The sequence below is a fragment of the Pelophylax lessonae genome, assembly GCF_965119305.1.
Source record: "Pelophylax lessonae genome assembly, chromosome: 7".
Lineage (NCBI taxonomy): Eukaryota > Metazoa > Chordata > Amphibia > Anura > Ranidae > Pelophylax > Pelophylax lessonae.
The window spans coordinates 79,017,282-79,151,820 of record NC_138774.1 but is presented as its reverse complement, the minus strand read 5'-3'; the positions used below and the strand labels follow the sequence as shown (position 1 = coordinate 79,151,820).

The 134,539-nt window shown below is 44.5% G+C and overlaps 1 protein-coding gene across 1 annotated transcript; it reads left to right on the top strand.

The window, feature by feature from the left end:
• The first annotated feature begins 46,018 nt into the window (after positions 1–46,018).
• Positions 46,019–124,785, top strand: LOC309560164 (calpain-2 catalytic subunit-like). The gene is made up of 21 exons (XM_082263729.1): positions 46,019–46,113; positions 51,490–51,698; positions 51,772–51,841; positions 55,468–55,586; positions 57,796–57,953; positions 62,261–62,432; positions 64,416–64,487; positions 68,509–68,594; positions 68,678–68,749; positions 70,027–70,190; positions 73,691–73,830; positions 76,889–77,094; positions 77,704–77,740; positions 84,799–84,861; positions 86,032–86,092; positions 92,073–92,131; positions 96,058–96,126; positions 109,094–109,172; positions 112,416–112,532; positions 117,653–117,711; positions 124,415–124,785. Exons 2-21 carry the CDS (start codon positions 51,534–51,536, stop codon positions 124,439–124,441), a joined length of 1,995 nt encoding a protein of 664 aa, XP_082119855.1. The 5' UTR covers positions 46,019–46,113; positions 51,490–51,533; the 3' UTR covers positions 124,442–124,785.
• The last annotated feature ends 9,754 nt before the right edge of the window (positions 124,786–134,539 follow it).

Below are 134,539 nucleotides of genomic sequence, written 5' to 3'. Positions count from 1 at the left end.
CGGATTTGGATACAAAAAGATTTCCTAAGCTTTAAACATCCCAAGGAGCACTGTACAAGCGATAATATTGAAATGGAAGGAGTATCAGACCACTGCAAATCTACGAAGATCTGGCCGTCCCTCTAAACTTTCAGCTCATACAAGGAGAAGACTGATCAGAGATGCAGCCAAGAGGCCCATGATCACTCTGGATTAACTGCAGAGATCTACAGCTGAGGTGGGAGACTCTGTCCATAGGACAACAATCAGTCGTAAACTGCACAAATCTGGCCTTTATGGAAGAGTGGCAAGAAGAAAGCCATTTCTTAAAGATATCCATAAAAAGTGTTGTTTAAAGTTTGCCACAAGCCACCTGGGAGACACACCAAACATGTGGAAGAAGGTGCTCTGGTCAGATGAAACCAAAATCAAACTTTTTGGCAACAATGCAAAACTTTATGTTTGGCGTAAAAGCAACACAGCTCATCACCCTGAACACACCATCCCCACTGTCAAACATGGTGGAGGCAGCATCATGGTTTGGGCCTGCTTTTCTTCAGCAGGGACAGGGAAGATGGTTAAAATTGATGAGAAGATGGATGGAGCCAAATACAGGACCATTCTGGAAGAAAACCTGATGGAGTCTGCAAAAGACCTGAGACTGGGACGGAGATTTATCTTCCAAAAAGACAATGATCCAAAACATAAAGCTAAATCTACAATGGAATGGTTCACAAATAAACATATCCAGGTGTTAGAATGGCCAAGTCAAAGTCCAGACCTGAATCCAATCGAGAATCTGTGGAAAGAACTGAAAACTGCTGTTCACAAACACTCACCATTCAACCTCACTGAGCTCGAGCTGTTTTGCAAGGAGGAATGGGCAAAAATTTCAGTCTCTCGATGTGCAAAACTGATAGAGACATACCCCAAGCGACTTACGGCTGTAATCGCAGCAAAAGGTGGCGCTACAAAGTATTAACTTAAGGGGGCTGAATAATTTTGCACGCCCAATTTTTCAGTTTTTTATTTGTTAAAAAAGTTTGAAATATCCAATAAATTCCATTCCACTTGATTGTGTCCCACTTGTTATTGATTCTTCACAAAAAATTACAGTTTTATATCTTTATGTTTGAAGCCTGAAATGTGGCAAAAGGTCGCAAAGTTCAAGGGGGCCGAATACTTTCGCAAGGCACTGTATTCCGTGAGGTAGACTGTACTGCTGAACAACTTTGGGGCCCTTCCTGGCGCCCCCTTATTCCCTAATCTTCAGGGTTTAAGAACTTGGCACCCCCTTTACTGTAACACTCTTGATTAGCTGGCTCTGTGATCCCCTTGACCTCTCTGGAGTGGTTCCCTCTCTTAGGCAGACCCCTGGGCAGATCCTTGAGTACTCAGGACACTGTTTTGACTGAAGTCTTCTGCCCAGCAGCTCCACTGGTCAGCACACTGGATCCTCTGCAGTACAGCTCAACCCCGGGACCCTAGGCCCACTGCCCAGACCACCTTCCTTACTTTAGCAGGAGGAGAGACAGCTGTCCACCTGCTCCTGGGACTTTGCTCCTGCCAAAAGACACCCTGTCACATGCCCCCTCCGGATTTATTCCCAATCCCAGGATGCATTGCAGCAATGCCCACCCACCGGGACAGTAATAAACCCTGGTGTGCTATTGGCTAGGTTTCCTCCACTGTCCAACAAGGTCCCTCATTGGATACAGTGGGCAGACTCAACAGGTCACACCTGGAAGCATGTGACAGGCTAACAAATAGATCAGACCCTCCTGATAAGCAGACAGAGCCACTCTATGCTTTACTTAGCACCTACCTAGGAGGGTGCTACATTATATTAAAGATCATTTTTTTTCCTGGGTGGGTTCAAACTTAGGCATCCAGAGGGGAACAATAAAGCTGTGTGCTATGAACAGCGTGCAAAGTCTAGGTCTGAAAAAACTGCGCCAGGAGCTTAAAACTCGAGCCAACACAGTAAGGGCTCATTTATACCTGCTTTGGTCTCTAAAAAGCAATCCACAAATAGTACAGGAGTGGCTGACAGGCATTTAGGAGGCGATATTGGAGCCTCCTAATTGCCTTTTTTTGTTGTTTTTTTTTGCAATGGATTAGGGTTTTTAAATTGGAGTACTAAATAGGTCAGGGGCAGCAGGGTATAAATAACTTGTCATAGATAAGTGCTAGATAAAAGTAAAGAAGCTGTCACGGGAAAGTGTAGAGCAGTGGGTACTGCCATTACCTTTACAGCAGAAGATCACTGCCATAGCAGAGCATGCGAATGTCATGTAATTACAGTAAAATAGGCACCAAAGCCCCCTTCTAGAGATTGATAGGATGGATACAGCAACAAAGCTCTTTCTGCGAATACTCTTTTTTTGTGTACGTAAGCTGATTGCAAGAAGGTGGATATATACTCTGTTCAGATACCTTCCATGCCTTATGCTTCATGCCCACAGGTGCGATCATTACTTCCCTCATTCAACCCTGCCACTATAGATGAGGTTGCTAAACTACTTGCTAATGTCCACTTAACCACCTGCACTTTGGATCCTGTTCCCTCGCAAATGCTACGTTCACCCTCGGCCCTATTCTACGCTCTCTAACCCACATCTTCAATCTCTCCCTCTCTTCTGGCATCTTCCCCAACTCTCTAAAACATGCACTAGTCAGCCCCATACTTAAAAAGCCCTCACTGGACCCAACCGATCTGAACAACCTACGCCCTATTTCCTTGCTCCCCTTTTCATCCAAACTCCTCGAACGTCTAGTCTACAACCGACTGTGCGACCACCTTGCTGAGAATAGCCTCCTTGATCCCCTTCAGTCTGGATTTCGGCCTCAACACAAACTGACAAACCATCCACTAACGGCCAAAACCAATGGACACTATTCTATACTCCTACTTCTGGACCTTTCTGCTGCCTTTGATACGGTTGACCATCCACTTCTCCTCAAAAAACTCCATGTCTTTGGTCTCCGTGACTGTACTCTTCACTTGTTATCTTCCTACTTATCCAACCGCACCTTTAGCGTTATTTACAATTCTACTTCCTGCTCTCCACTTCCCTTCTCTGTTGGGGTCCCCCAAGGCTCTGTTCTTGGACCCCTCCTATTTTCATCAATCCACACCTCCTCTCTGGGTCAGTTGATAGCCTTCCACGGCTTCCAATACCATCTCTACGCTGACGATACCCAAATCTATTTATCCACCCCTCAGCTCTCTCCCTCAGTCTCCTCACGTATCACTAATTTACTATCAGATATATCGGTCTGGATGTCTCACCACTTCCTCAAACTCAATCCATCCAAAACCGAGCTTATAATTTTTCCTCCACCACTTGCCCCTTCCCCTGATTTCTCTGTCAATATCGATGGCATTACTATCAGCCCATCCCCGCATACCAAGGTCTTAGGTGTTGTCCTGGACTCTGGACTCTGAACTCTCCTTCAAACCCCACATCCAATCGCTGTCCAAATCTTGCCGCCTTAGCCTCCGCAACATCTCCAAAATATGCCCCTTTCTAATCAAAGACACAACAAAGCTCTTAGTTCACTCACTGTTCATTTTGTGCCTCGACTACTGCAATTCCCTTCTCATTGGCATACCTCTACACAGGCTATCCCCCCTTCAATCCATCATGAATGCTGCTGCCAGACTCATCCACCTGACCAATCGCTCAGTATCCGCTGCTCCTCTCTGTCAAGCCCTCCACTGGCTTCCGCTCACCCAACGAATTAAATTCAAAATACTTACAACATCTTACAAAGCAATCCACAGCTTAGCCCCTAGCTACATCACTAGCCTAGTCTCAAAATACCAACCTAATCTCTCTCTTCGTTCCTCTCAAAACCTCCTGCTCTCTAGCTCCCTCGTCACCTCCTCCCATGCTCGCCTCCAGGACTTTTCCAGAGCCTCTCCAATCCTGTGGAACTCCTTACCCTTATCTGTCTGATTATCTCCTACTCTATTAGCTTTTAGGCGATCTCTGAAAACCCTCCTTATCAGAGAAGCCTATCCTACCCACCAGGGCCAGACTGGCCTTCCGGGATACCTGGAAATTTCCCGGTAGGCTGCCGGCCCTGGGGCCGCTTTGAGATGTTGCTGCAATAAGCACACAAGACAGGAAAATATTTTTTTACTCTGCCTACTTTCGCGGCCCGCTGGGTCAGAAGAGTCGAGCGGAATGATTCTTCTTACGCTAGCCGCCGGATGTGAGCGGCATATGACGACATGACGTCATATCCGACCGGTGGCTGCACGTCGGGGGATCTACTGACTGGCTGCACAGCATGGCTGCAGCATCCCTTCCCTCCCACACAGACACCGGCATCGATGAGCTGCCCGTTTACAGGTAAGAGTAAAAGGGCTTGGGGGGATCTTGTGTATTGCATTTGGGGGGGAAGGGTCAGCATTGTATTAGGGGGAGGAGGCCAGGGGGGATCAGCAGTGTATTAGGGGGAGGGATCAGCATTGTATTGGGGGATCAGTATTGTATTAGGGCCCCTAATACAATGCTGATCCCCTCCTAATACCATGCTGATCCCCCTCCCCCCAATACAATGCTGATACCCCCCAATATAATGCTGCCCCCCGGCCCCCTCCCCCTAATACAATGCTGACCCCCCCCCCAATATTAGGAGGAGGGGGCCAGGGGGGGGGGGACAGCATTGTATTAGGGGGAGGGGGCCAAGGGGACAGCACTGTATTAGGGGGAGGGGGCCAGGGGGATCAGCATGGTATTAGGGGGAGGGGCTGGGGGGAACAGCATTGTATTACAGGGAGGGGGATCAGCATTGTATTAGCGGGAGGGGGCCACGGGGGGAGCTTTGTATTAAGGGGAAGGGGGCAATCAGCATTGTATTAGGGGGAGGGGGATCAGCATTGTATTAGGGGGAGGGGGATCAGCATTGTATTAGGGGGAGGGGGCAGGGGGCGGCAGCAGTGTATTAGGGGAAGGGGTGGTCAGCAGTGTATTAGGGGAAGGGGAGGTCAGCAGGGTATTAGGGGAAGGGGGGTAAGCAGTGTATTAGGGGGAGGGGGGGTCAGCAGAGTATTAGGAGAAGGGGGGTCAGTAGTGTATTAGATAGAGGGAGGGGGGTTAGCGGTGTATTAGATAGCAGGGAGGGGGGTCAGCAGTAGAGGAGGAACAAAGAAAAAGGGAGAGAAAGAATAAGAGAAAAAACAAGAAAGAAATTAGGATAGAGAGAGATAAAAGGGAAAGAAAGGAGAACAAAGAGAAGGAGTGGTAAATCCTAAAATGTACCATAAGGGGTTTTAATTCTGTATGAGTGGAAGGGACCCAGAGAGCGCCAAATGTCCGCTGGTTAGGGGTGCAAATTAATTGTCTTGCTTTGGGGGCTGACAATCCACGCTACGCCACTGGGTCTGGTATGAAATTATATCCAGGGCTGGTCTTTATTCCCAGTCCGGCCCTGCTACCCATACTTAACAAATATACCTCCATTTTCTCCATCAGCCCATCCCCCACGGTTATTGCCTTTTGTTTCACTTGACCCTCCCTTCTAGATTGTAAGCTCTAACGAGCAGGGCCCTTTAGTTCCTCCTGTTTTGAATTGTATTGTAACTGTATTGTCTTCCCTCACATTGTAAAGCGCTGCGCAAACTGTTGGCGCTATATAAATCCTGTATAATAATAATAATACTGAAAATTTGACGCTGACAATGTGGATGAGGGTGGTTAATGCCGACACGACATATCCATGTATCGTATGACATATGAAGCTAGGGGATCTCCCAAAAAGATTAAGAAGATATGGTATAGATGGGTTGACTCAGCAGATACATTAGTGGGTGAGATTGACGACTAGACTGGTGACCATTTAGCTAGAAGAGGAGGGGGAGAGGACTTCAGGGTTTCTAATGACTACAGAACACGCACCAAATGGAGTACAGGGGGTGGGGTGTTTTTTTTTTTCATGTTCCTCACCCTTCTTCTTATTCTTAGGCCCCTTTCACACTGTCCGTCGGACGGACTTCGTTTATCTTAGCGGGGGATCGATCCGCCGATCCCCCGCTTAACAGGAGGATGACAGCTGTGTCTCTGCGCTGTGTGCGGAGACACAGCTGTCAGTTCCCCATGCATCTCTATGGGGGAATCGGATGGGAACGGACCGTCAATCCCATCCGATCCGATCCGCTGGATGGATGGAAAATGGGGGGACCGTTCAGATCCGCCAAAAAAACTGACAGGCGGATCTAAACCGTCCGCCTGTGTGAAAGAGCCCTTATTCTTTTTTTCCTTATTGTTGAAGGGGGAAGTTGTTATACCTTTGTCATGGCAGGGGGATTTAGGGCTAAGTTTAGCCTGGGTTGCTTCTTCTTCCTTTTTATGGGAAAGAGAGGGGGTAAAAAATCCCTTATCCGACTGAGCTTTAAAACTACTGCAGATACTACAGACTTTTCCGAATATTTCATTTTCCATGTTTCTGAATGTATTGGATGTATCAATGTAGCCTATATTATGGAATGAGATGAACGTCATGTGCTTTGACATAACTTGTAAGCTTATGTTGGATAACAATAAAAATGTTTTAAAAAATAAATAAATAAATAAATAGGCACCAAAGAAGAGTGCATCTGTTCCCTGTAAATCTGAGCCCCACCTGCTAGTGGCTCATCATCTGTGTTTTTCCCCATGATGATTATTGTGCTGTAAAGTAATATTTGCTGTCACTCCCAGGTCTTCAGGAGGTTCCTGGGCAAAGAGGGAACCGACTGTTACAGGAGTATAGGCTGGAGCAAAGTGCAGCCTGACTGCCTGAGTCACCTGGTCATAATGTCGCTCTTTAAAGTTATACTAAAGGCAAAATAAAAAATGACATATGATACAGTCTGTGAAAAACTAATTTAAACCCGCGCTTATGGATTAAAATAAAAACCACCGAATAAAATTATATATCTCCAAGTGAGCAAAGGTGTATAAAATTCTGTGCAAAACAAGGTGTGTAGATATAAAAGAGCAGCTGCTGCGACACTAAGAAAATCTTAGGGATAATAGACAACACAAATTTAAGCACAAATTTAAGCAGCGCTAAGGGCTAAGGGCCAGCGCTGCTTAAATTTGTGTTGTCTATATGATACAGTCTGTCACTAGCATTATCAAAGCAGTCTTTATTTTTCTGAATCCCCCTTGCAGCTTAGTTTTTTTTACCTGATCCTAAACTTCCTGTGACAGACTAGAAAAAGCAGCAGTTAGAAAGTTGAAAGAAACCATTGAGCCCTGACAGGGATTCTATCAATGATGTATAAATTATGTAAAACATTTAACCCATTAAGAAAAAGCTTTTGCTATAACTGCCTAAAAAGTGTTAGCTGCAGTAAGTAAGGCTTTCATTTTTAGTCACTTGGGTTAAGTACATTCAAATCTATTACTGCTTCCTTAACCGGCCATAGATGGTTTGAATCTTGGCTGGTTGAGCAGGGACCGGCCGAGATTCGAACCATCTATGGGCAGGCTGAATGTATCCAAGTCAGCCCATTGATCAGCTTGGGTACAACCAACAGGTCAGACGTTTGGCATGCGATTAATGCTTGTGGCTAATGGCTATAGCGACTCTCTGTACATATACATCCCCCCGAGATGAGGGGATAGAGCATTTTTATTACCTAAGAGAATCACACCATCTGTGGCCTACCTAAAACTACTTTCTCCAGACAATACAGCTGTCCAAGGATGACTCTATTGCTCCTTCAGTTGGAAAACTGACACTTCCAGGAGGGTCAATTTCTGTGGTCCCCTACAGCTCTCACTGATTCCTCCTGCTGACCCACATGCCTTGGCAAAACAGAATTGTGGTGTAAAGGTAACAGGGAGGAACCAGTGGGAGCTGTTTCATGAAATACATATAAAGTAGCTGTTTTACCTGCCATGGATTTGTATTTTTGTCCATCCCTTCTTAGGATTTATACAGCTCTGGAACACAGTACTGCCAGGTGTATTACTTCACTTATTGTACATTTATGGAAAGGTGTGGTGTGTTCTCTCCTCGCTTTCTAACTGAACAGCAAAGGAGCAGCAGTAAACTGACGAGGTCATCCCTCTACTCACTCTGCTGTCTTGCAAAAAAATGTATCCTGGGTAAGCACAGAAAAAAAGAAGGCTATTATGTTGGCAAAAAAGTGGCGGATGGGTATTATTTATAAAAATATATGCCCCTTTCACACTTATGCGACGAAATTTTACAGCGATTTTGACGCAATTTTGCAACGCGATTTTGATGCGACTTTCCCGCGATTGTGACGCAATTTTGAAAGCTATGGATATATACCTCAAAGCGCATTAAAATCATGCCAAAGTAGTGCAGGAACTACTTTGAAGTCGGCGCGACTTCAAAACGCACTGCTATGAATGGGGCTCATTGAAAATAATGGAAAACAACTTGTCATGCAATTTTGCGGTCCAAAATCGCGGGACAAGTCGCACTAGTGTGAAAGGGGCCTAATAATGTTGCTTTTTTTCACAATGGAAACATTTTGGAGGAGATTATATAAACAACAAAGAATACCCGGACAAGGTAAACCAAATCCACATGAATGTGATTATGAACTTGCAGTAGACAGACAATGAAAAGCCACAAACATAGACACACATAAAAAACAGGAACAAAAAGATATAATCGTCCGGACGCCAGAGTGATACCACACAGAAGAACTCCAACCGGCAATCGCCGTATGTATATCCCAACAATAAAGGAGGTAAATGTGGAGTTTCCCTGTGTGGATCCCTAGGGGCTCGAGCTAGTGAGGCTGGGAACAGGTAGGAAAGAAAGGTGAGTGGAACCATGGGGAAGTACTTCCTGCTATGCACTTGGACAGTGATAGCGAACCTATGGCATGCGTGCCACAGCCGGCACGCAGAGCCCTTCCTGTGGATATGTGAGAGCCGCCACCACTGCTAGCACTGTGGCAAGGGGAGAAGCGAGCGTGGGCTGTCCGACGGCCCCTGTGTATTTCCCCCGCTCGCCCCCATTCTTCTGTCAAGCACCGTGGGACAGGGACAGAGCTGTGCTTGCTAAGATCGCTGTCCACTCTGATTCCTCCTGCCTCCCCACTGGCCGAAGCCGGGGACCAGTGAGGAGCCAGGACAAGTACACCATGGAACATGTAGTCCCGGAAGACTATGGCTCCTTTTTAATCAATTAAAGAAAAACTACAGCATGCCCCGAGGAAAAAAGGGGGGGGGGACACCCTGGAGCCCAGGGGGAAAAAAAGGGCTGAGAGAGAATGGAGAGCAAGTGTGAGAGGAGTGTGGAGATAAGAGTGAGAGGAGGCTGAGGTGGTTCAGGAGGGAGAGAGAGCCCAAGCCACAACAACCCCTGGAATTAATCCAGCCAGAGAGGAGCAAGAAGACGGTGCTGAGAGGACACTATCAAGAGTGAGAAGGGTGATCAAAGGCACCAACTAAAGGAGAAGCTGCTTCCAGGTACATTGACACTGGACGCCGGTGCCGGGTAAGTGCTGAATTGACTACAATCCCTCTTGGAGTGTACGTTCATCACCTGGGTGGCTGGGCGTCTGCAGTTTAATTGTTTAACAGTGTTGGCACTTTAAAAAAGATAAGTTGGTTTTGCGATAAAGTTTGGGCATTCAGGCTCAAAAAGGTTCGCCATCACTGCACTAGGACATAGCCAGAGGAAAAAATTGTCTACAACTCAATGATAATTACGGTGATGAAACATAGACAAATATGTATACAGCGCTATATAAAATCAAATAAAGTGACAATGTGCATCATATAAATCAATAAACTCGCTTACAGTGCAATATATATTCCTCTTAGGAGCAATATATAATGTCCATAAAGTGCATTCAAAGTAAAGTGCATAAGAGTCCACTAAAATATAAATATAACCGTGGTTTAAAATTCAATAAAGCGCTTGATAGATGTTTCCATATAAAAGTGCAAGTGACACCCCCACCGTTTAGCCACCAGATGGCCTCTCACCTCACTGAAGCATTAAACCAGCATTGAATCCTCAATAAAAAATGCCACTTCCTGGATCGATCTCTCACCATCCCATGGACATGATATGTGAATAAAGATAATGAGGCATCTAAGTGTACACTGCTACTATCCTTTAATTGATTCACATTCAAAGTAGAATTGCACTCACATGAATCAGCACAATGGGCTTGTGCGGACCGTACACGCCAAAAACAGTAGCTGTCGGGAGCCGTGCTGGTGGGTCGCCGCTCGTCCGTCCAGGTCTCCGTCCCCTATACGCGTGGCGTATTATGCTTTCGCATCATGACTTCCTCAGTAGGGGGTCTTTATGTGTCCCAAATTATTGGGTCTTAACACTATACCACTTTATATTTAATTGCGCTGATTTACCTTTTTGCACAAACGGTGATGAAACAGTCTGCAAAAATTCATCCTATTGTGAAGTGGTGATGTACAAAGATCTATATTCATATTGGATATGAAATATTAGTATATACCAGTTTATAACAACAGTAGTGGAAAAATTCACCGGTATGAGAGGAGACATGAAAAGACGGTGAAAGCCTTTTATGAAGTCAGCCTCCACAGAAATAGCATAGTGCAAGTTGCAATTTAGCAGTAACATAGCACTGCTACCTTTAGCTAGTGCTGGACATGCATTCGGGGTCTATAGGTACTTTACCCTCCCTGGAATGATCAGTCTTTAATGAGGACTGCTACAATTCCAGGCCGGTATACTTCAGGAAATGCAGATTGTTCTTGGCATATGCTGGTGCATTAATAGGAAAGTCTGTTCAGGTTGCCATCAGTTTATCTCAGCTGATCAAACACAGCCTTCCATTGCAAAGCTCCCCTCCCATCTGGGAATATGAGAAGTGGCGTCTCGGTAGGTGATGACGTCAACGCGTTTCACGAAACCAATGTGCAGCTTCGTCTCGTCCAGACGAAGCTATGCATTGGTTTTATGACCAGAGAATCACTCCACATTTCCTGAAGTATACCGGCCCGGAATTGTAGGGTGAATAGGATGAATTTTTCATGAGACATATTTGCAGACTGTTTCATCACCGGGAACATCATTGAGTTATAGACAATTTTTCCATCTGGCTATGTCCTAGTGCACAGCAGGAAGTTCTTCCACGTGGTTCCACTCACCTTTCTATCCTACGTGTTCCCAGCCTCACTAGCTCGAGCCCCCAGGGATCCACACAGGGAAACTCCACATTTACTTCCTTTATTGTTAGGATATACATACGGCGATTGCCGGTTGGAGTTCTTCTGTGTGGTATCACTCTGGCGTCCGGACGATAATATCTTTTAGTTCCTGTTTTTTATGTGTGTCTATGTTTGTGGCTTTTTATTGTCTACTGCGAGTTCATACTCACATTCATGTGGATTTGGTTTACCTTGTCCGGGTATTCTTTGTTGTTTATACAGTATATTCTACTTTGAAATGTTTCCATTGTGGAAAAAATGCAACATTAAAACAATATTTTTATAAATAATACCCTTCCGCCACTTTTTTGCCAACATAATAGCCTTCTTTTTTTCTGTGCTTATACAGGATACATTTTTTGCTATATGGTTTTCAGACTGGTGACAAACACTATATAAGTGTAGGCAGTAGGGATCGACTGATTATATATATATATATATATATATATCGAGGGCCGATATGCACTTTCCCGATATATCGGAATCGGACACCAAGGTGGCCGATATTGCTGATATTTTGGAAAGTGCTTGTCCTGGAGTGATGCCTGCAGCTAGAGGCATCACCCAGGTACCGGCGTCCACCGACGGTCGGCTGTCTTGTAATGACAACCGATGCGGCTGAGAAGCCGCTCGGCTGTCTGCCTGTCCGCTTCTTGACAACCAGTACACTTTCCCCAAATACCGCATGCCTGGATCACTGCTTATTTACTGCATGCATTTAAATATTTATTTCCTTCTGTGAACTGCGTTTAACACCTGTTCATGCGGTATTTACTGAGCGTTTTCAGCGTTTTGAAGTAATTACTGCAGAACGGCATGGTAGCACCAGGCTGTGAGAACAGGTGAAGACTAGAGATGTCCCGAACTATTCGCCGGTGAACAGTTCCCGGCGAACATCGCTTGTTCGCGTCCGCCGATGCGGGCGAACATATGCGATGTTCGGTCCGCCCCTATAATTCATCATTGAGGCAAACTTTGACCCTGTACCTCACAGTCAGCAGACACATTCCAGCCAATCAGCATACCCTCCCTCCCACACCCTCCCACCTCCTATAAAAAAGCAAGGGCAGCATCCATCTTAGATCATTCTGAAGCAGTGTGTTAGTGAGAGCAGGGAGAGTGCTGCTGCTGCTTCTGTTAATAGGGACAGTTGTTAGATAGTGTTCTCGGTCCACTCCTGTTGTAAGAACAGCATCCTGACAGCACCCCCAAAAAGCCCTTTTTAGGGCTGGTATTTCAGTTAAATTTTTTTTTGATATATATATATATATATATATATATATATATATTTATATATATATATATAGTGCAGTTGCCTGCCCGCCGTGTGTGAGAGGCCACAGACCCACCACAGACTGTAATGTGTGAACACCAAACTCATATCGGGTGGCACAGTACCTTGCAGTTTAAAAAATATTTTTTTTTTTTCCTCTGCAGTTGCATGCCAGCTGCCAGTGAGTGTCAGGTCCACAGAGTGTACTGTGCCTACTGCAGTGCCCACCACTCATATATACGGTGGCACAGCACCTTGCAAATTAAAAAATATATATTTTTTATAATTGCAGTTGCTTGGCCTGCCGCTGAGTCTCAGGTCCACAGAGTGTACTTTGCCCACTGCAGTGCCCACCACTCATATATATACAGTGGCACAGCACCTTGCAAATTAAAAAAATATATATTTTTTATAATTGCAGTTGCCTGGCCTGCCAGTGAGTGTAAGGTCCACAGAGTGTACTGTGCCCACTGCAGTGCCCACCACTCATATATACGGTGGCACAGCACCTTGCAAATTGAAAAAAATAATATTTTTTATAGTTGCCTGCCAGTGAGTGTCAGGTCCACAGGCTGTACTGTACCCACTGCAAATGGACTGTTTGCGGTTGTTTGCGGTGCGTTAAATGGGGAGTTTGGTCTGTCAGAGTTTGGTCTGTCACTGTGAAGTTGGCATAACCCTTACACTACCTGATTGATACAACATCATACCTGAACGTATACACACACTGGATGTTTTAAAGCACGTTATTCCAAACAATTTAGGAATGTTAGGTGATTTATGCCCTTTATGGATTAAAACCCGACTCTGTGTCAACTACGTCATTTTCCATGGGAGTTTTGCCATGGATCCCCCTCCGGCATGCCACAGTCCAGGTGTTAGTCCCCTTGAAACCACTTTTCCATCCCTATTGTGGCCAGAATGAGTCCCTGTGGGTTTTAAAATTCGCCTGCCTATTGAAGTCTATGGCGGTTCGCCCATTCGCGAACATTTGCGGAGGTTCGCATTCGCCGTTCGCGAGCGGCAAATTTTAGGTTTGTGACATCTCTAGTGAAGACCCGCTGCGGGAACCACCTGCACAGATGTGAACCTAGTCTAATCCAAAGCAATTGTGCACCCTTTAAGGTCTAATTCCAGGGCTGAACAGGCAGAGTACTCATCCTGCACTCACCTGCAGACTCTGACACATGGTGCTGGGCTCCCTGCAGTGAAGGGGAGGCAGAGAGGGGACTCCCTACTTGTGAAAGTGCAAGGAGCAAAAAGAAAAACTATCCCGAGCCCTATTTTTTCAGTGATGGGGGAGCTAGGGGAAGAAAGGGGACTAATAAATAGTTTTGGGGGTAAGGATTGGATTAATCTGCAGTGCTGCGTTTCCCAACAATTAAAGTCCCAGCATGCCTCGGCTGATTGATATAGAAGAGGCGGGGACTTTAATTTAATTATTGGGAGGAGATTACTTTGCGTGCTCCCAAAAGGCATTAAGAGGTCGCCTTTCTGCTTCCAGTCCCTCTGCTGAACAAATGGGAACAGCGAAAGTTTTTTTTTTAAAGCTGCTGCAGGGCTCTGCTGTATGTCTAAATCTCAGGACTGGATGGATAGAAATACAAATGCTTTGGAAGTGAAAAACAGCTCCTATATATGTATTTTATCTGTGTATTAAGCCATTTGCCTGGAGTTCTGCCTTAAAGGAGAAGTTTGGGGTTTAAGAAAAAACAAACATCCATACTTACCTCCATGCTGCAATTGTAGTAGCGCTAATTCCTCAAAAATATAATAGTGCTCTCATGCAATTTGATTCTCCCTAAATATATAAATACACTTTTTAAAATAATGTGATGGAGTCACTCCAACATAAATAAGCCTAAAATCATGGGTACAAAATTAATTAAATATGTGATTCAATGAACCAATAGCTCAATCCATTAAAAACAGTGGCAAGTGCTTGCAACACAAAGCGCAAGAAATTGTAAAATATATAAATAATATGGAGTCCTGTAAAAACATTCAAAAACAGTCCAGAAAAAATCCCATGTGCAAGGTGAATGCCAATATGGATTTCAGCGGTGTGATGTAACATCTTAATCATGCAAATAGTGATGGAGGCACCCTTCAAACACCACCAAAAATAGGAGAAATGCAAACTCACCGGAAGTAGTTGATCTCTGTTGGCATATGTCAACAAAAGATCACAAAGCACTTATTGGATTTCCGTGGTCTGGATCCATGGACCAATACTTCAGGAAGTATTCTCGAAATGTGTCAAGCTGACATGCACGTTGCCTCGCTTTGGACTTGCCTTGGAACGCACACTGGTCGGAACACTTCCTCAAGCGGCGCGGCTCCCTGCATGTAGTGCGGGTGACCGTAAGAGAGCCCTATGTTCCACGGGGATAAACAGGTCTGTTCGCTTAATATTTTCTGCAGTTTTCGCCATGTTTGGCTATAATTTTTGGTGACTTTTAATAAACTTGGATTATCCTGATTACTACACTATGAGGAGTTTGGTTTGTGTCCCCTGAGACTGATCATAGGAATTTCCTCTACAAGGGTGCATGGTCCATGGATCCAGACTTTGGCGATCCAATAAGCGCTTTGTGATCTTTTGTTGATATATACCAACAACCAGATCAACTACTTACGGGGAGTTTGCATTTCTCCTATTTTTGGCGGTGTTTGGAGGGTGCCACCATCGCAATTTGCACGACTAAGAAGTTACATCACACGGTTGAAATCCATATTGGCATTCACCTTGCACATGGGATTTTTTTCTGGACTGTTTTTGAATGTTTTTCCAGGACTCCAGGGGTCAGGACAATAAGAGGTTGTTTATGTTTGCTGTTTGGGGCCAATTAAAACCCCAAAGTTCATTATGGCCTGCAACCGGTTACCAAACCACTTATGGTGGTTCTAAAGCAGTAAGGTTTTTCACCTTAACGTATAAGCATGCAGTTGCAGGGTGCTCTCAGAGGGGCCCATTTACTTGAATGGGTCACGATTGGCAGGCAGTAGCACCCACCAAAAGCAGCAGGAGGTTTAATTCCTGCTGGTATGTGTGTGTGTGTACATCAGCACAGTAAAACTGTGAATAAACCGCAGGGTTACATCCCCCCCCCCCCAACTTTAGGTGTGAATGAGCCCAAGGGGCTCATTCACAAGTGCACCACGCACTACTGCTCCTCTAATTAGCGACCTAAATGTGTTTGACAGGTGGTGGGGAGGCGATATGTTGACTCCTCACCACCTGTTTTTAACCCACAATGTCCGTGTAATGCATGCAATTGCGACGCAGTAGTACAGCAATTAGAGCTTTAAATCAGGTGTGGCGAGGCGACACTGTGACCGGTGATCTTTGGCTTCTCCCATGTTGTTCAGGTAGATCTCCACCTCTTGTCTATCCCTGGTCTACTGTGTTTCCAGCTAAGCATGATAGCATAATAGCCAGATACCTAGCAATGTTATATGTGACAGAGATAATTCTGCTGACAACCAGTCTAAGTTTGATAGCATGTAAATGATTTAGTTAGGGCTGGTTTATTAGTTATATATAATATAAGATAACTCCACCATATAAAGGAAGCAATGAGTAAACACGTTTTATCACTAGGGAGTATATGCATACAATGCTAATGTAGTAGAATAGTCTACAGACTTGAAAAACTTGCAAAAACAATCTGGTCTTAGAGCACCTCCTGTAGGCAGTTGCATTAAGGTACTTTGCTAAAAGCTGCGGTATCATCTAGGAAATACAAGTTGCCTTGCTGCCATGCTGATCCTCTGGCTTTAAAATTTTTGAAGTCACTGAGCCTATAAGTATATGTTGGCATTTTTCCACCTAAAGAGGAAGTAAACTTCCTTTACTGACTTTTACTTATAGGTAAGCCTATAATAAGGCTTATCTATAGGTACTGTAAATATCTCCAAAATGTGCACCGTTTAGGAGATATTTACATTACATGAAGCCAGTGACATCACTGGCGCATACGCTCTGAATGAACAGGCCACCCGTGCCGTTCCTTCAGAGTCCTGTGCTGTAAACAGCGGCTTCAGTGCGAGAGTGACATCATTGCGGCTTTGGCCAGTCACAGAGCAGGAGCCCGTGAATCCAGAAGCAAAACAGGTGAAGATGGAAGCTCCTGAAGAGCTGACATCGCGGCGCTGGAACAGCTTCATTTTAAGGTAAGTTTCACATTATGTGCTAGTATGCAATTTATACTAGCACATTATGACTTTATATTAAAGGGGAAAAAAAATAAAAAATGTTCAGCAGTATACAACAGCTTTATCCCGCTACATACTTTTCCCAGGTCATGGCCTTAGAAAGTATTAAAATCATAGGATATACATGTAGCCGGGTCGCATGGCTGGCATTGTTTAAACTGTTATCTGTTATTAAAGTTTTGCAAAGACAGTGACTCTGGAATTATGGGAGATGTAGTCCAGGAGGAGCCAGGATCATAGACTGCTGTGAGAGAGACTCTTCTCCCAGGGAGCAATGGGATACGCGGAGCTTGCTGGGAGTGTCTATATAAAGGGAGATGGATTCTCGCTCTCGTGCCTCGAGGACAGCACACTGGAAGGAAGGGGAAAAGCTGCTGCGGATCGCAGGAGGATAGGCAGAGGCCTAGTGGTGGACACCGGAGCTGAAGTGAGCGGTGTAAGTGTGTGGCAAAGTCTCGGTAGCGGGACCGAGTGGAAGGTTGCTAACAGGCAGAAGGAGACGCTGAGCAGAGCGGGGCCTGGCCGCAGAGCAGAGTTCCCGGTTCAGGTGAGAGACATCCAGTATCTACATCTGCATTAACCTTCTTAGCGGTATTCCCGAGCGTGGCTCGGGGTTAAATTTCAGAGCCAAAAGCGGTAGCCCCCGAGCCACACTCGGGGTACCGCCAGAAGCATCACTGGATCCTGTAAGCAGGGTTACTTACCTTGTCACCGGGATCCAGCGATGTGCCCAGCAGGGTCTAGTGGCGGTTCTTCCTCCCGATCGTCTCCGTGCCCCGGCTTCCGTCTCCTGCGACGTGACGTTCGCAGGGGGGTGGAACCGGCGGCAATTTCAAATGTACCTTTATTGGATTACAATTACTTTCCTTGGATTGTTGGGATTTCCTTGCCAGTGAAGACTAGTGAGGCCTCACTTTACAGGAGACGTTTGCAATTCAGTATAAAGAGGCCCCCCGTTAGTACACAGAGTGCACTCTGATAGTAATCTAGCAATGTTATATTGTTTATTCTACATTAAGGCCTCGTTTCCACTGAGCGGATCGGTTCGGTTCGGGTCGGTTCGATACGGTACGCTAATTTGAGTGTTTCCATTATGAAAGTGGCCCATACAACCGAACCAAACCGCACCATTCCTGGTCCTGCTTCAGATGTAGGGCCATAGGAAATGGTTAGGGCGGAGCTACTGGCGTCACACGCAGGGCCGGACTGTCTACCGGGATACCGGGAAATTTCCCGGTAGGCCGCCGGCCCTGGGGCCGCTTTGAGATGTGGCCGGTCCACTGCACTCGATTCTATGGTATGCGGCCAGCCGCTGTGAGCGGCATCACGTCATATCCGGCCGGCGGGCGGGCGGCGGCGTTGTTCCAACAGATACAGAACAGCGGATCTCCTGACTTCACCCTGCCCGCTTTGAGATGCGGCCGGTCCGCTGGCTGCTGCACTCGATTCTATGGTATGCGGCCAGCCGCTGTGAGCGGCATGAGGTCATATCCGGCCAGCGGGCGGGCGGACATCTGCGCGGCGGTGTTCCTACAGATACAGAACAGCGGATCTCCTGACTTCACCCTGACAGCGGCATCTGATCCCTCCCTTCCTATTCCCTCCGACACAGACACCAACCAGCATCGATGCAGGTATCACTGGACACTGACTGAGTGAGCTGCCCTGTTGTAGACAGCCAGGTAAGAGGGGGGAGGGGGACCTCGTGTATTGCATTTAGGGGGGGAATCAGCATTGCATTAGGGCCCCTTAGATACAATGCTGATCTGCCCCCTCCCCCTAATTCAATGCTGATCCCCCCCAAATTTAGGGGGAGGGGGGAAACAACATTGTATTAGGGGGATAGGGGCGATCAGCATTCTATTAGGGGGAGAGGGGCGATCAGCATTGTGTTAGGGGGAGAGGGGGGATCAGCATTGTGTTAGGGGGAGGGGGCTGGGGGGTCAGCATTTTATTAGGGGGAGGGGGTCAGCATTGTTTTAGGGGGAGGGGGCTGGTGGAACAGCATTATATTAGGGGGAGGGGGCCAGAGGGGGGATCAGCATTGTATTAGGGGGAGGTGGGGATCAGCATTGTATTAGGGGGAGGGGGCCGGGGGGGGAATAGCGTTGTATTAGGGGGGGTTGTGGCAGCATTGTATTAGGGGGAGGGGGGATCAGAATTATATAAGGGGGAGGGGGCCAGGGGGGAGGAACAGATTTGTATTAGGGGAGGGGGGATCAGCATTGTATTAGGGGGAGGGGGTCGGGGGGGGGTCAGCATTTTATCAGGGGGAGGGGGGTCAGCATTGTGTTAGGGGGAGATCAGCATTGTATTAGGGGGAGGGGGCCGGGGGGTCAGCATTTTATTAGGGGAAGGGGGGTCAGCATTGTATTAGGGGGAGGGGGGAACAGCATTGTATTAGGGGGAGGGGGCCATATGGTGGGGATCAGCATTTTATTAGGGGGAGGGGGCCGGGGGGGCAGCATTTTATTATCAGGAGGGGGGGTCAGCACTGTATTAGGGGAGGGGGCTGGGGGAACAGCATTGTATTAGGGGAGGATGCCAGAGGGGGGGGTCAGCATTGTATTAGCAGGATGGGGCAGGGGGGTTGTGGTCATCATTTTATTGGGGGGAGGGGGCCGGGGGGGAAAGCATTGTATTAGGGGGAGGGGGATCAGCATTATATAAGGGGGAGGGGGCCGGGGGGAACAGCATGGTATTAGGGAGTGGGGGGATCAGCATTGTTTAAGGGGGAGGGGGGACAGCATTGGATTAGGGGGAGGGGGTGGTCACTAGTGTATTAGTTTAAGGGGGGGTCAGCAGTGTACTAGGGGAAGGGGGGTTACTAGTGTATTAGTTTAAGGGGGGTCAGCAGTGTATTAGGGGAAGGGGGGGTTACTAGTGTATTAGTTTAAGGGGGGGTCAGCAGTGTATTAGTTTAAGGGGGGGTCAATAGTGTATTAGGGGGAGGGAGGTCAGCATTGTTAATACTAGGGATCGACCAATTATCGGTGATATGCACTTTCCCCGATATATTGGAATCGGCCCCGGAGGTGACCGATATTGCCGATATTTAGGGAAAGTGCTATACCGGAGTGATGCCTGCAGCTAGATGCATCACCCCGGTACCGGCGTCCATAGCCGACGGTCGGCTGTCTTTTAATGACAACCGATGCGGCTGAGAAGCCGCTCGGCTGTCATTACAAGGAGCAGGAGGGGACATCCCCCCGCCACTTTTTGCGGCTCGTCGGGGCAACCAGCCTGCATGGCCGTCGAAGACCGAATCAAAGCCGCATTTGGCTCTGATTGGGTCTCCATGCAAAAAAACGAAAGTGATGTCATGAGTGACATCACTCCCGAGTACTGTCTGGCGCCAGATAAAAAAAAATGACAGCATTCAAAACAGCCAAATTTGTCGTTTTGAATGCTTTTAAATGCAGAAGAGGGGTTTGGGGTCTTTTAGACCCCCAGATCCCTCCAAAAAAGTACCTGTCAAAAAAAAAAAAAAAAAATGTTTTAAATGTACAAAAATATCGACCGATACCAATACACATTGGCCAAAATATCGGTACCGTTATGGGCAACGAAAAACCGATATCGGTCAATCACTAGTTAATACTGCTATTTTGTAGTGTATTGGGGGGGGAGGGGTCAGCAGTGTATTAGGGGAAAGGGGGGGTCAGCAGTGTATTAGGGGAGGGGGGTCAGCAGTGTATTAGGGGAGGGAAGGGGGGTCAGCAGTGTATTAGGGGAAAGGGGGGGGGGGTCAGCAGTGTATTAGGGGAAAGGGGGGGGGGTCAGCAGTGTATTAGGGGAGGGGGGTCAGCAGTTTATTAGATAGCAGGAAGGGGGGGTCAGCAGTATATTAGATAGTGGGGAGGGGGCTTCAGCAGTGTATTATATAGCAGGAAGGGGGGTCAGCAGTGTATTAGATAGCTGGGGGGGGGGGGGGGGGTCAGCAGTGTATTATATATCAGGAAGGGGGGGTCAGCAGTGTATTAGATAGCGGGGAGCAGGCGTCAGCAGTATATTAGATAGCGGGGAGGGGGCGTCAGCAGTATATTAGATAGCGGGGAGGGGGCGTCATCAGTATATTAGATAGCGGGGAGGGGGCGCCAGCAGTGTATTAGGTAGTGGGGAGGGGGGCCAGCTGGGCTGTTCCTAGAGCCTGTGGCCTCCCAGCTGGGCTGTCCTTGGAGCCTGTGCCGCTCTCCCAGCCTCCCCCGCCACCCCCCCCCCCCCCCCCTCAACAAGGAGTAAGAGAAGGAATAAAAAGAGAGAAATACATGGAAGAGAGAGGAAAAGTGGGGGAGGAACAAAGAAAAAGGGAGAGAAAGAATATGAGAACAAGAAAGCCAGATAGAGAGAGATGGAAAAAAAACAAGAAGTTAGGATAGAGAGAGATAAAAGGGAAAGAAAGGAGAACAAAGAAAAGGAGTGGTAAATCCTAAAATGTACCATAAGGGGTTTTAATTCTGTATGAGTGGTAGGGACCCAGAGAGCGCTAAATGTCCGCTGGTTAGAGGCGCAAATTACTTGCCTTTCCTTGGGTGCTGACAACCCACGCTACGCCACTGGGGCTGGTATGAAATTATTTCCAGGGCTGTTTTTTATTCCCAGTCCGGTCCTGGTCACACGATAGATTCCACTGATTGGCGGACAGGAAAACTTCAATGCTCACGTCAAATGAAAGAGCAAAGCAAACACATCATTTGGTGTAAACGCTGCATGGCCCCTGGTGGCTCGACTTGCAGTGGAAACGCTCACCTGAATAGACCGGACCATTCTAACCCTTCCAAACTGTACCGATCCGAACCGTTCCGCTCAGTGGAAACGAGGCATTAGTGTAGTTATTCTAATCTGTTGTCACTCTTTAAGTACACCAATACAATTCTATGTGTCTTTATTGTTGCTGAACGCAGTCCTCTACAGTGTTGGTCATGTAACTTAAAAAAAGGAATTAGTTATAGTTACTAGTTACTTCTCCCAAAAAGTAACTGAGTTAGTGACTCAATTACCAGGGAAAGTAACTATCGCGTTACTTTATAAAAATAATCAAATATGTCAAATAACTTGTATGCCCCTTGTATGTGTGGTATTTGCTTAGTGGTACCTGCATGGTATTTGCTGAGTGGTACCTGCGTGGTATTTTCTTAGTGGTAACTGCGTGGTACACTGGTACGGTACCTGAGTGGTACTGGCTGGCTGCGTAGTACACTGGTACCTGAGTGGTATTTGATGAGTGGTACCTGTGTCCATTGCCTGGAGTGTATGGCTGCTGGTAGTGGCTGTGGTGGTGTGGCACACTGGTGGTGGGGGTCTGAGTCCCGAGTCCTCCTGTCCTGACTGTGACTGAGTCTGTGAGTAACCATATTTTTTTTGTACCTGTGCTGCTGCTGCAGTGCTGCCTGGCTGGCTGCTGGTGGCTGCTGCTGGAGGTGGCGGTGGCTGGCTGCTGCTGGTGATGGTGGCTGGCTGCTGCTAGCTGGCTGCCTGCTACTGGAGGTGGTGGTGGCTGGCTGCTGCTGCTGGTGATGGTGGCTGGCTGCTGGTGGTGGTGACTGGCTGCTGCTGCTGGTGGTGGTGGCTGGCTGCTGCTGCTGGTGGTGGTGGCTGGCTGCTGCTGGTGATGGTGGTGGCTGGCTGCTGCTGCTGGTGGTGGTGGCTGGCTGCTGCTGCTGGTGGTGGTGGCTGGCTGCTGCTGGTGGTGGTGGTGGTGGCTGGCTGCTGCTGGTGGTGGTGGTGGCTGGGTGCTGCCGCTGCTGGTGGTGGTGGCTGGCTGGGGATGGTGGTGGCTGGCTGCTGCTGGTGGTTGGCTGGGGATGATGGTGGTGGCTGGCTGGGGATGATGGTAGTGGCTGGCTGGGGATGATGGTGGTGGCTGGCTGGGGATGGTGGTGGTGGTGGCTGGGGATGGTAGTGGGGGTGGCTGGGGATGATGGTGGTGGCTGGCTGGGGATGGTGGTGGCTGGGGATGATGGTGGTGGCTGGCTGGGGATGATGGTGGTGGCTGGCTGGGGATGATGGTGGTGGCTGGCTGGGGATGGTGGTGGTGGCTGGCTGGGGATGGTGGTGGCTGGGGATGATGGTGGTGGCTGGCTGGGGATGGTGGTGGCTGGGGATCATGATGGTGGTTGCTGGCTGCTGCTGGGCTTGGCGCGCTGTACTCACTCAGTCCGGAGTCCGCACTCGTCCTCTCTGCTCACTCACAGACTCCTCCTCCTCCTCTCTCGTCCTCGGTCATAGAGGAGAGGGGGAATTACGATTACATCTACTGCCATCTAGTGGCGGTAGATGTAATTGCGGTAACGCAGCCGAAAGTAGCGGCAACTGCGTTACAGGGAGGGAACGAGTAATCAGATAGATTACTCGTTAGTTACCCTCAAAAGTAACTGCGTTAAGTAACGCCGTTTACTTAAACGCAGTTACTACCATCACTGGTCCTCTAGCATACTTACGCATTTATTTGCGTATGCATGTGCGGCCTGTGTCCCAGATCCTGGGTGCTGAACTAAACCTAACTCTTTGGTTGGGAATTTAGGATCTACTTCCGTGGCAACATTTGCATTACCTTTGATTCTGTTTGTATACTCTTGTTTATTTCAAAAGTCAAAAGCAGTAAACTGATTCTTCACTGCAATCCTTGTGGTCTCAATCATTCAGAATGACAGAACAAATAGTGTCAGTTGGGTTGGAGCAGGCTCAGGGTCGAAGAAGTGAAGAGGATACCCACGCTATAAGCCACCCCCTAGGGGGCAGGACTATACACATAACAGCTAGGCACCCATCATTTTCAGGAGGTGGCTTCTTCCTGGATTGTTAGTCACCTTTATTTATGGGCACCCATATATTTGTTTTTTTTTGCAGGTGTATAGAGGTATTTGTGTTTTGCTTCTGATATGCAGTATGTATATGAAACATTATAGAAGGATCTACAGGGCCGGCCTTTGGGGTGTGCGAGCTGTGCGGCCGCACAGGGCGCCATGGGCAACAGGGGCGCCGTGCGGCCATCACAGCTCGCAGTCGCAGAAGATCAGGCTGCGCAGCGGGAGGTAAGCGGCGACCGTGGCCTGGACAGGGTCAACACAGGCAACGGCCGCCGCTTACCTCCCGCTGTGCGGCGGTGCCTCCGTCTCCTACTGCTGCAGTCTGAGCTATGTATCTCACACAGCTCAGTCTCCGATCCATGCTGACAGATCCCTCCTCCCTGCAGGGACGCCAGAGAAGAGATCGTCAGCTGCTCCCGCCCCTTATCCTCCTCCTCCCGCCCCGCGGAAAAAAAAAAGCTGCAGACAGCGTGAGGTAAGTGAGGTCTCTCTCCTTCAAAAAATTTAAGGGGGGTCTCTGATGTGGGGGGCTCTGTGTGGGGGGCTCTGATGTAAGGGGGCTTTGTGTGGGGGGTCTGTGATGTAAGGGGGGCTCTCTGATGTAAGGGGGGGTCTCTGTGTGTGGAGGGGGTCTCTGATGTAAGGGGGACTTTGTGATGGGGGCTCTCTGATGTAAGGGGGGCTTTGTGTGGGGGGCTCTCTGATGTAAGGGGGGCTCTGTGTTGTGGGGGCTCTGATGTAAGGGGGCTTTGTGTGGGGGGTCTGTGATGTAAGGGGGGCTCTCTGATGTAAGGGGGCTCTGTGTGGAGGGGGTCTCTGATGTGGGGGGGTTCTCTGATGTAAGGGGGGCTTTGTGTGTGGAGGGGGTCTCTGATGTAAGGGGGGCTTTGTGATGGGGGCTCTCTGATGTAAGGGGGGCTTTGTGTGGGGGGCTCTCTGATGTAAGGGGGGCTCTGTGTGGCGGGGGCTCTGATGTAAGGGGGCTTTGTGTGGGGGGTCTGTGATGTAAGGGGGCTCTCTGATGTAAGGGGGGGCTCTGTGTGGAGGGGGTCTCTGATGTGGGGGGGTTCTCTGATGTAAGGGGGGCTTTGTGTGGGGGGTCTCTGAATGTAAGGGGGGGCTTTGTGTGGGGGGCTCTCTGATGTAAGGGAGGCTCTGATGTAAGGGGGCTTTGTGTGGGGGGTCTGTGATGTAAGGGGGGCTCTCTGATGTAAGGGGGTCTCTGATGTGGGGGTCTCTGGTGTAAGGGGGGCTTTGTGTGGGGGGTCTTTGATGTAAGGGGGGCTTTGTGTGGGGGATCTCTGATGTAAGGGGGGCTTTATGTGTGTGTAGGGGGTCTCTGATTTTAGGGGGGCTTTGTGAGGGGGGTCCCTGATGTGAGGGGGGCTCTGTGTGGGGGGGTCTCTGATGTAAGGGGGACTTTGTGTGGGGGGTCTCTGATGTAAGGGGGCTTTGTGTGGGGGGTCTATTATGTGAGGGGGGGCTTTGTGTAGGGGGCCTCTGATGTAAGGGGGGCTTTGTGTGTGTGTAGGGGGTCTCTGCTGTTAGGGAGGCTTTGTGTGGGGGGGTCTCTGATGTGAGGGGTGCTCTGTGTGGGGGGGGGTCTCTGATGTAAGGTGGGCTTTGTGTGGGGGGTCTCTGATGTAAGGGGGCTCTGTGTGGGGGGTCTCTGATGTGAGGGGGCTCTGTGTGGGGGTCTCTGATGTGAGGAGGGCTTTGTGTGGGGGGTCTCTGATGTGAGGGGGGCTCTGTGTGGGGGTCTCTGATGTAAGGGGGGCTTTGTATGGGGGGTCTCTGATGTAAGGGGGGCTTTGTGTGGGGGCGTCTCTGATGTGAGGGGGGCTCTGTGTGGAGGGGGTCTCTGATGTGAGGGGGGCTTTCTATGGGGGTCTCTGATGTGAGGGGGATCTCTGATGTGAGGGGGGCTCTGTGTTGGGGGGTCTCTGATGTGGGGGGGTCTCTGATGTGAGGGGGCTTTGTGTGGGGGGTATCTCATGTGAGGGGGGCTCTGTGTGGGGGGGTCTCTGATGTGAGGGGGGCTCTGTGTGAGGGGGGCTCTGTGTGGGGGGTCACTGATGTAAGGGGGGCTGTGTGGGGGGGCTCTCTGATGTAGGGGGGCTCTAGATTAAGGGGGACATTGTGTGGGGGGTCTCTGATGTAAGGGGGGCTCTGTGTGGGGGGTCTCTGATGTAAGTTATTAGTGATCATAAAAAAGAAAAGTCAAATAAAGTGCAAAAAAGGTGCAAGGAAATGCGCGCACGGGGGGCGCCACAGGATTAGCTCGCACAGGGCGCCTGAACACCTAAGGCCGGCCCTGAGGATCTATAATGTAATGCTTGAAAATTGAACTGCATCTTTAAAGGATTTTACTCATTTATGTTCTGCTGCTTTCACTGTGCCTAGCATTGCAGTGCTTTATTTCTTCTACAAAGTTCAATGTGAATACAGTAAAACCTCGTATTGCAAGCATAAATCGTTCCGGAAACATGCTTGTAATCCAAAGCACTGTTATATCAAAGCGAATTTCCCCATAAGAAATAATGGAAACTCAGATGATTCGTTCCACAACCATTTATTCATAAGTCCCTCAGTTTATAGTCCATATAAAAAGATTATAGCAATGTAATTGTGTATCTATATAATGTCCATCCACAAATGGCGCCTCCACAAGGGGATTAGAGGCAAAATCCAGTACTAAAACCTTGAATTGAGAGTAAAGGTCCTTTCACACGGGCGGTCCATATTTTTGTTACGCTCAGTGACTTTTTTTTTTTTTTTAAACAGACATGGATGCACTTTTGGAGGGTCTGTTCCGTATGTCCGTTTTTCATCCATCCGTCTGAAGATGAAAAACGGACATAATGTATATCTACGGGATTGCGGATGTCAGCGGATGACACTGCTGACATCCGTTTTTGCGTCCGTTCCGTTTTTTTTTTTAATAATAGGGTTCTCTTCCGTCTCAAAAAAACCAACTGAATGGAATGGACGCAAAACGGATGTCAGCGGATGGTCATCCGCTGACATCCGCAATCCTATAGACATACATTATGCCCATTTTTCATCCGCAAACGGATGGGATGAAAAACGGACATACGGACCGCCCGTGTGAAAGGACCCAAAGGGTCCTTTCACACGAGCGATCCGATCAGATCCGCCTGTCAGTTTTTTAGGTGGATCTGATCGGATCCCCCATTCATCCCTATGGGGCAGCGGATGTCAGCCGAGACATGTCTGCTGACACCCGCTGCCATCCTGTCCGTGAAATTCAAACGGATGGAAACCCTGTTTTCCATCCGTCCAGGGGATCGGATGGGATTGGATGAGAGCGGACAGGCGGTTCGCTCTCATTCCGATTCCCTCATAGAGATGCATGGGGCTCTGACACCTCCCTCTCCACACACAGAGCGGAGATGGAGCTGTCACCTGCCTGCTCAGCGGGGATCCGTGTATTGATCCCCCTCTGAGCAGCAAGGATCCGCCTACGGAGTAGGACCCTGTGAAAGAAGCCTAACTTGGTCTGAGAGCAATTTGCAAGACAAGTAACATTTTTTATAAACTTTGACTTGATAAACAAGCAATGTCTTGATATACAAGTAGCGTCAGGTCACAACTGAGTATAAAAGAGAACAGAGGTGCCTCTAAGTGAAGCAGTATGATTACATTTAATGAAGGTACAATATTTAGCAACTCACATGGTTGATGTTTAAAACAGGCACATCTAAGTATGCAGGTATCCGGGGTAGAGCTGTCCAGTGGCGTACCTAGAGCATTTGGCACCCGGGGCGGATCCTATATCTGGCACCCCCCCCAACTTTAAAATGTAAAAACACCCACAAAAAATTGTAATGTGTTCAAGAATATTTTTTGCACAAGTTTCACAGCCCCCCATCACAGTGCCCCTTGCAGTCTGCCCTCCGTCTCTCTAATCACAGTTCCCCCTTTTGCACTCTCTGCCTCCCCTGCACAGTCCTACCTTCAGCATAAATAGATAGCTAATATTATTAGCAATGTGTTTAAGTTTGAGTAAGAGATTGGAGAATTGCTAAAGGAGATATTCAGAGACTACAGACATGATACAGGAGATGGTCAGAGACTGCAGACATGATACAGGAGATGGTCAGAGACTGAAGACCTGATACAGGAGATGGTCAGAGCCTGAAGACATGATACAGGAGATGGTCAGAGACTACAGACATGATACAGGAGATGGTCAGAGACTACAGACATGATACAAGAGATGGTCAGAGACTACAGACATGATACAAGAGATGGTCAGAGACTAAGGACATGATACAGGAGATGGTCAGAGACTGAGGACATGATACAGGAGATGGTCAGAGACTGAAGACATGATACAAGAGATGGTCAGAGACTGAGGATATGATACAGGAGATGGTCAGAGACTGAGGACATGATACAGTAGATGGTCAGAGACTGAGGACATGATACAGTAGATGGTCAGAGACTGCAGACGTGATACAAGAGATGGTCAGAGACTGAAGACATGATACAGTAGATGGTCAGAGACTGAGGACATGATACAGTAGATGGTCAGAGACTGCAGACGTGATACAGGAGATGGTCAGAGACTGCAGACATGATACAGTAGATGGTCAGAGACTGAGGACATGATACAGTAGATGGTCAGAGACAGCAGACATGATACAGTAGATGGTCAGAGACTGCGGACATGATACAAGAGATGGTCAGAGACTGCAGACATGATACATTAGATGGTCAGAGACTGCAGACATGATACAGGAGATGCTCAGAAACTGCAGACATGATACAGGAGATGGTCAGAGACTGCAGACATGATACAGGAGATGGTCAGAGACTGCAGACATGATAAAGGAGATGGTCAGAGACTGCAGACATGATACAGGAGATGGTCAGAGACTGAGGACATGATACAGGAGATGGTCAGAGACTGAGGACATGATACAGTAGATGGTCAGAGACTGAGGACATGATACAGGAGATGGTCAGAGACTGCAGACATGATACAGGAGATGGTCAGAGACTGCAGACATGATACAGGAGATGGTCAGAGACTGCAGACATGATACAGGAGATGGTCAGAGACTGAGGACATGATACAGTAGATGGTCAGAGACTGCAGTCATGATACAGAAGATGGCCAGAGACTGGAGACATGATACAAGAGATGGTCAGAGACTGCAGACATGATACAAGAGAAGGTCAGAGACTGAGGACATGATAGAAGATAGAAGAGCACTAGGGGGGCCGGAGAGCACAGACGAAGCAGAGAGCACTGGAGGAGCCGAAGGGCACGGTGGGGGGGGGACTGGAGAGAATTAAGAGGGGGTTTGGAAAGCATTGTAGGGCGGTTGGAAGGTGCAGGGGGTGAAGAGCACTGGGGGGACAGGGAGCACTTGGGGGGCGAGCAGGGAAAACCAGGGGGGTGGAGAGCACTGGGGGGGGGACAGGGAGTACTTGGGGGGCAAGCTGGGAAAATCAGGAGGGTGGAGAGCACTGGGGGGACAGGGAGAAATTGGGGGGGTGGGCAGGGAAAATCAGGGGGGTGGAGAGCACTGGGGGGGGGGGGACAGGGAGCACTTGGGGGGCAGGCAGGGAAAACCAGGGGGGTGGAGAGCACTGGGGGGGGCAGGGAGCACTTGGGGGGCAGGCAGGGAAAACCAGGGGGTGGAGAGCACGGGGGGGCAGGGAGCACTTGGGGGGCAGGCAGGGAAAACCAGGGGGTGGAGAGCACGGGGGGGCAGGGAGCACTTGGGGGGTGGGCAGGGAAAACCAGGGGGTGGGGAGCACAGGGGGAGACAGGGAGCACTTGGGGGGTGGGCAGGGAAAACCAGGGGGTGGAGAGCACTGGGGGGGACAGGGAGCACTTGGGGGGTGGGCAGGGAAAACCAGGGGGGTGGGGAGCACAGGGGGAGACAGGGAGCACTTGGGGGGCGGCAAGGAAAACCAGGGGGGTGGAGAGCACTGGGGGGGACAGGTAGCACTTGGGGGGCGGGAGAAAGCACTGTGGGGAGCTGAAGAGCATCGGGGGGGCTAAAGAACAGGGGGGTCTAGTGCACTGGGAGGGGCTAAGAGCACTGAGGGGGGGAGTTAAGGAACACTGGGGGGCCAGCAAAAGACGTTGTATAGGAGGGGGATGGGGCAGCTGCATATAGATGAATTGATCTTTCCCTATTCTTCCTGCAGGAGGGAGAGGAGGACAATCAGTTATTCAGCAGGCAGCTGCAGGAAGAATAGAGAAAGATAAATTCCTCTATATGCAGCAGCCCCATCCCCCTCCTAGCCAGCACACACACTTGGGCAATGGGCACTCACCTTCTTCCCGCCGAGTCTCCATCCCCTTCTTCCCGCCGAGGCCCGCCCCCTTATTCCCGCCGCGGCTCCGCCCCTTATTCCCACCGCGGCTCCGCCCCCCGCTAGCAGCACGGACTGAAGGAGCTGCCACTGCAGCTGCCTTCACACTGCGGGATCTGTCTGACTCTGAACACACACCGGGCAGGACACCGGCTGACACCCCCCAGAGCGTGGCACCCGGGGCGGGCCGCCCCCCCGCCCCCCCCATTGGTACGCCACTGGAGCTGTCCACATAGTCATAGACTGTCCTCTGCACCACCAGCTGTCAGTCTGCAATAATGACCGGGAAGACTACCCTGCAGTAGAGCGATCTGAAAGCGAGGCTTGAAGCGCTCGTGGGGCGTAGCGTGAAAGGGATGACATCGATGGCGGCACAGAAGATGGTCTATGTGGACAGCTTTACCCCAGATACCTGCATTCTTAGGTGTGCCTCTTTTAATCATCAACCATGTGAGTTGCTAAATGTTGCACCTTCATTACATGTAACTACATTTCTACACTTAGAGGCGCCTCTCTTCTCTTTTATACTCAGTTATGGCAGGACGCTATTTGTATATCAAGACATTGCTTGTTTATCAAGTCAAAATTTATTTAAAAAAATGTCTTGCAAAACGCACTTAAACCAAGTTACATTCAATCCAGGGTTTTACTATACATTGAAAATGCAACATTAATTAAAAGAATCCTGGAACATTTCAGATGTGAGCATTTTATCCTGAAAGCATGAAACTATGCTGTGTTTGACATCATTATGGATCTTCGTTTTGTATATACTAACCATTTTGGGGTTTGTTGCTGAGCCATTTGCCAAGCATACAGCAAAAAAAAAAAACATCTGAATATTAGCAAATAAAATCTACAAAACTGTAACCTTGACTTGGTTTTTCCAATGACATCTGACATATCATTAAGGGTCCATGTACACGGGACGCTGGAAATGGCCGTTTAGGAGCAGTTGGGCGTTTTTTTCAGAAGCCCCTGAACCCATCTACATTTTATCTTATCTGTCCATGTACACCAGGTCGTTTACAGTCATTTGCAGGCAGTTGTGTTCAGGGACTTTTTTTAGAACGCAATTATTTGCGTTCGAACGTGTGTTTCCCGGCGTTTCAAACGCACAAACGCGTCCGAACGCGTCCGAACGCATCTGAACGCGATGACCCGCGTTTAGCGTTCGCGTTTTTCCATTTTAAAGGGGAATACTTTTTTTGACCTCTAGGAATGGTTCTAAACGTAAACACCACTAAACGCCCGCTAAACGCGGGTACAAACGCGACCGAACGGACGTTTCAAACGTCCTAAAAATTCCAGCATTCAAAGGGACTTTTAACAACGTCCCGTGTACATGGAGCCTAACAATGAACTATCCCATTTGTATTTGAGCTAAAAACTATCCCAGGTGTAAATACAAAAGCTGGTAATATTGTTTTGTGTAATTCCTGCAAAAAAATGATGTGCTGAAAGTGTTATTGCTGTGTTTATTATGGCTAAGTAATTCTCAATATTATCCATCAGTTCATTTTACTGTAGGGTCTTGTGTTTTAGAGCTCAGAAAAAAAAATTGTACTTAAAATGATCACCTAGCTCAAAGGGCAAAAGCCAGATATAGGTAGTTGTTAGAGTTTGCATCTAAATGTTTGCAATGTTATAAGAGTACAGGGATAACTGTTAGTCCTGTTATTTAGTTGTATTCTCTCCCTGTCAATTGGGATTGATTTACTAAAGGCAAATAGGATGTTCACTTTACAAAGGAATTTTATTTTACTATAGTGAATGAGGTGAATTTCTGCTGACTTCTATTGTCTATTCATGTGCAGGCAAAAATACTTTTTTTTCAACTTTTCCTTGTTTGTGTTAGGGTATGCTTTGCAATGTGAATTTTCACCACATTCACTAAGCTAAGAGAAAATTCCCTTACACAATGAAAATTCCTTGCACTTCTGCTCCCATGCTGCTCCTGACTAATAAGAGATAAATACCCCATTTATCTCTTATGAGAATCCTCCACTGAGCTACCTGTGACACCCTTTCACCATGACAGACAGTGCTTCTGACACAATACATAATTCCCTATAAAAGCCATTTTGTAACTTAAAGGGGAGCTCCACCCAAAAGGGGAAGCTCCACTTCTTTGCTCCCCCCCCCCCCTCCGCTGCCACATTTGGCACCTTTCGGGGTGGAGGGGGGAGTGGATACCTGTCAAAACCAGGTAACCGCTCCCACTTGTTGCGTTCCGCGTTTACATTGTCCGGCCGGTTCTCTGCATCTCTTTATGTAAGTCAATCTTATTTAACCACTTGCCAACCGCCGCAAATACATATACTGCGGCGGTCAGCCCCTCACAGGCAGAGGGACGTATGGGTACGTCACTAGCCTGTGAGGCTCTGGGGAGCGAGCACGCGCCGCCGCCGCCGCGCTCCCGCTCCCACGTGGTCCACTCAGCGATCATCGGGGGGAGAGGGAGAAAGGCAGGCGGCTAGTGTAAACAAGCCGCCTGTCATTCTCCCCTGTGTAGAAACAATGATCATACGGTTCTACTATGTAGGACCATTGATCATTGTTCCTACAGCTCAAGCCACAGCCAATCACAGTTAGAATCACGCCCCTAGGGACACACAGCCCCTCCCTCTCAAATAAAGTTAACCCCTTCACTGCCAGTGTAATTTTACAGTAACAGTGCATATGTATAGCACTGATTACTGTAGAAATGTCACTGGTAACCCCAAAAGTGTCAAAAATATCAGTCAAGGGTCCAATCTGTCCGCCGCAATGTCGCAGTACCGCAAAAAAAATCGCAGATCGCCGCCATTACACGTTAAAAAAAAAAAAACAACAAAAATCTTTCCTTTTGTTAGTAAACGCGATAACTTTTGCGCAAACCAATCAAAATACGCTTTTTGCGATTTTTTTTACCAAACATATGTAGCATAAAACAAATTGGCTGAAAATGTTAAAAAATTTAGATTTTTACATTTTTTTGGGGAAATTTTTATATAAAAAAATGTGAAAAATATTGTTATTTTTGCAAAATTGACGCTCTTTTTTTGTTTATAGCGCATGATCAAAAAATCGCACAGGTGATCAAATACCACCAAAAGAAAGCTCTGTTTGTGGGAAAAAAAGGACGTCAAATTCGTTTAGGTACAGCATCGCACGACCGCGCAATTGTTCGTTAAAGTCACGCAGTGCCGAATTGCAAAATACCCCCTGGTCTTTCAGCAGCCAAATCCTCCGGGGCTTAAGTGGTTAATAAAATTATACATATAATTACTACACTATGAGCCTCCCTACCTCTTTATAACCCATATGCTGAGACCCCACACCACCAACGATTGAACGAGTGGACCCCAAAGGAATTTGCAAACAGCTTCCACACCGCACTCTCTACCGAGGGACTTCAGTGGGTCCCCCTACAGGAAATCCCTTTACTGATCCCAGGAGTGATCCCCATATACACCGTGCTCTCTACAGAGGGAAACTTTGCGGCTACCACATTGGGACCCCAACGCCCGACCCCAAGGGGTCATCTGGTAAGTGGGCTGTGATTGCGGTGGAGGCAACATAGATGCACTAATCCCACTGGAACTTATAACAAGTGTTGTTTATGGTCACTTTATTAAGCACAAAGCGCATTTTTTTGGATTATCCCACAGAAGTTTACACCAAGTATTGTCTATTGTCACCTATCAAGCACGAGAACAGTTTTTAAGTCATTTGAACATTATTGACTCACTTGTGATTATTCACAATATATGCATGAAGGACTGATTCAGGGGCGATTTGACAGACATCTGTGCATGTTCCTGCGCAGATGTCTATTGAAATTGCCCCTCGAAGTCGCCAAAAGTAGTGCAGAAACTACTTTTGGGAATTGGTGCGGCACCCCAAAGTCGCCATTGCACCGATGCGGACGGTGCCATTGCTGGCAATAGGCTCTGATTTGGCATGCAATTTGACATGTCAAATCGGCTCAATGTGAGCATGGGCTAGGGGTCTATTTGGAGAAAGTTCAGTAGACGAATGTCTCAAACTTTCGGCCAGCTGTGATGAATAATCACTTATCAAGAAATTTGCCTAATACATTTATTTCCTATGAGTGTCGGCTCCATCTACTTTCCCATAATGTTGTATTTTCCTGACAAACCTCAATCAGAAAAATTTTATATAAATAGTCCCTTTAGTGTTCCTTAAAAGTAACTTTTTCATTAGTAATCTAATATTTTCTAAAACAGAACGGCGTACCAAGGATGGATATTGCATGTAATACAACCAATCAGAAATGACTTTACTGAGCTGATTGACCGATAAGAGGTCAAATCTGATTGGTTGCTAGGGGTTACATATGCTCAGTAGTGTAACACAACTATCAATAGAGATATAAAATACTGCACAGCACTGTGTTGCATTTGATATACATATGTATTTATAGATATTTATTCTCATGGATAATGCATGCTTACAAATTCCTTCTGTTTAAACCCCTATTCCTCCCAGCAACACCCTGTTGTAGATTCTTCTATAATGTTTCACACTCAAGTAGATTCTTCTATAATGTTTCACACTCAAGTAGATTCTTCTATAATGTTTCACAATCATTGTAGATTCTTCTATAATGTTTCACACTCATTGTAGATTCTTTTATAAAGTTTCACATACATTGTGCAAACTGCAAACCTGTAAATTGGAAGGCATGCTCACAGATCCATTCCCTTTGAAAGCCCATTTACTACTGTAACTTTTGTCAGTTAGTTTTTGGAACTTGACAGTAGAGGGCGTTTGCATATTATTTATTCTAGTTTGCAAAGTGGAAATAATAATTTGCAATCGAAAGGATCAAGATTGTTGCTAGCAAGATTAATAGGTCCCACTTAGGTCTAATTTATTTGGCTGGCTCATTTGCGCTTCTACAAAAACCTCCAGGGTGTTTAGAGAGTTGCTCCATCCTGTAACCAGTTTTGTGCATGTGTAGATTGGGGAGCTTGATACCTGAATGTGCGGTGAGACATAGCCTGTGTGGAAATCCTCTTAGAGTGTAATGCCCCATACACACGTGCAGATTATCTGCAGACTTTTGTCTGCAGACTTACCAAAACCATATAATATGAGGTCAAACCTAAACACTTTCAATTTGTATGCAATCCGGCAGGCCCTTGCACTACATAGAAAAGGTAAGTCTGCAGACAAAAGTCTGCAGATAATCTGCACGTGTGTATGGGGCATAAGTTGCCAAGTTGGCCAGGGTTTATTTACACTATATACAAGGTAAAAGTGGGAACAAAAACAAAAAGAAACATAAAAATAAACCCTGGCCAACCTGGCAACTTACTACACACACAGGTTCCCTGGCTATCAACTAGGTGCAGCCCTGCGCTGCCCCCAGCACCTATCTCCTGTCTAAGAGGATTGCCACACAGGCTATGTCTCACCGCACAGGCAGGTATTAAGCTCCCCCCAGTCTACACAAGCACAAAGCTGGTTCCAGGATGGAGCAACTCTCTAAGCAGGCTGGAAGTTTTTGTAGAGGCCCTAAAGAGCCAACTTACTTCAGCTGGGCTCATTACCTTAACCGCTCTACCACTGAACGAGTCTCAGCACTTCCCCCTAGTGGAACAAACCTGTATAGAGCTTAAACCTAGGATAAACATACCTGCCATCCTGGATGAAACCAGTCAATTTTACCTGCCTGCTGTCACAAAATCACTGAAGTCAGACAGAGTATGCAGTTTAAAAAGATGAGTTTTGAGACGTGATTTGAAGATGGATAGAAAATCAATGTTGCAAATGACAGGTGGCAGGGTGTTCCAAAGTCGGGGGCAGAGCAGCTAAAGGATCTCAACAAGGATAGCCTACCTGGTATTTGATCCCCTCTGCGCTTTTCATTTTTTGCGATATTAATAAAAAAAAGAGCGAAAATTTTGCAAAAAATTTACATTTTCTACTTTGACAGTTAAAAAATATCCAATATATTCAATTTTTGTCATATATATATATATATAGGCCAAAATGTATTTAGCTACATGTCTTTGGCAAAAAAATTCTCAATGAGCTTATTTTTAACCACTTAAAGACCAGAATATTTTACCCCATTCCTGACCAGGCCATATTTTGCGATTCAGCACTGCATTACTTTAACAGACAATTGCGCGGTCGTGCGACGCTGTACCCAAATTAAATTTAAGTCCTTTTTTTCCCCACAAATAGAGCTTTCTTTTGGTGGTATTTGATCACCTGTGCGATTTTTAATTTTTGAAAAAAAGAGCGACAATTTTGAAAAAAAAAAACAATATTTTTCACATTCTGATATATAACATTCCTCCAAAAAAATTTACAAATCAAAATTTTTTAACATTTTAGGCCAATTTGTTTTCTGCTACATATTTTTGGTAAACAAAAAATCACAATAGGCGTATTTTGATTTGTTTGCGCAAAAGTTATCGTGTTTACTAAATACGGGAAAGATTTGTCATTTTTATTGTTTATTTATTTTTTTTACTAATAATGCGATTTTTTGTGGACCCCGAACTGACATTTTTGATACTTTTGGGGGGACCAGTGACATTACTACAGTAATCAGTGCTAAAAATATGCACTGTTAATAAAAATTTTTTGGAAAAAAAAAAAATATGCACTGTTACTGTAATAATGACACTGGCAGGGAAGGGGTTAACACTGTTGGTGATCAAGGAGTTAAATGTGTGCCTCATGCTTACTGAGGTGTGTGGGTGGGGGGGTTGTGTGACACAGACACAGATCGCAGGTTCAGCTATGCTGAATCCTGTGATCTGTCCCTGCCTGTCACAGAGGAGATCCGCCCGCATTGTTTACAGAAGCGGGCAGATTTCCTCAGTCTTTCCCCGACGATCGGGGAAGAGCGGCGGTGATCACCGCATCTCCTCCCCTGGCCCGACTCCTGCTGTATCTAAACACAGCGGTAGCGAGCTGTCGGCACCGCGCGCGCGCCACCGAGAGAGGGAGTAATCAGGTGACGTAGGTCTACGTCGCCAGACCCAGGGCTGCCACCTTGCTGCAGTAGCAGCAACATGAACATTACGGAAGTGGTTAATAAACTCTGTTCTCTTGGCCTCCAAGATTCTGCTCTATCTTGGTTCTCCTCTAACCTTTCACAGCGCTCCTTCAATGTTACCTACAACTCTATCTCCTCCTCTCTAATACCCTTTCTGTGGGGGTTCCCCAAGGCTCTGTTCTTGGACCCCTTATTTTCTCTATCTACACCGCCTCCCTTTGTCACTTTATAACTGCCCACGGCATCCAGACTTGTATAAAGTACTCGAAATTTCTACTTGAGTAAAAGTACAAGTGCTCGATCAAAAAGTGACTTGAGTAGAAGTGGAAGTGCTCGCAGAAAAAGTTACTTAAGTAGAAGTACTAAAGTATTCAACATTTTTTTTACTTAAGTATTGCAAGTAGTTTTTTTCAAAAAATTTGCTACTTAAGTACTAAAAGTAAAAAGTACCAGTAGTTTTGAAAAAAAAATTCTACTCAAGTACTGAAAGTAGAAGTACAAGTACTGTGTTATGTAGTTATTAAAGAAAGAAGTCAAAAGTTTGAACATCATATTGTTTTTTATTATTTCAAATGATTTATTCAAATGATTAACCTGTGTTTGTCAGTAGTTTCTTGATGCACTTTAAGCGCTGTAGCACCATTTATTTGTTTGTTTCATATTTTCTTTTTATTGGAAAGATTTGGTATAGCAGCTTTTATTATACACAGCCTTTATTTTCGTATGCGCTGATTTACAAATGACATTATACACATTTTTTTGAACTTCATGAAACCTGCCATCTACTGTTCTGGCAGTGGTAATTTTTTTTAAAGTAACGAGTAACTAAGCAGCACAAAAAAAAAAATACTTGAGTAGAAGTATCGAAATCATCGAAAAAATGTAGTGAAGTAAAAGTAGAAGTAGGAGAAAAAAATTCTACTCTAGGAAAGTACAGATACCGCATTTCGGTACTTAAGTACAGTACTTAAGTAGTTCTACTTCGTTACTATACATCTCTGACGGCATCCAATACCATCTATACACCGATGACACTCAAATCTATTAGTCTACTCCTCACCTCACTTCTTCAGTCTCCCCTCGCATTACTAACTGTCAAAGTCTTACCTTGCCCTGCAGTGGGCAGCCATCTTCGACATGTGAAGACTACTGCCTCTTATAGACTCTGATTGTATCATCACTTGCCTGCTGCCTGGGCGTCGCACAGTGAACATGCTGCACACCTGACTATATCACCTGATGGGTTGCGGTCCTTGCCTTTGTGTTTGTGCTCCAAGGTGCATCTTTGCTAGCAGTCTTCTTCTGTTCTCCATGTTCCTCCATGTATGACCTGGCTTGGCTGACGACTCTCCTGGCTCTCGACCCTGCATCGGCAGATGACCCGGCATTGGGAGATGACCGCCATCAGCAGACTAACCGCTTCTGGATTCGACCCTGGCTTGGTTGACTATCTGCTTCTGGACTTGACCCTGGCTTGTTTCTGCTCCCACTTCCTCACTCTTGCTGTGCATTTTACATAGTTACATAGTTACATAGTAGGTGAGGTTGAATAAAAACAATAGTCCATCCAGTTCAACCTGTGTAGGTGTGTGTGGCTGTAATCATCTCACATAGCCCTTAATGTCCTGATTCTTGAGATGTAAGTCTAAGAGTCTTTTGAAAGCCACCATACTACCCGCAGAAACCACCTCTTGTGGTAGACAATTCCACAATCTTGTAGCCCTAACAGTAAAGAAGCCTCCTCATTGCCTGAGGTTAAAACGCTTCTCCTCTAATCGCATTGTATGTCCTCATGCAATCCCTTCGAATGAACAGCTTTTTTTCTAAGCTGAGTTCCCCATTAAGATATTTATAAATTGCTATCATGTCCCCCCTCAGACGTCTCTTCTCCAGGGAGAATAAATCGAGCGATTGAATAGTTAAGGTCCTCCAACCCCCTAATCAGTTTAGTTGCCCTTCTCTGGACTCTCTCCAGCTCCAACACATCCCTCCTGAGGACTGGCGACCAGAACTGGACAGAACACTCCAGATGCGGTCGGACCAGAGTTTTATAAAGTGGAAGGATTATAGTCTTATCTCTGGAATACATCCCTTTCTTTATGCATGCTAATAATCTGCTGGCTTTGGCAGCTGCCGCTTGACATTGCATGCTGTTGCCTAATCTATCATCAACCAAGACTCCCAGATCCTTCTCCATTTTAGATTCCCCCAAGGGTTCCCCTCCTAACGTGTATTGTGCTTTTAGGTTTTTAGTCCCCAAGTGCAAAACCTTACACTTCTCCACGTTAAACCTCATTTGCAATTTCATTTATTGTTGTTTGCTCCAATAAACTGCTTTATTTTACCTGCATCCCCATGTGGTCTGGTTTCCTGGCACCCTGACACTAACTTACTTACTGACATATCACAAAAAAGCCAAGGAATTTCCAGTCACAACTTACCAACCAGCCTGCTGGCAGTATGCGTTAAAAACAGGGGTTTAGTTGCACACATTTCAAATACATGCGTAAGCTGCAGACCCTAACTCTACCTTTAAAGAGTCTCCACAGTTTGAGCACATGTGTTCTGATGGATAGATGGAGGACAGGTGACTGGAGGGAGCGCATCCCTCCTTAAAGGCGCAGGAACACATTGAACATCCAGCACATTGCACAATGGCAGCAAATGTGTCAGTGCGTTGCCTGACCAATATAACAATACAAAAAGTGGTCACTTCCCCCACCTATAATTGGTCCAAACAGCAAGGAGCACTGGAAGGGCAAACGCATGTCAAAAAAGCCAAGGAATTTCCAGTCACAACTTACCAACCAGCCTGCGACCAACCGAATTAACTTGTCTAACAGTATGTGTTAAAAACAGGGGTTTAGTTGCACACATTTGCAAATACATGCGTAAGCTGCAGGCTTTGCAAATGGTATTTGTGAGGTATTTGCAAATGTGTGCAACTAAACCCCTGTTTTTAACGCATACTGTTAGACAGCCTAATTTGGTGGGTTGCAAGCTGGTTGGTAAGTTGTGACTGGAAATTCCATGGCTTTTTTGACATGCATTTGCCCTTCCAGTGCTCCTTGCTGTTTAGACCAGTTATAGGTGGGGTAAGTAAGCACTTTTTGTATTACTGACATATCAGCATGGATGTCGCACCACTTCCTCAAACTAAATCTCTCTTAAACTGAGCTGGTATTATTCCCCAATCTTGTTTCCAAATATCACCCAAACCCTCCTCTCTGCTCCTCTCAAGGCCTCCTACAATTAAGCTCCCTTGTCTCCTCCTTCCATGCTTGTCTCCAGGATTTCTCCAGAGCCTCTCCCATCTTCTGGAACGCTCTACCTCAACCTGTCCGGCTATCTCCTCCTCTATGCTGCCTTAAGGCGATCCCTAAAAACTCATCCATTCAGGGAAGCCTATCTCTCCTCTAACTAATCTTTTACCTCTTCCATCAGCTCATTGCCCACAGTTACAACCTCTTGTAACACCTGCCCCACCCTATTAAATTGTAAGCTCTTCTGAGCAGGGCCCTCGTAATCCTCTTGTATTTTACTGTATTGTAACTGTATTGTCTCCCTTTTATATTGTAAAGCACTGCGTAAACTGTTGACGCTATATAAATCCTGTATTATAATAATAATCATAATAATAAAAATAATAATAAATTCAAGTTCTGGATAGTAGCTCAGGCGCCTGGCCCAGAAGAGTTTACTCTAGTGGGACTAGTAGCTGTGGGTATAAATACAAAACTTCCAGTAGTAAGCATGGAGATGCCTAAGAATCGTCAGTTAAACCAGTATATATTTCTTCAGGTTTGGGGCCTGTGCTAAAATCCAGTGATCCCAATCTCTATGGAATTGGCTTAGCCTTCCAAATTGGAGAGGTAAGCATTGCTCATAGGTGACTGTAAGGTTCATCTGAGACTTAACATCTCAAATATTGGGAACCAAGGAGCTGCTCCACTTTCTGAGTATTAGCAATCTAGCAGTGAAAAGAATGTGGGCGACCACAGACCTGTACTCTGTTGGAAAGCCATCTACTCCTATCTGAGTAATGCTAGTGCAGCATTGGGTTTAGTCAAGTACTCTGTGACCTCAGAAATGAGAATGAATGTCTTGTTTCAGAAGCTTTTCAGGTGTGGACAATCCCACAAGGTATGTATCAGGGAACCCACTCTTTGACAACCTCTCCAGCATAGGTCGTCGTCTATGTTTGTAAATTTCGCTAAGCATACTAGGAAAAAATACCACCCATGGATTCTTTTTTGGGAGATTTCCCAGAAGGTTATACATTTAGTATAGAGCGAATTGTAGTTTATGGCCTTTAACCACTCTATTTCCGAAAATACCAACCCCATCTCTTGTTCCCATTTCAGTAGGGAGAAGGATTTCACAAACTTTGCTTTAGATAGGAGGAGATTGTATGGAATAGTGATGCCCTTTGCCTTGGGGGAGTTTGAGGACCAGTAAGACCAAGCTTCACTGGATAACATGAGAAAAAGGTTTGGGTTTCGTCGTAGGTAGGATGAGAAGTGTAAATTGGTTCAGAGGTGATATGTTTGGAGACATTCTGAAAGAATTGAGGGGGGGCATTTCCCCTTAGAGTAGTATGTCTTAAGGGAGAATCAAATTCATGGGAGCTCTTTGATTGAGAGGTAAGTTAGGAATTCGGAATTTAAATATCTCCAGGGGAATGGGGGTAATAGAGTTAGGTAAAGACTCAGGGGATGATTTAATAAAGCAGTGCCAGACTTCTATTGCCACATATATATAGTGTGGTGGTTGCACAAGGGGGGAAGAATATATATTTTTTAAACCAATGTGTATGGGTTGTATTTTCTTTGTTACATGTTGAGCTTGGTCCAACAGGGTATGCTGGAGAGATATGATTCTGTGTTATGGACATGTGATAACTAGGCCAATCAGTGGGCATGGGGAACCAACTGAGGCATGCTGGGAGAACTATAAAATATCCAAATCACTTCCTGTCTTGTCTTTTCCTTTAATGGGATTTTTCCTAGTAAGGATGTCAGTAGGGATCACTTTCCCCATGGACTTGGGCACATGGAAAGGTTCAGGGATCTCCCCTCCTAGGAGAAACCCCTGAAAGTGTTGGTTGCTGTAAGAAGAGAACATATTCTTCAATCAATTGACATGAACTATTTTTAATCCTTATTCTGCTAGCATTAGTAAATTCATAGGAAGGTATATTATACTTACTTACACTTTTTTTTTTGCTTTCTGATTTCTAGCCTAGGCCAAAATGGCATCAGACATCCCAGGGGTCTTCATTGATATTTTTTTTCTTTCATCTGCAGGAGGAGAAGAGGGGCTTTCTCAGCTAAATGCACCCTCCTGCCTGCATGCCTGAGCTAATGACAGAAGGATTCCAGTAATTAAATGTTTCCAGGAAGTAATCATCTGCCTTTACTCAAGATGACCAGGGCTAGAAATGCTCCAGGGGGGTTTCAAGTGATTTCCCAACAAAATAAAGCATGGAGACACGGATGGATGGATGGGTGAGTTTGTTTGGAATATTAAACATGATTTAAACAGCAGTTTCAGTTGGTGGAGCTCAGATACAGTTTAGTTCTGCTTTAATCACCAGGAAGCCTGAACTGTGCAGGGATTTCAGACAAAAAAAAAAAAAAATACAAAAAGGAATGTAGTAAAAATACTACACCCCTACACATGGAAACGAAAAACACTGTATGTAAGTATTTTGCCTGCAATTTTTTTAATTTGGTGACAGGATCTCTTTAAATAGTTAATTTTTTATAGATGTCGATACATCAGACCAAAAAGAGGGAAAGAGATATGTTGTGCTACCCCCTTAGGGTCACCCTTTACATGCACAGCCAGACAACAGGCATTTTCAGCACGCACTCTGTAGATAGAAACCAGTCCACTCCAACGTTTGGTTTTTAGTTTATTGGGGAAATCAACTCAGATGGGGAAAGGGTGGTATGGGATTCCCAGAACTGTATTATAACAAAACTTGAGGACATGCAACAATCGTCTCTGACTTGCAGAAAATGACACAATGCTACATTCCAGTAGAGTAGAACAAACTGAATAGCTCACCTGGCAAAGATCAATTCCGAACGTCTGACTGCAGGTACTTTCCCTCCTCAGAGTAATGCTCCTTGCTATAACCCCCAAGCAGAGGTGCAGGATAGCTGTGATGGCTTGCACGACTCTAAGCTGTCTCTTGTAGATAGCTAACTGGCTATTGCACCTGGCTGCTTCTCCTCTATATGCTCTGGGGTGTAGAATAGAAGCTACTCACTTGGACCCCTATGAAGATCCTGTAACTGCTGAACAGGCCTTCTGCCGGATAGGTCCCAACGACTCCCAGGGTGACACAGCTAAGCCTAGATGAGGCTGAAAGGGTGTGAGGCTTCTTCTGCTGCGCTCTCTCTTTCTTCCTCTCTAGCTTCTTCTGCCTGGAGGCAGAGACCCTATCACAGGGTCCGTCCCCTCCCAGACCACTGGACCCTGCGCTCTTCTGCCACATGGCCAGGCTCCAGAATGCTTAAAGTGGAGCTCCACCCAAAAGAGGAAGCTCCGCTTGTCTGCCTCTTCCCCCCCTCCGCTGTCACATTTGGCACCTTTCGGGGGGAGCGGGTACCTAGTTTTGACAAGTACCCACTCCCACTTCTGGCTCAGTTCGCCTCAGCCAATTTTCGCCCCCTCCTTCCCCCCGTAGGCGGTCTATTCAGAGCCCAGCGCAATTCGTGCATGCGCATTAGGAAATCCGCTGTGAAGCTTTACTGCTGGTTTCCCTTAGCCAAGATGGCAACAGCACCAGAGATCCTATTCAAGAATAGGCTTGGGTGAAAACACCGCTGGATGCCTGGACAGGTAAGTGTCCTAACAGTAAAAGTCAGCAGCTACAGTATTTGTAGCTGCTAACATTTAACCTTTTTAGGGGGGGAGGGCGGAACTCCTCTTTAAGGGCTATCTCTCCAACCTCTGGGGTTAGAAGAGACTCCATAAATATTCAGGCCTCATCTCTGCCCCTCTGGCCGCTAAGTTTTAGAACACTCCAGGAGCTTCAAGAAGCGAGGGGAAGGCAACAGAGACTCTGCCCTTGGATCTCTGCCAAACTAACTCTAAACAAATTAACCCTGGTTCCTCTGGCTACAGCAAAAGCCCAACTAAATGTACTTACTGTACACGGGGGGTGCTACAGGTGCAAAAGGATTTGATTCCAAATGTGGGATAATTAGGAGATATATTACTAGTGGGGATGAGCCCGGGCTTGACCCTAACTTAGGCCCCTGCCAAGTCAGTGCCCAATCAGCTATGGCCAGGACATTCTCTGCCCCACAGCCACATGTGATATAGGGGTAGAGATGCTTCTGATAATATTGACCTATTATGGCCACATGATTATATTTGTCAGAACCTAAGTGTGGACCAAAGCCATTGTCATCCCTAGCTACCAGTCCCAGCTACCAGCTGTCAGTCACAGTGTCATATGATGGCGGTTTCACTCAAGATGTAGTGCTTTCCCAGGGAGTTCACACCAGCCAGGAACTAGTTTTCAGAGCTTGCTGACCAACTTTTATTTAAAACGAAAGTAAAAGTTCAAGAAAAAAAATGGTTGCCTCCGCTGAGAATTCCACCATCACAGTGTGATATGATGGGGGTTTCACTCCAGATGTAGTGCATTCCCAGTGAGTTCACACCAGCCAAGAACGTCTTTTCAAAGTTTGCTGCCCCACCTTTATCTAAAACAAAAGTAAAAGTTCAGAAACAAACGGTTGTCCACACAGAGGTTTCCACCATTTTTTAGAAAGAAAAAAAAAATAAATCAAATAAAATGTCTCTCTCTCTTGCAGTGTCACTGCTCAGGCTTCAAGCCTAGGCTTTTGGTCTGGTCCCTCAAACCAGCTCACACATCACCGCTCTCAGCTCTCTGGCCCCCAGACTTTGGGCCTCTGTCTGTTCCCCCACGGACTTCACCCTCACTGTGTGCAGACATACATACCTCTGAGTGCTCTCTGGCAGCCTCACAGGTTCCTGGGGAGGGTGAAGCTCCGACCTGCTGTCAGACCTAAGATTATAAGGATTGTGCACACCTGTGCATACACCCTCTTCTTCCCTACCAAAGCTCTTTAAAACTTCTAAACTTCAGACCCAGATCTGGCAGTAACAGAACCCAGGGAAAACCAGTTTTCTCCACTGTAAACTGATGTTCTAGGGTCCCTCACTCTGAATTCCTGAGAACCTTGTGTGCTCTTTGCCTCTATTTACATTGCGGTAGGGCCTAGCACTGTCAAGACAGGCAGCACCAAGAATAGCATTGCATGGGCTTGTAGTTGTTCCAAGGATATGTGGAGAGGACCAGTACTTATTGGAGACTTGCACTGTAGCCTAAAGCCCCGTACACACGCACCGATTGTTGGCCGTAAATTTTCGGCCAACGTCCGATCGGCCGATTGTCGGCTTGTTAGTATGATGCTTCCGATAACCAACTGCGACTTTTCGGCCGAACAAAATCTGGTGTGCATGCTATAAAACTTTTGTTGGCCGTCACCAGAACGGCCGATTGTTAGTCAGTCAGTACAGATTTCGGCTGACAAAAGTCAGATGAGCAAGACTGGGCATGCTCAGAGAAGAAAAAACACACGAAAAGTAGACCAGAACATGACATCACTTCTGCAGTTGGTTGTTGTTGGCCGACAAAATTCGTGTGCAGTCTAGAGCACATTTCAACCAACACAACAACACTGACAAAAGACGGCTGATCGGTCGGCCAACAATCGGTGCGTGTGTACGGGGCTTAACAGGCTAGGATACCCAACTGTGCACTTCACTAATGCCCCATACACACGTGCAGATTATCTGAAGACTTTTGTCTGCAGACTTACCAAAACCATATAATATGAGGTCAAACCTAAACACTTTCAATTTGTATGCAATCCGGCAGGCCCTTGCACTACATAGAAAAGGTAAATCTGAAGACAAAAGTCTTCAGATAATCTGCACGTGTGTACGGGGCATAAGACACCAGAAAAATCAAAGTGGGAAGCGCTGGGTGAGACCATGCTGGCCAAACACGCTGGGGCTTGCAGAGTAACCACAACTGCAATAAAGTTTGCATAAGAAGCCTCTCCCTGGAGAACAAAGGTTCCCAGAAGTCTTTGCAGGTTTCTGGTTGAGCCAGTTCTGTATTGCTTCCCTGAGCAGCACAGCATGTCTGAATGTGTCTCTTGAAGACTGAGCTTTCCCAGAGGTGTCTTGGCTCCAGCCCTGTGACCTCCTCAGGTAAAGGGGTGTAATGGGGGAGTGTCTGCCATAGCAGAGAATACAATGTCAGCCCTGTCTGTATGGATGGCTTCCTGTACGCATATTGCACACACTGCCATACGCTGCACTGCTAATATACTTTTTGGTTTCACTTCATTCTGAAAGCAAGAGTCATGTACACTACTGAGTACATGAATGTGGTCTGACTGCACTAACGAGAGACAATGGGCTGATTTGTAATGCCTGGGAGGAAGAAAGGCGTGTGATCTTGCTAACAAGTCATTGCCATGTTCCAGCCTGCAATAAAAAATAACATTACTGACTGCTATGAGCAATGATGACATTTCACAAAGTGCAAAATAGGTGACAATTTCTATAGATTACGTGAGCTCGGTCCCACACAGAGAATTTGAAGTGTATGTATATACAGAGCGTTGCGATATAGTGGGGAAGGGCTAAAACTCTTTTTATCTTTTTACTGTCTGTGTACTGTTGAGGATATTTCTGTTTACTTCCTGTCACAAGAATGCAACAGGAAGTGAAAAGAAATCTCTCAAAGTGAGGGAAATTCCCCTCTAGGGGAACATGCAGTACCCTGCGAAAAATAATCCACTTTTCAGGGCATTTGACAGGTGGGCAGAAGGTGTTATTTCACTTTCTCACTGCTTGATTTAACCCCATAAATGCCGCACTACTGTGCTGCAAACACGTGCATTGCATTCGGTTGTGGGGGAGTTGCGGCTCTCCCCCTTAGACTTGCATTGGTCACATTTAGTGATGGTAACGCCCATCTAATGTGACATGCTATTTTATTTTTGCCATGGCATGGGTACAGTTCTGAGCAAGCAGATGGTCAGGCTCATGCATCTGGCTTTACCATCCCCTAGCTGCGCATGTTACTGAAGCCTTAGGCAGCAGGCCCCTTTGACTAGAGATGAATTCCGTTCAGAGAAGAGCATGCAGATGACACAATTGTGACTGCTCAGTATCTGCAGAACAGACACGGACAGAGGCTGCTTTGCTCTATGGGTGGCTGGGAGTAAAGGGACACCGCTGTCTGCTTACACCTGGCTAAATCTGATCTTCTCTGCTTAAATAGAAGAGGACGGAGTCCTCTCCCATTTTTTTAACGGACCTGGAGGTAGGCGGGTGTAAGCGGACACAAGTCTGTTAAACCCGCCTGTCTGTAGGGATTAATGGGCCTTCCGATCAGGTCAGCCTGAAAAACTGACAGGTAGACCTGATCGGAACACCCATCTGAAAGGGGCCTTAGACAGATGTTCCCAAAAGGGGTGTCCCCATTGACGATTTCCCCTTGCCTCTTGTTCTGGGGACAACTATAACATTTTTGATTTCCCCCTAACTTTTCTTGGTTACAATGGTCACCAGTATAAATAAAAGGGGTGAATCTCCCCAAGGGAGATACAGACAGCAATAAAAATATATATATATTTTTAAATTTTTGCCTAGAAATACACTTTAAAACAGGAGTAAACTATCCCCATCCGATGCTGCTTTTTAATTAGGCCATCATAATAAGTCATTCTAAAAAATTATGCATTATAATGCAGTCCCAGACGCATGTTACTTATTTTGTTTTAGACATTTAAAAATTTGTGCCTCCCAGGATAAGCCAGCGCCATCTTAACTTTTCTTTTCCGACTTCATTGTACAATATACTTCTGCCCTTTCATTTTCTATAGCTATAATCTCGCGCATGCGCAATGGTTTTATAGCCAAGCCTCGTTCTAGCTCTGAGTAATAAACTCCACTGTATGCTGTAGCTAATCGCCTCTACAATATGCCGTCCTATGACCAGGTTTACACCCCTTGACATCACAAAGGGTGTAGCAGGAAGTGTGAACGAAAATATAATCACGTGGTGTTAAAGCTAAATGCTGCAGGGAGTTTATGTGATGGACACAGCATAGATATCAATAGACTAACAACACAAAGAACGTGCTGTGAATCAGTAGAGATATGCGCATGCGCCGGTGATGTAAAAAAAAAAAATGGGACAAATTACAAACCAACAGAGCAAGTAAGAAGACATCTAAATACATTGATTAGTAGTGTTTTACTGTGGATTAATATATGCAAAGGTTATGGGGGAGAGTTTACTTCCACTTTAAAGTGATTGTAAAGTCTAACATTTTTTTTTAAATAACAAACAGGTCTATACTTGCCTGCACTGTACAATGAAATTGCACAGAGTGGCCCAAGCCTCCTTTTCTCAGGTCCTCGCCACCTGTTCTGGCTCTTCCTTTCCTGCATGCTAGATTCTGAGCTACGCTGCTTGTGTCCATTGATACAGACAGTGAGGCTCTGCCTCTCCCTTGCGCCCTCGTCACAGGATTTAACTGACAGCAGTAAGAACCAATGGCTAAGCCTGGGAGAGCGGCAAGAAAAGGAGAGCGCTGCTGCAGACAGGCACAGCGCTGGATTGAGTGAGGGCTCAGATAAAGATAAGTGGGTGAGAGGGTGGTACTTTAACCTGAACATGTTTTTACTTTAATGCAAGCTAACCTATCATACGTTTTTGGTAGTTGCCTGTCTGTTTCTGAAGTAAGTATTTTTGTGATACATAGACAAAATGAATGCTGTAAATAAATATATGAAAAGTGTCAGAATACCTTATCCCTATACTTGTTCTGGGTCAGCATGTCAGAAGGCATTAAAGCCAAATTTTCAGCATGACATATATCATTGGCCAAGATATATCCCTGGAAATTACAGACTAGTCAGCCTAACATCAATTGTTTGTAAACTATTGGAGGGGATGGATGATAAGGGACCATATTCAAGAAACTGCTGAATCAGCATGGATTCATGAAGGATCGTTCTTGCCAGACCAATCTGTTAACATTCTATGAGGAAGTGAGCTGCCATCTAGATAAAGGTAGGCCCATGGAAGTGGTATACCTGGATTGTGCAAAGACATTTGATACAGTCCCCCATAAACTTTTACTTTACAAACTGAGGTCTGTAGGCATGGACCATAGGGTGAGTACCTGAATATAAAACTGGTTACCGTGTTGTGCCGAAAGGGTGGTGATCAAGGCTTTTTGTTCTTAAAGAATACGTAAAGATACTCCACCTTTCCAAGCCACTTCTTGTCTCCACCCCTATTCGACCTCCAAGCACCTTCCCTTGATCCCACCCTTACCCACCTCCCAGTACCGCTCCTTGCCATTGCATACATTCAGTGCTGGAACTGAGTTTCCCCACGTTCCCGCTGAAAAAAATCCCTGGTGGTGATAGTGAGCACTCAAAATGGTCCCACGTGGTAGGTGGGGTCCCACAGGGATCTGTCCCGGGACCAATTCTGTTTAATTTATTCATAAATGATATAGAGGTTGGTATAAATAGCTCAATCTCTGGGTTTGCTGATGATACAAAGCTAAGCAGGGTGATAACTTCACAACAAGATGTGGAAAGGGTTTAATGTTAAAAATGCAAAAAATGCATTTGGGTGCTAAAAACGAACACCATGGGATGAACCGCTGGGGGAGTCCAGGATGGAGAAGGATCTGGGGGTCCTAGTAGACAATGGGCTCAGCAACGACAGGCAATGCCAAGCTGCAGAAAGCAAAGTTAGCAGAATATTTCAATGTACCAAAAAGGGAATTTACTCCAGAGATAAAACAACAATTTTCCCACTCTACAAGACTTTAGTCTGGCCGCATCTTGATTATACCATCCAGTTTTGGGTACCAGTCCTCAAGAAGAATGTGCTGGAACTGGAGAAAGTCCAGAGAAGGGCAACAAAGCTAATAAAGGGACTAGAGGACCTCAGCTATAAGGAAAGGATACAAGTATTAAACTTATTCTCTCTGAAGAAATTATGCTTTAGAGGAGCTATGATAGCAATGAACAAATACCTTACTGGTAACCCTAGCATAGGGAAAAACATTTCAGTGGGAGGGAGTTCTTAAAAGACATGTGGCCAGTCATGGAATTCGGAAGATAAGCGGTTAAACCTTGAACTGCGTAGAGGATTATTTACTGTCAGAGCAGTAAGGATGTGGAATTCGCTTCCACCAGCAGTGGTATCAGCAGGGAGCATCGATAGTTTAAAAAACTATTAGATGGGCACCTTAACGATCCCAACATACAGGGATTTACAATTTACTATTGACATAAACACACACACCACAGGTTGAACTGGATGGATTGGTGTCTTTATTTAACATTACCATCTATGTAACTATGTAACAACTAGGTAAGAAACATTCTCAAAAGGAGAGCTCAGCAATGACATCCTTTATGAGCCTCACATTACAGTGTCTCTTTAAAGCAGGGTGTCCACCCTTTTGACATCCTGGGTCACATTGGAAGAACAGGAATTATATTGAGCCATGCATAAAAGGAGAGCGACATAAAACGAGTGCGATATTTGACACTGTTTTTGATGAACGAATGCATCAATATTTGGTTTGATGGATGTAGTGGTAATTCTCAATGAATTCTCAAGGTTCTTATCAGATATTTGGGTTCTAATTTCGCCCTTCATGTGCTTCATCCTTGAAACTAGTTGCTCAAGAATATCGGTGCTGCCGAAAGCTGATGACATGAATAAGACGTGATTGTGAGTAGTGGGATATTTATTTATTTTTTTTGAAGATAGAACTTCTGAAAGTCCAGTAAAGAGACACTGTCAAATTTATCTTTGTCTGTATACTGGTATGTTTGATAAGTGTAAACGCATTTTTACAAAAAATTCAAAATTTTTCAGTAAGTTTACAATTTTGTTCTGGGCCGCATTCATAGCCATTTTTGGCCGCATGCGCCTCTTGGGCAGCGGGGTAGATACGCCTGCTTTAAAGTGTAAACCCAGTCACTTAAAACTCATTTAAGCCATTTCTATATTTTTAAACCTGCAGCTTTCAATAAAATGACACCTAGTAATCCTGCACAGGAGATCAGCAGCAGTAAGATGCACGAGTAAGCCTCCGTTCACGTTGAGTGTGGCTTTTAAATTGTGCGATTTCACCTGAAACTGCATGATTTCAAAGCTTCATCTCAGTGGGACTTTGAGTGCAACTTTGAAGACACCTGTGTGGCTTCATGCACAGATGTCTATTAAAGTCGCACCAAAAATTTGCCAAAAGTAATGCATGTACTACTTTTTCAAATTGAAAAGTTGGAGTCGCATCAATTTGAACACTGCCATTGCTGGCAATAGGATGCGACTTGTCATGCGATTTGACTTGTCAAAATCAAAGGTCAAATGTGATCTGTCAAAATTGACATGACACATCACTCCAATGTAAACGGGGGATAAAGGGGAAAACAGGATTTTACCATACACAGAGCTTTAGCAAACTAACATAAGTTTAGGATTTACATCTACTTTAAAGAGCAAGCATGATTCTTCTGGCTTTCTTACTCCAGGACGTCTGGATACAGCAACCCCTTATGTTTGATGATGGTGGATAATGGAACCTCCTCCCTCTAAGAGAATCAAGTCTACTCATCCTGATAACGATGCCACAATATCGGAAGCCTCTCCGCTTGTATCCCAACAATCTCTTTTTGTGGACACCACTTTCCCTGAGGATGATGATCTGCATGTGGAGAAAATAAAGTGGAAAAGACCAAGGGTATGTTTATGGAAATCTGTTCTTCATGAATAGCCATCAGCTAGAGGAGGTCTTCATTGTCTGTTTCCTCTAGGAAATCTGTGAATGTCCACGCTTTATTGTGGATGGAGCCACCAGAATGGATGTTTGCCAAGGGAACCTGAGTAAGTCTGTCCCATTTTTTTGACTACCTAGAATAATAGATGTTGAGGCACCTTTAAAGTTGAGGTTTAAAGGTGCCACAAATGTATGTAGTGTTCTTTGCACCTTCATATTTTTTATCAGCCTCTAATCCCCAGTACAGTAAAACTAGGATTGAGAGATGGTGTGGCAGTAATTGGAGCCTACCAGGCTTTGATACATGCAGATGTGCTGACAGATGGAAAGATCAGACAGATGTCCTTATCAGTGTGCTTCTGCTCCTTCAGGCTTGGCTCAACCTGCTGTGTGGAGCGGCTCACAGCAGGGGTCTGGTGCGTCCTTCTTCTCCGTTTTAGGGATGACTCAGGCCCGAATTTTTGGATGTATTCAGACCTGAAACAAAGCAGAAGACGCACAGGACTCTTGCGCAAACCGCCCGCAGCCATCCCGGAGCTGTGTGAACCGGCTCCATTGAGAGCCAGTCACAGTCTCCTGACATGTGAATTGTATGCACGGGGAAACCTGCATCCAATTCGCTCTAGTGTGAACCCAGCCTTAATATGCAAGCACAGGCTGGAAGCAAGAAGGCGGCCATGCTTTATTGCTTAACTGCAGTGGAGAAAGAAAGGGTGTCAAACCTAGTTGTGCTGTCTGGCAGGGCTGTGTAAACCACCCATGCAGTTTCTTCAGAGCCCTGTGCTGTAAACGGCCGCTTCTGTGTGCATGCACGGGTGTGGCGTCATCAAGGCTCCAGCCGATCACAGAGTCGGAGTCCACAAACCTAGAAGCAAGATGGGTGAAGATGAGAGTGCCTGCAGCGCTGACATCTGTGTGCTGGAACAGCTTCGTTTTAATGTAAGTTTAACATAATGTGCTAGTATGCGATGCATATTAGCACATTATGACATTACCATGCAGGTACAAAAAAAAAATGTCCAGCGGTTTAAAAGCGCTTTAGGCTCCATGTACACGGGACGTTGTTAAAAATTCCTTGAATGCTGGAATTTTTTATTTTTTTTTTAGGACGTTTAAAACGTCTGTTGTGTCTCGTTTGCACCCGCGTTTAGCGGGCGTTTGCGGGCGTTTGCGTTTAAACCGTTCCTAGAGGTAAAAAAATCATTCCCCTTTAAAATGGAAAATCGCAAGCGCCAAACTCGGGTCATCGCATTCGGTCGCATTCGGCCACGTTTTTGCATTTGAAACGCCAGGAAACCAGACGTTCGAAAGCCAATAATTGCATTCCAAAAAACGTCCCTGAACTCAACTGCCTGCAAATGACTGTAAACGACCCTGTGTACATGGACAGATAAGATAACATGTAGGTGGGTTCAGGGGCTTCTGAAAAAAACGCCCAACTGCTCCTAAAAGGCCATTTACAAAGTCCCGTGTACATGGAGCCTTAAACTTTCATACGCATTCATAGCTCCCAACTACCCCTGATTTAGAGGGACTGTCCCTGATTTGGGACAAAGTCCCTCTTTCCCTCTCTCCTCTTTCCTCCTCATTTGTCCTTCATTTTGGTCTGATCTTTATAGTTTTCTATAAAATGCACTTTTTTTCCAAGAGCTAAACCTTTCATCCAATTTCTAAATGGCTGCATTTGTAAATTAAAAAAGCCAGTGTGTAGGGGAAACCACAAAACCTTTGGGTTCCAGTAACATTTTGACTGTTGAAGCCAGATTGAAAAATAGATGTACGGTATTTATTTTTACAAGCATGTAGGTAGAAAGACATGTTTGGCGAGCAATACATTAACATTGTGTTGGTTTCAAAACAATTGCTCTAAATGGCTAAGGACTTGTAATACAATGTATATGTTTTACAAAGGGTGGGACCTATCTATCTAAAGTTTCTTTGAAGTCAAATCTTGATTGAGATGCAGAATAGTTATTCACATAGGCTTGCTACTTTCAGTAGTTGTTTAGCTGAACAGGTCTTCAAAGGCAGAGATAGCCATCTTGCAAATGAAGAGGTGGGAAACTGATGTTCTAATTTTGATCCTCTGCTTCATTACCAATATATTTTTATATTAAGAATACAGAATCTCACAAAAAGTGAGTACACCCCTCACATTTTGTGTATATATATTATTATATCTTTTCATGTGACAACACTGAAGAAATGACACTTTGCTACAATGTAAAGTAGTGAGTGTACAGCTTGTATAACAGTTTAAATTTGCTGTCTCCTCAAAATAACTCAACACACAGCCATTAATGTCTAAACCGCTGGCAACAAAAGTGAGTACACCTCTAATGTCCAAATTGGGCCCAAAGTGTCAATATTTGGTGTGGCTACCATTATTTTCCAGCACTGCCTTAACCCAGTAAATGAACCTGCGGTGGTCCTTAGGTGGTTAAGGAGGCATGGCAGGGGGTGTGTCTTATGCCTACAAACTTTTCCTAATAGGTGTCCCTCGTTCTCATCTCATAACATTAGGAGGTATGTGCATTTAGATCCACATTCTGCACCATGTTCTATCACCTGGCTCTCAGGTATCACTATCTTGTGAGAGCCAAATTGTAAGTCTGATTTTGACCAATGACTTTTAAACTGAGGTCATTGTAGTGAATTTTGATGTGGAATTTTTATTATTTATCTGCACATTTTTCAAGATGTGTTTAGGTAAATTGCCATTAGGTCTCCCAGTGTCGGTTTACCGGTATTTGCTATGCACATCAAATATGGCTTTAACTGGCCTGATCATCCCTACCAACGGGCGCTCTGCGCGGCTATCGCGAATGAGTGAGCACCAGTCCGGGTCTATGGCAGTGCGATGTGAATTCCACCGTGCAAATGTATATCAGCCAGCCGGGGCCCTGGTATTCACTGGCAAAGATATGTTTCTTATGTGGAATTATTATCATTATTATCTGCCCTTTTGCTGGAATGATGGCTGGTAGTTTTCTATTTTGCTTGATCTCCGTGATTGAAATACCGCTGCTATTTTCTTATGCAGATATAGTCTCATTTACTGGAACAGTAGCATAATCACTATCAAATATGGTTTTTATGAACTATATTATATAGGATTCACTCTAACAGGTTATGACGGGAGTGCATGCCTATGTACTAGCATGGCCGTGTTCATGAGAATCCATGCTAGTTCCATTGTATAGTGTTTGGCAATAGTGCATGGTTCCTTTTTGCACAGGAAACCTGGAGACTCCTTCACACGGCTCAGTGGGTTCCTTTACACTCCCATTTCTATTGTACTTTTGAAAATATACATGTCTGTGATTGGTCATGTTGAGGCCACCTCCCCCATGTAAACACCTCTTAGCCTGAGCATAAATAAACAAGCGTCCTGTGTTGGAGAGGACTGCTTCTATGGATATCGACCGTGACACAGCTTTTTGCCTGTTTTCTCTCTTTGTTGCTGAGCATGCTAGGATTTCTTTATTCAAAAGAGCTATAAATTATACTTTTCAGCACAAGGAACTAATGGCGCGTATTAATATCCGCAAGTGTGCTTTTCAACGCAGCGAAGTTCTCCGTGCAACGGGCAAATTTCTATGCGCCAGACCCGATTAATTTCCACCGCAATTATATATGCCTTATACTATCTTATTTGCATGTCAATGTTGTGATACAATTATGTGTAATTATTAAATTTCAGTTGAATATCTTTTTATGTACCTTCTTGTAGGTAACTGCTGGTTCCTCTCAGCCGTGGCCTGTCTGTCACTGTACCCTCATCTCCTGGAACATGTCATGCCCATGGAACAAGACTTTGGAGATGGGTATAATGGCAAGTTTAGATTCCAGGTGAAGAAGCAATCTTTATATTAGTTTACACCAGTAAAACATTCTTGATTTTCCATATTGTTTTTTTCTAGTCCTGTATACATGGAAAATGTCCAGTATGTGGTAGAGCCTTCTAGCCATGGCTAGCAACTTTCTGAATAGGCAGCGACTGCTCCACCAGAAGGTCCTCAACAGGTCTTTATCTTTCTGGCACATTCCCTATATCTGGTCTCCCACAGTACACAGAACATGGAAATGCAATTATTTTAGTAAATATAAACTGCTTAATACCTTTTCTCATCAGCAGTATATAGCAGTCTTGTGACTTCTATCACAGGCCGAGCACTTGTTAAAGCTTGTGGGAGGAGTTTTATTCTGACTGTGCTATGAGGCTGCATAACCCCTTGACCCTCTGTCTGAACAGTGATGATCAGCCCTGTGCTGATGACATGCACCCTAAAAAAAGAAAAACTCTCTCGCAATACACACCAAACTGAGCATATGCAGAGTGTCCCCAAGGCTCTGTACTATCAGGAGATGGATTGGGGACAGTAAAAGAAGGGGAGAATCAGAGAAGGCAGGACCAAGCAGCCTTTTTACAAAATGCGCATGATTAATCCCTTAGGTTCCTCAGTGAGTATAACTATCATGCTATAATGCATATACAGACTGATTTTACTATTGTGGGTTTAATAACACTTAAAAAATGTAAAAAATATCTAAAACATTTGAAAAATATCTAGGAAAGCAAATTAGTAATAATAATTAGTAATATTAATAATACTAAAATAAAAATATTACATACTTTTATTGTCCCAGCCAAAAGTATCAGGGCATTCTGCTCTGAAATGGTACCAAAACCACCTAGTTACCCAAACCAAAATCGAGCAAAAAGTCAACTGATTCACCAAAAAAAGATAAATAAAATTGTATTTTTCAACAAAACAAATGAAAAAAAAAGTAATCTCCTAGATTGTAAGCTCTAACGAGCAGGGCCCACTGATTCCTCCTTTGTTAAATTGTATTGTAACTGTACTTTCTGTCCTCATGTTGTAAAGCGCTGTGCAAACTTTTGGCGCTACATAAATCCTGTATAATAATATTATACATTCTATTACCCAGTACATGCAATTTTCCCTATGTATTATAAATGCTGCAAGTCCACAAAAATTCTTGCTTCTTTTGCCAAAAATCCAGAGTGCTAGTAGGCTTCCATTTAATAAGACACTGCAACTACTACACTGAAATCCCAAGCAGTTTTTTTTTCAGGTCTGTCTATGTTCTCCCCTGCTGGACTACCTCTTCTCATCTCCATGACTCAAGGGAGTTGGGGGTTCTGTAGTTCAAGAGCTTGAAGAACTTGATTTTTATGAAACCGAATAAGAGTATATCCCTTGAACTTTCACACTAGGGATTGACCGATATTGTTTTTTCAGGGCCTAAAACCGATTTTCCGGCCACCCTTCTGGCCGATAGCTGATATTAGGTGCCGATAGTCTGTACGTATGTTAAAGTTTTTATTTTTACACTGTCCTTTTACATTTTTTTTTTTTTTTTAGCAAATTTTTCGCCGTTCCAAGGAATATAAACATCCCTTGTGACAGTAATAGGCAGTGACAGGTACTCTTTATGGAGGAATCTGGGGTCTGTAAGACCCCAAACCCCTCCTCTGCATTTAAAAGCATTCAAAATGCCAAATTTGGCTGTTTTGAATACTGTCATTTTTTTTTTTAAACCTGGCACCTTTAAGGCTCCAGTACCCGGAAGTGATGTCATGACATCTCTTCCAGGTTACTACTTTACAAACCCGATCAGAGATGATTCTGGCTTTTTTCGGGTGTTCAGCCAGCTGGCGGACATGCTGGCTGGTCGATCGGGCAGGACGGCGGAAGGCGGCGGGACGGGGGGAAGGACGTCTACTCCCGTTGCTTGTAATAACAACCGAGCGGCTGATTAGCCGCATCGGTTGTTGATACAAGACAGTCGGCTCTGAAAAACAGTACCGGAGTGATGCCTGTAGCTGCACTTGAAGCAATATCGACAAGTTTGTGATGATACCGATACTTCAAAAAAAGACAATATCACCCCCCCCCCCCCCCCCGATATTTGACCCCACCGATAATCGGTCGATCTCTAATTCACACACACTTGTCATATTACACTGTCAGAATATATAACATACAGAAAAGGAACAGTAATTAACAAATCTCTCTTGATATGTCTCTTTTAGTTCTGGCAGTATGGGCGTTGGGTGGAGGTAGTGGTAGATGATTTGTTGCCCACGGCGCAGACCCTGCAGAATGGAAAGACTCATTACAATTTACTTTTTGTGCATTCTAAGGACAAGGATGAATTCTGGAGTTCACTGCTTGAGAAAGCCTATGCCAAGTAAGTATTACTTAAAGTATACACTCCAGCTGCTGAGACTTGTACCCCTTCAATGACACTGAAGGCCTCTTGATCCAGTTAGGGAAAGAGAGCCTTGACTTACGGGGGCATGGCTAGGAGGTGGGATTTATGTTGGGATAGTGGCAAAAGTAATTGGATGAAGTCATGGGGTGAAGGATTGGCCTGAGCTTTTTAAGTATGCCCCCAGGGAACTCTGGGCCTTTTTGGAAGAACGCATGGTAAAGAGCTATTTCAGGTGATTTTGAAATATTTTTGCATACGTAAATGTGTGTTTTACGAGCTTTGCGCAATTCTTTTTTTTTTTTTATGTGTGTAGTGCCATCTCCAATGGAGCCGCTTGAGTATGTTTGGTTCTATACTCTGCCTAAAAAAAAAACAGGAGCTCAGTTTAAATCTGTTCTATACTCTGCCTCTTGACCCCAAAAACCGTCTCGGCCCCTCTGGCACACCTAGCAAATACCATTATTATGAACACAGCAAGGAAATGGACACAAATTGTAGTAAATCAGAAAGTATGTTTAGACTTTTTATCTCCAAGCAAGCAGTAAGGCTCCATTCACACTAGAGCGACTTGTCAGGCGACTTGTCATCCTGACAAGTCGCAGTCCCTCGCGGTCCATTGACCGCTACAGGACCCGTTCTAATAGGAGCGGCACAAGTCGCTCCGACTTAGAAAAAGGGTCCTGGACTACTTCGGGGACAACCTTGGGACGACTTGCATAAACATTCATTATATGAAGTCCGTGCAAGTCGGGCCGAAGTCGCGGTGTAAGGGACTTCACAAGTCGCCCCCGAAGTAGTACAGAGTCGTGCCGCTGCAGTGTGAATGGGCTCTAATAGTGTAACTGAATAATTAAAAAAATGAAAGACTCTGATAGTATAGCACAAAGTCCCATGCAAATGATAAAAAAACACAATTTAACCAACTTAAATGGTTAACTGTGACCTATGTGTTTTAGGCATAAGGCCTGGTTTATACCTATGCATTTTTTAGTGCATTTTCAGTTTTTGCAGAAACACACTACAGTCCATTTAACATAGATTCCTATGGGTCACGTTCACATCTGTGCATTTTATGGAAAGGGCCAGGGACTTTTTTCAGATTTTTGGTTCCATAGACTTCAATGGATCAAAAACGTGTATTGAAAAACGCAAAATGCACCTGGAATATGCAAACCTGCAACCTGCATAGGTGTGAACCAAGCCTTAGGGGGAACAGAGATGACTTGTGGCAGGTCAGTCTGTCTCCCTAAAGTCCTGAAATCACAGGCCCGGACTGTACAAGTGTGGTACAATATGCAAAACAGTATCAACTTTAGGGTAAAAGTTAGAGTTCCTCCTTAATGAGCATAAGTGCTGGTCATTGGGTTTTTGGCTAAAGGAAGAAAACACGTGGAAGTCCTCACTGTGGAGATGTCCGGTATCTTCAGCTAGCTTAAGACCCCAAGGAATCTCTATGCAAAGTAGCTCAAGAATGAAGGGTAACAGGTGAAAAATGTCTCCTGGGGCAAGTTTTGACAAGGAGATAGGGTAAAGGTGTCTGCATGCAGTGTCTCTCAAAAATGGTTTATGCAAGATGGGCCACTGCCTGCTCACCAATCCAGCGACACCAGGAACCAAGGGAATAGACACACACGGGACAGGCTCTTTAGGAATGCCTGATTGGCAACCCAACAGCAGGAGGGCACAGCGATGTCTGTCCAAACTGCCCACAAGACCGATAGAGCGCCTGAGGTGATGGGCCTGCCCCTGAAGAGACTGGAGCTGTTGGCTAGGAAACAAGCACACTGATGGTGCAACAGCAGCATCCTCTCCTTGATTCTGGTCTCTCCCTTGCCTCTTGGATCTCTTTCCTTCCCAGGTAACTTTGTGGTGTCCCAGTCCTCCTCTTGAGAGTCAGCCTGCTGGGGTGGGTAGCTTTTGCCCCAGGAGTTATTATGGAGTTGCCTGGGCTGGGGACCACATGTCCCAGAGTTCCTTGCTGCTCCTCTCCTCCTGTCCTGTAGTTCTCTCTCCTCATTGGTTCCCCTCCCCCGCCAATGAGGAAGCAGGGGAGGGAGCAGAGTGAGCGCCCGCTCACAGCACAGTGAGAGGAAGAGAAGGAGAGGGGGAATTCCCTCGCAGCTGCTGACAGGCTCTTTCTCTCCCTTAAGAGCCTGTCAGTGTGTAAATCCCGGTGGCAGCCTGAGGGAGATGCGGGGCCCGCAGGCGGCTGAGCAGCACCTGCTACATGTTCATCAAGCTTTAGGTTTTTCGGGGCTGGGCAAGGGAAGGAGAGTAGTTCCAAAGGAGGAGAAAAGTTCTTCAAGTGCAAGTGGTATATACAGTTGCTCCCTTTGAAGCCTAAGGAGCCAAAAATGCCTGATTACGCAAAAAAAAAAATTGTTCATGTTCTTGGCATTGAGCTACAAGTGACTGAGCATCAAAATGTGAACAGGCACAATTGCAAACAATGAGATTCTGCATGTTGAGCGTAGTCAAGCATAGGGAAACACATTACAAAACACTCTTGTGAATGGGGGGCCTACAGTAAAAAACTAATAGGCTTTACAAAACTTTTTTTTTTTTTAATTAATTTTCAAATTCAGCATCTTCTCCAAAAAAAAATCTGTTTTAGTTTGCGACCAGGGTTAGATTTTTTTGCATAGCAATCATAGGCTTAGGCTCTATTCACACCCTTCTATGCCGCGATTTTACAGCGAGTTGCTGGGTTTTTTTTGTGGAAAATTTGTTGTTGGACAAATTTAAAAACGCAAATCGTGGCAAAATCATGGTAGAAATGCAATACTTGCGTTTTGGATGCAGGTCCATTGAAGTCTATTAAATGGAAGACACTGCATTTTGCAGGAAAAAAGTCCCGACCCTTTACAAAAACGCAGAAGCACAAAAATGCAATGATGGGAACGTGTTCCATAGGAACCCATGTTAAAAAAAATTAAATGCATTTCTGCAAAAAGCATGAAAAAAGGCATTCGTGTGAATCGAGCCTTAGAGAGGAAGAGCTGCCAGGGAAAACACACAAATGTTTCTGCTGTAATTAATCTACCAAGTACTTAGTCTGCACAACTAGAACCAAAATGCTAGCATAGCATGAGTGATTGTTCACACACAGTGGGCAAACTTACTTCTTCAGTCTCTTTTCCCTAGTCTTGGCAAAGATTATAGTCATGCGCAGGGAGTGTGTCGGGTGTGCCTGGGCACACTCTAATCACTACGTGCGGTGCATATTCCCCCTAGTGCCCGGACTTCCCCCCATTTTGGCTTCCCCCCGTGTTGGCTTTTCCCCCACGGTGCTGTGTTTCAATTTGGAGAGCGGGGAAAGGGGCCAGTAAATATGTAATTTACTGGCCCCTTCCTTTTCTAAATGAACACGGTGAACACATTCACTGATGGTGTTCATTCATAACTGAAACATAGTAAAAAAAATTTTTTTGCTGGCTAGGAAGGAAGTCAGGTCGGGGGAATGGCCGCAGCAGCTGCCAATTAACGGTAGGCAGAGGCTGCCCCAGAGGGGAGGCGAGCATGTGCAGTGTTTCTGACACCTACCACCATGACCACTTCAAATCACTGAAGTTTGCCATGGTGGTTAGAGTGTTCCTTTATTATCTCTCTGAAGAAGTAAACCTCTGTATACTGATTCTATTTCATTTGATCATCCTCTAGTTGTGTTAAATTAGTGCGGGGGCGCGGCGGCATTTTATTATTTATATACCTTAACTATAGTATGTATTTTCTATGTAGCCCGAGAAAATTTCTCTACACTCAATGTGGCCCAGAGAAGCCAAAAGGTTGGACACCCATGGCTTAAAGTGTTACCAAACCCAGGAGCCTGCATTCACTATATCTGGTGTCCCTCAGTATACAGAACATGGAAATGCAATTGTTTTAGTAAATATAAACTGCTAAATACCTTTTCTCATCAGAGTTTTCATTCTACTCTGACTGTCCTATGAGGCTGTAGGACCCCTTACCCTCTGTCTGGATTGTAGAAGATAGGATCAGCCTTTTTACATAATGCACAGGATTAACCCCTTAGGTTCCAGAGTGAGTATAAGAAGCATGCTTTACTGCATATGCAGACTGATTTTACTATTGTGGGTTTAGTAACGCTTTAATTAGGTATTATCAACAAAAACTGTCAAAAAAAGCACAAAAAGTTAAAGTGTACTTTATACTTTTAAGACATTTAGGAAAAAAATTGATATTGCATTTTTATAAATGGCTTCTATAATGTATTCTTTCCCCACCTTGATATCATTGAATATTAATGCAGTGATTGATTGCAGGCTTAAAGGTGGGTACTCTGCCTTACAAATGGGCTTTGCTGGAGAAGCTCTGGAAGATATGACTGGTGGTGTGGTACAGAGCAGTGATACCAACTGCCCAGCCTCAGAATTATGGAGGCACCTGGACAATATGCTTCAGAGAGGCGCTCTCATCTGCTGTGGAAACACTCAGGTACGATGTTTTTTTAAATGAACACACGGAACACAACCTCAAGAACTCCTTGTACCTAGTTCTTTAACCTCTTCTGGACTGCCCGCTGCAGATATACTGCGTCAGGCAGCCTCTCCTGCGTGAACTGACGTAGCTGTACGTCGGTCACGCGCCTGCAGCTAGGGGGCAAGCGCGCGCTCCCGCCCCCACTCGGTAGCGAGGACTCTGATGCATGGGGCCGGCAGCTCCGATTGCCGCCGGGCACCCGCGATCGTTCCCCGCTAAGAGAGGACGGTCAGCTATTGTAAACACAGCTGACCGTTCTTCTCTCTGGAATGATCACAGAGCGCCTATGATCCTTCTATGTAGGATCACAAGTCTCTGTGATCATTTCACAAGCCCAACCCCCAGAATATTAGAAACACTTCCCTAGGCTTACAGTTAACCCCTTGATCACCCACTGTGTTAACCCTTTCCCTGACAGTGTCATTATTACAGTAACAGTGCATATTTTTAGCACTGATTACTGTAGTTATGTCACTGGTCCCCCCAAAACTGTCAAAATGTCAGTTAGGGGTCCGATCTGTCCACCGCAATGTCGCAGTCCTGCTAAAAATCGCAGATCGCTGCCATTATTGGTTAAAAAAACAATAAAAATGACATAAATCTTTCCCGTAGTTAGTAGACGCAATAACTTTTGCGCAAATCAAAATATGCTTATTGCGATTTTTTTTTTTTACCAAAAATATGTAGCAGAAAACAAATTGGCCTAAAATGTTAAAAAAAAATTGATTATTACATTTTTTATGGGGGGGAATGTTATATAGCAGAATGTGAAAAATATTGTTTTTTTTTTTTTTTTTTTTTTTCAGAATCGTCACTATTTTTTTGTTTATAGCCCAAAAAATAAAAATTGCAGAGGAGATCAAATACCACCAAAAGAAAGCTCTATTTGTGGGGAAAAAAGGACATCAATTTTATTTAGGTATAGGGTTGCACGACCGCGCAATTGTCCATTAAAATAATGCAGTGCCGAATTGCAAAAAATGGCTTGGTCATTAAGGGGGCAAATCCTTCTGGTCCAGAGCTGGTTAAAAAATAGTTTTCCCTGATGACTCCATGTCAGCATGGCTGGGTTTAGCCCCCGCCCCCCAGCTGTGCTGACATGGAGCTGGTCAGGAAGGAAAATTACGGTAAGTATCTGTTACTACATTTTCCATTAGTTTGACCCGATCAAAATGTAGGATGCTGTCATGCAGTTATGTATGCATAGAATGCTGGGCTTTCTGATAAGAAAGCCAAGCACTATTTCTGACTTGTTAAATGCTCCTGCTGACCAAAGAGGTTAAGGGATCCTCCTCAAAGTCATTCAGCTGCTACTTAAGCCCCGTACACACGTACCGATCGTCGGCGAACGATCGGCCGTCTTTTGTCCCCGGGCTGTCGGTGTCTGTTGAAAAGTGCAAAGACAGCACATGAATTTTGTCCGCCGACTACAGCCGACTGCAGAAGTGATGTCATGTAATGGTTAACTTTCCGTGTGCTTTTTCTTTTCTGAGCATGCCCAGTCTTGCAAATCTGCGGTCTGTCGGCCGAATTCTGTACTGACTGGCGAACAATCGGCCGTTCTGGTGTCGGCATACAAAAATTTTAATGCTTGCATGACAGATTCTTGTCGGCTGTCGGAGGCATCATACTAACAAGCCTACAATCGGCAGATCGGTCGTCGGCCGACGCTTTTTGGCCGACGATCGGTACGTGTGTACGGGCCTTTAATTTGGGTCTGTTTTCATAGTATAATGGAAAATTAGCTATATAACCCTGGAGTACAAGACTCGAGCTTACCTCCTGTGCCTTACATCTGTTAAACATAAAAATGTTTACCACTTGGGATACAGCATAAACCTTGGTTACATAGTATATCGATGAGGTAAAGAGGCATTTGTCTTCAAAATTGGGACAATTGGAAACTATTTCATCATCCCAAACCTTTTGGTTTTGCAGGGAGAAGTTGAAACATCGAATTTGATGGGCATTCTCAGCCATCACATGTACTCAGTGACCGGAACCAAAATAGTAAGTATGGAATAATTAAAGCTATTATAGATTTAGGATGACAGGTTGGGCAACAATCTCAGATGACGTGTAGAATCCCCAAACCCTCAGGCCAGCTCCAGTCTATGGGGAGCAATTGATTAAGTGGATTAATAAACCTTCCAATTCCATAAACTTTGAAGCCCCCGCCTGTGTTTTTTACATGAACAGGGCTTTTGGGACAGCTTTATGTTCTTTTAATTTACTGCCTGGGTTTCAAAAGTGCTGGATGGCATTAATTGGCCAGGGCTACGTGTGTGAATTTAATATTTTCCTAATGAGAATTGTTAATAATTGTCGGCACTCGCTTTGTTCGCTACACATTAAAACCAATTGGCTGTTAATTAGATTATTGTCACTGTGTTTTTTCTTATATCAGTTGCAAAAGTGTAAATGCATTTTTTTATTGAGGGAATTTTTTTTTTTTTTTTATCCTAGCCAGTTAATACACTGCAAGGGATTGAAGAAAATAAAACTATTGGAAATGTTCCACCTGCTGGTGTTTATGTGTAGACAAGCAGATTCAATCCACTAATTTCCTACTTCCTGTGGTCATTTACTACTTCTTCTTAAATGTTATTTTCCCAGTATTAACCTCGCTGTTGTAAATCTTTGCCTTACTGGGTAAGTTTTACTGGAAAACGCTCTCCTAAGGCCCCTTCCACACCTGTCCGCTCCGTCGGCGGACTCTGTTCTGCTCAGCGGGGGATCGATCCGCCGATCCCCGCTGAGCAGGCTGATGACAGCTCCATCTCCCTCTGTGTCCGGAGACAGAGATGTCAGATCCCCGCTTTCCCCTATCGGTAAATCGGATGAGAACAGACCGCCTGTCCATTCTCTTCCGATCCCATCCGATCCGATCCACTGGACGGATGGAAAATAGGGTTTCCATCCGTCCGGATTTGACGGACCGGATCGGATGGCAGCGGGTGTCAGCGGACATGTCTCCGCTGCCCCAGAGATGCATGAGGCATCCATTTAGATCCGCCTAAAAAACTAACAGGTGAATCTGAACGGTCTGCATGTGTGAAAGGGGCCTAACAGTTTTTTTGCCTCCACACTGCTCCAACAGTCCTACCTGGCATCAAGAACAGGCACTCCCTGCCCCTGATTGCAGTCTACAGTCACTAGCAGTGTTTCATAGTGTTCAATTCCTCCTTCCCATGCCCATCCTGACCCACATGCAATCCAGTAGTAATTCTTACTTATGGGCCATACACACTATAAGATTTTCTGAAGACTTTTTCCTTTAGACTTACCAAAACCATATAATATGAGGTCAAACCTAAACACTTTCAATTTGTATGCAATCTGGCAGGCCCTTGCACTACATAGAAAAGGTAAATCTGAAGGAAATCTAACCACAAAAGTTGGATAGTGTGTATCCAGCTTTGGAGAGGACTGCAGCTGTAATGGAACAGCTGAGCTGGCCAAGTTCAGGCTGCTTCAGGACACAGTTCTAATGCCGGGTCACACTTGTGCGATGCGGGAAGGCTGCAAATTCGCAGCCTGTTCCCGCATCGCAAACGCACATCTGGCAGTTCACACTGCCATATGCGATACGCAGGGGGTGTCAATGAAATGTTAACGACACCCCCAGTTTGATCGCATATCGCACATCAGTTCGCACAGGATCGGATCGCACAAGTGTGAACCACTGTGCGATCCGATCCTGATGCGGCTGAAAAAAAAATGTATGGCTGAATTCGCACTGCACATCCGATCGCATGTAATGAAGGAGCAGTGCGCTCCAATATTACATGCAATCGCCGCACACGCTATAGTGTGAACCGGCACTTAGGCTCTGTCTCTACTAGTGAAAGTGTTGCTTGGCTGTAGAAGGGTAGAAATTATATGGATAGAGGAAAGTGGTAATAATTGGGCTGTAAAGGAGGTTCGGCAGAAATGGTTGCAAGGTGTAATGGATAGTTGAAGTTGCTGCTATTGCAACATTTTGCCACAACATCATAAGTGCACCATTATTAATACCTACCCTGGTTACCCCTCCATATCACACATACACTGTGACTGCAATCTCAGGCTCAAAACTTTTAAAAGTTCTCAGGTACGATTATACAGGAACACAAAGGAGATGTATTGACTGTGCATTACTTCTCCTCTTTCTTAGGCTGGGTTTACACATATGCAAATTGAAAAGAGTTTTTAAGAACATCAAATTCACATAACGTGTGAATGTGCCCAGCTTTTAATGAAGCTAGTTCACACATGTGCGGGGCAGTTGTGGTGCGGTTTTGAAAAGGGTCCTATGCATTTTTGGGTCTGGTTCAAGTGCAAATTTGGGTAAAAATTTGCACCTAAATTGAACCTGAACCAGTGAACATAAAAGTCCTAGACTGCAAACCGCAGCCACATATGTATGAACCCAGCCTTAGAGGAGACCTGTCTCTAAGAACTATAGAAAGTTTCTCTTTGCTTCTGCAAATACACTTTAAGTAAAATCATGAAAATATGATAATAAAGTAAGCAAATAAATGCAAACTTCATTAAACGATAAGTTAACTTTTTTTAAAAATATACTAAATGCACATCTTTTTTGCAGGTTAAAAAATGTGCATTTATAATTTTTTTTTACTTGGAGCCTGTAAAGCATTGCACCCGCGATCAGCAGATCATGGGTGCCATGAGACTTGTGAGTGTATCTGTTGGCTCGTACCTCGTATGGACAGGCAGTTATTCACTGACTGGAAAAGAGAATGATCTACCAGAGCGCTCAACAGCGCCATGGTAGTTCATTGAGAACTACAAGCCGACAGCCACAGAACTCTGTGTATGAATGACGCGGCCGGGCAGGGGGAGAAGATCCCCTGCTTATTGTCACTGTTACATGTTCCCAAAGGTGAACTTATCCTTTTGAAATTACATTCAGGTAAACTTTACAGTAACAACTAAAATGTGTGCTTAAAGTGATTGTAAAGTCTTGTTTTTTTTCTATTTAATTAACAAACATGTAATACCTCCTCTATGCAGTTGGTTTTGCACAGGGCAGCCCTGATCCTCCTCTTTTCAGGTCCCTCGTTGCTGCTCCTGGGTTTCTCCAGAGGTTGCTAGGGGTTCCTACGCAATAAGCAACTCCTGCCTCTTAGATGAGTAACCACTGATAACAATATTATTTTTAGTTATCTGTCGGGGGGGGGGGGAGTGTTCTACCAGTGACCACAAAGGAAAAGCCAGCCATAGATGGAATGAAATTTCGGTCCATCTATGGGCAAGCTGGCTTTATAGAAATTGATCTCTCGATTGACTTCTCTACAAGCAGCCTGTTGGAAACATTTTTCTCAGCTATAACCAGAGGTGCTACAGAGTGTAAATGGATGACAGGGACAGAGAGACAGTCACTGTCTCTCTCTCCTCATTGGACAGATTGATGGCAGCGGGAGCCGTTGGCTCCCGTTGCTGTTAATCAAATCATGTGACAGGGGAGGTGGGGCCAAGTCCCACTGTCTGTGTTGATGGACGCAGCAGCAGGACTTGGGAGTGAGCCCGTACGGGCGCCCCAATGGAAAGCGGCTTTCCGTGGGGGCACCTGATGAAGAGGAGGAGCGTGGAGCAACGGCAGAAAAAGAGGATTGGGGTTGCAAAACCATCGCACAGAGCAGGCATGTTTGTTATTTTAATACAAAAAATGCAATTGTACATATAGCAATTGTTAGCAGGGGTTCTCTGAGCCCTGAAAGTTATTTTTAAGATTAGTCCATGTTGTTGATGTTGAGTGAGGCTGTCCACTAAATCCTTTTAATCAACTGAGCTTGTTAAAAATATGTGCATACAATATTTAAACATGAATAAAAACACTTTGAGACAGGGCATGAGTGTTCACAACTGGTAGTAGTGAACAACAAATGTAATAATGAGAAAAAGCCCTAAATTGGCTTTCCAGACCCTGCTAATAATTTCCTCCATTAGAAGCAAAGCAGAGAACTCTTTTCAAGTTGTGTCTTGGTAGCAACTTTAGTTCCATCCAATACCTGATCCTTTCTTGCAGGTTCAGACCCTAAATGGGCCAGTATCTCTGCTCCGGGTCAGGAACCCTTGGGGACACACTGAGTGGACTGGATCCTGGAGAGATGGGTAGGATGTTTATGTTTTTGTCATTTGAAGGTGGAGCTGTCAGAACTTTTGAAAAGACAATTCTGTGGTTTTTATTTTCTCAGGGGACCAGAATGGCATACTGTGATTGACCCCGAGCTGCCAGAGAATGTAGTTCTAGAGGATGGAGAATTCTGGTACAAATGTCAATTTAAATATCATCTCACAAGTCCAAGATAAACGTTTAACTTTTAATTAAAAATTTGTTTCCAATATTGAGCCAAATTTTCAAAAGGAAATATACTATATGGCCAAAACTTTGTGATCACGTGACCTTCACACTCATATCCCCCTTTGTTGGACATCCATGGGCCTTCCCATTCCTCCATTTGTGGCTTGAACACCCTTTACTATTCTGGGAGACTTTCCACAATATTTTGGTGTGTGTCGGTTGAAATATATGCCCTATCAGCCAAAAAAGCATTGAGCAGTCAGGTACTGATGATGTTGGACCTGGCTCACACTCCACATTTCAGTTCATCCCATAGGTCCTTAATAGGAGTGAGGTCATATCAGACCAGTGGAGATACTCCATAGAAAACTCATTAGACTGTGTCTGTATGGTTCTGGCTCTGTGCACAAACTGTTGCCACAAGGTTGGAATCACACAGCTGTCTAAAAGGTATTTGTATGTTGTACCCTAGTACACACTATCAGCGGGTTGAACGAAAAAAATCCTGACCGCTCAGGTCGGAGCCGCTGTACTAACGATCTGACATTAGTACAGCGATTCCCCCTGCTGAGCTGTTGTGTTCTGAGAGGGGGACCAGAACACTCTGGTTAGCGCTCTCAGACATTGGCTGAGAGCGCTGATCGGAAGCCGGTCAGCTGCTGGCTTTTTCAGACCAGACAGGCCCGGCTACCCCACACACGGGCCGAATGTCAGCTGTTTTTTTTTAACCAGCAGGTGTTGCCTGACATTCGGCCCGTGTTTACTAGGCTTAAAAGTACCCTACACTGGAAACATCTGAAATCAGTCATTTGCAGGGGTGTCCACAGTTAGCCATTGGATATGATGGTCAGATGTCGTCAAATAGCGCAAATGAAACTTCACACCAGTTTTTAAGTAACAATGAAAATGATCTTATTATTGTTAATTGGCTCCGTAAACTATAATCTTAAATACAACATAGCTTTACTTGAAACAAAATTTCAATTTTCCTCTCCTTGACAAAGAAATAAATCTGTTCAAAGCTACTTTCCAACCAGGAATTGGGTTAGCCTACAAAAAATAATTGCATGACTATAGGAAAAATATCTAAAATAATTGATCTACTTTAGGCTCTATTCTGTAACTTATTGTTAATCATAAACTCGCATCATATAATGTGTCAAAGGAGAAATGATATCATTTAAAGGTGACTAGATTACTATACTGCTATGCCTAGTGCTAATATTGTGTCTCTAAATGCAGGATTGCAGTTGAGGATTTCAAAGAGAATTTCCAGTTTCTGGAGATCTGTCACTTGGGACCCCAGAGCCTTTTGGAAACTGGCAGTGCTACTAAACCCTGGGAGTATGTAATGTATGAAGGGCGCTGGGTGAAAGGACTTTCAGCTGGGGGCAGCCCTACTTCTGGTAATTGATGGATACTTTCTTCCATGTCTCACAGGTTTCTTGTGTCTTTGTCTTCTTGAAGTGGACCTGTGATTTGCCTTTACTGGGACAGGTTCTCTTTACTGTGTGGGGCATAAGGTACATGTACTTAATTTGCCCTATTTTGCTCTTAGCCAATGTGAGAAATGCCCGGTACTTCCAAGTATGGAGGAATATGTGAGACTCACCCGGCCTCACCACAATGCAGTGCTTTGTTCCTGAATGGCCAATCACAGGCCCAAATGTTGCCATGTAAACAACTTTATATAACTTTACAAAAATACACAGGAACCTATGGTGGTTTTTAGCAGGAGTGGCTGCCTGCTGCAGTATAACTATATATTTTACTGTTGTGAATGGCAATGAAGAGAAAAACTCACTGCTTGATGTGGGTTACTGTACTTTATAAATCCTCATTGCTCTTTGTGCTGTCTTAATAAATAGACCTGATAGCTTTGTAAACAATCACCTTGTAAAACAACCCATTCAGTTTGAAATTGAAATGAAAAGCAAACATTTGTGTATAGATAAAAAATAAAAACAATATAAATACCTTTTTTTCCCTTTTTTATAAGTGATCACATTCCCTCTGTTCTCAGCTGGATAAGAGTTGGGGGAGGAGAAGCAACAGCACACTGATCTTCCCAGTAAATGGCTGTGCAGGGTGGGTGTGTCAGGACAAGTCTGATCATTGGAGGAGAGCAGGCAGGGCCGGCCTTAGGTGTTCAGGCGCCCTGTGCGAGCTAATCCTGTGGCACCCCCCCCCCCCCACACACATTTTCCCCGGGGAGTGTGGGGGCGGGGCAGACCCAGGAGGAGGAGGAGAAGGGGCGGGTGGAGGAGGAGCTGACGATCTCTCTTCTCTGGCGTCCCTGCAGAGAGGAGGAGGGATCAGTCAATAGCGGCGTCTCTGTGGCTAAGCTGTGAGATACACAGCTCAGCGCTGCAGCAGTAGAAGACCGAGGCACAGCAGGAGGTAAGTGGCGGCCGCTGCCTGTGTTAACCCTGTCCAGACCGCAGTCGCCGCTTACCTCCCGCACAGCTCGCACACCCCAAAGGCCAGCCCAGAGAGTAGGCTACGTTCCCAGCACAGCTAGAGAACTGACCATGGTGTGCTCTCCTGCCTAATGTGGTCAGTTTTTAACAGGAAAGCAGAGGGACTGGCAGGAACGTCGCCAGGGATTTCACATAAGGGAAGCGATACAAAGAGAACAGGATACTTTCTCATACAAGTACATGGTACAGCGGGCACATACCAGGAATTTGAAATGCTGGGGTAACAAACACTTTAAAGCTTGCTTGTGTAACCCTGGCATGCAGGTGAGTCATTTCTGGGAAGTTGATAAAAAAAATCTGCACATTTGTGTTGAAAAAAAGGGTTTTCCATAGGAAATTATATTTTTAATACCAACATCAGAAAGGAAAGGAAATAATAACTCGGTTATCTGCACCTTTAAATCCTTCCTGTCATTATTCAGTATATGGTGAACAGTTAGACTGGTTTTAAGTCATTTTTTGAGCATTATAGAGCAGTAGGCTAAGTATAATCTGGGAACTGTACAGGGATTCAAAACTGTATATGCACCAGATCCATAACAATTAGATTGGGCACATTGTGTAAGCAATATGGCGACTTCAAGCAACGTTCCAAGGGTTTGTGGAGCAGTGCTGACTGAGCTACACCCTGGGGGAGTAGATAAAGCAAGCATTATATGTATAGTAGTTGTTATACAAAATTGCAGGTTGTAGGGTAATGTGAAAGTGTGATATTAAAAAATGTTTGTACAGTTGGATAGAATATGAAAGGGTAAAATCCCTCTCTGTATATTTTTTGCTGTCTCTTTGGGGTGTTTTCTTTCATTTCCTGTGAGGTGAGGGGGATTTCCCTCTTTGACAGTTGTTACTAGAATAGATGGCCCCATGGGGAGATTTACCCTCATCTCTCGCCCTGGTCAAAACTGTTACATTTTAGATCCCCCGTCATTTACTGTCTCAGTGACAATGGTCAGTAGGATGGTCCTGTCCCAGATAGCGAGGATAACTTGCCACAAATTTGTGGCAGTGTTGAATTGTAAGTCTGTTAACTTGCTGCACATTTTCACCGGCAAGTTGTACACTTGCAGAGCACTTGAAGCACAATTTCTAGTCGAAATGTTTCCAATTTGTAGCAAATTTGCTTGGTAAATCTCTAGCAAGAGCAAAGTTGCAGTGGTAAGTCTACAGCAAGAGCTTTGCAAGTCTAAAGCATTAAAGTTCAGCCACAGTGACCCCTGTGGTGGGATGACTATTGCACAATATAACTGAACCAGAACTTGCAGCACACTTGCAGAATGTTTGCAAAAAAAGTTGATCTGGAGTCATGCAATGTGGACTTGCTCCAATAGTGCAACAAACTTGTGAAGCCTGGCAAGTCAAGTAGCTTAGCAAATCATTTTCAAACTTGCAGCACAATTACTTGCTGTCTGGGGCAGGGCCGTCTTTAATATTGATTGGACCCTTGGCAAACATTTTTTTGGGCCCTCCGAAATCCTCTTCTCAACTATTTTTGGCCAGTGTGGGCTCAAGGGGGAGCTGCTTTGGGCCCCAAAACAATGACTGGGCCCAGGGCAGCTGTCTCTTTTGCCCTGTGTTAAAGACAGCCCTGATCTGGGGTAGATGCCCCCTACAGGAGTAATGTTTTTTATGCCCTCATGGCTGGAAGCAGCTATTAGATATTAAAGGAAAACTACTGTTTAATGGTTTTGGTTTCATTTTATGCCTTTTATTTTTCATTTAGGTTCATGCATGTTTAAAATGATCTGCTAACACTGTGCTATTTATAAAAAATTTTATTTTATTTTGAAGTCCATCTTTCTGACCATGTTTCAGGTTATATACATATAGGATGCAACAAAAAACATGGTCATAGTCTACAATGTACAATATTCCATGCTTTATTAAATATTTTTTACAGTCCTGACCGTAATAAAGAACAAAAATTTATACAAAGTTATTATACATCCCCTTTAAGGGCCCCATGTTGCCATCAAGTCATTGTGGACTTCTGGTGACCAATTGGATAGTTTTTTTCCAGATTGATCTGTCTTCTCTTTGGGTCTCCAGGGATCACAATGGTATGTTTCTACTTTCTGTAACTGCATTCAGCTATTTCATTGCTGGTTACTTCTTCTTTTTTTATGTCAGCTTTTTGGAGAGTTATTGTCTTTTTCCAGTGAGTTGGACCTTCTCATAATATGTCCAAAATAGGACACTATCAGTCCAGTCATCTGGACTTCTACTGGAAGGTTGGGCTTGATTTATTAAGGGACCCATTGTTTGTTTTTCTTACTGTTCATTATATTCTTAGACTTCTTCACCAACACCAAAGTTCAAAGGCAATAATAGTTTTCCTCCCTAGTTTCTTCATTGTCTACGTCCATAGAGAGTGATATTAAATACCATAGCCTGGACAATTCTGATTTTTGTCTTTTATATCTTTACAGATTGTTATTGGATGAACCCACAATTTTCACTGTTACTCTCAGGGAATGAAAACACACCATGCAGCTTTATTGTATCCGTCATGCAGAAACACCAGAGGTTAAGAAAAACCACACAACGTGTAGCTTGTCATATATTTAAGGTAACCTAGAGGTTATCACTGGCAGCACTGGGGTCTCATGTTCAATGTCCAGACATTATCTGCATAGAGCTTGCATATTCTCCCTATGCACACACTCCAAAAACCTTCTGGTGGGTGTATTGGCTCCTGTCAAAATTGGCCCTAGTATGTACTGTATGTGCATGTATATATGCATATGAGATAGAGACCTTAGAATATAAGGTCCCTGAGGGCAGGAACTGATGTTAATGTACCATAAATAAAGTGCTGCATAAATTGTTGTTGCTATATAAATATGTGTAATAAATGCATTTATACTGTATAATACATAGTACAAACCTATTTAGAAAACTTTCTGTGACAATAAGCATAAAAATATAACTTGCATTTGCCTTTGTATGCAAAATGTAATATTCTTTAAAAGTTATAAGAACCAGATCTGGCTAGGGGTGTTGTTTTGGAAGCCTAAAAGAGATGTAAAGCCAAGCTCTTTCCAGCTCATGAAAATCACAGGAGTGCACTTCCTTCAGCACTCCTTTGACCCATATTCAGCCGGCAGCGGGCTAAAGCTCGCTATCAGCTGATGTCACCCAGCTGGTCCAGACTCTGGATAGACCCAGACTTTAATGATGGGATCCACCCAAGTGCTTGACCAGCAGCTGGCTCAGTGTGCCGTTGATAGCCTAAGCCAGCTGCTCCCTGCTCCCTCCACAGCCTAGCACAGTAACCGGCTCTCTGCTCACTGAAGTCTGAGAACTGAGTGATCAGCGGTCTTTGATCACTCAGTTCTTGGTCTTAGAGGCGGAGGGGACAGATGTAGCATCTGACTCAGGTCTGCTGATAAGGCAGTATAGCCAGCCCTCCCATACTGGGCCCAAGCCCCATCAGTTCATAAGGGGGGCCCAGGAACCTGTTGAGCAGGAGGGCCAGCTGTACTGTCTTATTGCAGATTTCAATCCCCTTCTGTCTCCCACTGCAGTGCTGCCAGCTTCTCCTCCTCTCCTTCTCCTCCTCTCCCTCACTCACTCTCGGCAGCACTGCAAGGGGATTGGTTCTAACACATGAGCCCCTTCCATCTGCTGTCTGGGCCCCCATGTGTGTCCCTTTCCCCCGCACTGCTGGTGGCTTCCCACTTCTCCCACCGGCAGCTGCTGCGGGCACACAGGGGGATGTAAGTTACTGGCCCTTTCCTTTCCTGAATGAACACAGTGAGCGATGGATACCAATCAATCCTGTGTCCATTCATCACTGAAACATAGTTAACTGTGTTCACTATGCTTCAGTTTGTTAACAAGCCATAGGAGGTACCAATGGTATTTAAATAGACTTCAAATAAATGTTTGTGTTTCATAGATTGAGGAACAGCTGGAAAGTTTTATTTTGCTTTTGCTATCTTTGTTTCAATGAGAAAGTTTCTCCTCACTCTTACTGCCCTGGGTGGCAGGTCTCTTATGGGACAGGAAGTAAGAAAAAATCTTCTGAAAGGGGACACAGACAACAATTAAAATCTTGACAGTGTCCAGTCCAGTGTAAGTGGAGTTACACTTTAAGGAGCACATGAATGGAGTAGCAGGCAGAGCGGTGGGGTATGAAGTACAAGCAAAATGGGAGATTATTCCTAGGAAGAACTGTCAGACTGCTGAACTAATATATAAAAATAGGGGGGGGGGGGGGTTTAAGGTGGACTGCATCTGCTCACTGAAACCAATCAGAGACTTTTTTTTCCCAATAACGGAAGAATATAACATCATTGCCAACTGTTTATTGCTTCTATCTTTCTTTGCTCTAAGTCGTGTAAACAACCTCTGAGTGAGGGTCCTGGAGTGATGGTCAGCAGTGCAAGATGTGGATTGTTGCTCTGCACCATGAACCTCTACAGGTTGTATCCACCACTGGCTTTTATGTGTTTGATCCCTTAAAAAAATGTATCAAAGTCTACCTCTACACAAAATCCATATGTCAGATAGATGGCAGTCAGCCATTTGGCTTGTATCTCCTGGGGCTTATCATAGTGAGATTGCCCTTTTTGGAGCACCTAGTTCTGTCCTCCCCCACCTATCGTTATGCTGCAAAGTACTTTAGGGCTTGTGAACACAGGTATAAAAAGTTCAAAACTGCTTGATTCTCTCCATGAAAGTCAGCAGGAATAAAAAAACAGTTTAATACAGACCAGAAGTACCTCTGAAGGACCTTGTCTTCTACACAAGCCCTTACAAAGCCGAACATTGTCTTCTGCGTCATTCTTTGAAATGTAATTTATAAATGTTAAAGCTAATGGTGAGATTAAAATACCTTGTAATCGATGAAACACAAAGGGCAAACTAAGGACATGCTTGCAGGTATTTTATTGTTGTACTCAGGTGGTAGCAGTGTTAATTTTGGCAGCAAATTTCAATTTAGTTTTAGTCTTAGTCTTAGGACTAAAATGGCATTTTAGTTTTAGTCCCATTTTAGTCTTCTGCAAGTGTTTTAGTCTTAGTCGTATTTAGTCGACTAAAACTCCAGTACATTTTAGTCGACTAAAACGTCCTACATTTTAGTCGACTAAAACTCATTTTAGTTATCTATAATCGAATGGGTGTAGTTCAATTGTAATTTGTAATGCATTATTTAAGCATTTCTCTACAATTTCCAAACTCATTATATACTACTGCTGGTCCTGGAGTGAAAAATCTAATATGTTATTATTGTATTAAGCTTTGAGCACGCACCAGTGTTAATTTTGGCAGCAAATTTCGATTTAGTTTTAGTTATAGTCTTTTGACTAAAATACCATTTTAGTTTTATTCGTATTTTAGTCATCTGAATTGTTTTAGTTTTAGTCGTATTTTAGTCGACTAAAATTGTGTTAATTTAGTCGACGAAAACGTTTTAGTCGACGAAATTAACACTGGGTGGTAGGAAATTCAAATTTACTTAAAATAATAAATATTTTTGGATCAGCTATGCCTATATAATATAAAAAAAATATTGGAGTAGATCATAAATAGAGGTAAACAGGGGTACCATTTGCTATAATTTATAGACACTGTGCGAGCCATCATTTGACTTTAGAGCCATTCTTTATTGTGTATTACAGGGAGGTGACACACATGCATATCTGTTTCAAGACAAGCTGTGCTCCTTGCAGCCAATTCTCAGTGCTGGACCCTGTGCTAATCACAGAGAAGTGGTAATCTGCTCCAGCCTTCCTCCAGGAAACTATATCATCATCCCGTCTCTGGAGGAGTGCAATGAGGGAGAGTTTTTGGTCAGAATCTTGACTGAAAAGGGAAATTCTTCTAGGTAACTATGACATTGATTGAAATTTGTTTCAGCCCTCATTCACATCGGTGTGATTTCTCATGCGATTTCAGAGTTCAAAACCACATGACAAGTCCCAACCCATTGCCGGTAACAGAACTGTTAAAATTGCCTCAACTCATGTCACAGCCATTATGAATAAGGTTCCTGCCCCACTTTTTTTCCAATTTCATTGCCACTTGCAAAGACTTCTGTTAAATGAAGTTGCAAGCTACAATGAAATCGGTGGTGCAAATCGCACTGATCTGCGTCTTTAAAATTGCCATGAAGTAGTGCAATTTTAAAGTTGCACCAGTGTGAACCAGGGCTAAAGGTGCTTCACTTTTAGCGCTATACATGCTCCACTTCAACATCTTGTAAAAAAACAGCAAAATATGTTTTAATTGACTGCAGAGGAATTAGAACATATATCAGTTTTTCAAATTGCTGAAAAGACTATAAAAACTATTCTATGGAAACTTCACTGAAAAGGCTATGCAATCTCCTTTACAGTATTTCAAGTCAAAGTTTTAATGATCAAAATTCATGACCCAAAATGAATTATACAGATGTACCTAATTCTGTAAAACAGCCTTTTTAAATCTGTTTCAGGGCACTGGAGAACAACATGGAGTGCAAAGAAGTTCTGGTAAGTGCAAATGCATGTACAGACTTGTATTGTGCTAGCCATTAATTTATGTGGAAAGTTTGGAGTTTAAGTGATACTCTTTGTTGGTTACCATAAGTTTTTAAAGATGCATTCTTTCGTAGCATAGTAGGTTCCTTCCTCCAACATTATGCAATTGTATAATGCTGGAGGAAAGAACCTAACATGTTCCAAATGCTGTTCTTTAGATCCTCACCTCGGGGACCTCACCTCACCCTGGCCTACTGTACGGGGGGAGATCTATATGGGGGACCTCACCTCACCCTGGTCTACTGTAAGGGGGGATCTATATGGGGGACCTCACCCTGGCCTGCTGTAAGGGGGAGATCTATATGGGGGACAGAACCTCACCTCACCCTAGCCTGCTGTAAGGGGGATCTTAATGGGGGACCTCACCTCACCCTGGCCTGCTGTAAGGGGGAACTATATGGGGGACCTGCTTCCCCATATAGATCCCCCTTACAGCAGGCCAGGGTGAGGTTAGGACCCCCATATAGATCCCCCCTTACAGCAGGCCAGGGTAAGGTGAGGTCCCCCATATAGATCCTCCCCTTACAGTCAGCAGGCCAGGCATTGGGAAAGGGCAAGTTCTCCATAAGATAGATGCCCTTTCCTTTACAGACTTCTCACTACTAAGTCAGTCACTAGTACAGTCAGACAATACTACAGTAGTAGTCTCTTACCTACCTTTTTTTCACCTGTCCCTACTCTCCAAGCTAGGTTTTTCCTGCAGCACCACAGACAGACACCAGCTCTGTGGCCTCTTCCCCGCCTCCTTCTTTGTTGAGCCTGAATAATTGATGGCGATTGGCGATGCTGCTGATGTTGAGTCCTGACTGGACTCCTGTCATCCGACTCCTCTTCCGCTCCTCACTGCACCGGCTTCTTCGATTGCTCACTGCCTGGTTCTCTCCTGCGCTGCACTGGGCGGCCGCTGCACAGGCTAGTCCCTCCCCCAGATAGTCCCTCTCAGTCTCCACACTGCACGCCTCCCCCACCAGTCTATAGTGGGCGGCGCCAACAGGATTGGGTTCGGCAGCTGAGCGGCCAGGGGCAGAAAGCAGCAGACACAGCGGTGGCGGCCATGGCAGACGCACTGCACGAGGGTGATTAGGGTGTAATGTTTTCAGCGGCGTGGCAACAGGGGTGGCAAGGATTTCGTCTGGGGTGGCAATTGCCACCCCAGCTAGCCTTCTGGCTCCTCTACTGTGTCTCAACAAGTGACTGGGTGGGCTAAGGAATCTTGGATTGTGCTGGTATCAGGCAAGGGAAGCTTAAACGGGAGACATACTCTTCTTGAGTAGGGGGTCTGTTACATTGGTGGCAAGCTGTGGGATGCTTCCTGCAGTCTGGGGCATCCAAACCTCCACTGGGATCCAAGGTCTGGATAGCAGTAGAGGAGAGGAAAAGTGGGGAATGGCTCAGCTATACAAAAGGCTTAAGCGAACAATGCTGAAAGATCTGCTGGAAGCTCGTGGTTGGTCAGCAAGTAACAAAATAAAAGCGAAAATCATAGCTGAACTGATGCAAGGTGACCAAGCCAGCGATGCAGTGGTATTAAGCAGGGAAGAAGCAGCGTTCCAGAGAAACGTGAGATGACGGCTCAGTATGCTGGGACCAAACCCCTCACAGGAGCTGATTGTCCAGATCATGGAACAAGTCACAGCAACACAGACAGCACAGCAGTGCAGAATGGACATGGATCCAGGAGATACAGCATCACTACAGGGATCCAGTAATGGAGGGTAGCGAAAGAAGGTAAACTATGCTGCATTTAAAAACGTTGTAGATGGGGAGATGGATATATATGCCTACCTACAGGACTTTAAAAGCCAATGTGCTCTGGAAAAACTGGACAGAGACAAGTAGGCAGCCATCCTGAGCAGCAAATTGTCTGGCAGAGCAGTTGAGGCTTACCGAGCAGTACCAGACTCAGATATACAACATCACTATGAGCAGGTAAAGGATATTTTATTGGCAAGGTATGCTGTGACACCAGAGGCCTAGTGGAGGAAGTTTTCAGGGGCTCAGGAAGAACCATAAAGACTCTTTTGCTGAGTGGGTTTTCCGAATGCACCGGGCAGCCAAGAATGGATGCAGGGCTGCCAGGCAACCTCTCTGGATGATTCTCTGCAACTGCTACTGCTAGAGCAGTTCTTTGATCATACACCAACAGAGATAAGGGACTGGGGGAGAGACTGTAAGCCTTGAACCGTGGAGGAAGCAGCCAGATTGGCTTGGCTGATGAGTACCAGGATGGCAGGAGGATGGGGCCCACCCCCTTCAGGCCATCCTATCTGGTGCAAGGTGCACTACCCCCTCCAGTACCAGTGGCACCAACCCGAAGCCCAGGTACCTGCAATTCCCCACCACCTCGCTTCCAACAGCAAAACCAGGTACAGTGCCATTGGTGCAAACATTTCTGACACTACCAGAGAAACTGTGACCAGAGAAGGAACCATGCTTCACAGATTCGAACAGGACCACCTTCCCCAGTGCGGGCAGCAGTCCACTACTACCACACCCACAGGCAGCAACGACCTAGCCTCAGACCAATGCTCAAGCCCTTGATTACCAACATTGGACTACCACTACTACAGAGGGAGGGAAACTCCTCCAACTGGCAGGCACCCAGATACTCATCCCACAGTGGGGTACAGTGCCACAGGTGCAATCAGTTTGGGCACTATCAACAAGACTGTACCCAGTGTAGGAACCAAGCTGCATGGATCAGACCAGAGTCACCCCCTCCAGAATGGACAACAGTCCCCTAGTATCATGCAGAGGTTCCCTAGTCATACCCAATTTCGAACCCCCCCCGAGGAGCATTTGGGTACCCTTCACAAAGCTGACCCAGTGCAAGCCGCTACAGAGAACCGACAGCACCATTGCCAATCTGTCTAGTTAAACTGAAAGCCTGCGCAAGGTCTCTAAGACACGGGAGTCACTCTCACCGTGGTCAAGCAACACCTGGTCCCAGATGCTGCCTGAACCAGAGGTTCAGTATGGATAGCAGGGGGAGCAGTACATTGGCTACCCACTTCGAGGGTCCATTTGAATGGGGGTGACGGGTCTGGTCTGATTGATGTGGGGTTGATAGCGAACTCCCCACCGATGTCTTACTGGGGAACGACCTAGACAAATTGACCTCAGCGTTCCTGCCGGTCCAGATCCCAGGCCCACACCCCGGAGACTTACTTGCATTCTGAGGTCCAGACGCTTGAATGTTTGGATGGAGTGCAGTCATATGGGGATACGTTTGAGGTTAGGAGGGGAGCCATGGCAGATTTACTGGGAACTACCTTTCTCCACTTCCAAGTCCCTTCTTATGTCTAAGTTACCCTGTGTTTATTAGGGGCACAGGGTGACCGAGAAGTCCAGTCTGGCCCCCCGAACCAGACTTTCACAGACTGATCAGCTTTGAGAGCTCCATGCGCCCTGCTGGGTACAAACTTACAAACTATGTGGAACTTTGTCGAGGAGGCTTCCAGGATGGATTGACTCTTTGGGACTTATTACCCGACTAACTCAGGCACAGACTGATTGGAGGTCTGATACCTGGTTAGTCTACCTTTGGGGGGGAAGATATGTGACTGTAGTCACCATCACTGGCAATGAAAGACAGACACTATATGTGGAGTTTGTTATTGTTAAAGAGGTTGTAAACCTGAAAAAAAAAATTCTCTTCTTTTTGCAACCTGTAAGAGAAACACATAATAAGCTAGTATGCACCGCATACTAGCTCATTATGAAATACTTACCTTAGAACGAGCCCCCGCCGTGCCATCCGCTTACCTGTATGACGGGCGACATGTCCAGTCGCCCGTCTTCCGGGATCGCGGCATCCGGCCATCTGATTGGCCGGAGCCGTGGTGACGTCACTCCCGCGCACTCGCGCGGGAGCCGACGGTCACGGCACGGGTCTCTGAAGGAACGGCACGACCGGCCGTTCCTTCAGAGCGCATGCGCCAGTGACGTCACTGGCTGCATGTAAGGTAAATATCTCCTAAACGGTACATGTTTAGGAGATATTTACAGTACCTATAGGTAAGCCTTATCATAGGCTTACCTATAGGTAAAAGTGTCAGAGGAGGGTTTACTTCCTCTTTAAGTGTCTGTATCCCATTGTTATATTGTTTCTGTCTGCCTTGGGATCAACCCATTATGGGATGTATATGTGTATGTGGATCAGCTGCGGATTGGGGATTTCTCCAGCAGCCCTTCCTAAAGACTGTCTACTGTTAGAAAGTTGAATATAACTCTGTGTGTCATGTTACGGAATGTAGTTTACCCTGCCCTGTGTCATTATGCATAGGGGGGGGGGGTTGTCCCCTGAGTGTATATCTCTTTGTGCCTGTGTTATAAAAAAAACAGTCTTATGCTTCTTACCACCCTACACTGATGTCTTGACAAGTGACTGGGTGGGCTAAGGGTTCTTGGATCGTGCTGGTACTAGGCAAGGGAAGCTTATACGGCGGACATACCCTTCTTGAGTTCGGGGTCCGTTACATACAGCAAATATTGAAAGTTTTTTATGATGTGGGTTTAGTGACACTTTACCCCAGGCAAATATAAAGAGACCAATACTAATGCACCGCCGTACTCATTAATACACTATTAAAAGTATTTTCAAAATGCAATCAGTGTATGTACTTGGATTTGACTTGGTATCAGTCTCTTAAAGTCCTTGCTGGACTTTATGATTCCGGAACAGGTAGAGAAGAGATCTTAGAAACTATTTTACAATAAATACACCCCCACACATGCCCTAAGGACATCTCCTTAGAAAACCTTCTAACATCACTAAAATCAACTGCCGTCTCCTACGTTGATTAAAATTTTTTTGTAATATTTGCTTAAATACATCTGTCCACAGACAGGACAACCGCCACAACAATTCTGCCATGGACTCTGGCTGAAACAGCGGTAGGAAACATAAACATGCATGATACATGTATTAACCCCATAATTTTTCAAAAAGCTTTGATGTACTTTTTTTTAGACCTTCAACATAAAGAATCCTTTAACACGGGTGATCTGATCCGATCCGCTTGTCAGTTTTTCAGGCGGACCTGATCGGATGCTCCATGCATCCCTATGGGGCAGCGAATGTCAGCGGTGACATGTCCGCTTACACCCGCTGCTCTCCTATCCTGTCCGTGAAATCCGGACGGATAGAAACCCTATTCGTCAGATCGGATGGGATCGGATGAGAACGGACAGGCGGTACGTTCCATAGAGGACAGCAGGGATCTGACAGCCCTGTCTGCGCACACAGAGCGGAGACGGGGCTGTCATCTGCCTGCTCAGCGGGGATCGGCGGTTCGATCCCCTGCTGAGCAGAACGGACCTCGTCGGATGGTGCGCCGTGTGAAAGCACCCTAACAAAAAAGAAAATGACCTCATATATTGAGCAAATTATTCTCTTTAAAATAAAATTATTGTTGTAATATAAGATTATACTATACAATAATCCCCCGCACTTAAATGGATATAGAATATACGTATAAAATGCTGCTACTTAGAAAAAGCATATATATGACAAAAGAAATCCAACCTAAAATAATACACAATGTGTCAGAAATGAGTAGCACAGTCCAAAATACAGAATAGTAAATGTAAATTAGTAATGAGATAGTCCATCTGTATACTTCACAAACAATCTGAGTAGCTTGAATTAGAGGAGACAATAGTATCCCGGTGTATAATAGAAGGAGAAACACCTCACACTCCACCACCGATATGTGTCCCCAATCCCGTTGAAATGGCCATTTACCAAAAAAATTTGCCTTCCACTCTCATGGAAAAGGCAAAATTGTGTTAAACAATTGGTCCTGATCCCCTAGATCCTTGGTGAACATTCCTTCTTAATCCTGTCCTGGATTCTCAACTGCAACCCGTCTCTGCTCACTTTTCAGCAAATCCCTGTAACTAAACTCTGAACATCTCTCGTCGGTCAGGTCTGACAGGGGTAGCTCCAGCCTAACCGTCTCTTCCGCACTCAACTTTTCCTCCTCTGTTTTGCTCATGAAGCCAGCCTCCCCAACCATGGAGGAAGAAGCAGCTGCTTCACGTTGCGGCCATTGAGAATGAGTCTGTTGCAGAGGCCTTGTCTGCTGCTGTGCACCCTCACCTATGAAGCCGCGTGAGGGTGCAGGAATTCTGATAGTGGAACAGCAGGGGAATCTGCTGCTCTCCTCTACAACTCAGCTCTCACAACCAGCTAGGCCTCAATTGACAGGCACACAGCAGCAGATGAGGCCTCTGCAACAGACTCCTCAACGGCCGCAACAAGAAGAAGCAGTGGTCGGGGAGCTTCATGAGCAAAACAGAGGAAGAAAAGAGCGGAAGAGAGGGTTAGGCTGGAGTTACCCCTCTTAGACCCGACCGACGACAGATGTTTAGAGTTCAGTTACAAGGTTTTGCTGCAAAGTGAGCAGAGTCGGGTTGCAGTTGAGAATCCAGGACAGGTTTAAGAAGGAATGTACACCGAGGTTTTAGGGGATCAGGACCAATTGAATAACGTGATTTTGCCTTTTCCATGAGAGTGGAAGGCAAATTCTTTTGGTGAGTGGCCATTTTAATGGGATTGGGGACACATATCGGTGGTGGAGTGTGAGGTGTTTCTCCTATTATACACTGTGATACAATTGTCTCCTCTAATTCAAGCTACTCAGATTCTTTGTTAAGTATACAGATGGACTAATTCATTACCAATTTACATTTACATTTACTATTCTGTATTTTGGACTGCGCTACTGATTTCTGACACATTAATTGTGTATTCGTTTTATGTTGGATTTCTTTTGTCAGATTATTATCTTTGTGGAACCCCAACACAGATCCACCTAAAAAAAATCTCCAATATGCCTTATAAATAAAGCCTACCATAAAAGTACTAGGTAAGGATCCCATGAAGAGAGACTGACAAAGCCACAGAAGTATAAACAAGATGGCTACATTAAGGGGAATTAAGGGCAGTTGCACATTTCTGTGTATAGTTGATTATCGTTAAGGCTAACTCAACTTTTCTGTTACAGACACTGTCAATGTGCCCAACTGAAGCTGAGATTCTAAGCAGGTTCCTTATGTTTGCAAACCAGGTAAGTTGTTATATAAGATCATCTAAACCAAGTATTTTATGTTAAGCCCATGTGTGAGATTAATATTATTATTATACAGGATTTATATAGCATCGACAGTTTGTGCAGCGCTTTATATTATGAAGAAAGACAGTGCAGTCACAATATAATTCAATACAGGAGGGGTTAGGAGGGCCATGCTTCTGAGAGCTTACAATCTTATAGATGTTCTTTTTGCCTCCTCCATTGTGCAACATGTTGGATAAACATATTGGTATATGAAATACCCCTCTGATAAAACATAAAAAGCCCCTTTGCTCAAAGCTCTGTACCCTGTTGTGATATATATGGCTGTGCATATTTACTGCACCAGAATAAGGCTAAAGTCACTCATAGTTTGCCATAAACAAACCTTCCTGTTCTGTAGTGCATGCTCAAAAAGCGAAAAGAAAAGTGTTCGGGTGAACCAAGGATAAAGAGCACACAGAGGTCCTTAAGAACAAATGGAAGGGTTTCTTTCCTCTTTTCCTAGAAGCCCTAGACCAGTAATTGTGAACTTTGGAACCCCAGATGTTTTGGAACTACATTTCCCATGATGTTCATGCACTCTGCAGTGTAGTTGAGCATCATAGGAAATGTAGTTCCAAAACATCTGGGGTGCCAAGGTTCGCCATCACTGCCCTAGACCCACCTGGCTTTAGCAGGGTGGTTCCCTCCTCTGGGGTCAGCCAAAGCATGCCTTGATGGTTACTAAGTAAGGATCTCAGGAAGGGAGACCCACAAGGCTGGGGAACAATGAACCAGACAACCATGTATCTTCCTCTTAGACTCAAGAGTAGGCCTCCAGAACCTACATCCCACCACCCATAGCAAAAGCAAATATTATAAAACATCTTATAGGATTAGGCCATTTAGAGCCACTCAAGGGGGCTCAAAGAGATTCCTAAGTTGTAGGAAATTCTCTATATGACCTACATCATCTTTTTTCTGACTGGGAAGAGGCAAGGAAGAGGTTAACTGTAGTCCACTAAACATTTGAAGGTGAAACAGTGATGGGTCCTGGTGACAAAGCTGGCTTAGTTTTTGGTGGATTAACCTTTGGAAACCTTGTGAAGTGGTGGAAATATTAGATCAAGGAAAAAAGAAAAAAGAAAAAACTTTCAATCATTCTTTTGTCTTGCTCAACAACAGGATTGCAGAATCAACTCTGAACAGCTTCATAGTCTCTTGGCATCCTTACTGAGTGAGTTTAGTAAGTACCTTGGAGCACCAAAACACCAACACAGTCATAACAACAGTCAAAACAACACCCATCATTGTGGAATTCCAAACGTGCTACTACAACACTAAATGATGAGTTACAGGATTTGCACAAAAGCAGATTGTTTTTGTAAAGATTAAATGCCAAAAACCAAAGGTGGATCATCACACCAAACCACAAGGTACTATGTACTGAGGTCATTAATTAGCCTAATTAGAAAACCGCTTTCTGACCTACCTTTATGCAATTTAGCCCTGACTGTGCATTGTTTAATTACGTTGGCATCTGGATTTTAATAAATATCTTGAGTACACGTATTTATTAAAGACTTATTCCACCCAAACATAAGAGTTTGGTTTTAAATGAGATCCTAGATGAGATCATAACTTCTTGTAAGTCCTGGATATCTCAACGGTAAAATCTATGTACCATGGTCTACCTGGCATTTTAGCTGTTCTGCTCAACTGGAAAACCCTCATAAAAAGATCATGAGAACCAAATCACAGAGATACTTGAGATAAAGCTACATTTGGGACTTAGTGGTGCAAGACCTTCTGAGGAGTAAAGAAGGTGTGTGTGTGTGGAAACCAACCGGCCCTTAGTTTGCAAACTAAGGGCCGGTTGGTTTCCACACACACACACCTTCTTTAATCCCCTTTTTCTCTTCAGTTTTGTTATATACAGGGATGGAGACGCTTAGCAGTGCTCGCCGGTGTCTCATCTAAAGTCCCAAACTGCCCAAATTTTCTTTTTCATCTGAGGAGTAAACAGACCAAAGTTGTGAGTAAAAAAGCCTACATTTTATTAAATCCACAACATTCAAACCATTCTTCAGAAAAAGTATACATAAAAAGGGGGGAGGGTGGTATAATCATTTGCATACTCCTATAAAAGATGACACATATAAAGAATGTTAACACCAAATATAGTAGATTTCAACAGCTGTAAAATCTGAACGCATTTCGCAGTTTCTGCTTCTTCAGGAACTTATATACTGGTAATAACAAGATTACATATGATTTTCCAAAACAGAAAAAAAAGACAAACAAAAATGTGAATGGATAAAATAAAATATTAATAATTACTCACAGCTGGTATCAAAAGCCCAAACTCTGTTAGCGGCAAAACCGAGGAGGAGTCAAGAGGGAAACTAGAGAAAGATACACCACCCACCAATAAATATGGGCAGCCCCCAGGAGGCAGGACACAAAACCCAGAGGGGAGCTCCAAAGCCAGGACCAGGGTGTAAAAATAATTATATAGCAAGGCTAATAAACCTCAAAACTGACAAAGAGGTAATATATTTGCTTTCAAAAACAAATCAAGGGATAAGAGATAAAATCTCACTAATATAGTTCCTAAAAGATCTAAGAAACTGTTTTTCAGCATCTACAAACTACTAAAATATCAGCCCTTTAAGTATCAATTTTACACCCTTGTTATTGGTCAGAATTTAATTTATTTATTCATAACAAGAAGCTTACTTCAATGTAGCAAACACATAGCAAATATAAAGAAGCATCCTTTAATATATAAATATAATGGGCAAAGTGACAGGTTCTTTGGTCAGAAGAATCCCAACCACCCACCGCTAACTTCACCATGCTCCCCTGCCACTCTGTTCTTCCATCAGAGCCCTCAGTAAGTAACTGGTCCTTTTGGGTATGGAGGGGCTTGTCACCTCCTCCAAGGATGCAGTGCTTGGCTTGAGCAGTTGTCAGGCCTATACAAGAAGGAGGAGAAAGAAGTTAACTTGTGTAAGCTCTGACACATCCAACAAGGAGCTTATGCAGGATATGGATTCAGCAATGCAACAGAGGAATGAAACTGTGGGTAAGCATGGCAAAGGTGAATATAAGTGGGTGCAGGGTTCTTCTTAAGTCTCAAAATCATTTTTTAAATTCACAAAATATAACTGCCCAAAATCTTTCTTTGCAAAGAATTGCCACAAACTAGCTGACAGTTTTAATCAGACTTGCAAGCAAGTGCCTTATCTATGGGCTGCTTATGGGCATTATGGGAAATAATTCAAGGTGAACGTTACCTGTGTGGTGATAGTCACTAGCAGTCCAAAAAGAAGACACATAGAGGGCACTGGCAGGGATTTCCCAAAACAACAGAATCTAGGACGTCATCCTTTTATTGTTCAACCATATAGCACAGCACATATTGGTAGATGACATGGGTATATGATGCAATAATCGCCAACTCTTTTGGCATGTAAAACTATTCATGTAAAACTCTGCATATGATACTTTGACATACGTTAGAAATTGTATTTACTTTGGCCTTGGTAATATAGACCTGGAATAGCCTAGTTGGTGCCATTCACTACTATAGGGCGAATGGAATTGGAGAACACCTAATGCCACATACTCCCAAGCACAGTCCCATTACAGTCATAGGCAGGAGAGGCATGTTGTGTCTTTACTATATTGTATCAGTCACACTTTGGGGGGGGGGGGGGGGGATTTACTAAAACTGGTGCACACAGAATCTTGTGCAGCTGTGCATATTACCCAATTTAGCTTTCAGGTTTTATTGCCAACGTCATTGAACAAGCTGAAGTTAGAAGATAATTGGTTACTATGCACAGCTGTACCAGATTCTGTGTACTTCAGCCTTAGTAAACCCCCCTCTTTGTGACAAAGATCAAAGCATTTGGGGGATTCATTTCTTAGGAACCTTGCTGTTCCCATCTTGGAGTCTCCAGGTGCTCTTGACTGATCTATGCATGCAAATAAACTGTATTTATAGCTCAGTTGAGGAAAATAATTCCAATTCCTGAAGCTATAGCCACCAAGAACAAATAATTCTGTATCACCAATGAATAAGAATAGATTGTGTTCTATTTGCACTTCTATCAGATAAAGCAATAATAGTGCCGAGTAAAGTAAGAATAGTACTTAATATAACAAGCTGCAGCTTATAATGCTTTATTCCTTTTTTGCAATCTTTCACTCTTTCCAATGTGTTAGCTCTAAGACTAAAAAGAAAATCTCACCTTGTACATTTCAATTTTTATTTAAAGCAGTATTAAACCCGAAATCGACCATTTATAATATTGCAGCTTACCAGTTCTTAGGTGTGATGGCTGAATTTGTTTCCCTTATCAGGCTTTCTTTCTTCTATTCTATTTTCATTTGGTGATCCAGCCAGCAATTCTATTGTTTTTCCAAAGCACAAGCTCTCCAGCAAAATATATCAATTTACATGGATAAGACAAATCACTTAACACTGGCAGGGGTGATTAAAATGATCAGCTTTTATTTATTCATGCAAAACCTTTATCCCAAAAGGGAAAAAAAAAACAGTTTGATGTAACTGCTTATAAAGTGTGAGCTGGAGTTTGGCTTCAATTTGTCGGTGCCTCTAAATCTGCTTATGGGGACGTGCAGCGTGGTGCAGTAAACACTTAGAGTCCAGATGCAGTAACAGAACTATATTGTAAATGTAGTTCAAACCAATACAACTACCCAGCGGGAAGTCAACCCAACCAGGTGAACTCACAGTATGTTGCAGCAAACAGTGTAGCAGCAGGTACCGGATCCACTGACAGCATCCGTCTCGAGGGATGGAATGTGGCCTGGCTGGATGGTGCCCAAACGGGGAGGTTTCCAGGAAGGTTAGCATGTCCCTGCTGTTTACCTACTCATCTGGAACCTCTCCATACTACTAATACTGTCCCTGACAGACAGGTGACTTGACCTTACAATAACCACATGTGAAAAGTGCACCAAGCCCAAGAGCCAGTGTCTTAAATAGACTCTGCCTGACCCAAGATGGCTGCCAAAATCACATGGAACGGCAGCATCCAATCAGATAGCTTCCCTAGTTACCCAGAAAACCATAGAGTAACTATGTTCCTCTTGACTCCCCCCCCCCCCCCCCCCTACAATGCTGCTGCAGTTGAGCGCTATCTGCAGTGGATAAAACCTACCTACATTTAACACTCCCCAACCCCTAGACCAGTGATGACGAACCTTGGCACCCCAGATGTTTTGGAACTACATTTCCCATGATGCTCATGCACTCTGTAGTGTAGTTGAGCATCATGGGAAATGTAGTTCCAAAACATCTGGGGTGGCAAGGTTCACCATCACTGCCCTAGACTGACACTGCTGCTGTCTACTACATCTCCTATTCTCATTCCTTCAGAGTTGTGTATTACTAATACTAGAGGTGTGATACTGCCCGAATCACCAGGTAAAAACAGAGGGGAAAAAAGCTAAAGATATAAAAAATGATTCAGCCACCACATCTAATGATTGGTAGGGTGCAATATTATACATTTTTTGGTTTATTAGAACTTTACATTATCTTTAAGTAGAACAGTAGTCTGTTATAAAAAAAATATCCCATTCCCACCTTTGGTAAATACCATAACCTGGGGCAGGTAAACCTGCACAGTTGCAGACCTAGGATGTAGGCGGCCCAACTACAAGGAAACTGTTAAATCCCACTAAACATCTCTTGTGACAGCAATATAAAGTGACAGGTACTCTTTATGGAGAGGTCTATTAGACCCCAGATGTCTCCTCTGCCCTTAAAACCATCTGATCACACCCAGATTGGGCGTGATCAGGTGCTTTCACTATTTAAAAATGGCACTGTTTACATCGGTAGAAACCAGAAGTGACAAAAATGCTTTTCACTTCTGGTCTCCCAGTCCATAGAGGTGATCGGAGATGATGCGGTCTCCGATCACCTCTATTGTAAGCAGGCACAACATTAGAATTAGAGGCACCGGAGGGTGGCAGGAGGGAGGGGACCCCCTTCCACTGCCTCTAAAATCAATCAAGCGGTTAATATTGTAGCTGCTGACTTTTATTAATATAATAGCACACTTACCAGCCCAGGGATCCAGTGATGTCCTCACCAAAGCCAGCTCTTTGGCCGTCTTTGGGTCCAAGCCCTGGCACGTTTACATTGGAAAGCCAGCTGTGGCTGCTTGCGGCTTCACGACTAGCTTCCCACTGCGCTGTGCCTTGTGAATGATCCGGCAGCCTTCTGGGACCCGTGACGTGTCCCAGAAAGCTGTGGGGCAAGGAGGGGGGGCGAGCTTCCAGCCAAAAGTAGGAACAGGTTTCTGTCAAAACCAGGTACCTGCTCCCTACCAAACCCCCCCCCCCCCCCCTACTAAAAAAATGTAGTGCCAAAACTTAAAGAGGAGATGGAGAGGAGTCAGACAAGCAGAACTTCCCTTTTTGGGTGACGTCCGCTTTAATCACATCTGATTTTTATTGTGCCACTCCTGCAGCAGCCTGCCAGCTTTTCAATATATAGCAGCCATGTTGTCCCCAGCCTAAAACTGCTTCAGAAACTTCCTTAGCCTGTACCCTCTGCCTCACTGTGAGTTGGAATTAAAATTTATCTAAAGCCAAAACTTGTTTTTCAATTTTGTCTAGAACAGTGAGGGGTTGAAACCCTGGTCAGGATTTTATTGCTGTTTGTGTGCTCGTTAGGCAAATTTACTCAAACTATTCAGCCTGGTGAAAGGATAGATCCTCTAATTAAAACACTTGCTCTGGTGACAACTGCCTAATAGGAGATTTCCATCACTTCCTGTTGAGTTTACAAGACAGAAAGTGAAGGGCATTCCCCCCAAAGGTACACAGATGGCAAAAAAAAAAAAAACTGACTAGGATTCAAATCCTTCTATACTGTTGGAGTAGAAAAATGTTTTTTAGATATTCTTTGATGTCAGGCATCAAACAGTTACAGCTGCATCTGTTTGTCTTTCTTTGGAATGAACATGAAATTCAGGCACCGTTAGTAATAATTAGGTAATGTAGGAAATACTAAACAGTGCAGAATCGGCATTCACGCCAATAAAGTTTTATGTGTGCATTTCTATATTCTAATACAGTGAAAGAAAGAAACTGAGGCGTCTGCAGAGTATACTTTGTCACACATGAAGGACATTTGAATGGATACAAGTACATAATGGCTTTCTGTTATACCTTTACAGTTCCTCTTGTGCCGAGTTTCCCTCCAGAGACCTGTCGATGCTTGCTGGCCTCCCAAGATGTATCCTACTCCAAAATTCTTTTTTTTTTTACTTTTTAAATGCTTGTTTTCTGTTTTTTCTAATTTGAATATCATTTTTTATTTTCTTCTGCCTCAAAATGTTCTTTTTACTTTTGAATAGAGCGAAGAAGGTTCAGAACCCTTGTCAGTTCGTTATCTGGGCTCCTGGTGAGGGGTTTCCTCCTCTCTTCCTGTCCTAGTGACCACCTTTCTCCCAAATATGTTGTGAAAGCATATATTCCCACTGGAGACACAGACAACAAATATTCTAACCCTTCAGCACTCAATCCAAAACTTTAGCTTTAGACATTCCTTAAAATGACCCTATCATGTTAAAAAAAAGGCCTGGGAAAGGTCCCTGCAAGAGGACGCTGTGCTGTGCACTGTGGTTCCATTGTCTGACTCATATCACTGAAGGACTTAGCATTGATGTCGAGGTCAGAGAATGAAACTATCATGGATATAAAGCATACTAACAGTGCTCCTTAATTTCTGGCACAACCATGCACCTACAAGTACCTCTAGTCTGAAGTAACTTGTCTCCTGTGTGACATGGAAGCTCCCCCATGGGTGTGCACCATATTCATGCCTCAACTTTTCTGATATTAGAGCTAAGTCACAACCCATGTTTTTTCACAAACCGATGAGAGCCATTATTGGCCACTTGGGTCCTCTTAGTGGTTTGTGGGATGTGGGAGAGGGGCAGGACAAAGAGACATTAGTATAGTATGCATCACAGAAATCAAGAGCGCTCCACCTCCCATATCCAGTATAATTGGCACGGAACACCGGTGCACAGCTGAAGCTCCTGCAGGCCATCAATAAAAATATTAATAAGAAAAGAACCTGACACCCGGTTGCAGATTCTTCAATTTATATTTATTAATAGTCAGCTAAAATCTGGTCATAACAAAACTGTCAACACATTTTGACCAGTGAGGACTTAAACACAGCTGTCTGTCAGACTCCAAGTGTCACAATTAAATAGACTTAACCCCTAGTCCAACATGGGGAGGAATACAAACTACCACCTGTCCTATATTATTACCAAACACAGGGCCACCGATAGGGGGTTTCATCGGTCCTCCTGTAGGGGGTCCGACACACAGAAGGGCCCGGATAGGGAGGGGATCAATGCAGCGGGGGTAATTACAGGTATGATCCCCTGTGCCGCTCTCTGCAACAGCTAAAAGCCGGTGGGAGGGAGAGAACTTGACTTTCAGCTGCTGCAAAGAGCTGCACAGGGAATCATTCCTGTAAATGCCCTCCTACTGCGTGCATTGTACATATTGCTCATGTATACATTGCACCGGCATTTGTGTATAAATAGCATTGGCATTCATATATAAATCGCCAATTATTCATATGTAAATTGCATGGGCATGTGTATGTATATTGGGTCAGCATTCATATGGAAATCACACCCCCTCCTCTGAATACTGCCCATCTGCCGTCTGCACACGGAGATGGGGAGTGGAGAGCAGGGGAAGGGGTCGGTAAATATGTAATTTACCAGCCTCTTCATTTTCTGAATAGGTCCATTAATAACTAAAGCATAGTAAGCTGTTTTTACTATGCTTTAGTTTATGAATGAACAGGAGCCTCTGTCTTCACACTGTACAGGAAACAGCACCTATGTGAATGAGCCCCATTACCTAATTTACACATAGAGCTTTTTTTATTAACTTATACAATTTTATCATTTAGATTTAGCAGGAATTTTATGTTATGTATGTGTCCACTAATAATGATTTTAGTGTATTTTTAGTGCAAATATTATTTTGATATTTTTTTTGGGGGGGGGGCTTTCAGATAGAAATCACAGGGCCCCGTACAGCCTAACAACAGTCCTGATCAAACATGAAAACAAAATTTACCATAAAAGACCGACATGCTATTGACAACTCCTATATACAACAGCCTGCATATACCTGATTAAAAATAATTCTATAATGAGTAACAATTATTAATGAATAATGCATTTTCACATTATTTTAAATGAAGTGAAGCAGTGATTCAGTTCAGTAGTTATCTTGGAACTCAGCCTAAATATTCACCACACCTGTTCCAGGAGTTTTCGGTGTAAATCACTGCCCCATCTGACAAATACATCTTCTGCACTTCACAAAAAAGGACACAGCTCAGGTCCCATTCATGAACTTCCATAACATGTTTATAAAAATTGGAGAAACATTAAGCTTTTGGGAGTCATCCCATGGAAAAGTTCTCTCCTACCCTTATCCTTAAAAGATTGGGTAGTGCAACCCACATATTGAAGAGAACACTCATCACATGTGATAACATTCACCACATTACATGTGTTACAATAACTATATTGTATAATCAGAATTTTTTCTCCAATAACTGGATGTTTTTCCTTGGATTTTTTGTGTACCCTACAGTATGTACAGGTATTTTACCACACTGGTAAGACCCTGGGACCAACAACCATGTATTTTTACACTCTATATATTACTTATAATATCTTGATAACAGGAGTGATCCCAAGGCTGGTGTCCTTTCCTGGAAAAACAGCACTCATCTTTTAGGATAATATGAAGTTGCTTATCACTGTGCAGCACTGACAGATGTTTATTAATTATATTCTTTATATACTTTGAAACAGAGAAATTAGTTCTGAAAGGTACTTGTTTGTTTACAGGGGAATTAGATATTATATTGGATACTTTATTACCTCTCCCTAGGAGGCAAATTCCAGTTCTGTTGCTGACTTTGCTTTACCGTTGAATTGACCAATCTCCAAGGTCTCTTCCTTTCAATCTCCTCTATGTCTTAGATTCCTCTTCATACAAGGCTTCAGTAGAACATTTTCTCTTAGCATTTTTACATTTCTCCCCTAGTATAGCCTTCATGGTGAGCAAAGAATGACAACTAACTGCTAACAATGTTGAATTACCTAGAGTGTCAAAAAATAATTGTATCATAGTTTCACTCATATGACAGACACAGGTTCATGTTATTGTTGTTCAGATGATCCACAAAGCCGCTGCGTTTTGCTTCTCTCTCTTCCATATGAACAAGATGTCATCAATGTACCTCCCATACCACTATATGTGTTCCTTAAAGAGGTTCTCCTCTGTAAAGATGACAAGTTTCTCTTACTATTCCATTTATTGATTAGCTAGGGAGGGGGATAATTCAGCTCCCATCAAAGTCATACACTTCTGTAACCAATGAACGCCATTAAACAGAAAAAAGTTAGGGGTCAGGAGAACCTCTATAGCCAAAATCAAATTTCTGAAGCTGACTAATATACATGCTGTATTTATTTAGATGGTGTTTGGGAGCCACCAAAGCTAGATGGAGTATGATTGAAGGGAAAAGTGCCTTAACATCTAGTTTAGTCAAAATCAATCCTTCTTCCCACTGTATATCATTAACATGTGAAAGAACAATGCCAGTTCAGTATGCACCTGGGGTATAAGGGGCGCCATGGTCACACAAAAAAGTTGGCTCAGATGGTACATACTTCCAGGCCTTTACTGTTGCATGTAATTATGGAGCACTATTAGTTTGCACACTTTAATATTAGTGACAACTTAATTTTGAACCTAATTACATTGTAGTAACTCAAACTAAATTTTACCTAAGTATTTTTATCATGTAAAACTATACAAAAGTACAATATACAGGAAAAAACATAGAGCTAAATTAAATGTTTTAGCTTAAATATGCATTATTTTGGTTTTTATTCTGAAATTTTTTTTTTTTTAAGCTCCAAAGTGGAAGTTCCTTTTTAAATTCTTCAACCGCTGTTTTCAGCCACTGAAGAATTACTAAATATCATTTTAAAAACAACAAAACATATGTTCTGGGACTACATGAACACATTGTACCTTTGCTGTGTTTCCTTTGCATCTCCTCATACTTGCATGTTTGTGTTGTGATTATTTGACTCCAGACAGATATCAGCTGTGGGTTCCCTGGACTGGGAGCCGTTTTACACACTCTGGAAGAAAATCATAGCTGGAACGGTTTGTACTTCACTTTTTGATATGAATCTCCTTTTGTGCTTATTAAATCGTATGTCAAAACAAGAAAAAACATATGCAGTACATATCTGCAATACATGTATATTTGCCCATGGTTTATCTCTTTAAAACCTAGCAACAAAGGGGGCGAAAAAAGCTGATCTGCCAGAAATGCAGTCAGCTCTTATGTTGTGGACTGACAACACAAAGCTTTTTGGTTGGCCCTGCCCAATGTCTTTTGCTAAACTACTTAGCCACTCTTACTCTCATATTTCAAGAACATAAAGGCTAATTACTCTGTGGTTCAAAATGAGGAATAGGAGGACACTTTGTGATAAGGGCATAGGACAGCTCCAAATTCATGACAAGATCAACACGTTTTTTTTTAACACTTATCAAAAAGTAATAATAAAATGCAATGGCATTTTAAACAGACCAAATAAAAGAAAATGCAAATAGGAGAAAAATATTGTTAGGATTTACATGCCATTTAAAGGACAATTCAACTCTGGGCAAATCTGGTAAACCATCCATGCGTTCAGTTATACGGTATTTTCTGGCAAAAGTCCTAAAATCAGCTGTCAATTGAATTTATGAAACCATTTTATTGCTCGTTCAAGGACTCAGGAATTTAGTCATTCTTGGAAATTTGGGTTATATTCCCACCTTCAGGAGGTTGGGACACTGGCAAACAAAGAACATTAAGCCAGACCTCGTATAACCTCACATGCAGCCATCATTCCCCAGTTTTCTGATAATGTCAAGGAAGTTGGATGCATTTTCCTCAGCTCTGCTGAGAAAACCCCGAACTGTATTTTCCTTTTTATTCTTTTCCTTCATTCAAGATACTCTGTACACTGTTGATATTTTTCCTTCTGTGACTTCAATCAAGACTTCACTAGCTATTTGTATTGGCATATCCTCAGCAACAACTTGGTGATATGGTGTGCTGCTGATATCTTGGATTGGACTTATGCTTTGGCTGCACCATCTGCCGTTTCACCATAGCACCCTTCTATCACTGGATGTCCTTGCTGAATGGATTGCATGAACTCTTTGTACCTATGGACCAGTTTCTAAAAACTCACTCAGGGAGTAGGGCTCTGGATGTGATGAGGCTTACCTGGAATGTGACCTTTAGGCACAGGGCTCTGCATTGTATTGCTTCCCAGACCTGTGTGCACTGTGTTATTAGTCACAGAGCGATTCCCAGGTCCAGAGCCATGACACAGCCCTTGGTGTGACTCAGCCTCTTATGGCTTAAACATTTAGATAAGCCGGCTGGCCTGAAGCACTGGAAGCTACTTTTGGGCGTTATTATCAAAATTCCCACCACAACCATCTTACAGATGTAACAGTCAAGGGTAAGGAAACCGAGCTCTGATGTCATGCATTGGTTGGAGTGTTGTATGTGCTCTGTGCTTTTTCTCCTGCCATTTGGTCTAGAGAAAGTAATTTCCTGCTGCTGCTACTTATGTTCAAGCAATTTGCATATCATCCTCTCTTAAATCTTGTTCCACTGCCCACGTATGGTGACAGTCACCACTGGCTGCCCAAGACTCTCTTTAGCATCAGCTGTTAAAGTTTGTGAGCAAGCGTGGCCTAGCTTTACTTTGGGCCCAGTTGTTCTTATACTATGCAAGCATTTCTTTAAAGAGACCCAGATAAGACCGAAGCCTGTAACCTAGTCCGTGGGACCTTTTATACTATAGGGTTGTCCGAATTGGAGTCCTAATATAGCTCCATCAAGTGAGGCTGGGACCTCCCATAGGTCTACAAATCCTCTAATATCTACTTCAGATTTTATATCCGTCTGTCTGTGCAGAACTAATTGAGAACTCTTTTTGCATAGGCTCTAAGCATGTTCTAGCCGGGATTTGATCAATCTATGGGCAGGCTGGTTGTACTGAAGTCGATAAATCAATCAATTTCAGTACTGCCAGCCTCCCAGATTTTATTTATTCTATAGCCGCTAGCAGTGGTCATTGTGTTCAGCCAGTAAAGGCTCCTCAGCAGCAGAACACAACAGTGCTTTTAGAGGGATACCCCCCTCAACACTGACTGTTGATGGGGGAATCAAGCATTTTTTGGCTGCAGCTTGTTCAATTAAGCTGTGATAATAAAACCTTGAAGCTTATTGGTTTTTATGCAGTACTTCACCAGATTTTGCACTCTCCAGTTTAGCAAACCTTTCTCACCTTGTCTCTTTTTTCGCTTCCTTACCTGAAGTAAAGCATTAGGCATCCTAAGCTTAGGTTTTTACCTTAGAAACTTTCCTTGTGGACCACCCTGCCTGTTGGTCAAAGTTTTTCTCCTGCTCAGGTAGGTAGGTTTTTCCACCTGGTGGATGAGTGTTTTTTCTCCACATTGCTAATTGAGGCTCATCATTCTTCAGGTAGCATGTTACCCTACTGGTGATTACCTGTCCTAGTCACTAGGTAATTTCTAAGAGCCCTCACCCTGTGTGGTGGCAATTTGCATATTTGCTTTCCCTGACTTTGTCTAGCCCTCATTCAAGTATTGAACCTTTTCAGATATTCTTGTGAAATAAATTACATGTGTTATGGATCTCTCAATGGTTGTTGCTAACTCCTCAGTTGCATGGCTTTTGGACATCCTGAATGTCCAAGAATTTATAAATTCCTGTGTCCCTTTAATGGATGATAAAAGAAAATAAGATATTTTTTACTTACTATAAACTTTTTTTTACTGACGTCTATTGTGGGACATGGGGCCTTCTCCTCTGTGTTACTGGCCTTAACCACTTGTCGACCACACGCCGCAGATGTACAGCGGCAGTCTGGCACTCTCAGGCAAAGTACTGTACATGTACGGCGCTCGTGTGGGAGGAGCCAGGGGGCGATCGCGCACCACCGGAGGCGCGCTCCCGCCCCCGCTCGTCAGCAGGGAAGCTAGTGCGTGTGACAGGCGGCTTCCGATGGCCGCTGGCCACTCGCAATCTCCCGCCGCTGACAGAGAAGGACGGACGGCTGATGTAAACACAGCTGTCCGTACTCCCTGAAGTGTTCACAGATGTCATGTGATCCTGCCTTATAGGATCACATGTCTCTGTGATGACTTCACAAGCCACGCACCCCCACAGTTAGAATCACGCCCCTAGGGTCACATTTAACCCCTTGATCACCCATACTGTTAACCCCTTCCCTGCCAATATAATTTTTACAGTAACAGTGCATATTTTTAGCACTGATTACTGTAGTAATGTCACTGGTACCCCCAAAAGTGTCAAAAATGTCAGGGGTCCGATCTGTCCGCCCCAATGTTGCAGTCCCTGCAAAAAAATCGCAAATCTCCGCCATTACTAGTAAAAAAAAAAAAATGACATAAATCTTTCCCGTAGTTAGTTAACGCAATAACTTTTGCGCAAACCGTTCAAAATGCGCTTATTGCAATTTTTATTTACCAAAAATATGTAGCAGAAAACAATTTGGCCTAAAATGTTAAAAAAATTTGAATTTTACATTTTTTTTTGAGAATTTCATATAAAAGAATGTGAAAAATATTGTTATTTTTTCAAAATTGTCGCTCTTTTTTTGTTTATAGCGCAAAAAATAAAAATTGCACAGGTGATCAAATACCACCAAAAGAAAGCTCTATTTGTGGGAAAAAAGAATGTCAATTTAGTTTGGGTACAGCTTCGCACGACCGGGCAATTGTCCGTTAAAGTCACGCAGTGCCGAATCGCAAAATAGGGCCTTTTCATTGAGCAGCCAAATCCTCATGTCTGAAAGTAATTAAAGCAGATCTTCACTGCATCTTAGCACCACAAGCCAAAAACGCAAATTAAATAATTTTTAATATTCAAATCAAACTCCCTTATCCATCCATGTCTCCATGCTTTATTTTGGTGAGAAATCACTTTGAAAAACACCACTAGGATTTCTGTCCATGGCCATCTTGAGTAAGGACAAATGATTCATGTATAATTTACTTCCTGCCCTTAGCTCAAGTATGCATACAGAATAGTATGTTTAGTGTGTGAGAAAACCCCTTCTCTACTCCCCTCCTGAAGACTCCTGGGATATATGACGACATCTTTTGCCTAGGCAGGAAACCAGGAAGTAAGTGAAGAAATGTAAAAAGAGGTTTAAAACAAGTAAATATGATATACTTTCCCATCTATTTACTAATGCTAGCAGCATAAGGGTTATAAATAATCAATGTTGATTGGGAGAGTGAAGTTTTACTTTAAATACTGTTTGCTCACAAAAGAGGCATTATTGTTGGAGGTGGGGCTATACAGGGTCTGGCTTACCATTTTTGTTTGCCAGTGTTCCAACCTTTTGAAGGCAGCAGTGTAACCCGGATGTCCAAGAATTACTCAATTCCTGAGTCCCTAAAAGATTTTATGACAATTAGAAATTTTTTTTTTTTTTTTCACAGAAAATGAATATTTTTGTAAATGATGTACTATATGGTACTTAAAAATAAACACCACATCTCTCCCTTATACAGGTGCATCTCATAAAATTAGAAAATCATCAAAACGTTAATTTATTTCAGTATTTAAATTCAAAAAGTGAAACTCATATATTTTACATAGATGCATTACACACAGAGTGATATATTTCAAGCATTTCTTTCTTTTAATGTTGATGATTATGGTTTACATCTAGTGAAAATCAAAATTCAGTATCTCAGAAAATTAGAATATTACATAAGACCAATAAAAAAAAATATTTTTGAATACATAAATGTTGGCTTACTGAAAGTATGTCCATGTACAGTATAGTATACACTCAATACTTGGCTGGGGGCCCCTTTTGCATGAATTACTGCATCAATGCAGCGTGGCATGGAGGCGATTAGCCTGTGGCACTGCTGAGGTGGTATAAAAAGGCCAGGTTTCTTTGATAGTGGCTTTCAGCTGATCTACATTGTTGGGTTTGGTGTCTCTCTTGACAATACCCCACAGGTTCTCTACGGGGTTTAAGTCAAGTGAATTTGCTGGCCAATCAAGCACAGTGATACCATGATCATTAAACCAGGTATTGGTACTTTTAACAGTGTGGGCAGGTGCCAAGTCCTGCTGGAAAATTAAATCAGCATCTCCAAAAAGCTGGTCAGCAGAGAAGTGCTCTAGAATTTCCTGGAAGAGGGCTGCACTGGCTTTCACACTGGACCTCATGCAACTGGATTCTGTGCCTCTCCACTCTTCCTCCAGACTCTGGGACATTGATTTCCAAATTAAATGCAACATTTTCCACAGCCAGTGATGATTTGGGGAGCCATGTCAACTGCTGGTGTTGGTCCACTGTGTTTTATCAAGTCCAAAGTCAGCGCAGCCCTCTACCAGGAAATTCTAGAGCACTTCATGCTTACCTCTGCTGACCAGCTTTATGGAAATGCTGATTTCATTTTCCAGCAGGACTTGGCACCTGCCCATACTGCCAAAAGTACCAAGACCTGGTTTAATGTTAATAATATCACTGTGCTTGATCGGCCAGCAAACTCGCTTGACCTAAACCCCATAGAGAATCTGTGGGGTATTTTCAAGAGGAAGATGAGAGACACCAGAACCAACAATGCAGACGAGCTGAAAGCCGCTATCAAAGAAACCTGGGCTTCCATAACACCTCAGGATACCGAATTGATGCAGTACTTCATGCAAATGGAGCCCCGACCAAGTATTGAGTGCATACTATACTGTATATGGACATACTTTTTAGTAAGCCAGCATTTCTGTATTAAAAAATCTTTTTCTTATTGGTCTTATGTAATATTCTAATTTTCTAAGATACTGAATTTTGAGTTTTCACTAGCCTTAAGGCTCGGTTCACACTGATGCGATGCGGGAAGGCTGCGAACTCGCAGCCTGTTCATGCATCGCACACGCACCCCCAGCAGTTCACACTGCCATATGCGATCCGCTGGGGGTGTCAATGTAATCTTAACGACACCCCCAGTTTGATCGCATATCGCAGTGCGATCGTGCAGTTCGCACAGGATCGGATCGCACAAGTGTGAACCGCTGTGCGATCCGATCCTGATGCGGCAGCAAAAATGCCTCCTGTGCGTGTTTGCTGCGGGTGCGATGCGAATTTAGCCATACAAACTGTATGGCTAAACTCGCACCGCACAGCTGATCGCATGTAATGTCGGAGCAGTGCGCTCCGACATTACATGCGAACCCCGCACACGCAGTAGTGTGAACCGGGGCTCAAAACTAAAATAAATAAATGCTTGAAATATATCACTCTGTGTGCAACGCAATTATAAAAATTATGATTTCCCTTTTGGAATTGAATTACTGAAATAAATTAACTTTTTGATGATATTCTATATCACCCCCCCCCCCCCCCTTCTTCCCTAGGTGCAAAGAATATATTGTAACAATCACAATAAATACCTAAAATATGTAAATCAAAACTGACTTACAAATGCAAAAAATATAATAAAATTTCAATAATTTTCAATGTTCATTTTCAATACCAATAAGGATTGTGTCAGTTCACTATTAAGAATACACAAATCCTCATGAGAATCCTCTTGTGTGTGAAAAAAAAAAAACAATCCCACTTCTCAATATAACAGCGCACTTCCCCCCAAGGTGTTCTTTTTGTCTAAACCATGACAAACCATGACACTTCCTTTGTGAAAATAGACTCCAATTGACTTCCTAAATGAGTACGTAGGTCAAAAAGCACTTTAACCAGTTCTGGACCGGAAAGATTTGCCCCCTTAATGACCAGGCCATTTTTTGCGTCTCAACACTGGGTTACTTTAATGGAAAATTGCACGGTCGCGCAACACTGTACCGAAATAAAATTGATGTCCTTTTTTTCCCCACAAACAGCTTTCTTTTGGTGGTATTTGATCACCTCTGAGATTTTTATTTTTTTGCACTATAAACAAAAAAAAGAGCGACAATTGTGAAAAAAGAAAAAAAAAAACTATTTTTTACATTCTGCTATATAACATTCCCAAAAAAAAAAATGTAAAATCTACATTTTCATCCTTTTAGGCCTGCTATATATTTTTGGTGAAAAAAAAAATTGCAATAAGCATATTTTGATTGATTTGCGCAAAAGTTATCGCGTCTACAAACTAGGGGAAAAATTTATGTCATTTTTATTTAAGTAGCACTGCCCCCCATAAGGACTGCTGAATATCCACTCTGCGGATCCCTCCTGGTTACCAGTACCTGGTTAACAACAAATGCAATTCTTACACTCCTCTTGGCTCTTCACTCCATTAACCACCCCCCGTCCGCGCTACAGACTATATACGGCTGCAGCGCGGACTCGAATTTTCGGGAGGCCGTTTTTAAACGGCCTCCCAGTGACACGCCCCCAGCGCGCTCCCGCGAGCGCGCTGCGGGGAAAATCTGTGTCGGCCGTGTCCCTTGGACACAGCCGATCACAGATCGTGGTGAATGGCCAATCACAGCGGCCATTCACCACGTGATCTGGCCGTCCAATGAGCGATGATCTCATATGTAAACATATGAGATCATCTCTCATCGCCGGCGCTCCTTCCTCACACGGAGCCTGCAGTGTGAGGAAGGAGGGGGAGCCGACAGCCGCTGGGGACACACAGCAATGTAATCAGGGCACTGATCAACAGTGCCCTGATTACTAAAAGGTAAAAACACACACACAGTGCCCCCACATCAGTGCCCACAGTGCCCGCCATCAGTGTCCCCCATCAATGCCCACAATCAGTGCCCATAGTGCTGCTAGTCAGTGCCCATCAGTGCCTGCTCATCTAGGCACTGATGAGCACTGACTGGCAGCACTATGGGCACTGAGTGTGGGCACTGATGGTGCTGCCCATCAGTGCCGCTCATCAGTGCCACCCGTCAGTGTCCAGTGCCATCCGCCAGTGCCCATCAGTGCCGCCTATCAGTGCCCATCAGTGCCGCCTCTCAGTGCCCAGCAGTGCCACCTGTCAGTGCACAGCAGTGCCGCCTCTCAGTGCCCAGCAGTGCCGCCTCTCAGTGCCCAGCAGTGCCGCCTATCAGTGCCCAGCAGTGCCGCCTATCAGTGCTCATCAGTGCCGCCTCTCAGTGCTGCCTCTCAGTGCCGCCTCTCAGTGCTCATCAGTGCGGCATATTAGTACCTCCTCATCAGTGCCCATAAGTGCCACCTCATCAGTGCCCATAAGTGCCACCTCATCAGTGCCCATCAGTGCAGCCTATCAGTGCCCATCAGTGCCGCCTCATCAGCGCACATCAGTGAAGGAGAAAAATTTATTTTCAAAATTTACTCGCAGAAAATAAGAAAAACTTTTTTTTTTTTTCAAAATTTTTTGTCTTTCTTTTTTTTTTGTAAAAAATAAAAAACCCAGAGATGATTAAATACCACCAAAAGAAAGCTCTATTTGTGTGAAAAAAATGATAAAAATTTCATATGGGTACAGTGTAGCATGACCGCGCAATTGTCATTCAAAGTGTGACAGCGCTGAAAGCTGAAAATTGGCCTGGATGGGAAGGGTGTTTAAGTGCACAGAAGGCAAGTGGTTAAACAGTCCAGGGGTGTTTGGCTGTTTTTGTTGTTTATTTTGTAATGGGGATAGGAGAAGGAAATAGTGGGATACTCCAATTTAACTATTCACAATATATGAGGACTTCTATCTTTAAGTATCTTGCTTTCTCTCAAGACGACTTGGTGGACAATATATTATCTTATCTTCAGGATATTCTCCCTAGCATCCTCTTTCTGCTGACACCCGTCCACTGACTATCCTACAAACAGGGGTGGCTCCCCTCAGGTCAGGCCCCTTGACACGAGTCCCTGTACTCACGATACTGCAGCCACAGGGTCTCCAGTGTCTCCCCTCTCAGTCAGCTTCCCTGGACCTCTGGGTTCAGCTCCTCTCAACCGCTCCTCTGGCCCTCAGGACAACCTCATGCAACCGCATGGCACCTCTACAGAGGAGGAGGCAGCCGCCCTCTCCCCCTGGGACTCTGCTCTTCAACGAAAGACCCCGAGCACATGTGCTCCTGGCTTTTATACAGTATCCCAGCAGGCACCGAGGCAACCTGCCCTCTGCCAATCATCAGGACTGTATCAAAAGCTTATGCACCGTTTGTCATGTTTCCTCCCACTATCCAACATGCCTCCCTATTGAACCAGCGTGAAACACTCTAGACTGAATGAATCGCACACTGAGCAGACCTCACTAGCAGATCCTGCTCTCTGGTAGGCAGAGAGCAATATAGATTTACCTGCAGCCTCTCTGGTAAGCAGACAGAGCTCAAAACTATACTCTCTCCCTAGCACCTACGTAGGAGGGTGCTACATTTATTTTATTGTTATTTACTAGTAATGGGGGTGATCAGCGATTTTTAGCAGGACTGTGACATTGTGGTGGACAGATCGGACCCCTAACTGACATTTTTGACACTTTTGGGGGGGACCAGTGACATTACTACAGTTATCAGTGCTAAAAATATGCAATATATAATAATGACACTAGCAGGGAAGGGGTTAACCTAGGGGTGATCAAAGGGATAATTGTGAGCCTAGGGAAGTGTTTTCTAACTGTGGGGGGAGGAACTTGTGAAATGATCATAGAGACCTGTGTTCCTATATAGAAGGATCACAGGGGCTCTGTGATCATTTCAGAGAGAAGAACATGGAGTGTCCTCTCTCAGCGGGGAGCAATCGCAGGTGCCCAGCGGCAATCGCGGCCACCGGTCCCGTGGATCGGCATCCCCGCTGCCTAGTGGGGGAGGTAGCGCGCTGGTCAGTAAAACTGTGGCAGCCGGTGGGCAAGTGGTTAACAGATCAATTGGACTCACTAAATATATTTCCATGAGCGAGGATTGTCATGGTTTATGGACACATTAAAGAGAACCTTGAAAGAAGTGCACAGCTCGATTAAAAAGTGGATTGATGCACATGTTTTTTGTGTGCAAAAAAGATAATTTTTATTGGAATTTATGTATTTGGGGCTGAATTGCTAAAACCGGAGAGTGCAAAATCTGGTGCAGCTCTGCATGGAAACCAGTCAACTTCCAGGTTTTTTTTTTTTTGTCAAAGCTTAATTTCACAAGCTGAAGTTAGAAGTTGATTGGCTACCATGCACAGCTGCACCAGATTTTACACTCTCCAGTTTTAGTAAATCCATCCCACTACACATTTAGGCCCCTTTCACACGGGCATTCCGATCCACCTGTCAGTTTTTCAGGCGGACCTGATCGGATGCTCCATGCATCCCTATGGGGCAGCGGATGTCAGCGGAGACATCTCCACTGACACCCGCTGCTATCCGATTCCGATCCTGTCCGTGAAATCCGGACGCATGGAAACCTTATTTTCCATCCGTCTGGAGGATCTGATTGGATGAGAACGGACAGGCGGACTGTTCTCATCTGATCTCCCCATAGAGGACAGCGGGGATCTGACAGCTCTGTCTCTGCACAAAGAGTGGAGACGGGAGCTGTCATTCGCCTGCTCAGCGGGGATCGGCGGATCGATCCCCGCTGAGCAGAAAAGACTCCATCGCTGTGTGAAAGGGGCCTAACAAACAATGAACATTTTTGTTATTGAAAATGAACATTGAATATTATTGACATGTTATAATGTTATTTGCAAATATAACAGAGTTGGTAATAATTTGCATATTTTAGTTAATTTAATGATTGTTATATTTTCTTTGCATCTAGGGAATAAAGGGTTAGAAGGGGATATATAAGGGAGAGCTGTATGCATTTATTTAGTTGTGCTACCTTCTGTTATTGAACTGGTATTGATCTTAATACAGCCGCTTAGTATTTTTTTCTATTTCACTTAGAGTGCTGAATTCTAATTGTTTATTATAGGGAATCCATGTAGTGTGTAACAGAATTATCTGATATATACAGTACATTTTAATGAATGTATGAGCCTAAACAAAGGCTGAAAAACCTGGCCTAAGTCAAATGGTAAAAGTTTAAAGAGTAGCAAAACTACAACAGAGTGAAAGAGGGAAAGTTTACAAAAGAAGAAAGATATTTAAATAGGTGCAGACTGAATTATAATTACACATTCATTAAGCATTATTGTGTTTTGAATTGTAGGTTATAAAAAAAAGCCGTATGATAGACTACATTTACATTTGTACATCTACATTTGCTAAAGATAAGGTTCAAATTGCCTGGCCTGCAACCTCCCAGAGTTGTATATACATTCTGTTAACTAGCGATGCCCAATAGGTGCTGTTTTTTAAATGGGAGAGCTGCTCCTTATAGAGCTGAATGAATAGCCCATGTCCTGGAAGCAGCATGCTCATAGCAAAACATGATGAATACTTACACAGCTATGGGAGGCTGTAAGCCAAGCTGCTTGAAACAAGATTTATCTGCACTCTTCATATGCGTAGGCGCAAGTACAAATGCAGAATTCACAGCAAAAAGCTCAAATGCGGGGCCACAGTAGACCCATTGCAGCCTATAATGGTGTCTTTAGAGGTTGTAGTAAGTCCACAGATGCATTTCCTGATCTTAAAGTTATTGGTTATATCAGGGGACAATCATCTTATTCTCAGGTTTTTATTGGTTGTACTCCGGGATTTAGGAGGTGAACATAGCTAAGACAGATATATCTAGTTAAAGAAGGCTGCTATAGTAGGCTGTATAATATGCCTAGAATAAAAGCATCTATGGAACTAAATAAACGTTATCTACCCATACATCACAGGACATCATGACTCAGTAAAAACTTTAAGGACACTTTTCAAACAAGCTGCTACCTACCTGAGCGTTCTGTCCTTCCCTAGTATAAGCAGCTTTGGTATCTTCTGCCCCTACCCTACCCTTTTTATTCAACAGTATCTATCAGAGGGGTGCCAGAGGGCCATGCACAACAGACTGCCATACAATATCTTTATGGGCACCTTTAGGTTAAAAAGAGCTCCTTTACTCATAATTTTAAAAAAAAGTATATTGCTGACTTAAGCATGATGTGTGGCCTAGTGATCGGCCGATATCGTTTTTTTATTGCCGATACCGATATTTTGGTCATCGCACATCGGTATCGGCCAATATATGCCAATATTTTTTTTTTTTTACATGTACTCTTGTGGAGGGATCTGGGGGTCTAAAAGACCCACAAACCCCTCCTCTGCACTTAAAAGCATTCAAAACGCCAAGTTTGGCTGTTTTGAATGCTGTTATTATTTTGAATTTGGCGCTGAGTACCCAAGTGTTTTGACATCACTTCCGGGTTTTTACATGGAGACCCGATCAGAGCCGAATGCGGATTTGATCGGGTCTTCGGCGGCCGTGCAGGTAGGATGCCTGGGTCTCCTGGTGGGACAGGAGACCCTGGCGAGCCGCAGAAGGCGGCGGGAGGGGGGGGGAAACGTCCTCTCCCGCTCCTTGTAATGACAGCTGAGCGGCTTCTCAGCCGCATCGGTTGTCATTACATGGCGGCCGACCATCGGCTATGGACGCTGTTACCGGGGTGATGCCTCTAGCTGCAGGCATCACTCCGGTACAGCACTTTTCCGAAATATCGGCAATATCAGTCACCTTGGTGGCCAGTTCCGATATATCGGGGAAAGGGCATGTCGGCCCCCGATATATCTGTGTTGCCGATAATCGGTCGATCCCTAGTGTGGACCATCTGTAGCTCCCACTGACAACCCTACCAAATACCTCCCAACTTTCTTAGATAGGAGGGACACATTATAGCACAAGGTATTTGCACAAAGGTCACATCCTTGCTATGCACCTTAAAAAAAAAAATAATAATTAAAAGGCTTAGTGCAGTATAGCACATTTGGTAGTTAAACAGTACATTTTTGAAGATGTTTGTACATCAGACCAAAAAGAGGGAGACCTAAGAAGGAAAATGGGACAGAAGGATTTGGTTCCAAAACAGGTACATTCCCTTTAAATAGGGGATGGTTGAAAGCTATGCATTTCACCTTAGGCTGCACATAGGTTGGCTACACAGAAACCTGGCCCTGTGTGCACTACAGGATACAGGATATACTCAAATAGTATTCATCTTATCTACAGCAAATATTCTGCAATGCACATAAAGACAACGATGACAGAATTTCCATCGATCAACTGGTCCCTGCTCTGAAGGCAGCAGGTAAGACGTGTGTCTAATTGTTGAATATTGTATCCCAAGGCTAATATTCAGTGACCATAGTTATGAATAGGTTTTTAAATTTATAGATATACTTTTTGGATATCTACATATCCAAAAAGCAATTAATATGTAATGTATTGGTTATGAACCAAAAGAAACTGTCGGTGTTGTTTAAAGAATTTACATCCACCCCAGTAATCCACTGGTCATTTTCTGCAGGCCAGAAACCACCCACCCCTCTCCTGCAGCATTAAATGTTCTAAAACTATAAACAGCACTCCTGAGTACCAATACTGATTTATTACTGCTATGTGAGAGGAAATCATGATTGCTGCTACACCCTATGGCATACAAAAAGATAGAGACGTTTGAGAGGAGATATGATACGCAACTATTAAATTGGAGGAGAAGCAGTTCAACCTTAAAACTGTGTAGGGGGTTATTTACTGTTGGAGCGGTAAGGATGTGGAATTCCCTTCCTCAATCAGTGGTGTCAGCTGGAAGTGTTGATAGCTTAAAAAAAAAACTCTTAGATGGGCATCTTAGTGAACACAATATACAGGGATGCAGGAAATGATATTGACATAAACACACACACACTTACACAAGTTGAACTAGATAGACTGATGTCTTTGTTCAATCTTACCAACTATGTATTTATAAAAAACAAATCACAGCGATCTGTTTAAGTTGATTATCAGCATGCAGGATATACAGCATTGGAGGAATTTAGCTGCTGTAAGTGAACATACACTATATTATCAAAAGTATTGGGATGCCTGCCTTTACATGCACATAAACTTTAATGGCATCCCAGTCTTAAGCTGGCCATACATTATACAATTTTCTTGTTCAATTTCCTTTAGATTTACCTTCAAATACGTAGTGCAAGGGACTGCCTGGTTGAATACAAAATTGAAAGTTTTTAGGTGTGACCTCATATTTTATATATTTTTGGTAAATCTAAAGGAAAGTTGTAGAAGAAAATTGCATAATGTATGGCCAGCATATGTCCATAGGATTCAATATTGAGTTGGCCCACCCTTGCAGCTAGAACAGCTTCAAATCTTCTGGGAAGGTTCTCCACAAGGTTTAGGAGTGTGTCTGTGAGAATGTTCGACCATTCTTCCAGAAGCGCATTTGTGAGGTTAGGCACTGATGTTGGATGGGAAGGCCTGGCTCGCATTCTCTGCTCTAATTCATCACAAAGGTGTTCTATCGGGTTCAGATCAGGACTCTGTGAAGGCCAGTCAAGTTTCTCCACCCCAAACTAGCTCATCCATATCTTTATAACCTAGTTTGGGGTGGGGGAACTTGACTGGCCTGCACAGAGACCTGACCTCAACACGATAGAACACCTTTGGGATGAATTAGAGCGGAGACTGCGAGCCAGGCCTTCTCATCCAAAATCAGTGCCTGACCTCACAAATGCGCTTCTGGAAGAATGATCAAACATTCCCATAGACACACTCTTAAACCTTGTGGACAGCCTTCCCAGAAGAGTTGAAGCTGTTATAGCTGCAAAGGGTGGGCCAACTCAATATTGAACCCTACGGACTAAGACTGGGATCATAGGTGTGCGCAGCCTATTGCATTAGGGTGTGCACCCCAAAGTTTAAATACACATGCATGTGTTTGCCTACATGTATATGGCCCCGATACATTACTCTCCCTGCTGGCAAAGTGAAATAGAAGTGTGTGGCACTTCTCTTATTGCAGAGCAGGTCCGAGGGAGATCTTTCCCATCTCCTCACTGGCAAACAGAGCGATAATGCTAATGTGCCCTAGGTGATTAGGGTGTGCCCAGGCACACCGGGCACACCCTGTGCGCACGCCTATGACTGGGATGCCCTTAAAGTTCATGTGCATGTAAAGGCAGGTGTCCCAATACTTTTGGTAATATAGTGTATTTAAAGGGATATTTTACTTTGCCTGAATAATATCCTGGTACCCTTTGTAGCCCCACAACAGGTAATAAAGATGCAAAATCTGGCAGAATACCAATTATTTTACTATCATGTCTGTATAGAATTTCAGACCAGACTCCTCAGCAGATGTTTTACAGTATTTGGTAATTGCAGATTGAGGAAGAGGAAAGAAGGAGAAGTTGTCTTTCGAAGCATTGCCCTTCATGTAGAGGTTGCCAATAAATCAGTTGCTTTTATTCTAAGTTGGATCCCGTGCTCCTGTTTTTCTGTTGTTTGCTCTCCATAAAATATTGGGCACTGATTACAAGTTAGAGAACCTCTGTGTGAGATAACCATGACCTTGAGGTGGGATTGGGTGGTTCAAGGCCATCCTAAAGTGGTAGTAAAATCACTATGTTTGTTTTTACATATAGGTAAGTCGATAATAAGGCTTACCTATAGGTACAGTAAATATGTCCTAAACATGCACCGTTTAGAAGATATTTACTTTAGTAGCAACCAGTGAGGTCACCGGCCCATGCACTCTGAAGGAACGGCATACCCCTGCCATTCCTTCAGAGCCCTGTGCCACGGCTGTGACTCCCATGTGCATGCGCTGGAGTGACGTCAACGCAGCATGGCCATTCGTACGGCCGAAGTCCCCGAACGTGAAAGGAAGACTGGGTGAAGATGGAAGTGCCATGACCCTGCTGGAGGGATTCGTTTTCAGGTAAGTCTGTCATAATGTGCTAGTATGTGGTGCATACTAACAGATTATGACTAAAACCAACCGGGGGGCCATTTTTTTTTCTTATTTGTTGAGGTTTACTACCTCTTTAAGGGACTTCCCTGGTAATGAGAGAGAGTTTACAAACTTATCCTTTAAAAGCATCCATCTGTGTTTAAAAATGCATAATAAAAATTCCCCGTCTGCTTTTTAAAAAATGTTTGCATTCTACCAACCTACTCATCAGTGCCAGCCCTGGTAATTTGACTGAGAGGCTAAATTAGCATACAGCATGAGTCAGAGAATGTGACTGGGAGAGTGCAGACTTACATAATACACATCCAACAGTCAAAAATAGCCCTCTACAATATATCATATTTAACTTGCAATATATGCCTACCATGCTCGATTCTGCGCCTCCCTATTTTTATTTCTTTCATAAATTAGATAGAAATCATTGTTTTCCCTCTGTTTTACCGCTATACTGTATATAAGTATGCTTCTGTGTTAAAAGATTATTTACAGAAAAGAAAAACATTATAAACTGGAAGCAATATAACGATAAAGTTACAGTATACAGAACATTTCATTTTTTCTTTTATCATACAGGCCTCCCAGTAGATGATTTCTTGGCAAGACTTGTCCAATTAAGATACGGGGACGCCACTGGCTTTCTCAGCTATCATCATTTCATCTGCTGTCTCCTAAAATTTCAAAGTCTCACCGGTGAGTCTCAAAAGCTTAGTCAGTAAACTAAATTTCAAAAACCTAATTTCACATGGGATTTAACTCACAGCTGCAGCAAAAATCCTGTACAAAGCAATGACAGGCTGACAGCCGCTGCAGCTGTCCGTGGGTGTTCAGATGTATTTGCCCTTGAAACGATTACCTGCGGTTAGAGACAAATTATTGCTGCTCGACATAAATAGCTTGCAATCCCAGAGTGATCATCTGTCCCTAATCGCAGGTAATCACTCCACTTGAAATTACATTTTAACACCCACAGACAGCTGGGGCTGCTGTCAACCTGTCATTGCTTTGTACAGACTGAGCAGTCACAACAATCCGCACTCATGTCTGAATCCAGCCTCAGGAAAACAGTGGATACCTTCTGCAGCTGTGGGTAAAATCCTGTGTAAATGAGGCCTAACAGTTAAATGGATTGTCCACCTAAAAGTAATATTTTAGTTATGGATTGAGCCTGGTGGTCTGCAATGACCTCAGCTTACTTATAAACTATATTACCAAAAGTATTGGAACTCCTGACTTTACGTGCAAATTAACTTTAACTGCATCCTAGTCTTAGTCTGTAGGGTTCAATATTAAGTTGGTCCACCCTTTTGCAGCTATAACAGCTTCAGCTCTTCTGGGAAGGCTGTCCACAAGGTTTGGGAGTGTTACTATGGGAATGTTTGACCATTCATGCAAAAGCCCATTTGTAAGGTCAGGCACTGGTGTGGACGAGCAGGCCTGGCTCACAGTCTCCGCTCAAATTCTAAACTCAAATTTTGGATTACCTTGCTTTGTGCACTGGTGGGCAGTCATGTTGGAACAGCAAGGGGCCATCCCCAAACTGTTCCCGCAGAGTTGTGAGCATGAAATTGTCTAAAATGTCTTGGTATGCTGATGCCTTAGGACTTCTCTTCACTGAAACTAAGGAGCTAAGCCCAACCCCTGAAAAACAACCCCACACCATGAGCCCCCCTCCACCAAATGATTTGGACCAGTGCACAAAAAAAAAAAGGCAAGACATGGATGAGCTAGTTTGGGGTGGAGAAACTTGACTGGGCTGCACAGAGTCCTGACCTTAACTCGATAGAACACCTTTGGGATGAATTTGAGCAGAGACTGTGAGCCAGGCCTTCTCGTTCACATCAATGCTTGACCTCACAAATGTGCTTGTAGCACCCTACAGGTAGGTGCTAGGTAAAGTATAGTGGGCCTTGGCTGCTTAACAGGAGGGCCATGATTTCAGCTGGACTGTCATGTGTCCCAGGTGAGGTTACTGAGAGGGGAGTCTCCCCACTGGCTCTGTGAGAGGATTCTCATAGGGCAGTGGAGGAAACCCAATCAGTGACTCAGTCAGGCTTGTATCTACCCCAGAAGGCAGATTCTGCCGCAGAGGATTCTGGGAGTGGGTATAAGTTTGAAGGCGAGCGCATGACGCAGCGTCTTTGGCGGGAAGCAGAGTCCCAGGAGGGAGAGTACGGCTGTCTCTCCTCCTGTCAGAGGAAGCGGGTGTCCCGGGTGGCGGCCTGGGAATGGCGGCGAGTGTGAAGCCGAGCTGCAGAGGGGATCCGGTGTGCCGAGAACCAGCGGAAAGAGAGAGAGGGGTCCAGTTCCAGGAAAGCCAACAAAGGTCGTGAGTACTGAGGATTGCCCCTGGGGGTCTGCCGGAGAAGGTTCTAGGGATCCAGGAGTCAGCTAGCTGTTAAAGGGGGTGCCTGGTCAGAGGACCCTGAAGTAGTAGAGGGGGTACCTAGGTAGAGGACCCTGAAGTGTTAAGGGGACGTCTGTAGTTTGGGCCCTGAAGAGTCAGTGTACAGTGGAAAGTGTACAAGTTAAGAGTTGCAGCAGCACAAGTATCTACACAGAGCTACCTCAGCTAGTGCAGGGCTGGAGGGAGCTGTTCAGTGACTTTTGAGCTAAAACAGTGTCAGGAGTCAAGTGTTCTACAGTCCTGGATTTTCTGAGTTAAAGTCGAGGTTCCAGCACAGTTTCAGTACTACAGTATCTATAGGCGTCAGGAAGCGCTGGTCGGCATTCAGCTGGCATCAAGACAGCGCCAACAGGCATTTTTCTTCAAGTGTCCCAAAGTGTACCTAGTTGAGTCAGAGGAGTATCCCACACATTCCCTTCTCCCATCCCCTAAATACAATAAAACAAACAAACCAAAGATGCCGGAATGGTCATTGTCTCAGTTCTCACACATGGGTTCGCAACTCAAAAATGTTGGAGGTGTCACCGGTAACAATGGCAGACCCACATCAGGCCCAAGGCCTGGAAAAACTGCTACACACTTCTGGAAGAATAGTCAAACATTCCCATAGACACACTCCTAAGCCTTGTGGACAGCCTTCCCAGAAGAGTTGAAGCTGTTATAGCTGCAAAGGGTGGGTTAACTCAATATTGAACCCTACAGACTAAGACTGGGATGCCATTAAAGTTCATGTGCATGTAAAAGCAGGCATCCCAATACTTTTGATAATATCTGGGATGTTCCAACAGCAAGATCTCCATGCTATAATGTCCAGCTCTTTACCTGTCCTGGATTTAAAGAGTATGTATGACCAAATGTTTTTTTTATGTTTTGGATAGTGAAGGGAATAATTATGGTACCCCTTTCAGTTGTATATTGTCTCTGTGACTCTGTCTGTAGGCAAGTGGCCTACTGTATGCTTAGTTAGCACCAGGTTGCCCAGGTTAGGAGGGAAGGGTTAATGTTTTGCCACCTTTCCCGATATATTTGTTGGCTTTCTCTTTGGCTCGGTTCACATATTGGTGTCTCGGATCATGGGCAGAATCACCACGATTTTACCCGTGATCCAAAAATCATTGCAAACCGCGGGACACCCGTGCGATTCCCGTGACTGGCAATGGCACCCCAAATGCAGCACGGTAAAATTGCGGGTCACCTGTCGCCCAAAAAAGTACAAGAACAGTCACAGGCATCCCGCTATTTGCAATGATTTGGGATCGTGGGCAGATTTGCAGCAATTCTGCCTGCAATCTGAGACGCCAATATGTGAACAGAGCCTAAAAAGGGAAAGGTCCAGGTCCTAAGGGGGGCACAGGCAACTAGGGATACATGCAGAGACTTGCTAGGACCTGTGGTCCGTTCTGGAATGCCGACCTGCCAGAACAGCCCAAGAATATGGACTTGGGCTGTTCTGGCGGGTAATGACATATAATGTAATGTGTAAAGAAAAAAAAAATTACCATTAAGTTATAATAGGGTCTTTTTTTTTTTTTAGTACTCGCCGATACCAATTACTGATATCTACCTCAACTTTTTTGTTTACACTTCAGCTGTCAGCAATGGTACAACGCATTGAAAAGTTATTTTACAAATGAAATAAATTCATTTTATTTTCATTTTGCACTTTTTTCAATGTAAAAGGTATAAATATATGTTAAAGGCGTAAAAATATTCATGAACAAAGAAAACAAAAAAACGTTTTAATTATCAATAGTTTTTAAAATAGAAGTAAATAAAACAAAAATTTGCAGGAAAATAATAGGTAAATGGAGAAGGAGAATAAGGAGGTAATAAGGCTGATTAGAGTAAATTAGGGATTAAACAGAGAAACAATTTAACCAAACCCAAAATAAAAAATAATTTTTTTATTTGACAAGGTGACTTTAAACTGACTTAATTTGCAGACTAAAGTTCATCCCTTTGATATGTAAATGATTAAACAGAAAGATACAATGTTTCTTCAATCTTTCTCTTTCAGCAGCAGAGCAATGTTGTTGATAAACATTGCCGGCTGCCTCTTTTTTTGGCAGCTGTGAGCAGCTGAACGGCTCTGCACTTTCTTCATGAATCGTGGAAATGCTGGATTAAGATCATGGCGGGGGGGGGGGTGTCTAATCACAATCATGATCTTTTAACCACTTTCCGACCGCCACCCGACTATATACGGCAGCGGTCAGCCCCTCCCAGGCAAAGTGACGTACCGGTACGTCACTAGCCTGGGAGGGAATAGGGGGCGAGCGTGCGCCGCCGGGGGCGCGCTCCCACCCCCGCTTGTACCCGAAGTCGTCGGGTGGAGAGGGAGAAAGGCAGGCGGGTAATGTAAACAAAGCTGCCTGTCACTCTCCCCTGTGTAAAAGCACTGATCACTCGGTCCTGCTATGTAGGACCGTTGATCTGTGCTGTTACACACAAAGCCACATCCAATCACAGCAAGAAACACGCCAACCCCTCCCTCTCCAATAAAGTTAACCCCTTCCCTCCCAGTGTCATTTTTACAGTAACAGTGCATATGTATAGCACTGATTACTGTAGTAATGTCACTGGTACCCCCAAAAGTGTCAAAAATGTCAGTCAAGGGTCCGATCTGTCTGCCGCAATGTCGCAGTCCCGCAAAAAAAAAATCGCAGATCGCCCCCATTACTCGTTAAAAAAAAAAACAGCAAAAATTACAAAAATCTTTCCCTTAGTTAGTAAACGCAATAACTTTTGCGCAAACCAATCAAAATACGCTTTTTGCAATTTTTTCTTTTACCAAACATATGTAGCAGAAAACAAATTGGCCTAAAATGTTAAAAAAAATGTGATTTTTAAATTTTTTGGGGGGAATTTCATTTAAAAAAATTTGAAAAATATTGTTATTTTTTCAAAATTGTCGCTCTTTTTTTGTTTATAGCGCATAATTAAAAAAATCGCACATGTGATCAATTACCACCAAAAGAAAGCTCTGTTTGTGGGGAAAAAAAAAGATGTCAATTTCATTTGGGTACAGCGTTGCACGACTACGCAATTGTCCGTTAAAGTCACGCAGTGCCGAATCACAAAATAGGCCCTGGTCAGGAAGGGGGTAAAATCTTCTGGGGCTTAAGTGGTTGATAATTAATTGTGCAGCTCTAGTTCCAGCTACTACTGATGTGTTCTCATAATACAAAATAAGTAACAAAAATCCAATATGAAGAACATGACTCTATCATAATGGCCACAGCAAGTGTGCAGACTGAAAAACTCAATTGCAGAGACTGTCAGATAGTTTCACTTTCCAGCATCTGCCCAAAAAAAAAATGAATTATCAGTTTTGGGTGGACATTTGATACTGCATATATTTCATAAAAGCTGTTCAGGTATTCAACATTTTTTTTATATTCTACAGAGAAGTTCCAGGCTGCAGATCCCACAGGGTCTGGTACAGTGACCCTAAGCTATCGTCAGGTAGGTATGACGTAAGACCTACCACTAGCCATACTGTGCAGCCTTCTCTTCACTTTGCACATGTTCTTTCTATTTAAACTGTACAAACAGTCCCGATATATTTACCTCTCCCTCCCTGTCTCATGCAACATGTAAGCATCTCACAACATTCATTCAGATGGGATGCTTATTGTATTGTTTGCAATAAAAAAAAATGGCATTTAGTTGAAAAAAATGGACATGAATTAAAAAAAAAAAAATATATATATATATATATATATATATATATATATATATATATATATATATATATATAAAACACAAGCCTGTAAAATATTTGAAATTCCCATATTATATCTCAGGTGCATACATAAAGCATTCATGTTTAAAATGTTTGACATTCTCACCTAAAACAGGTTTTGTTTAAAAATAACACTGTGCACTTGTATGGGCAGAACTTTGTGGGACATGTACATTACTGTATTTCTTGTGCAGGTGATATGACAATGTAAGGCCAACTGAGTGTTTTGCCCCAGTGCATGAGGCTCTGACATTTAGATTCCGGAAAGACCATAGGTACACTGTCCAGCCCCACTGCCAGCAGCCTGCCAAACTTTGAGATGCTGACAGCTGCTGCAGCTGGACAGAGCTGGAAAGTGCAGTATGCACCCAGAACAAATGCCCGCAATGCAACACATACAGGTGCAACAAAATAAAATGCCTACACGGTTTTCGTTGTTTTACCTTATAAAGCAGCCACAGCCCTCTGTGTGGAAGCAGCAGACTCTGTGCATAGGTCTGACCAGTGGCGGCTGGTGCTCCATGGGTTGGGGAGGGGGGGCGGCAGACAGACCACACCCCCCCCGGACCATACCAGCTCGCACACTATACATTCCCCCCCCCCCCCCTCTGTCGCCGGCTCACTCACCTGGACTGACGTGGAGGACAGGCAGCAGCAGCATGGCCTCTCCTTTCGGCCAATTGGGAAACGGGTCTCAGGACCCGCTTCCTGATTGGCTGGGAGGAGAATCAGTGTGATAATAGTGAATATTTATTCGCTATTGTCACACAATAGCCCACCCTTTTTTGAAGCCTATTAGAGCCTCTAGCTCTAATCACGTGCTTAAAAAAAAATAAAAAAACCCCATTGGAATCCATGTGTCCGGTGCCCTGCATGTAGATTAGGGGGCCGGACGCATGGATAGGGGGGGCCCCAATGCACCAGCCGTCACTGCATCTGACATACCCCCTTCTAAAGCTCTTCAATAAGCAAATCTCATGCTCCCTGCTGATTGGAAAGCTCAAGCTCTGACTCAGCAGTGGTTATGTCAGACCTTTATAGAGAAACCACCACATCCACATGGTAAGCATGCAGCTGACTGGCATGGGATAGGCTTTTAAACACAAGCTGTGGTTTCTAAAGGAAACAAACAGTAAAGATTGAACACTTTTTGCTTTAAGACACATGAAATGTATTTAGATTTAACCACTTCTGGACCGGAAGGTTTTGCCCCCTTAATGACCAGGCCATTTTTTGAGATTTGGCACTGCGTTATTTTTAACTGACATTTGCGTGGTCGTGCAAAGCTGTACCCTAATAAAAATTATTTTTTTTGTGCTATAAACCAAAAAAGAGCGACAATTCGGAAAAAAAAAACAATATTTTAAATTTTCTACTATATAACATAACATTCCCCCCAAAAAATGTAAAAAAATATTTTTTTTCATCCTTTTAGGCCAATTTGTATTCTGCCAGGGGTGATCAAAGGGTTAAGTGTGAGCCTAAGGGAGTGTTTTCTAACTGTATAGGAGAGGGACTTGTGGAATCAACACAGAGACCTGTGATCCTAAATAGGAGGATCACAGGTTCTCTGTGTTCATTCCAGAGAGAACAATGGACTGCTGTGTTTCCAAAAGCAGACCGTCATTCTCTCTCAGCGGGGAGCGATTGCGGGTGCCCGGTGGCAATTGCAGCTGCCGGCCCCATGGATTGACTTCCCCACTTCCTAATGGGGGCAGGCGCTCCCCCAGGAGTGCTCCCGCAGACCACGATACAGGTACGGCGATTCGCGCAGCCAAGCCAGCTTGCCACAGTATATCTGCGGCGGATGGTCGGCAAGTGGTTAAAGCTGTAGTCCTGCAAAAAAAAAAAAAATTGCTGGCAGGTAACGCCATAATGTGCTATCATGCACTGCATACTAGCACATTATGACAGACCTACCTTTTAAACAGAGCCCTCCAGCAGTGCACTGTCACCTCTGCAGGTGCTTGTTTTCGGCCCATCTTCCTTCCAGGTCCAGGTGCTCTGGCAGTTTGAATGGTTGGGCCGTGATGATGTCCCTCCTATGCATGGGAGTAACAATCGCAGTAAGGTGCTGAGAATTGGCGGCACAGTTGGTGTGCCCTTAATGTTGAGCACACTGTGCATGCGCCAGTGAACTCACCGGCTGCTGCACCTGTAACTATCTACTAAACAGTGCAAGCTTAGGAGATATTCACTTTACATACAGACAAGCCTTATTATAAAATGACCTGTAGGTACAAGTGAAAAAGCAGGGTTTACTACTGCTTTAAACCCTTCCCGTTACCTCCTGCCAGCCCTTTTAGTGAATCCTAATGCTGGGAGGCGGAGTTTCTGATCATGTGATCACTGCAATTGGCTGTCTCAGCAATCTCATGATCAATAACCCATCCCACCAGTGACCCAGCCTTTCCCATGACTCAATCAGGGTGCTGGAAGCATGCAGTGAGAGCATTACTAGTACAGAATAGCATAGACTCCATATACAGTATGTGCAAGCCTGGTATTAAAACTAGTGATCGACCGATATCGCTTTTTTATTGCCGATACTGATATTTTGGTCATCGCATATCGGTATCGGCCGATATTTTCTTATATTAAAAAAAAATGTTTTATTTATTTATTTATTTATTGTTTTGACAGGTACTCTAAAACAGGGGTAATGAATTAAAATTCAAGGATGTCCGGTCGCTAAAATTTTCTTTGGGCCGAGGTCCGAATCTGAAGTCTGTGCTATGACTCAGAAAGATGGGCAAAACAAAACGTGTCCATCAGCCTTGCTGTTAACATAAAATGTGCCCATCAGAGTGCCCCTTAACATAAAATGTGTCCATCAGCGTGACCCTTAGCATAAAATTTGCCCATCAGCGTGACCCTTAACATAAAATAAGGGGCACGCTGATGGGCACATTTTATGCTAGGGGGCACTCTGATGGGCACATTTTATGTTAGGGGGCACTCTGATGGGCACATTTTATGTTAGGGGGCATTCTGATGGGCACATTTTATGTTAGGGGGCACACTGATGAGCACATTTTATGTTAGGGGGCACTCTGATGGGCACATTTTGTTAGGGGGCACGCTGATGGGCACATTTTATGTTAGGGGGCACTCTGATGGGCACATTTTGTTAGGGGGCACACTGATGGGCAAAACAAAACGTGTCCATCAGTGTTGCTCTTAACATAAAATATGCCCATTAGAGTGCCCCTTAACAAAATGTGCCCATCAGAGTGCCCCCTAACATAAAATGTGCCCATCAGCGTGACCCTTAGCATAAAATTTGCCCATCAGCGTGCCCCCTAGCATAAAATGTGCCCATCAACGTGACCCTTAGGATAAAATTTGCCCATCAGCGTGCCCCCTAGCATAAAATGTGCCCATCAACGTGACCCTTAGGATAAAATTTGCCCATCAGCGTGCCCCCTAGCATAAAATGTGCCCATCAGCGTGACCCTTAGAATAAAATTTGCCCATCAGCGTGCCCCCTAGCATAAAATGTGCCCATCAGCGTGACCCTTAGCATAAAATTTGCCCATCAGCGTGGCCCCTAACATAAAATGTGCCCATCAGCGTGACCCTTAGCATAAAATTTGCCCATCAGCGTGCCCCTAACATAAAATGTGCCCATCAGCGTGACCCTTAGAATAAAATTTGCCCATCAGCGTGCCCCCTAACATAAAATGTGCCCATCAGCGTGACCCTTAGCATAAAATTTGCCCATCAGCGTGCCCCCTAGCATAAAATGAGCCCATCAACGTGACCCTTAGCATAAAATTTGCCCATCAGCGTGCCCCCTAACATAAAATGTGCCCATCAGTGTGACCCTTAGCATAAAATTTGCCCATCAGCGTGCCCCCTAACATAAAATGTGCCCATCAGCGTGACCCTTAGCATAAAATTTGCCCATCAGCGTGCCCCCTAGCATAAAATGTGCCCATCGGCGTGACCCTTAGCATAAAATTTGCCCATCAGCGTGCCTCTTAACATAAAATGTGCCCATCAGCGTGACCCTTAACATAAAATAAGGGGAATGCTGATGGGCACATTTTATGTTAGGGGGCACTTTGATGGGCACATTTTATGTTAGGGGCATTCTGATGGGCACATTTTATGTTAGGGGGCATTCTGATGGGCACATTTTATGTTGGGGGCATTCTGATGGGCACATTTTATGTTAGGGGCATTCTGATGGGCACATTTTATGTTAGGGGCATTCTGATGGGCACATTTTATGTTAAGGGGCACGCTGATGGGCAAAACAAAATGTGTCCATCAGCGTTGCTCTTAACATTAAATATGCCCATTAGAGTGCCCCTTAACATTAAATATACCCATTAGAGTGCCCCTTAACATTAAATATGCCCATTAGAGTGTCCCTTAACATTAAATATGCCCATTAGAGTGCCCCTTAAGATAAAATATGCCCATTAGAGTGCCCCTTAACATAAAATTTGCCCATGAGCGTGACCCTTAACATAAAATAAGGCGCACACTGATGGGCACATTTTATGTTAGGGGGCACTCTAATAGGCATATTTTATTTTATGGGGCACTCTAATGGACACAAATGTGTGCCCCTTAACAAAATATGCCCATCAGTCTGCATTTTATAAAAATGTGCCCCACATACCTTTCAGAGCGGAAAATGCGGGAGCCAGGAGCAGCGAACATCAGGGGGGCAGGGCGTGCATGTGATGTCACGCCCCAGCTCACGGATAGGCTGAGTGTGAGAGTCAGGAGCCGCAGTTAGGAGCAGGGGGGCGGGGCCCGCACGTGACGTCACGCCCCAACTCGCGGCTGGCTAGGAGGGAGCCGAAGAAAGAAGCAGGGGGCGGAGCGCACACACGGAATGTCACTGGTTGCTGGGACACCCGCGGTCCCAGCAAACCAATGCCTACTTACAGTGGCGGCCTGACGGGTCCGGGCGGAAGCATCGTGCGGGCCGCTCCTGGACCGCGGGCCACCATTTAGTGACGGCTGCTCTAAAAGATCCCAAACCCCTCCTTTGCACTTAAAAGCATTCAAAACGCCAAGTTTGGCTGTTTTGAATGCTGTATTTTTTTTAATTTGGCGCTGAGTACCTGGAAGTGATGTCATGACATCACTTCCGGGTTTTTACATGGAGACCTGATCAGAGCCGTATGCGGCTTTGATAGGGTCTTCTCTTTGGCAGCCGTGCAGGCTGGTTGCCCGGGTCTCCTGGTGGAACAGGAGACCCGGGCAAGCCGTGGAAGGCAGCAGGAGGGGGGGACGTTCCCCTCCCACTCCTTGTAATGCTGTATCAGTTGTCATTACAGCCGACCTTTAGCTATGGACACAGGTACGGGGATGATGCCTCTAGCTGCAGGCATCGCTCCGGTACAAACACTTTCCCAAAATATCGGCAATCGTTAACCTCAGGGGCCAATTCCAATATTTCGGGGAAAGTGCATATCGGCTTTGCCGATAATTTGGTCGATCCCTAATTAAAACCCATTCAATGCGCTGACATATTTGCCAGCAGGAATAGGTTAAACTGAGAGTTTACTCGACCTTTACCTGGCTCAGTTCTATTCAATTAGGATACACTGGGAAGTAGGAGAAAACTCACACAGGAACTAAGGGTCCTTTCACACATGTCCGTTTTTCATCCCATTTTTTTGCGGATGAAAAACGGACATAATGTATCTCAATGGGATTTGCGTCCTTTCCTATCAGTTCCGTTTTTTGGAACGGAAGAGAACCCTATTTTTCTTCCGTTTAAAAAAACGGAACGGATGCAAAAACAGATGTCAGTGGTGACATCCGCAATCCCATTGACATACACTATCTCTGTTTATCATCCGCAAACGGATGGGATGATAAAAACGGACATACAGACCGGATGACATAAGTGTTATCCGTGTCCGTAAGGAAAAAAAAAAGGTCCGCAGCAGATCAAAAAAACGGTCCGCTCCGTGTGAAAGGACCCTTGAATTCTAACTTTTTAATGTTTCCTGGCAGATGCATGGGCTTACCAATGTTCTTTTACAGAAAGGGTTGCTTTTTTTAAAAATTGACTATTGAAAAGGTAAAATTCCTATACATTTTTTGTTGTTGTCTGTATCCCGCTAAGGAGATGCAACAGGAAATTTCCTTCCTCGAGATGCAACAGGAAATTTCTCCAAATTGTTTGAAATTCGCATCCTTAAAAGTTCTCATAGGAACCGGTATCCCCATTTTGGATGTTCCATCATTTTGAATTTCCCACCATTAGATGTCTCGGTATTTACAGTGGTCCCCAGAGCAAAAAGAACTCCCACCAGGAACACAGACAGCAACAACATTTTCCGAAAGGGTCTAACCCTTCCTTGCTTTATCCAAAAAAAAAGAAAAAAAAAAGAAAAGTTTTATACAAGCAAAGGATAATATTGTATATGAATTTTTTTTTTTTATCTGCAGTGGCTACTCCTGGGTGTATACAGCTGATATGATCTCAAAAAGAAGGACCACATGGACTATGCAACACGAAGAAGCCATTGGTGATATATATAAACATGTTTACTGTATAAAATTTGAAAAGATGAAATGGAAAATCCCTGAAATAGCATTTCAACATCTGCCAAGAAGATAAAAGATGTATGAAAAATGGGGTTCATATGCCCAACAACATTTTATAAAGAAATGTTGTTTCCTCTGAGAGTTTGAAGTGCTTTCTGGCAAGATGGAGAACAACTTCCTACCTCAAAAGCTCTTATTTCACAACCATGTTGTTATTTATACCAAGTGCTGTTAAAATGTTGTTATTCATGGACTCTAAATTGTTATAACTAAATATGTCAAATAAGCCTAATCTTTTCAGTGTAATAAATATGATTTCAATGTAATACACATGAATAAATATGGCTTTTTTTATATATATATTTTTTTATGTTTTTTTCTATGTTTTAAAGTCTGTAGTTCTACTGTAGAGTGCTTTAGCCACTTGACCTTTGGAAGGTTTTAGCCCCTTCATTATATAAATGAAAAAATACCATAAAATGTTGAGAAAACAAACAAAAAATATATTTTCTACTTTCTGTTATAAAACATATCCACATTTCTTCAAAAATTTAGGCCAAACTGTATTCTGCTGCATGTCCCTAGTCAAAACCAAACTGCGTTTTTGGGGACACTATACAATTGGGGACACTAGTATAGTTCTGATCATGATTAGGATACTGATACAGACACTATACAAGCAATGGCAGTGATAGGCGACATATGGTATGACTGATAGTGAGACAGATAATCCAGCGCTAAAGTGGGGTACACACTAGTAGAAAAATCTGCCGAAAATTCCCATCCGAGGTGAAATCGTACGATTTTTGGCTAGTGTGTACACAACTTTCAGCAGCCGATGCCGAAATTTTCAACGAAATAAAACGGATGGACAAACACCAAAATATTTACTGTCCGTCCCCAGATGACCAATTTTCGTTTAATGTGTATGCAATAAGTCCATAAAAAATCGGATACGAAAGACCACGCATTATCTAAAGTTGGTGATGACCCGGAAGTCTAGGAACAAATGTCCCAAAAAAAAAAAAAAAAAAAATCGGACGAGAAATTTCGTGAACATTATGCACATTTTAACTAAAAACGTTTATGACCGCTGAGCATGAGAGAAAATAATCGGAGGATATTTCGTCCGATTTTCGTCAAGTGTATACGAGCCTTAACTGACACTGACTGGGAGGGACACTTACTGACACTAACGTCCCTAGTAACACTAATACAGTGATCAATGATAATACTGTACACTGTACTAATAGCACTGGCTGGGAAGGAGTTAAAATCAAAGCGGCAATCAAGGGGTTAACTGTGTGCCTAACAAGTGTACCGTGTGCTGCTTTTTACTAACAGATCTGTCTGCTTTTACTCCTTGAGCTCAGAGTAGATTTCAGGGAGAAGAAACAGGCAGATCAATGTCTGAGCACAGGGTTCTGTGTGTATGTCAACACAGAACCCTGTGCTGTGATTGGCCACAGCCAATCAGTAGGTTTCAGCCATAAATCATTGGCTGAAATCTGCTGACAAACTTGGGCTGTGTTCAAACATAGCATGGGTGAGCAGAGGGCACATGCCCTTGCTCCACCAACTAGGAAGTACACCGCAACGTATGGGTACGTTGTGGTGCCTGTTGCTGTAAGCGGGTCAGCAAACGCTTAATAACAATTTCCTTCATCCATAAAACAGGAATAGGCACTAACTTGTACAGAGTATAGAAAGTATTACAGATGTAATGACTGTAAACAGTGATGGCTACAGGCCAGAGGTTTGAACACCACATGCAGCATAAATTGTGCTTACTAATATGTAAAGCTGGCTTAAGACTTATGTGTTCCGGTAATGCATGTTACTGCAATGCATGATAAAGTACAGCACTTTGTGCAGTACCATGTATTTATTTAGAGTTTCACCCTAAGACACAAGCACATAAGCTGCCAAAACCCATGCTGCAATGGACCATGGGGCACATGCAGAGCACTGTGGAGTGCTGTGCTATAAAATGATGCAGCCATGGGTGTCCGCAGAACTTTTTTTAGGGGGGGCATAATTTTAAGGTCACCCATGCTCCGCTCCTTTCAAAAATGTCATGAAGGGGAGGGGCTAAGTCATTATACTTATTTTGAGTATTTATTTTTAAAGAGCAAACCGCAGCATTTATTTTTAAAGCATTTGTTAACCTAAAAAAAAAATTAAAAAATTGATCCTGTTCCCTTAAAGCGGAGTTCAGGCCTCGGAATCTATTTTTCACTAAAAATATCCCCGGGACAGTCAGGGCTAGTGAATTCCACAATGGATAGCCTCTAAACTGTCCCAGGTCGCACTTACCTTTTAGAAGAAATACTTACCTTGAATATTTCTTCTCCAGCACTGCCATCTCAGGTGTGGGCAGCTGAAGCCAGCGCGTCCTCTTCTGCGTCCTCTTCCGTGTCCTCTTCGGTCCCACGATGCCCTGCACCGGCCCCGCTCATCACTTCCGGGGCAGGAGCGTCATCCCTGCACAGCTTCTGGGCATGCCCAGAAGCTGTTTAGCAGGGAATGACGCGCCTGCACTGGAACTGACGAGCGGGGCCGGTGCAGGCGCATTGATTCCTGGGAGCGATGACGTTCAGCTCCCAGGAGTCAATTCTTGTTCATAAAAGGGCAGACCCTGCATTATATATACATATACATATATATATATATATATATACACAGTATCTCACAAAAGTGAGTACACCCCTCAAATTTTTGTAAATATTTTATTACATTTTTTCATGTGACAACACTGAAGAAATTACACTTTGCTACAATGTAAAGTAGTGAGTGTACAGCTTGTATAACAGTGTAAATTTGCTGTCCCCTCAAAATAACTCAACACACAGCAATTAATGTCTAACCCGCTGACAACAAAAGTGAGTACATCCCCAGGTGAAAATGTCCAAATTAGGCCGAATTAGACATTTTCCCTCCCCGGTGTCATGTGACTTGTTAGTGTTACACGGTCTCAGGTGTGTTAAATTTGGTGTTATCGCTCTCACTCGCTCATACTGGTCACTGGAGAATCAATATGTCACCTCATGGCAAAGAACTCTCTGAGGATCTGAGAAAAAGAATTGTTGCTCTACATAAAGATGGCCTAGGCCAGTGATGGCGAACCTTGGCACTCTAGATGTTTTGGAACTACATTTCTCATGATGCTCAACTACACTGCAGAGTGCATGAGCATCATGGGACCTGTAGTTCCAAAACATCTGGGGTGCCAAGGTTCGCCATCACTGGCCTAGGCTATAAGAAGATTGCCAAGACCCTGAAACTGAGCTGCAGCTTGGTGGCCAAGACCATACAGCGGTTTAACAGGACAGATTCCACTCAGAACAGGCCTCGCCATGGTCAACCAAAGAGGTTGAGTGCACATGCTCAGCGTCAAATCCAGAGGTTGTCTTTGGGAAATAAACATATGAGTGCTGCCAGCATTGCTGAAGAGGTTGAAGGGGTGGGGGGTCAGCCTGTCAGTGCTCAGACCATACGCCGCACACTGCATCATATTGGTCTGCATGGCTGTCGTCCCAGAAGGAAAACTCTTCTAAAGATTTTGCACAAGAAAGCCCACATACAGTTTGCTGAAGACAAGCAGACTAAGGACATGTTTCACTGGAACCATGTCCTATGGTCTGATGAGACCAAGATAAACTTATTTGGTTCAGATTGTGTCAAGCGTGTGTGGCGGCAACCATGTGAGGAGTACAAAGACAAGTGTGTCTTGCCTACAGTCAAGCATGGTGGTGGGAGTGTCATGGTCTGGGCTGCATGAATGCTGCTGACACTGGCGAGCTACAGTTTATTGAGGGAACCATGAATGCTAACATGTAATGTGACATACTGAAGCAGAGCATGATCCCCTCACTTCAGAGACTGTGCCCCAGGGCAGTATTCCAACATGATAACGAGCCCAAACACACCTCCAAGATGACCACTGCCTTGCTAAAGAAGCTGAGGGTAAAGGGGGTGGACTGGCCAAGCATGTCTCCAGACCTAAACCAGTTATACAGCTGTACACTTACTACTTTACATTGTAGCAAAGTGTAATTTCTTCAGTGTTGTCAAATGAAAAGATATAATAAAATATTTACAAAAATGTGAGGGGTGTACACTTTTGTGAGATACTGTATATATATATATATATATATATATATATATATATATATATAGATAAGGCAGATATGAAAGCATATATATATGAGCAAATTCTGGTTAAAAGTGGTAAAAGTGCGGACGTGGTACGAGAGGTGGTTATAGGCTGTATGGGCATGGCACAGGAGATGTAAGAGGCTGCGGACATGTACAGGAGGACATGTCAGAGGCTGCAGGCATGGTACAGAAAATGCAGGGGCTGCGGGCATGGTACAGGAGATCAAAAACAAAGGGATTTCCAGTCACTACTTACCAACCAGCCAGCAACCAGCCAAATTAACCTGTCTAACAGTATGCGTTAAAAACAGCTGTTTAGTTGCACACATTTGGAAATACATGCGTAAGCTGCAGGCCGCGCCAAGGCACCCTGATATCTGCAGTCCCTAACTCTACCTTTAAAGAGTCTTCACAATGGAAGCACATGCATTCTGATGAGATAGATGGAGGACAGGTGACTGGAGGGAGCCCACCCCTCCTTAAAGGCGCAGGGTCACACTGAACACCCAGCACATAGCACAATGCCAGCCAAGGTGTCAGTGCGTTGCCTGACCAATATAAACGTTATACGATATTGCAAAAAGTGGCCACCTCCTCCATCTATAACTGGTCTTGATAGTAAGGAGCACTGGAAGGGCAAATGCAGATCAAAAACGAAGTGATTTCCAGTCACTACTTACCAACCAGCCATGGTACAGGAGATGCAGGGGCTGTGGACATGGTACAAGAGATGCAGGGGCTGCAGGCAAGGTACAAGAAATGCAGGGGTTGCGGGCATGGTACTGGAGATGCAGGGGCTGCTGACAATGCAGGGGCTGCGGGCATGGTACAGGAGATGCAGGGGCTGCGGACATGGTGCAAGAGATGCACAGGCTGTGGGCATGGTACAGGAGATGCACATGCTGCGGGCATGGTACAGGAGATGCAGAGGCTGCGGCCATGGTGCAGGAGATGCAGGGGCTGCAGACATGGTACAGGAGGACATGTCAGAGGCTGCGGGCATGTTACAGGAGATGCAGGGGCTGCGGGCATGGTACAGGAGATGCAGGGGCTGCGGACATGGTACACAATATGCACAGGCTGCGGGCATGGTACAGGAGATGCAGAGGCTACGGGCATGGTACAGGAGATGCAGAGGCTACGGGCATGGTACAGGAAATGCAGAGACTGCAGGCATGGTGCAGGAGATGCAGGGGCTGTGGGCATGGTGCAGGAGATGCAGGAGCTGCAGGTATGGTACAGGAGAGGGAGAGGCTGCGGGCATAGTATAAGAGATGCAGAGGCTGCTGGCATGGTGCAGGAGATGCAGAGGCTGCAGACATGGTACAGGAGATGCAGAGGCTATGGGCATGGTACAGGAGATGCAGAGGCTGCTGGCAGATGGAGAGGCTGCAGGTATAGTACAAGAGATGCAGAAGCTGCGGACATGGTGCAGGAGATGCAGGGGCTGCTGGCATTGTGCAGGAGATGCAGGGGCTGCAGGCGTGGTACAGGAGAGGGAGAGGCTGCGGGCAAATTCAAGAGATGCAGAGGCTTCAGGCATGGTACAGGAGATGCAGAGGCTGCGGGCATGGTACAGGAGTTGCAGAGGCTGCGGGCATGGTACAAGAGAGGGAGAGGCTGCTGGCATAGTACAAGAGGCGCAGAAGCTGTGGACATGATGCAGGAGATGCAGGGGCTGCAGGCATTATGCAGAAGATGCAGGGGCTGCGGGCATGGTACAGGAGAGGGAGAGGCTGCGGGCATAGTCAAGAGATGCAGAGGCTGCGGACATGGTGCAGGAGATACAGGGGTTGCGGGCATGGTGCAGGAGTTGCGGGCATGGTACAGGAGAGGCAGTGCTGTGGGCATGGTACAGGAGATGCAGGGCTGCAGGCATGGTACAGGAAATGCAGGGGTTGCAGGCATGGTGCAGGAGAGGCAGTGCTGTTGGCATGGTACAGGAAATGCAGGGCTGTGGGCATGGTACATGAGAGGCAGTGCTGTTGGCATGGTACAGGAAATGCAGGGCTGTGGGCATGGTACATGAGAGGCAGTGCTGCAGACATAGTACAGGAGATGCAGTGCTGTGGGCATGGTACAGGAAAATCTCCTGTACCATGCCCGCAGCGCTTCATCTCCCGAGGAGATGCAGGGGCTACCGAGGGGTCTCACTTACCCTTTGGTACGGCACCTTATATTTAAAAATGGCACCACCCAGCGCCATCACGTCACTGTGTACATGTCGAGCCGGCCGCAGCAGGGGCCATTGACTTTTAGCCAGCCCCAGGGCAGGGGGATATGCCGGCCTACTGGGAAATTTCTCAGTATCCTGGTAGGCCAGTCCAGCCCTGGACACACAGAATTATTAAATAGACCAGACAGGATGGTACAAAGTGGGTTAACAACCACTTGAAAGGAGAAGTTGAGATTCCAAGGAGGGCATTTGCCCCCCCCCCCCCCCCGTCCCCCGTCCCTACCTGCGGACACCCATGGATGCAGCCTTACCTCTACAAAAATGTCAACTTGCATGTGCCAACGCACCGTAGCAGAAAACTGTCAATGGACCCTTAAAGCGCTACTAAATCCAAAAATGTATTATATTGCAGCTTACCAATCATTAGATGTGGCAGCCACATTCGTTTTAATTCCCTTGGTTTTTTCCCCTCTGTTTTCACTTGATGATCTGGCCAGTACCTCCTGTATTAGGCTAGGTTCCCATCTGTGCACAGAAAAACACAGGAGCAGTGAGCAGGAACCATTAATGCTAATGGTACGCACACACACTGGAAATCGCACCCGCACTGCAAACTGCACTGCACTTGCGGTTCCCGTGCGGGCTGAGATTTCTTAACTGCTTGAAGGACCTTTTCCCTGCGTTTCAGGCAGCACAGCAGCCCATTCAAAATAATGGGCTGCTGTGCCCATGCAAAACACGACCTGCAGAGCTGCACAGATGTGAACCTAGCTTTAGTGAGACACACAACCAGGGCCGGGACAAGGGGTGGGCAGGAGGGACAGCTGCCCTGGGCACTTTGGTGTCATGTGAGGTGGGGGGGACTGCAAGGAGATTGAGGGAGGGGGGATTTGTGTTGGGGAGATTTGGGGGGCAGCAGAGGGTAAGAATTGTTCTAGGAGGGGAAATTTTAGGAGGATTTGTGTTGGGAGGGGGGATGGCAAAAGAGGATTTGAAGTCTTTGTGCTAGAAGAGGTGATACTGTAGAGGGGGAGGGGATTTTATTTATTTTTTGGTGGTGGTGGTGGTGGTGGGAAATTTGAGGGGTAAAGGATTTGCTCTAGGTGGGATGGTTCTGTTTTGGGGGGGGGGGGGGGCATTTGTGTCTGGGGAGCAAGGATTTGTTCTGGGAGGGTAGATTTTAGCAGGGGAATAGATTTTTACTGGGAGGAAGGGGAATTAATGCTTAGGGGGTAAGCAGGCAGATTTGTGCTCAATTTTCTTTTCTTTTTTTTTTAGGGGGGGGGGGATTTTTGCTGACAAATAATGCTAATACATCTAGGTGACCTTCTTCCGGCACTGCACACAACTCTGGAGGAATGAGAATGGGAGGCACAGCAGACAGCTGCAATGTCACTCTTGGGAGAGGGTAGTGGTAAATGTATTAGCAGATTTTGAACCACTAACAATTTGAAGCCAAATCCCAGCTCACAATTTATAAGCAGTTACAGCAAACTAATGTTTTCCTTTGAGAATAAAGGTTTTACATTAATAAATAAAAACTGATCACTTTAAAGAATAAGTTCACCTTTTCCACCCTTATTTAACCATGTTCCAGCAGCTGTCTGGCGTGTTCCGTGGCCTCATGATGCTGTTTATTCACTAAGGTTATCTAACAAACCTCTGAGGGCTTCACAGAACAGCTGTATTTATACTGAGAATAAATTACACACAGGTGGACTCTATTTACTAATTAGGTGACTTCTGAAAGCAATTGGTTCCAGTAGATTTTAGTTAGGGGTATCAGAGTAAAGGGGACTGAATACAAATGTACACCAAACTTTTCAGATATTTATTTGTAAAACATTTTGAAAAACATTTATCATTTTCCTTCCACTTCACAATTATTTGCCACTTTGTGTTGGTCTATCACATAAAATGGCCAAAAAATACATTTACATTTTTGGTTGTGACATGACAAAATGTGGAAAATCTCAAGGGATAGGAATACTTTTCCAAGTGTCCTTATATTAAAGAGGTTGTAAACCCCTTTTTCCATCCGTCCTGGGGATCGGATGGGATCAGATGAGAGCAGACAGGCGGTCCGCTCTCATCCGATTCCCCATAGAGAGCAGCGGGGGCTGTGACACCTCCCTCTCCGCACTGCAAGCGGAGAGGAAGCTGTCATCCGCCGGCTCAACGGGGATTGCGGATCGATCCCGCTGAGCAGCATGAATCCGCCTACGGAGGCGGGCCGTGTGAAAGAGCCCTAAGGCTTACCTATAGGTGCAATAAATATCTCCTAAACTTGCACCGTTTAGGAGATATTTACAGTGCATTCAGCCGATGACATCATCGGCACATGCGCTCTGAAGGAACGGCCACCTGTGCTGTTCCTTCAGATCCCAGTGCCGTGAACGGTGGCACCCGCACGCATGCGCGGGAGTGATGTAATCGCGCCTCCGGCCAATCAGATGGCCGGAGGACGAGATCCAGGAAGCAGGACGGCCGGACATGTCGGCTGTCCTGCCGGCACTGAGGGGGCTTCGTTTTTAGGTAAGTACTTCATAATGAGTTAGTATGCGATGCATAGTAGCTCATTATGCCTTTGTCTTTACAGTTTTTTTTTTTCACATTTTTTTAAACGGGTTTACTTCCTCTTTAAAAGTCAGCAGCTACAGTATTTGTAGCTGTTGACTTTTAACTTTTTTTGGGGGAGACAGGAGCTCCTCTTTAACCACTTGCCAACCAGCCACTGTACTTATACTGCGGCAAGTCAGCTGAGGCCGCTAGTGGGGGAGCGCGCGCATTCTGATTGGCTACAAGGGGAGCCAATCAGCGGGTCCGGCGGTCATGATGTCCGCAGGGCATCTGCGATCGCTCCCGTGGAGACAGAACGCCGATCTGCCGTTGTAAACACGCCAGGGATCCTGTGTTTCTCTTATTTAGGAACACAGGTCTCTGTGTTCATTCAGAAAGCCCATCCCCCACAGTGTTAGAAAGCACCCCCTAGGGACACATTTAAACCTTTGATCACCCCTGGCGTTAACCCCTTCTCTGCCAGTGTCATTAGTACAGTAGCACTGCATATTTTTAGCACTGATCGCTGTAGTAATCTCACTGGTCCCCCCCCAAAAGTGTCAAAAATGTCAGTTAGGGGTCCGATCTGTCCGCCGCAATGTCGCAGTCCCGCTAAAAATCTCTGATCGCCGCCATTACTAGTAATAAATAAATAAATAAATAAATAAAAATGACATAAATCTTTCCCTTAGTTTGTAGACGTGATAACTTTTGCGCAAACCAATCAATATACACTTATTGGGATTTTTTTTTACTAAAAATATGTAGCAGAATACATATTGGCCCAAAATGATGAAAAAAATTTGATTTAAAATTTTTTTTTTTTTTGGGAATGTTTAATGTTTCCAGAATTATCGCTCTTTTTTTTTTTATAGCACAAAAAATAAAAATAGCAGAGATGATCAAATACCACCAAAGGAAAGATCTATTTGTGGGGAAAAAAGGACATAATTTTTTTTGGGTACATCGTCGCATGACCGTGCAGTTGTGTAACCACTTCTGGACCAACAACGGACAATTGCGCAGTCGTGCAACGCTGGACCTAAATAAAATTGATGTCCTTTTTTTCCCACAAACAGAGCTTTATTTTGGTGGTATTTGATCACCTGTGTGATTTTTATTTTTTGCGCTAA

What these genes read in the sequence shown, in the direction of transcription:
- LOC309560164 (XM_082263729.1), top strand. Translation starts at nt 51,534, where the DNA reads ATGGAACCTCCTCCCTCTAAGAGAATCAAGTCTACTCATCCTGATAAC. An exon ending in ATGGCAAGTTTAGATTCCAG is followed by an intron (nt 55,587 to 57,795) that starts GTGAAGAAGCAA and finishes TGTCTCTTTTAG; the next exon opens with TTCTGGCAGTATGGGCGTTG. An exon ending in CTAGAGGATGGAGAATTCTG is followed by an intron (nt 68,750 to 70,026) that starts GTACAAATGTCA and finishes CTCTAAATGCAG; the next exon opens with GATTGCAGTTGAGGATTTCA.